Below are 132725 nucleotides of genomic sequence, written 5' to 3'. Positions count from 1 at the left end.
CAGGAAAGTGATGTTCTACACAATTACTACTGTTGTGCTCTAAGTGAGTGTGGCTCACATCTGTACCCAGAGTAAGCGGGTGATGCCACACACACCATTCTTAGTGGTGTCTGTCTGAGAGTGACACTGCTGACTTGTAGAATTGTTCTTGATTTTGTCAGTCATTATTTTAAAGGACAAGTTTAAACGTAGAGGCTAATAAGTGCCCAAAATAGGGTTACAAATATGTGGTACCTTATATTTAATCACAATCTAAGAGTATGAAATCACTTGTAAGTTAAATGTATAACTTTTGCTTCATTTTCATATTTTGATTGCTTGAATATTTGCAAGCTTTACTAAATTGTTTGAAATGAGAACTTAGGTAAAATGGATATGACTTTTTAAATTTAACCTCCTTATTCTTTTAGAAAGCCATTTGTCTTTTTAAATTGTTAATCCTATACACAATTCAGTACCTGTACTGAAGTAAGTAAGTAGCTCTGAACTACCCACACCTCAATTTTTCAGTGTAATTAATTGTAAGCTAAGAAAGAACTTCTTGTGTCAGGAGGACAATTGGTCCCCCATTTTTGCAGTAAAAACATTGCTTTCAGAGCTAAAGAACAAGATAATTGGCAGACTTTAGATACAGAAAATTCTTGTTTATTTGAAGCAATAAGTAAAAGGAGTCCAGTATTAAATTTGTAGCTGATCACAAACCTTCACGTTAGCTGAATTTTTCTTCCTACTCCCTAATCCCTATTTACCAGAAATACTTAATGAATAACCTGCAAGTGGTCTGTTAATACATGATAAAATTGCCAGGAGTGGTCAGCGGATAGAAGAAGCAGGACTCAGACTGGAATATTCTGCCCCTGAATAGTCGACAGTTGACTGTACTTTACACAGTAATTATACAGCCTGTTGTCTCTGTGTCTTAGTTCAGAGGGAATAGTACCTAACTGGCCAAATACTGGCCTTTAGTTTTTCCTCCTTTTTTGCATATGATACAAATATTTTAAGTCTCCTTTTAATGATCTGTATATCCTGATAGACTTTGTCATTGACCTAAATATTGAAAGAAATCTTCACCAGTATAAATTATTTGACACTGGTGAAAACTTGAATTTTGTGTTTTTATGAAAATTCACTTATGATAATATGTAATATAACTAAAGAGTTTTATATATACACACATACATGTTTGTTATGAAGTATTAAGGTAGGGGTGGGGGTTGATGGCTAACATTTCCCTGATGAGTTATGAATGACCAAGTCTGAGGTCTAGATGACCAATAATAAGATTCAGAACAGCTTAAATGTTTTATTGTTGGCTTTATTCATGGTATTTTTAGAGATTCTTTTGATAATTTAATAGGATATGTAATTTTTAAATATACAAAAAACTTTACAAATTATTATTTAACATGCCTTTTGTGGATGTAACTATATGTATATAGACAGTAATATATTTATAAAACAAATATATTTTATGTTGTATTTCTTAGTTTATAATAAATGTGAGTATGGCTCTGTGTGTGTGTGTGTGTGTGTGTGTGTGTGTGTGTGTGTGTGTGTGTGTGTTGAGGACTTGAAACATCTCCTGATTGGTATTTTACTCTAAAGTATATTTGGGTTTTATTATTCCTTTTGCTCTCCAACTTCCTTATTCAAGATGAAATAAAATGTGTAGTTTTCTGGCCATTCTGTTTATTTTACTATTCTCTAATTCTTGGAGAATATTTGATTAATCTGAAATCAAGCAGATTATGGCTAGACAAAATGATTATGTTCCAAATATATTAAACTTAGTTGTGACATCAAGGTTTCAAAATACACAGATAGAAATAAGCTGAAGTATAGAAGATGGAGTCCATATGCATCTTAAATAAGAGGAACCATTCATTATTTCAGATTGGTGTAAGAAAACCCTACGTTAATGTATGTGACAAACTTTCTGTCAAGGATCAGGACATAAATAATTCAGGTTTCTTTAGGAATCAAATGGTCTCTTATAAATGCTCACCTTTGCCTTCATAGCATGCAAGCCACAAACTGATAATGAAAATGTGGCTGTGTTCTAATAGGAATTCATTTACAGATGCCACCAGCAGCCAGGTTAAGCCTGTGGGCTATTCCCCAACCCTGCCCTCACAGGAGAAAACTGGGCATATGAAATAGTGAATCCTGGTATATGTTAACATAATAATTGTATCTCATCAAGCATCTAGAGAAAATGTAACCATTATTGATGTTCTTTAAAAGATGATTGTGAGACCTTCAAATGAAAGCACCTCGATGCATTTACAGTGGTCACACACATTCAAATATTTCTTGTTTACCCCTAAAAGAATGTAAAAAAGATGTTTTAGTAAGTATTGGAATTATTCCATGAATTTTGTATCTCTGTTAATAAATGGGAATACTTTATCATTTTGTTTTCTTAATGGCCTTATGGACCAAAAATATATTTTGTTCTATTTGGAAAAATAACACAAATTTTTCAAAGATTGCATATATCAGTTGCATTTTCCTCTTGGTTTTGTCTTCTGATACATGGCAGAACTGCCTTCCTTTACCATTTAAAAATGGTTTTAAAGAAAGTTAATAGACTGAAATTTCAGTTTAGCTTTTTTCCTGTAATCTTAAAAATGTGACTAGTGTAATAACTGTAATGTGAGTGTATTTGTTACATTGTGATTCTTATTTTTTAAAAAAAAAAAAAAAACAGTCTATGCCTTCTTTCTCTGTCCAGATACGTAATATTGAGTTTCTAACTATCCCGGGACTGGCAATGGTTAATGGTGATTGTGAACTTACTAAAATACACAGTGCTCTGCATGTTCATCCACTATGCTTTATTTCTGTTTTTATAGCAATAACATGTTCATAAGATCACTAAACAATTGTGAAAATTACCATCCACTTAAGTCATTATACTTTCTTTTAAAATCAGAATACAGCTCCAGTTTTAACAGTGTTTATTGTTTTAAATGACTAGTTTGTTTTTTTTTCAATAATGTTCTGTTAACTTTCCTGTTATTCCTGTTACAATAATACTGTGATATATTATAACTTTCTCCGTAGGATCCTTATTTAAACACAACTTCAGGTTTGACCATTTGGCAGTAGAAAATGTCTATACATGTTTTTATTTAGCCTGGTAAAACTTGTAAAATTTTGTTCCTTAAGCCATGTACTAAATTATCAGTACAGGTGCACAACAACAAAATGTTGACCATCAAAGCTTTTGCCATCTTTCTAAAGCAGCTTATGTCTCAAAGGAGAAAAGAGTTGAAGAGCAATGGGTTATATTTAAAAAGAACATATTTAGATTTCCTTTGTTTTTTTTAATTATCTCTCTTATGCTAAGTACCAGCAAATGTAAATTTCTGCAGACATGTGATGTTGCATTGCAAGTGTACCAGGTTGCTGTCCTTTTAGATCTCTATTTTCCTCCCAAACAATAGTTGTATACTGATAGTAAAGTTTCCTAGTCGATCCTACAAGCTTTTCTTATAGGAAAAATAAGATAAAGAAAATGTTTTAGAGAAAATATCTGTTAAATTGGTGTGATTGTATTTAACTGTGTCTGATCTGTGTGATTCCGTAATGCTACTTTCACAAATCTAAAAGCAGTACTTTAGTCTTACTGGAAATCCCTGTCAAAACAGCTACATGATTCTGCCACCAAGGGAAATACTCAAATATTCTTTTTTTTTCCTCTGGTAGTTGGTTTTTGTTTTATGAACAAGTTGATCTCTTATGATAGCATGATGCTCAATGAATAAAAGCATTTTCCCTGTGTTCCCATGGCTTGCCTGCATTCAATGGTTGATGACATTCTGGGCATTCTGTAGGGCGTTCCTATGTTCCACAACAGTGTAAATGGTAGAGCCACAATAAATTCTTATGAAAATGAAAGTAAATGTCTATGATAACTAGCCATAACTCAGACATGGTGAGAGTTTTCTTTCTGTCACTAAGGTATGTCTTTCGGGTGATTCTGGGATGGCTTCTGGTGTCTAACTAAAACAACACAACTGTTAATAGGGTTCTGGTCCAGTGAGCTTGTAGGAAATACTGGATGATGTTAGCTTCCTGTTCCTGATGATGAGAGACAACAAATGATTAACAAGAATTGTAATGATTTGGTGAGGTGATGTGGAATGAGATGGTGTACCAGCTTGAAGCACTGATGCCTGTGAAGCCCACGTGCCTCCTTCAACATCCCTTGTAGTTGGGCTGAAATCAACAGGGGAGCATAGTTACATGAATAAGGAATATTTATTTATAAAGAGAGAACAAATATTAAATAAAGAAAAATGTTAAGTTTATTTCTTTGATAGTTGAAGCTGAAGAGCTTAGATCACTGTAGAGAAATGTTCTCTTTCTATAAATCCCCCACAGATTAGAAGATACTACAGATAGCTGACAGTACTCAGACACTGATTCCATCAGCACATGTTACTTTGCTTACAGAGATTCTACATGGGGCAAATTATCTTCCACAGTCTTTTTTAGTCTGAAGAAGCAAAGTGTTTTTCAGGGATCCAATTCTTGCTGAAGTGAAACCGAAATCTTCACTTTATCTCTGCTCTTCTAGAAAGCTGTTCTAAGAATTGTCTGCCAATGGAGACATTGTCTTTCAGATCCTGTCACAAGTAACAAGATGTTCTAATGATCTTCATGATTAAATGCTTGTGTTCTCCATCAGTGGATAAGTTATTCCATACAGCAGGCTTTTCTTTTCTACATTACTTTTCAAACTTTGCTTTTCCACTTGTTTCCCCCAAAATTGCTGTTGGCAATTGTCAACTGTTTCTTCCTGCCTCCCATTGCATTGCCTTTCTGTTTCAGCTGGGACCTTACAGGTTTAGATGGTGTACTTTTGCTGTCTGTACAGACAGTTGACAATATTTGGTTATTGATGATCTTAGAGGGGTCAGGGAGCCCAGCATATACACGGGCAGCACTCTTGATTTTGAGAGGTTCATTAAGCAATTTCCCAGGCCTAAGCATTCAGAAGAACACGAGATTAGGTTACAGTGCTAACTAGACCTAGTAATTTTTCTCCCCCACCTAGTCTAAAGATACACACTGATAATTTAAAGCAATTTTGGGAAGATGTTGTTTAAAGTAACAATAATGGTGAATTTATGCAAAACCAAATACTTAGACCTGGGCTTTTGGCTAGTTAATTGTAAGTACCTGCCTGTAGTTATGCCTGCACCTCAGGTGACACTTTAGAGGTAAGGGCTGTACTTCAATTTTTGAATGGCTTTTAGCTTTTTTTTAGATAATATTTTCATTTTAAAGACTTAATCAAGATTTTCAAAGTAACCTTTAAATGTGTAATCTTTAAAAATATATTACTTTGTTGATATAATTATCTGCCTCGGGGCTTAGAGTAGGATCCCCTATTCCAGTGAGTCCTAGATGAGAACTGATTGGCGGGTCACTGAGGTCACTAAATGAGGTAATGATGCCAGGGTGGTTAAGAGTTAAATTCTAGTTGAAACAAGTGAAACCTTTAGACATACAAATTCACAGTTTGTGTTCAGTAAGTGGCAGCCATGGTCATGTAAATGGCAGGGGAGTCTACATGCTTAACAGTGTTCAGACATTAGATATAGATATGCAGTTATGAATTTGAATTGTGGCAGGGTAATTTGTTAAATTCATGGTAAGGCCACCGGTTTAACCTTCAGGGAGTTCATGGAACCTATTTCCTTGCTACCCACATTGCAAAGTTCTTCAAAGGTTCTTCAGTGTATCATAATCAGAAAATAAATGGAATAACAAATAGTAAAAAAAAGGTTAACATTCCAGAATATTATAGTTAAATTGTGCCTGGACTGCATTAGTAGAATGCCCCCTCTGAATTACACATTTATTCCTGAAGGTGACACCAGCAAATTTGCCTGCATACACACCCCAAAGGGGCATGCTAGGCCCTTACCAGAACCTACAGTCTGCACAACACAGTAGGTAATCTTGGTGTGAGGTGGGTGGATGCATTCCAAGGAAGGTGACAGTAGGTGGCTTTCTCAATATCTCCTGGTTACTAACAGGTATTCTAGAAGTTGGAGAGATTGGCTGTCACATTTGAGGACCCAGCACTGTTTAATTACTAAAACAAGCATCCTCACTTCAAAAGTGGAAAACAAACAAAGCAAAAATAACTTAAGAGCAGTTAAAGCACTTGTTTAAAGGCAAACCACTGATCGGAATCTGGCTTCACATGCCTCCAGAATTTCTGTTTCCACTTTGCTGTTCTATAAGACAGTAGTCAGAATGGGCCAATGACTAGTCTTGGTATGAGTTATTTTAGAAAAATTTAGGTCTAAGGAATGAAATCCAGTTATACTATAACTGCACATGCTTAAATTTCACCTCAGAACAGAGGAGAAAAGAAACCTTTCATATTCAACTTTAATAGACCACACAATCCTCCACACTGCTTCATATGTGAACAGTCATGGCAAAGACATCACTTGTCTTGGAAGAGGTCTAACTCTCAAGACTGGTACTGGCCAGCTGTTGAGTGCTCAGGATGACAAGAAAAGCTAGGCCCCACTGCTTCTAGTAGGCAAGATTGGTCATTTCTTTCTTGTGGAAGAAGTCATTTTGGAGTGTAAGCTTCTGCTTAGGCTCCTTAGAATCCTTTGTAGCTCTTGAATGGAAGGCAGCAAATTTATGTGAAGTGTTGTCAGTATGCCTGACCCTTTTCAGGTGTCTTTTGAAAGGACTCATTTAGCTTGCAATGTCCTGACAATGGCCACCATAAGCAATACCTTTTGTAGTGAAGCAACTGCCAGTTACACAAATTCAGCATGCAATTAGGTGTATTGAGGTGTCCAAATACATTCCCTCCCCAGCTCCCCTGGAGGACACAGCGAGGCCAGATATGGAAATAATATAAAGTGCAAGGTTTAAATGCATTTCCCTGCTCTTGTTCAGACCTGGTCTCCTATACAGAAGGGCCCCCCTTCAGCCTTTGGGGGCCATCAAAGCTGAGACTTTCACTGTGTTGATCTTTTTGTTTTTATTTATTTATTTGAGAGTGACAGAAGGAGGCAGAGAGAGAGAGAATGGGCATGTCAGGGCAAATGAAATCCAGACATGTGTGCCCCCTTGTGCATCTGGCTAACATCGGTTCTGGGGAATCAAGCCTCGAACCGAGGTCCTTAAGCTGCACAGGCAAGTGCTTAATCACTAAGCCATCTCTCCAGCCCTGGACCACAGTTAAGATAACAAAAGTAGGGAGGCTTAGCAACAACAGGAGGTGGTGGTTGTGGTTCATGACAAGGAGGTTTAAACACACCAACTGAGTGGGTAAATAGTAGAGGAACCAGTGTGAAGTAGGCCTTGGAAATAAATTCACTAGGTATTTTACTTGGGTCCCATAGGAGGAGGGCTTCACCACATGGTCACACATCATACACTCCTGGCCCAGAGCAACTTGCCCAGCAAGTGTTTGTTCCTGTCCCTGGCCTGACTTCTACATGTTTTTTGAAAATTAAAAGCCTCATCTTTCCAGATGCAGTCCCTCCACATACTCTCTCCATCAAATAACCAGGTTTTATCCTTTGAAAAAGAACAGGGTTAGTCACTCATGCAGATTCCCACGGAATGCTTTATTCGTTCTATCCCTGTGCCACACTGAAGTTTGTTCTTTAAGAAAGCTATTTAGGAGGGCTAGGGAGATAGCTTAATTAAACGAATTGCTTGCCTTGCAAATAGAAGAAGTTGAGGACCCATCTACCTGGCTTTATCTATATATCTATACCTAAACCCTACAGATAACTGCATAGACATCACCTCCATGAAACCTTTCTGAGTGTAAAGTCACACCTGCAGCATTTCCTCTCTGATGAGCCCCATGTTTCATCCACAGTGTTTATCACCATATAATGTATTCTGTATGTATTGCTCGTCTCTATTATGGAATACACACTCCATGAAGGCAGCCATTGAATTAGTTGCTCCATTCTGGGTGTGATCTTGGAATGTGCCTGGCTGCACCTCAGTGACCACGGGTGCATGTACCTGCACACTGACATGATGAATCAGGACTGTGACTTCAACTCAGAGGCTACTTTCACCTTGTTTCAACCAACTAGAACAAAAGGGGTGAGAAATATGTGGGACTCGGAGGCATCTTGTGCAGGAGGACTCCTGGGGTAAGAGGCCCCATCAGCTTACTATCTTCAGTATTTTTGAGGCTGGGGATGTGTTGTGAATGGATACCACTCAGACCTTTTCCTAACCTGGTCACTTTGCACTCAAGCCACAGTCTGTGATCTACCCTTGTCCATCTTAACTACTTTCCTTTGTGATTTCAGCCTATCTGGAACCAAGGCAGAGCCATGCATAGGTGACACAGTCTGTGGATAGGGCATGGGGGCAGAGGCTGGGATCTGGTAACCATGCTGTGTGGGCATTCAGGGCTGGTTAAGTCTCTCCTGCATTGGATAATGTTTGCAGCATGCCTAGTTCTGTTGGATGTCAGTACCACATAGTCTTAACCAACAGATGTTTCCAAACATGTTCTCTAAGGCCCCATGTACATATAGAATAAACATACTATAGAACAATGGAGAGGAGAATACATGCGTGTCCAAAAGGAAAGGTGCAGGTGGGACTTGACCTGACCCTCAAAAACTCAAGAACATGTCAGTTCTTTGGACTCTAACAGAGTTAGAGATGTTCACTCTATGATTTGAGTTTCTTGTAATGGACGCTTGGTCCCCACTGTGGCCCTGATGGGACCTGGAGAGCAGGATGGTAAGAAGTGAGTTCACCTTCACAATTGGGCCTTTTCCTCACTTGGCCAGATGCCACATTTCTTTCTGTTTACCTGCAGTGTTGTGATGGATAGTCAGGGATTCTTCAAGACCAGAGAGCCAGGATATCTGGATCCACCAGCCACAAGGATTGTAAGCCAAATAAGCTTTACTTCTAAAAGTACCTATGTCAGGTAATATAATAAAATTAAATGGACTAACGGTTGTGTGACTAGGTCTGAGTAGGACATTTAACAAAAGAGTCAACTGTTACTTGGGAGAGCTGAAGTGGTGGAAAACAGTGAGGGACAAGATGCCCCAGAAAAGCATCCAGTAGGAAAGGGCCTCATAAAAGTGTTGTGGGTGCCAAGAAACAGAATGCGAGGAAAGGAAGGCATTTCTTCTGGGATGAGGCAGTTTGCAGGAAGACTCAGGGTGGGAAGTCCAGGTGTGGACACCCAGCTGGTACAGCCATACTGCATTGTGAGGTGTTTGTCACTAAGGCTAGGATGAAAACAAGCTTTAGGAATTCTTGAGTGTGTTGAGAAGAAGAGACTTAAACACTGAAGAGGACATCTTGAAAGACTGCACCAGCAAAACAAGTCTGCTGCATTTTAACTCAGGTTGGTACTTCCCCTTGGCATAAGGCCCCCACGCAGGGTCTGAGACCCACACCTGGGGGGTAGCCTCTGTCTTTGGTCTCCTGCATACTCCATGAATGCACTCAATTTGTGAGGATTTGTCACATTGTTCCATAATCCACAAATATTTGACTTTTATATTAAATGAAAAGCTTAGCTCTGCCATCAAAAAATAAACTCACTAAATGTTTACCTGTGTGCAGTGCTCTGGACAGTTTTATCAAAGAAGAGCTGGGTTCTGTTTTAAATCACCATTTTAGAACTGATGTACAGCTGACACTGATTCATCTTGTGTTCTACTCCGACTGAATTTAGTATAATCCATAACCATGTGCTTATTATCCCTAAGGCCGTAGGCAACAAGAGGACATTGATTTGTAGGAGTTATTCATACTGACCAAGGGATGTTTTGCTGGCTTGGGCTTAGTAAAAGTCTCCCAGATGACTCAGCCTTGAGAACATTTGGTTCTTGTGGCTTCTGAGGGGAGCAATAAATACAGCTTCTTCCCTCAGACAATTGCTCCTGGGTTTTAAATGTGGTCTCCAATGAAGCAGCCACAGTCTCACTGGAGAACTTTCTAGAAATGCCAATGTTTGATCCAAGATCGGAAATTCTTGGAATGGAGCCCAACATGTTTTTTTAACAAACTTTCATGGTGAGGCATGTTAAATGGGAACTGCTTTGTTGAGTGACTTGAGCAATGAAGCAAAATAATTAGCAGGTGGGATGGTGATGCACATTAAGCCTTGGTGAAGTTTGTGCTAGGGGTATCTGGGCTTCCTGCCTACCACAAAATCCCAAATGCCCTCCTTGTGAGAGCCTAGGGCTGTCTCTGTAAGACCAAGATGTGAAGGAGCTGTGGGTTTCCTGCAGACAGCCAGCTCCCAAGAGGGTAATCTAAGAACAGATTCCTTTATAATCACACAGCTGTCATCCTTCTGGCAAAGGAATGTGGGGTGGGTGCCAGGTCAGGGGGTCACATGCTGATAAGTGTGTGAGTGTGAGTTCTATACAGAAGGAGGTATGTGGCTATTAGCAATTGGAGATGAGCCATGAGCTTTGCTCCTCCTGAACAGAAGGGGAACTGGATCAGGATGATTACACAGGCAGGGGGCACTCCTTGTGGCACTTCCAGGGTTGGTGATTGTGAGAAGCTTGTAGTGAAGAAAAGTTGCTTCATTTTTTTTCTTTTATAATTTTTGTTTTATATATATTTTTTATTTTTTTAAAATATTTTATTTATTTGTTTGAGAGCGACAGAGACAGAGAGAAAGACAGATAGAGGGAGAGAGAGAGAGAGAGAATGGGCGCGCCAGGGCTTCCAGCCTCTGCAAACGAACTCCAGATGCGTGCGCCCCCTTGTGCATCTGGCTAACGTGGGACCTGGGGAACCGAGCCTCGAACCGGGGTCCTTAGGCTTCACAGGCGAGCGCTTAACCGCTAAGCCATCTCTCCAGCCCTGTTTTATATTTTTGATAGTTTTGGCTATATTCACCCTCATTACCCTCTCACCTTCCACTCCTCCTGTTTCTTCCCAACTAGCCCTGCACCCTATTTTCAATACTTTTGCTTTCCTTTTCTCTGCACACCTTTTCCTTTTCTCTGCACACCTTTGAGATCAAATTCAAATCCACCACCAGTGACACCTTAGGGCTGCATTCCAGAATCCAGCCCCTCCAACATACAAGCTTAGAAAATCATCACCTAAGTCTAATGGGGACATACATTCACATTCAAACCACCACATTCCATCCATGGCCCCCAACAGACTCATGACCATCTCATTGTAAATTGTATTCAGTCCAACTTCCAAGGTCCTGATAGATATCACCAACTCTAAGATTGTTCCAAATTCCCAAGCTTCATCTGACAGTCAAGACTGTCTCTTAACTCTGAGTCCTGTAAAATCAAAACAAGTTACATTTTCCAAGATGTAATGGCACAAAGTAAACATTTCCATTGTTTAAGGCATGACAAGGAAAGACTGGGCCAATGCAAAATTAATAACCATAATGTAAACATCAAACATCTGTAGTTTAGGCTGGAGAGATGGCTTAGCAGGTAAGGCACTTGCCTGTAAAGCCTAAAGACCCAGGTTTGATTCCCCAGGACCCATGTAAGCCAAATACACAAGTTGGTGCAGGTGTCTGGAGTTTTTTGTAGTGGCTGGAGGCCCTGGCATGCCTGTTCTCTCTCCCTCCCTCTCTCTCTCTCTCTCTCTCTCTCTCTCTCTCTCTCTCTCTCCCTTTCTCCCTCCCCCTCCCTCTTTCTCTCAAATTAATAAATAAAAATAAAAATATTTTATTTTTTAAAAATCTGTAGTTTAAATCCAACATTCATAGCCAGTAATGACAGTACCTGAATTTCCAAGTTCCATCCCTCCATCTGGGCTGAATAGCCAGGGAAAACGTTCATCCCAAGCCAACAGCTCTCCATGGTAATGCCTACACAGTCCTGGTATGCTCAAAACATCTTTGGGTCTCCATTGTAAACCATGGTCCATCTTAAATGGTCTCATTGGTCTCTAATAAGGGACATCATCTTGTTTCCCATGCTGTATCTTAGCAGTGGCTCCTGGAACAATGTGCACTTTATGACCCACTTCCATGCATTTTTAATGCTACCAAAAAACAATACTAGGCATGCAAAGACATAGCCATATTGCTAATACAGGGAGGAAATAAATCATGACCTTAAAGAGCAGATTTCTTTTTTTTTTTTTTTAAAGCTATCTTCTTTCAAAAGAGTTTGTATTTCTACCATCCAGTCTTTCCTGAGTGGAATCACCTCTGGCATTTTTCCATGGTTTCAATGTAAAATAATTGGACCATCCTTGATGATGAAATTTGCTTGACAATAGTAGCTTCAGGAAACTAAAACCTGCCTCTGTGTCAGTATCTTTAAATGTGTTTGAATTTTTCCAACTTTATATGCTGTATCTTTCAGTTCTGTATCATCCCTTAAGCACATCAGTTCACACTACTTTCAAGTTCAATCTTTATTGAGCTCTGGACATGGGCAGCATAATGCAGCTAATCCTTATGCCTGTATCCCAGATCCAATAAAGTTTTCTGTAGTCTGACTGTGATAGTTAAAGTGTTGTCAACTTGATCTGTTTAGTAATCCACAGGCTGCTTCTAGGAAGGATCAACTAAAGGAGGAGGTCTTTCTCCCAGGGTGAGCCCTTCCCCCAGAGTGGGCGGCCCTGCTCAGTGGGGGACTTAATATAAGGAAGCTCTGAGTAGAAGAATTCCCTTTTTTTTCCTTCCTTCCTTCCACTTGGCTGCTGGAGCTGCTCCCTACCTTCTAGCGTGGATTGAAGACCAATACGGACTAAAGACCAACTTCAACTGAAGACGCATGTGGATCAAAACCCAGCGGCTCCTCAGGAAGCCTCCAGGCTTTCTGACGCCATCTGCAGTGCCGGGTCAGGACTGCTGAGGCATCCAGCCACGTGGACTGAGCAGCTACCAGGTTCAGTGACTCTCAGGCCTGCAACTGCTATTGGACTACTATAAGCTAATCCAATAAATTCCCTTTTTAAAATAATTCATTCTAGTAATTCTGTTCCTCTAGAGAACCCTGACTAATACAGATTTTGGTACCAGAAGTGGTTCTAGAGAAACAGAATTGTAAGTATGGATTTCTCTAGTGGGCTTAGTGCTATCTGGGGTTGGCTCCAACTTCAGTGCTACTAAAGGCCCTACTGGTATTAAGGAGAGCGCTAATAATCCATGGTGTGAACTATTTAAAGAACTCCGTGAGATAGATGTGTTTGCTGACCCTGACTCATGTCTTGTGAAGAGCAAGGAATTTAGTGACTCTGTATTTAAAACATTTGAATATTTGTGGAAAAGTAAGACCAATGATGAGGCTGGTTGGTTGCTTTTAGCATCTCTGGACAAACTACTGAGGGAACAGCACAAGCTCAAAAAGGAAAGTTCCAAGCTTAAGACCCGCATACATGATCTGAAGGTTTCTAAGGGAGCCCTGGAGGAGAGTCTCCTCTCTAGCCAGAACAGGGCTCAAATTGCAGAAAACCAAACCCAAGCTCTCATTGTGAGATTAGCTAACTTGCAACGTTTGGACTACTGTAAGCTAATCCAATAAATTCCCTTTTTAAAATAATTCATTCTAGTAATTCTGTTCCTCTAGAGAACCCTGACTAATACACTGACCTTCCCATTTAAAAGTACATAACCAAGTCCACCAAATACAATTCTCTCTGCATTTAACATTTTTAAACTCTCAGCAGAATAGACCATAAAATGTGGCTTACCATACTGTGAAGCTTTTGCATTTATAAGTACCAAGTCCAAACAAGTTCCAAAAGACCAAAATCCACATGTTCAGATACATCTCAGCAACACTCACTGGTACCAAATTTCTGTTGTAGTCAGTTTCATGAGGCTGGGATAAATATTCAAACCAGACACAGTTTATGGGAAGAAATCATTTATTTCAGGCTTACAGATCCAGGAGAAAGTTCCATCAGTGGCAGAAGAAGCTGCTCCCATACATTTAAGCAGAGAGAAACAACCCCCAAACCAGAAAAATCAAACAGCAGCAAGCACAAAATCTTCCAGAGCCCAGACTGCTTTGCACAGCTTTGGACTGGAATTCAGATTTACCCCCAGTGACATTTCCTCCAGCCAGGTGGCTGGTGATACAAGTTACAAGCTTAATGAAAGATCTGAGTCTGTGGGAGAATATATCCACCTTCAAACCAGCACATTGACTTCCTTCTCTATTCCAAAGACAGATGTTCCACAAAGTAAACTTAGAAACTTAGATATAGAAATCCCTCAGTCCACACACCTAACCTTACAATAGACTAATCAGATGCTAGACAGACTGCTCCACACTCCAGCCACTAATTCTCATTAATTTATGCAGAGCCAAGGGACAATGCCCAGGGCTTATCACTACTTTCCCCCCTCTAGCCTGAGAGTTCAGAATACTCAAGTCTCTTCTTATCTTTACCAGGATTATCTCTTATTGCACTAAAGTCAGAAGCAGCTGATAATGTGTCCTGGCTCTTTTCTAATCATTTCTGCTATAATACTCACTTGTTCAAGCCAGAACAGTTCTGTTTAGAAAACTGGTATTCCAGGGAGCCTGCTGGAAGGCAACCTCACTGTTTTGCCTTGGAAGGTCAGGTTCTATGATGAATCTATTGAAAGGTTTCAGAAATAAGGATATACATATATATATATATATATATAATTTTTAACACAAAATATAGATGTTTGAGTGCTATGAACACCATAGGATTTTCCAACTTTGGGTTCCATTGCATTCCTGTCTTGTTTATGCAAACTTTTGCTTATGACCAAGGAAAGTCATGTTAAGAAGTACAACAAATCAATTTGATAAAAAACCACATTAAGGCATGTGGTTATCTTCTAAGTTATAAAAATGCTGATAACTAATACTTTAAATGAATTATACAATTTTGAAGACATTTCCCTGATATAAAGCAAAGATTTGCTACATAAAGGCTATCTACTTATGCATCTTATGTAAGAGATTGTCTTTAAAGAAACTAGACTCACTTAGTACCCTTGAAAGCTATCAACAACAGATGACAATTTTTATGTCAGGACATATTTTGTATGTTTTTCTAAAAGTCCTTTGAGTCTACTTTTGCCCAGCAAGCACCTCAGTCATAATATGTGCTTAAAGGATGTTAGAGTGACTGCCCCGAGTAAGTGAGTCATGTCACAAACTGTTATCCAATGCTTCCAGCCTTGGACATTGAAACCTCCTGTACTGCCAGGACCCATGCCATCTCATGAATTAGTAATGCTGCTTCACATCCCAGCTCTGCCACTGTACCCTTCTCAACCCTTTCTCCAAACACTATCCAGCTTCAAACTCACACTTACTTGGTGAAATAAGAGAAGATGAGAACCCGAGATGGGGTATGCAGGCCCTACTGGTCAACAAGGTCATCCTGTGAAAGTGTGATCATTACTGCCCACCACCAAGATGCAAAATCAAGTGGAAAGCAAGGTTGAAGATGATGTTAGAATATATTTATTGCTACATTTATATACAATTATACAAACAGCCCAGATAGCAGGGGATATGTTGCATCAATTTTTGTTTTTTCCACAGAAGTATATATAGAAAGAGCTGTATATCACTGAGTTTGCTCTCAGATTAAAGCCAAAAATAAATTGCATACATTTATCTAAAAAGTGGAAAATTCTTGAAAATTCTCTCCATAAATTTCTCCTTATAAGCTACTCATGCAAAAAAAAAAAAAAAAAAAAAAAGTGGGTTTCCATAAACTGATGCCTTCAGGCATCTGGTTGGAGGATGGTGTCTTGAAGACAGGTGTGGTGGATGGAACTAGGGACTACAGGGTGTAATACAGGTGTCCCAAGTCCTGATTCATCTTCCTAAAGTCTGTCCCTAGGAAAGGAGAGCGTTTGTAAAGAGAGAATAACAAGACAGGGAAAACCAACAGCAAACAGATGAGGGGAGGACCATCAGCAAGAGCCCTTGCTGAGGGAGGATTGATCTACCCAGTTCCCACGAGATTCCACACTTGGGGAGGGAAGGATGCACAGATTCAGAAACCCAGGGTTGTCTTGGTATGTCCTTATCCTAAAGCTCACCATGTGTCAGCCGCCAAAGGACCTGCATGAAGACACAGAAAGTCAACAGGAAGATCAAACAAGAAAACTCAAACATTATCAGAATGTGTCAAAAACAGCATAATCCTAATGTCTTTTTCACATTCTGCAGGAGAATATGAGCAACACTTGAGTATATTAGGGAATGCAAAGGAATTGGAATGCTGCTGAAGAAATGCTGAGACACAAACTAACAAAATATAGGGGGTTCCACAAACTCTACACTGACTTCAGAGTTGGTGAGAATTATTTAGGGCTTCAAAAGGAGTCTAGCACAATAGATCTTGCAAGATTCCAACCCAGAATGATGCGGTGGATATATAGTTACAGCATAAACACCCTGCCTACCTTGCCTTAGTCACAGATCTTTGTTATACAGAGAGAGGGAAAGAGAAGAGACAGAGGGGGATGAAGGGATGAGAAAACTTCAGGGTGTGTGCACCTGAGGAATGAGTTAATCTTACTTAAACCAGTTCTACTGGTGCACCTCAGGCCACTTCACATTTCAAGGACCCGGGAGCGAGAAACCTGAAGTCAGATCTAACATGGGCTCTTAAGCTAAAAATCAGACCAGAACCTCACAGACAAGGTCTGAAGGTTGAGAGCAATAAGTCTGTGATCTGAGGGCTGCTTTCTTGCAAAGCATGATCGCCAGGGTTCAATTTCCTTGTACCCAATAAAGCCATAAAGACACAAAGTGGTTCATGTGTCTGGAGTTTGTTTGCAGGGTCAGAAGACCCTGGAATGCTCATGTTCCCACTCCCTTTCAAACAAATTAATTAATTAAAAAAAAAAAGAAGCCTGTGATTTAAATATAACAGACTGTGCCAGCCTCTGGGACTGAACAATCATTTGGATATTGTCTGATCCTGAGAATCTAGGAGTTCAACCATTAAATAAGCCAGCCAGTTGCACCCTATCTGTGGCTTTGTAGGCCACTTCTAATTTCTCACCACCAGAATCCCACAGACCCCCATGATGGGACAGACAGGACAAACAGTGCCAGGGAGAGAGAAGTACAAGGGCAGGAATAAATCCTCGTCCTTTTTCCTGGGCCAATGATATGATAATCAACTATTCCAAGGCTGAGAATTACATGACATTTCAGGCTGAATGATGAGGCAATTGCCTTCGCCTTTGTTCCTTTCATAAATTCATCTCTGGGCAAATTCAAAATATCTGTCATTTGAGCCTGAGTTTTCTGGTGACTCACATGGAAACTTTCTTTTTCTGCTTCTGACAACAATAGCTTGAAGTCAGCCTCCCTAAAGAGTCGCTCTACTAGGAAAATGCATTAACAGATGAGAACCAATGAGGAAAAAAATATAAAACATCAGGCAAATTGTAATGTGTAGATTTTTCATTAACCAACAAACAAAATAGGATAAACTTCTGCATTGGAAGAAGAGTTGAGAGATGAATATGTGAGAATATTGTTTGTAGCAATCTGTGGAACACTTTTTAAGTAGGGATTTTTGTTCCAATACCAGGAATAAGACTAGCTAAATTCTATGAATTCACAACCAGCTGTACCACTTTCAAAATGAGGGAGAGCAGATGACGGCAGGTGTGCTTTTAAGTGACAGTTTTGGTGATGTCAAGACATGTCAGATTTTAGCATGATCTTAACCTTCTTTCATAGCAATCTAAAATACAAGGCTCAAAAACCAAGTCATTTCTAAAAATTCCACACCTTATCTGAGCACATATAATCCTATATTCAAATTAAACAATACTATTGTTGTAATGAATACTTATGCCACATCTGAAAGTATTATCTAGAGAGCCACATTCAACAAAGGTCTGACCAATGAGTTGGGCAACCTCCACATGTACCAATCATGAAATCCAAGATACCTTGCACTACTGTAGTTTTATTTATAATTGGGGTCAAAGTAATCTCTGCCAGAGAAATTCAGCCATTTGAAATGACCTGTTATCAAGGCAAATCATCTTGTAATAAAATATTACCAAATTGAGGTATGTAGATAATACATCATTACTCTGGTTTATGAATCAACTCCTTAATTCTACTCATATATACAAGGTATGTTATGGCTGATTTTTTTTTTTTTTTGCATGAGTGTGTGTGTAGCATATGTGCATGGGATGGCTGGAGGTTGACATCATGTGTCTTCCTTGATAGTTCTCCACTTTATTTACTGAGACAGGGTCCCTCACTTGAACCCAGAGGTCGCCAATTAGGACAATCTAGCTAGTCATAAAGCCTGAAGGTCTCCTGTCCCTGCCCCTCAACTGCTTGGATTATAAGTGGTCACCATGCCCACCCTTCATTGATGTGAATTCTGGGTATCAGAACTCTAGTCCTTATGCTTTGCATAGCAACACTTTATCCACTGAGCCATCTCTCCAGGCCTGTTTTTTAAAATTATTTATTTTAAAAATAAAACAAAAACTTTTCAACAGAACACAAGTGTCATGTGTGAGTTTGAATAATACTCTAATCTAACTCTTCATGGAGAGGGTATTTCACAAATTTTAAAAGAAAAACATCCTAAAAGAGTGCTTCTAATCAGTTCACCAAGATTACAGGCAGAGTCTTATGTTCATAAACTCTAGCTGGCCTCAAAATGATTACATTGGAGGAACATTGAGTGGTCCAGAGCCCAGGAGATACAGACTGTTGAGAAGTAGGCAGCAGGAGGTAGGATGGTGGAGGGTAACGCTTGCTCAGCTCTCTGGACTGGAAAGTCATTAAAGGCTCTGGCCAGTAAATGAACAGATAGGGTTTGAGGAGGTGAGGATCTGCACTGCCCTTCTAGGAGCATGGGCTTGCCCTGGCAGCAGCTGCTAGCTATACTTACCTCACCAGGGAAGTGGACTGCATCCTGTTACATCTGTTTTATGCTGCTTTGGCAAGAGCGCATCTGGAATAACGCATACAGTTTGGGTCCCCACCTTTCAAAAGAGACATCAAGAGATTAGAAGGCATGGATGCAAATAAAGCACTGAAGAAAGTCAAAGGGAAGATAGTCTGCTCAGCTATTCTAGATGCTAGGAATACCTTGGTTACTTATCCATGGTTACTGTAGGGCCAACTGGGTGACTCAGTTGCTAAACTAATTTCCTTTCTAACTTTTAACATCTCTTTTCAAAATTCACCTTTGAAAATCTACTGTTAAAAATGAAGAAACTAGTAATTAAATTTCCATTTGAAACATATACTGAAATCCTCTAAGAGCTTTGGGAACTCTACCCAGACTAATCACTTTCATAAGAATAATGGGTCTCCAAATAAGAACTTTCAAGTTGCCTCTTGATTAATGTAGGCATTCACTGTTAGTGTCTTTCAGGTAGCAACTAGCTTAATGGGCCCAAAATGTTTTGTAGTGCCTAATTTGAAGTCAAGAGTTGGTATCTTTCAATAAGCAAATTGTTAAAGTATGACCCTTGTTCACTGATGAGTGGAGTTAAGAAAAGCAGCAACAACAAAAATTCCTGTAACCACACTGACATTGTAGAGACCATAGAGATCAAGCTCATCCTCACTTTTTCTCATATGCCTTTTTTTTAATCTTACCCCTCTGCCAGTTTTCAGATATATAGCCTTAGAGATAGCAAAAACAAGTCAAGATTAAGTCAGCAAAGCATTGCTAAACTGTCCACAGTTAGCCCCAAACTGAGAGAATCCTGTTTAGTCTTTCCTGGTCTAGTGGGCTAAGCAATTGCAAGTCAGTACCTGTGGGACTGTTTCCCTAAAGACTGCTAAGAGACCTTGGCTTTGTGTCCAGTCATATAACCCATAATGAAAAACTGACTTCGCAGTAATTGCTAGAGCTGATAATAAAAGCACAGAAGTAATAAAACATTAAGTTTTATAATTTTCCTTTAATACTTAAGCTTGTTAAACTGGCCAGAATTAATTAGATGATGATTAACTCTTGAAAACCTATGGACATTTTAAGGAGATGTGTAAACATTTTGAAGGGGTTTAAAGGTTGGCAAAGTTGGCATTTTGTGGTATTGATGTAGTATTTTTGGGATTGATGAGGGATCCCCCAATCTTATGAACCCCAAGTTTGGGTTCTGTACTACCTTTAACAAAGAATTGATAAAGATGGACTCAAGAAGGATAAATTATTTATTATTAAGTTCATTTAGGGAGAAATCATCAATTGTGGGGTTTATTTAAGGGAGATTGGAACCTAGGAAAGAAAGCTAGAGCAGAGTCATAAATACCTGGAAAGTAGGAAACACACTCTCATGTGAAAACAGCATAGTTTATAAGGTTCATTTAAGAAAAATTGAGGTTTTGGGGAAAAACTGGAGTAGAGCTGCAAGCATGGGGAGGGGAGTTCAACTGAGGCTTTCAATGTAAGAAACAGGGCCACAAGCACATAGAAGATAGAATTTATAAGCTTGTATAGGGAGTAGAAGGAACACACATGTCATGTGCTTTCCTGCAGGGGGGAAGTTAAGAAAGCAAAGGATTAGGCTCAAGGAAAATAACAGAGAAAATATCAAAGCAGAGACCAAGAAATCCAGAGAAGAAATGAGTGATGAAGAAAGTTACACTCATGTTTACTCCAAGTTTAAGGAAATTACCACAGGTAGCGGCCCTAGAGTTTATGAGAGCACCCCCTTGGTAGATCTGGGTGAGCGACCTAGACCGTGAACAGTAGGGGGCGTTCTAGATCAGTCTTGATCAGACCGGAGTTCCATTTCTGCCAAGAGTTCCCTTCTTTATGGCACAGTGAGGAGACATGTGTGGTGGCATCTTCTGGTTTTCTGAGGGCCTCAGTCTCTAACTGAAACTACTTAAAAGTTGCTGGTTTTCTCCTATCCTCCTTCAGTACCAAGTGTCATTTCAAAATGTATAGTTGTATTTTTTCTTTAGTCACCAGTTCCATTCTCTCCATGATTAAAGATTTAGACTTATAAAGGGACAAAGGGAGGAAAAGAGAATGATTTCCATGAATATTCTGAGAAAATTTACAAGAAAGAAGGATGGGGAGTAAACTGGATAAAGGCCAGGCACAAGAATGAAACAAAATCTAGAAGAGCCAGTTGCACTGACAACCAAGCTGCTACATGCCATAGCACAGAAAGGAAACCATAGAGCTACGGCAGAAATTATAAAGCTTGCCACCAGGTGGTGTGATGGGATTAAACCACTTTGAAGACAAGGACTGCTGAAGGAGGGGAGGGGGAGATACATTCGATCAGGTGGACAGGATGGTTACAGTACTGGTGGCTCTGGATTTGTAGAGTACCATGCTATAGGCTAGGACATACATTATATCAAGTTATTTCAGGAATGCAAACTTGGTTTAATATTAGAAAATTTATTTAGTTCAGTATGTTAATGAAGAAAAATGTAAAGCACACACAATCTCAAATATACATGGGAATTGAACTGAATAAATTTGACATTTGCCTTTTATTTTGAAAATAAACCTCTTAACAAAATATGGATAGTCCTATAAAAAGGAAGCTTGATTAATCTGATAAAGCTCAAATGCCAGAAACAAACACATCTGGTGGCATGATGTTTCCAAGTATTGCTTAAATCAGGACTGAGACACCACCTATGCTCAGCATTTTATTGGAATGTCTAGCCAGGTCACCCAATGAGAAAGATAAAAAGTTATAAGTAAAGGGAATAAAAACTAATGATTGTAAAGAAAGCCCCAAAGGCTTGGCAAATTATTAGAAACAACAAGAGTTTATCAAAGTACTGTAATATAAAGTCAGTAAACAAATATCAATTGTATTTCTGTATACTGTCTGCAATTATTTTCCAATACAAAAATATGATTGTAAAATAAGAATCTTAATAATAAATCTCACAAGAGAAATGTGGCCTTATTGCAAAAATTTAAGAAATTTAATGAAAGACATTAAGGATGACTACAATAAGTCAAGGTGGTATAATCATAATGAGGGGTGCTTAATATTGTAAAAGGTAATTTATTCACAAACTTACCTATCCACACATTTCCTAACAAAAGCCTCTAAAACATTTTTCCTCCAACCAACTTAAATCAATTCTGAGATATATGTAGAAGAAATAAGAAGCCCCAAATGGAAATTTCTTGTAAAAGTAAACTGGAGAAACTTCTCCAAAAAGCAAACCTGGATACCTATGCCTGTTAAAAAGAAAAGAATGCAGTAGTGAAGACAGAATGATACTGACCCAAGATAGACATATTGCCCAGTGCAAAAAAACAAATAAGAAAGTCATGGAAGCCCAGAGTGGTGGTGCACGCCTTTAATCCCAGCACTTGAGAGGCAGAGGTAGGAGGATCTCCGTGACTTTGAGGCCACCCTGAGAATACATAGTGGAATTCAAGGTCATCCTGGGTTAGAGTGAGACCCCTACCTTGAAAAACTAAGAAAGAAAGAAAGGCGTGGTAATGGTGACCAACAGGGAGTGACTGAGCCATTAAAGTATTAAGACAACTAGGCATCATACAAGGGAAAAAATAAAAAACAAAACTAAACCTGGATTGATCCAGACTACACAAAAGTTATTTATAGCTGGACTAAAGACTTTAAAATAAAATAATTAACCTGTAGAAGAAGAAAAAAAAACTTTTTGGTGAAAATGTAGAATATGTTTCTGATCTCCAGGAAGGAGGGATGTATTTAAGAAGACAAACACTCCAAGAAAACAAAAAAAATATAGAGAGAGATAGAGTAAGCTAAAATAAAATTTAAAAATTTTATCCATCAAAAAGCATACAAATTGGGCTGGAGAGATGGCTTAGCGGTTAAACGCTTGCCTGTGAAGCCTAAGGACCCTGGTTCGAGGCTCGGTTCCCCAGGTCCCATGTTAGCCAGATGCACAAGGGGGCACACGCGTCTGGAGTTCGTTTGCAGAAGCTGGAAGCCCTGGCGCGCCCATTCTCTCTCTCTCCCTTTATCTGTCTTTCTCTCTGTGTCTGTCACTCTCAAATAAATAAATAAAAAATTTAAAAAAAAAAGCATACAAATTGGAAAAGATATGACATGGAAAAAAATACCCATCAAACATTTAAATATTAGAAAACTAGTGACCACAATATAAAGAAATTCTATACAGATTGACCAAGATAAACAGGCAACAGGAAAAACAGGCTAGTTGCTAATACAAAACAGACTCCTTTGCCCCAAGTCAGTTATTTTAAACATGAAAAGACAATGAAATGCCATAAATAGAGGAAAAAATTAAGTGATTCAGTAATCAGGAAAATACAAATTAAAAGCACAGAGGCTATGTTAAACCTATCTATGATGCAGAAATTCATGTCTAGTATTATCGAGAATGAAAAAAATGTGGATAAAGCTTTCCTTTGGAAAACAATGGATGGTTATTTAGTAAACTTGAAAGATACATACATATATATATATATATATATATATATATAGCCTGTAACTCAAAATTCCCTCCCTGGGTGTCTGCTAAGGAAATACAATTTCCCACATTTACCAAAAGGATGATTTGTGGCTATATTGTGTAATTGCACAAAGTTAAAAGTAGCAGAAACAATAAAAAGGGCCATCATTAGGAGAATGGATAAATTATAATACAACCATCAATGAATATACTCACAACAGTGATAGTACAATAGACATAGTCTATTGATGAAGATGTATGTGTAAAGAAATTATGTAAGGTTCATATATGTACAAGACTTAAAACTGCACTGCTTGTAGGGTTAGCACAGTAAAAGGAAAGTAAAGGATGATGTGATGAAGTAAAAATATGGAATACCAAAGTAATTGACAGTGGACTAATTGCTACATTAGAATATATCTCATATATACGGTATCTATAGCAGAGACCCAGGGAGGGAATTTTGAGTTACAGGCTATACATATCTTCCAAGTTTACTAAATAACCATCAAAAATTGTTTTCCAAAGGAAAGCTTTATCCACATATTTGTCGTGTGAGTGTGTGTGTGTGTGTGTGTGTGTGTGTGTGTGTATGTATTTATTTGTTGCAGTCAGCTCCATGTAGCTGGGATGAACTTCCAAACCAGAATCAGTTTATGGGAATAAGGGATTTATGTGAAGCTTAAAAATCCAGAGGACATTCCATTGATGGCGAAGAAACTGACCACCTTTCACATGTCCAAGCAGAGACACAACCAACCCGCACTACAAGCAAGTACAAAACCTGCAGCAAAACAGCAGATGGACCACCAGAGCTCATACTACTTACTGTCTTATACCTCTGGGTTGGAATTCAGGTCTGCCATCAAACACACGTTAGGGCTGGATCCCAGGATCCAACCCCTGTGATACCTCTTCCAGCCAGATGGCTGGAAATCCAATTTATAAGCTTTTTATAATTAAACATCTCAGTCTATGGTGGGATATATATTCAAACCACCACCTCCTTCCCCTGGTTCTCAATAGACTCATAGCCAGCTCACATTGTAAATTGTATTCAGTCCAAATTCAAAGGTTTCCATGGTCTATCAATTTTAAGACTGTTCCAAAGTCCCAAGTCTCATCTGAGATTTAAGATTATCTCAACTGTGGGTCCTGCAAAATCAAAAACAGGTTTCATACTTTCAGCACATCACGGCACAGGGTAAACATTTCCACTGCTATAAGGCATAACAAGGAGAGACTGGACCAGTGTAAAATCAATAACCATGAGGTAAATATCACACATCTGCAGTTCAAGTCCAACATCCATAACCAGAGACCAGTGACAGTCTTTGGATTTTTCAATTCCACCCCTCCAGCTAGACTTAGCTGGGCAAAACTTCCATCCTAAGCCAACAGTGCTCCATGGTAACCCTTTCACAGTCCTGGCATATCTAAAACACCTTTGGGTCTCCATTGCAAACCACATTCCATCTTTCAATGGCTTTGCTGGTCTCTATCATGGACTTCATGTCTTGTTCTATATGCTGCACCTTAGCAGTGGCTCCTGGAACTGTGTGCATTTTATGACCATTTCCATGCATCTTTCATGCTTTCAAAATTAATACCAGGTATGCACGATATAGACATATTGTTAATCCATGCATGAAATAAATTGTGACATTGAAGAACAGGTTCCTTCCTTTCTGTCATCTCCTTTCAAAAGTTTGCATTTCTACCATTCTTTCTGGTTGGAATCACCTTAGGCATTCTTTCCAGTTTTTCAATATGAAGTAGTAGGGCCATCTTCCTTAAGATTGCTAATATGTTTGACAATAGCAGCTTCAGTAACCTAAAACCAGTCTCTGTATCAGTACTTTTACATTTGTTTGAATTTTTTCCAATTTTAAATTTCATACCTCTCAGTTCCATATCTTCAGCCAATCATGTCAAATTAATTTTAAATTCAACCTTGATCAAAATCTTAGGGCTTGGGAAGAACAAAGCTAGCACTTTTGCCAGTATCCAAGTTCCAACAAAGTTCTCTGTTTTCTTTCCTTCCCCTTTGAATGCTCATAAGCAAAGCTTCCAAATACAATTCTCTCATCATTTAGCATTTTCAAACTCTCACAAGAATAGTCCATAAAAAATGGTTTCTTCTCTGGAAGGTTTCTTTACTTCTAAATACCAAGTTCTGTCCCATTCTTCTAGCACAAAAATTCCAAAAGACCAAAATCCAAATGGTCAGATTTATTTCAAGAACCACTCCAATTCTTGGTACCAAATTTTTATTGTCATCTCCATGTTGCTGGGATGAACTTCTAAACCAGACACAGTTTATAGAAGAGATTTATTTGAAGCTTACAAATCTAGGGGAGGTTCCATTGATGGTGGAAGAAATTGCCCCCCTTTCACAGATCCAAGCGGGCACAACCAAACAGCCGGCATTACAAGCAAGCAAAAAACTGGCAGCAAAACAGCAGTGGCCCCAACAGAACTCAGACTACTCTCTTACACCTGTGGAGCTTGAATTTAGATCTTCCCCCAAACACACCTTAGGACTGGGCCCCAGGATCTTCTTCATGACACCTCTGCCATCCACCAGCTAGAAATTCACGTTACAAGCTTTCATAAAACATCTGAGTCTATGTGAAGATATACATTCAAACTAACACAGTATTATATGGATGTATGTGCATGTATACATGTATATATGTGCATACATACAGGGTTAGGGAAAGAATTGTGTTTAGGAGAAGTATATATGTTCTCCTAAACACAATTCTTTCCCTAACCCTGTGATAAAGCAATCTTAGTTTGTTTGGTTTTTAAATATTTTATTTATTTGAGACAGAGAGATAGACTGACAGAGAGAGCAAGAATGGGTGCAATCTCTAGTTTGTTCAAGTATTTAAAACAGAAAGTAATGGAAGAAAACTACTACAGTGGATGGGGAGGGAATTTGGTTTCACTTATCTTTAGTCTTTGAATTATTCAAATTTCAAAAGTCTAAATGAAACCATATATGAGGAAAAGTTAACAGTTAAGGGCCCAATATAAAAGAAACAATATGTTCTCATAGACATCTGTGCTCATCTCTCAATCAGTGATTCCAAAGTTTTCCCATCTTCACTCTAATTTCATAGCATCTATAAATTTAAAAGTTACTGTAATGAATTTCTCTTAAAATGTGATTTTCATTATAATTCCACAGGTGGAAATGCTGTAGTTTAAAAAATCATAAGGTCAAATTAGATCCACATTTATCTGTAAGGCAATCAGGCAACCCACACGGAGCATCTGGCAAATGTCATCAGTTATGCTCTCTCAAGTGTTCTAATAAAGGATCAAGAACTGACAGGTGAGTTTTAATGAAAAATCACACTCAGTTCTGAGAACTAATTTAGTCTTCTCCTCCTACAGATAGATATTTAGGCAGGTTATCTGAAACTATGAGCCTGTCTCAATGCTGTATCTCAGACCTCCCTTGAGGCCTTTTTCCTCCCTGGCACTCTGCCCCCTTATCAACAAACTCCAGACTTTTTTTCCAGACTGAGTTCAATTCCTATTCCTGACCTGCTGTCTGAGTCCTGAAATATTGTATTGAACACTTATTGGTTGTCTGCAAAAGCCTATTTCGAGCCATCTCCCTCTTTACTTCTCTATTTTTTTTCCCTTTCTAAACTGATATAATTTCTATAAGAACAGTTTCTTCTGAATTGGGGAACTTTACCAGACAATAAAATGATGGCTTCTCTCCCTTACAAGAGTTAGTCACATATCTCAACCTGAATCTAAGCCCTATTCACTTCATCTTGAAGACTAAGCTGAGTTCTGGGCGGTTTGGAGTTAACAACTCTCATCAAGGGGCAAAATTAACCTGGTTCTCCAGAGTTAGCCTTGACCTCCAGGTAAGCGTAAATTGGCCTCTAAATTAAAAGATACATTCACTTGGGAGTATGCAGACAAGATAAGTCTAAAGGAGATTTAAAGTAGAAAGATCACAGTAGATCTGCATATATTATATTTGGATAATATGGACATAGATATTTAGTTCACACTTCAAAGCAAACCAAAATCCAAATGCATACTCTGCTACTATGTCTGTCTTTGGCCAAGTTTCTGCTTTGTAGCATGGAATATACTTACCTGTAAAGTCACCTGTAGCCTCCATGCATGATATCTTTCTATGGACTAGGCAATGGGGCCTGTTCAGGCAGATGCAGTCCGAAGCATTGCTCGTTGAGTAAGCACTGGACCAACTAAACTTGCTCCACTGTCCCAGTACAACTGCACCTTCTATCCTCAAAACTTCTGTTGAAATGACTGGTTTGGGGCTTAACTCTTGGAATAATATCGTGGTCTCCAGAACCAAACTACTCAATAGACATTTAGCCTTAATCCGGTGGGCTCATACCATTTCTTAGAAAGCTCCTTGCTGTCTGGCCTCTTTCCAAGCTCACCTCCCAGCACTCTCCTCTGTGTTCAGTCAGCTTTTGAGCATCACATCTTCTGTTCTTTTCTGAGAGCTTAGAAGTTTTATTTTTTATTTTTTTAAACATATTGTTCCCTGTGCCTGGAATGCTTTGCAGCACAGACCGTATATTGGTGTCTGGGGAACTTCTTCTACTTGTAGGCAGGCATATTTTGTTGAGCTTGTGGTTTTTTTTGAAATAACTGACATGCAGAATTTTGCAGATTCTTAATGCTTTTCCTTGGAAGGTATAGCAACGCTTGGCCTCCTGTCTTCTGAGCTGCCATGTTCCATCTCCAGGTTAGTCATTACTCCATCCATGCATCCTTGCAGTCTTTCCAGATGGCTCCCCCAGCAGAGCCTCCTACTGTGCATTCTTGTGATCCTTTTGGCACTTGCACCCATCCAGAGTTAAATGAAAGGGACCAGCACTTCTCTTCCTTCAGCTAACAACTCTTAAGTTACCTCCTCACAAAGACACATCTGACTTAAACTATGATTATCATCCTCATATTATTTTGTAATTTCATAGTTCAGGTAGAAATAAAATTCTTTTCGTAGGTCAAGCTTAGTAATAAAATCTGTAACATTTAATAATTGCATTATTTTGCTTATTGAAAGCTTTTATTTTTTCTACAGTCAGTTAGGGCAAGGGCTCAGTCACTTTGATGTCCTGAATTACTAGTACACAGTGCTTGGAATGAATAAGTGGAAGGACTCCTACTCAAGTTCTCTAGTGGTTTTAGAATATATACATCTTAATCTCTCTTAAGGCCTTTGAAAATAGTCTAAAATTCTAACTGTTCTAACCCATAGCCCAAAGCCATTTTCCAGTACTCAACACTGGCCCACACTTGGTTCTGGAGTTGGCTTCAGTCCCCACTCTCATCAACCTGCTCACTCAGCTGACACCCTTGATTCCAATGCTGGATATTTTTGCTATGTGTTCACATATTCCAAGGCCTCTGTGTAAGCCAGCATTGAGACACCACTCAACAGCCAAAGGGATGAGCACTGACAACTACACTAACATCTAGTCTTGTGACGGTGACAAGAAGACAATCCTTCCTAGCTCTTCCCATGCATTTCATTTACCCATCAGAGCCATTTCTTAACTCTTCCACTTCCTCCTCAGATTACAGAGGTTTTAACTTATCTATGAATCCTCATGACCTAACTTTAGTCATCTAATAAATGTTTACTGAATCAAACTGTTTGAAGCAATTGAATTGTTCATGTGATAAATGGATCTGTAAGCTAAATATCACTTTCTGAGGTCCATGAACTTGGCCAGATGTGCACGGTGAGACATGTGCCAGAGTGCCAGCTTAAAGCATTTGGAGCCAACAGAATACTCAGCTGGAAAGAGCATGGTCCTGTCCTCTGGGGCATAACAATCATGTGGAGTGTCATGAGAAACGATTTCCAGAAGACACTGTATATTTATACTAAGTGGCGACTATTTTAATCTTCTTTTTAGTGCCTGTATTTTCCAAACCAATGAATGTAACTGCCACACAGTGATTTTTATCATGCAGTACTAGTCACCTCTCTGTCCTGTGGGGCCCATGTGGTTTGTTCCTGAGGGTTCTCCTACTTTGCAGTATGGCCTCATTGGGGTTTCCTAAGGTTCTGGACTAAAGTCACTGTTGCTCTTCCTGCATTTTTCCTGGAGAAATTTCATTGGGTATTCCATCAGCACCTCAAGCCTAAGCTTTCTATTAAAAACAAATCACAGACAGATCCAAGCCTACCTCATCCCCTCATGGCTTCCTAGAATGTGACGACACTGTGTGCTGAACCAACCCTACATGGTTCAGTATGGACAGTTGCAGCAAGTCTTTCTGTGACTTCATGTAGTTGCATATGTAGTTCCTTCTATTTGGATAGCTTGGCCTCTTTCTTTCTTTCTTTCTTTCTTTCTTTCTTTCTTTCTTTCTTTCTTTCTTTCTTTCTTTCTTTCTTTCTTTTTTTTATACTGTAGCCTAGCCCAGGCTGACCTGGAACTCACTCTGTAGCCCCAGGTTGGCCTCAGATTCATTGCAATCCTACCCCCTGAGTGCTGGAATCAAAGGCATGCAAGACCATGGCCAGCTAGTTTTCCTACTTTTAATTCTAATTAAGACCAACTCATTTTCAAAGACCTGACTTAGGGACATTCTCCTCTAGGAGCCCATTCTTAGAACCCCCTAGAAAAACTAAGTGCCTTCCTTATGAGCTTCCACAATCTACCCATCATGCACAAAACAAATACTTAGCATCTAGGCAGAGTATTTATCAGTATATAAAGTGGTAATATCCTTGCTCTCATGGAGCTTACATTCTAATGAAGAAAGCAGACAATAACTAATAACAGGCATGTTGATGGATGGTAAGTGATATAATGAAAAATGGGTGGAGAACAAAGGGAAGGTACACTTTCGAAGATAGGACTAAGATAGAGGATTTAGTCAAAATCCAGGAGGTGACAAGAGTATCATGAAAATATCTGAGAAAAGCACTCCAAGCTGGAGTGAGGGGTTGGTTTAAAGCACAAGAGAGCTAATATAACTTCAGTTTCATGAAAATAACAAAACCTGCAGACGAAGTCTAAGAGCTCCAACAGGGGACCAAATTACATTGAGCTGTGAGGAGCCATTGAGAAGGACATGGCCTTTCTTCTGAGACCGGAAGTCCTCAAAGGATTTAGAGAAGAAGATATGCAATCTGGTTTATGTATTTATAGCTATTTTAAGAGTACAACAGAACCAATTAAATGAAATGGAAGGTTCTTGTGAGATGCTATACCATCTTTCAGGGAGCACTATAGAGAATATATTAAAAGTTTTTATATATTGGATAAATGTTTTGAATGCTGGCTCAGCAGACTTGTGGCTGGTTTGATGTCAGTTAGAAGAGAAGATTCACAGATGGAGACAAGGCCTGGGCATGATTAATGAGAAGCATGGATTTGCCTCTTATCAAGAAGACACATAAGGGGCAGAAGCAGGTTTAAGGGAAGAAATCTTGAGTTTGAAATGCTTATTGAATATCACAGTGGAAATGCCATGTACACAGTTGGCTGTCTGAAGCTCAGAGTTTTCACAGGAAATTTCTTTTCAGGTGGTATTTAAACCAATAACACAGGATAAAGTCACTAAGAGTCAAGAATAGAGAAGGACCAAGCATTGAGGCATTCCAACATGAAGAAGTTAAAGAAGGAACCTTACACATTCATAACATATAAACAGATTATTATGTTTACTGGAAGTGAACCATACAAGTTTCACTGCTGAAGGAAGATCATGTAGTCTTTTTGTTCTTACAAACTTGGTCCAGGTTCCTGGAACAAATGCTGTGCCATGCCTTGTAAGACAATCATAAGTAAAATGTAAAACCCTTTTAAAGGTAAAAAAAAAAGGACATTTAAAAAAGTTATCTGAAGGGCTTGGGTAGAAATACCAATACCTATAAAACTAATAGATGACTCACCTTCTGATTAACATGACCTGTCATTAGCACTTTCTAAACTCATCTGTTACCTTCTAAGTTTATGTAATCTAAGAAAAACATGTAAGAACTAAGGTTAAAGTCTGCAAGCATAAGATTAACTTGGGATCAACATCTTAAATTCTAAAATCATAGGTTCTTTTTGAAAATTTAAGGTTGTGTTGGGGATTGAGACTAGAGCTTGCTACCTACCCAAGCAAGTGCTCTGTACCACTGAACTGTATGTACCCAGCCTACTTTACTTTCCATTACTTGAGGCCATGTCTTTATTCTCTGATTTACCTATCATTTTCCTGACAGCCATAGAGCTTCATGTATCCAATGGTAATTTGCATAAGAAGCAGTTATGTAAATCACTAAAAGACTGAATGACCATCAGCACTTATGAATATGTCTTATTTTAAGGGAATGGAATAAAATCATGTCTTCTTGACTTTAGTTTCTTTTGGTTTGATCTGGAGCACATTGGAACCCAGCCTGGCCTTGAACTCATAGCAATCCTCCTACCTCAGCTTCCTAAGGCTGGTATTAAAGGTGTGAGTCACTATGCTCAGCTTTGGCTTTCATTTCAATTTCATAACACCATTAAATTGAAAACCATTTAAATACCAAAGAATGTAAGCAAAATGATGCAAAAGTAACTGGCACCGGACATTTCCCTTCTTGACATCACACCAGAGCTCTAGAAAACATGCTTGATTGTGGGTTTCATAACACTGGTGAACACTGTAATTGTTTCATACCAGCAAACCTTTACAGAAGATGCTAAACTGCTTTCCCAATAGATGTTTGTTATGGAAAACCTTTGATGTAGCATATGTCTCTTAAGCTCACCAAACATCCAAACATGCCAGTTTAACATGAAATGGAATGTGTGCCAGTACAATATTTAAAGGATTGGGTTCTGGGTTCTAATTCTAAGGCTAATGTTGTCTGGTACTCATGGTTTTGCAAAATGATGATAATCTGTTTTTGGTGCTAGAGATTGAACCCAAGGTTACTGAGCTATACCCCTAATCCTAGTTTCAGGTAGTTTAAAGAATGTATAGTTGGGGCTGAAGAGATGGCTTAGCGGTTAAGGCATTTGCCTGTGATGCCTAAGGACCCAGGTTCGACTCTCCAGGTCCCACATAAGCCAGATGCACATGGTGGAGCACGCGTGTGAAGTTTGTTTGCAGTGGCTAGAGGCCCTGGAGTGCCCATATTCTCTCTCTCTCTGTCTCAAATAAATAAATAAAAATAAATCAGAAAAAAATATTTAAAGGAAGAATGGCAATGAATTTATATTATACCATATATTATATTATACCCATCAACCAAAACATTTTTCATATTATATATATTTTTATATATTCCATTATACTCATATATTATACCCATCAACTAAAACATTTTTCATATTTATTATCAATTACTTCTAAAAGATATTATTTTCTGGAATTAAGTGATAAGTACTCTAAATAAGCCATCAAGTATGTTTGTAAGTATCAGTGGAATAAGTAAACAGAACATTGAATTATGATTTCCTTTTCCATACACTGAAAGACTTTTATGTCTTTTAGTAAACATTCTTCAAATACTGAAAAGTTGAAAAATTCTATATTTAACTTATATTTTAGCAGTAAGGCATTATATTTCAAAGATAGTGAAAAGAAACCATCCATTTGCAACTTAAGATTACTAAAATGCTATATCCACTTCTATTCAAAAGCCTTTATGGGACTGGGGAGATGGTTCAGTGGGTAACAGTACTTGCTGCAGCAACAGGAGGACCTGAGTTTGATCCTCAGCATCTATATAAAAATAAAGGAAGAAGAAGGAAGAGGAGGAGGAGGAAGAAGAAAGAGGAAGTGGGAGAAGAGAGTAGGGAAGGAAGGAGGAGGAGGAAGAAGAGGAAGAAAGAAGAAGAGCCAAGTTGGAGAGATGGTTTAGAGGTTAAGGCACTTTCCTGAAAAGCCTAAGGACACAGGTTCAAATCCCCAGGACCCACATAAGCCAGGTGCACAAAGTGGCACATGTGTCTGGAGTTGGTTTGCAGCATCTAGAGGGCCTGGTGCACCCATTATATTTCTATCTGCTTCTTTCTCTCTCTCAAAAATGTTTTAAGAAAACAACAAAAAATGCAAGCACAGCTGTGCACACCTGTAACCTTAGTGTTGGAGGGATGGGGCTGGAGGGGGAGGGAAGACACAGAAAAATCACTGGGAACTGCTGGTAAGCCAGTCTAAATGAAAATCAGCAGAGCTCTGGGTTGAGTGAAAGACTTATCTCAAAGAAAAAAGGCAGAAAAGTGAAAAAGGATACCCAATGTTCTCCTCTGACCACATAGGCTGACACATGTGTATCATGCATACGTATATACACCATACCCACACACCACATGAGACAGGTGGGGGAGACTTTATGGTCTAAAAATTGACAACCAGATTCACTGAATTAGGAATTACAGGAGGGAAACAAGGAAAAGTAAGAAAGGTGGGGGGGAACTAAAACATCATTTGGTCATAAGCAGATGGATCGAATCATATCACTAAAGCAAAGCCTAAACTGGTAGGCACAGTCAAATATGGCTCTAAACTTTTAAAAGCTCTCTAGAAATTTCCAAACTGGTATATACAGACTAGTAAACAACTACACATGTGCTGTTCTGAAATCACCATCTCTGCGTTGCTTTCAGGATTATAACCCCTTCATAATGATCTCACAGCTGTTCTTCTAGCCTATAAAAAATGTTTGAATAAAACCTTCATGTTTCTTCCATTCCCTACATCATTAGGATCATTCGAGAGTATAAGGTCAACAGAACTACTATACTATGTACCACAATGAGAAACAGATTTTCAACCAGAAATAGTAATTGAAAAGTACATGGATACCCATAGTTAGGCATTATATATACTGTGAAGCAAGCCATAAGGAAATTCACTTCTTTGCTTAAAAAAAATGTTTAAAAACATGAGTTGGGGAAGAAATATCTTGTGGAGGTGGGTAATGTTGTACCCAGAAGTAAAAGATTTTGACTGGAGAAATTTCAGTGCCAGATGTGGGATAAATTTCCAGTGAGTTATTGGCCAGTGTGGCTCCTGATTACCCCAAAACATTACAGGCTACTGCCAAGGCTTTTAGTTGCCCACCAGTTCAAGATGGTAAGACTCTACTGCTTAAAACTGCATATTTTTGAGCTGCAGGACACAGAAATCAAGCTGTACATGAGCTGGAAGTCTCCTCCCTGATGACTAGCTGTCAAAATGCTGGAAAGACCTATGCAGCCTGTTGTGAGAGAAAAGCCAACAATGGTCTTAACCACAAGTGGGCCCAGCAAGCTGCATGAATAGCCAAACAGTCCAAATGTACTAACTGGTACAATGGTGTTGTGTTTGCTATGGATGAAAACAACTGCTCTCTGATTGGACTTAGGCTCAATGAGATTAAATTCCTGCCTGGTACTGAAAACCTAATCAAAAGACTATGGCTAGGGAGGTTATAAGCCCCAGTGAGTAAACTACTACTGTTGCCTGGCTAATTAAGCCCACCTAAATGTCCTTTAATGCCATGTTAATGCTACTGTCACTTTTGGTTAAAGAAGCTTCTCTTTTCAGAGAGCAGTGACCACTCACTCAGGTGACTCAAAACTCACTACAGTGCTGAGAAAGAAGGAACAGTGAAACACACCATCCTAGAATCCAGGACCATTACAGAAGAGGTAGCAGAAAGAATATATATGCCAAAGGATGTGGAGGACTGCTTACAATACTGTCTTTCAGACATAACATGGTATTGATATTTATGACCTCACAGTGACTGAGGCCATCTACACAAGATGGATTCAGTGGAAGTAGGAGTGGAGAGAAGGGAAGGGAGGGTATTGAGAGTAATTTGTGATCAGAGTATACTGTTCATATTTAAGGAAGTTTTCAGTAGAAAGTAAAGGGCAAGGTGGAACACATCTATAATCCTAGCATTTGGGCAGTGGAGATAAAGAACTTCAAGGTCAATCTCGGCTACACAGAGAGTTCAAGACCAGACAAGGGTGTAAGAGATTCTGTCTCAAAAAAAAAAAAAAAAATCAAAAACAACTTCATGCTTGGCACGAAAAACACATACCATTGAGCCCAGCACTTTGGAGGCAGAGGTAGGAGTTTGGGGTCAGCCTGAGACTACAGAGTGAGTTCCAAGTTAGCCTGGACTAGAGTCAAAATCGACAACAATGCACACACACAAAATAATTTCACCATCAGGATTTCTATTCCAAAAACAAGCAAATACAAGGAAAAGAACTATTGTTAAGGCTACAGAAATATTAGAACTCTTGAATATGAATGGTCCAGCTAAGCTGCTGTGGAAGAGTATGACAGTTCTTCAGAAAACTCAACACAGAATTAACAGATGACCCAGCCAAGTCTATTTCCAAGTACCTACCTAAAACTGAGAAGCACAGCAGCATCAGCCACAATAGTAAAAAATATGGAGTGCTGGAGAGATGGCTTGGTAGTTTAGGTGCTTGCCTGTGAAGCCTGAAGACCCATGTTACTATTCCTGAGTCTCACGTAAGCCAGATGCACAAGGTGACACAAGCTTGCAAGCTTACACATGTGCACAAGGTGGTGCATGTGTCTGAAGTTTTATTACAGTAGCTAGAGGCCCTGATGCAACAATTCTCTCTTGCTCACTCACTTGCTTGCAATCATTCCCTCTCATTTTAAAAAAAAAAGGGGGGGGGGGAGAGACAGTATGGACAGAAAGCTGGAAAAAGCTATACTGCATGCAGTTCCATGGGAGAGAGAGAGGTCACCAATGAAGATAAACAACAGTGTACAGTGCAAGCCTTAAACCAATGGGTCCAACAGTGGCATGTCTGTTATGGGGGAAAACAACCACTCTCTAATTGGACTGGAGGCCTGCTCTATGGCAGGGAATACATGCCTGATACTGAAAACCTAAAATGGGGCAAGTCATGAGCCCTAGGGGTGTAATGCCTGCTGGTGCCTGGCTAAATATGTATCTTATGTACATCAAAGTATCCAGCAAGCACTTCTCTTAATGTTCATACTCTCACTTTTATTTAATGAAGCAACTTTTCAGATAATGGTGACTCTGGATGTACCACAGTGCTAAGAAGAAGTGGCAGAAGAGTGCTCAGCAACACGAAAATTCTGTCACACCTTGCAAGGCTCAGGGTGCATTGCAGAAGAGGTGGAGGAAAGAATGTAAGAGCCAAAAGAAAGGTAGGATTCTTTACAATATGCTCTTCCAGACACAAAATGGCTTGGATATCCATGACCTCACAGTACCTGACACTACTTACACAAGACCATCATAATAGGAGGAAAAGATGATGAGATCAAAATAACAGAGACTGATTGGGAGGAGGAAATATGATCAAGAGTGGAGTTATGAAGGGGAAAGTGGGGAATTACCATCGTTTATTGTCTATAATTATGAAAGTTGTCAATAAAAATAAATTTTAAAAAAGAAGGAAAAAAAGGGCAGTCTGCTGGGCTTGCCTCAAAAAACATATGTGGAAACTACCACAACCAGTGAATAAATAAATAAAATGTGGTATATGAATACATTGGAGTATTATTCAGCCTCGACATGAAGTAAAATTCTGATATACATGCTATAACTTGAATATTATGCTAACTGAAAACACAGTATGTAAAATATAGCAGACATAAAAGGATAAATATTGCATGGGGTCACTTTTATGAAAAGTTCACAGAAACCTCAAAATCAGAGAGAAAATGTACATACACATAGTGGTTACCAGGAACTAGGAAGAATGCTGCTATTTAATGGTACAGAGTTTCAGTGAGAGATAATAAAAATGTTCTGTAGATGGAAAGTTGGTAATGGGTATGCAATACTATGAATGTAGCAAAAGCACTGTACCCTGAAAATAATTAAAAATTTAAGTTTTAGCTTACATAAACTTTATCACAAAACAATAATGATACAACTGAAATCTCTTAACTCTATTAAGCTTCTCTATTTAATACAGATATTACTCATTACTTTATTTGACTGGTTTGTCAACTGCATATAAAATGAATCTTCCTAAAGCTTGAAACTTAAAATTAGAGACTTTATCTATCTCTAAGATAACTTTACTAACCCCTGTTAACTGTTTGATACATGAAATGGAAATATTGTGATTTATCAAAGAACAAGTATGTCTCAGAAACCTATACTGAGCATTCATACTCTGTTACTAATTCTCCTGTTACTGATATTCCTCATGATGTATTCTCCTTCATCATACAAGTATTACCATTGAGCCAAAGCAGCCAGGAAAACAAAAGTAAATAATAATATAAATTGAGCCATGGAATAAAAGATGTAAATAATAGACTTGTGATTCATAGACATCTTAGTATTAAATAAAGAAATGAAATGGAGATGCTCCCTTATAATTCTAAACATACATGCATACCTAGGTCTAAAACAGGGTGAAACATTTAAGTTCAAAAAAACAAAGGGGTATCACAATGTACATTGTAACAGTGCAAGCACTTAATCACAGGAAAATTCCCAATAGCCACATAAATATCCTCAGAAATTCTGATTCCATATTTGCTACTAAGACATTTGACTCTATTGGCTTAGAAAAGATTTAAAAAACTGTAACCAATATTCAATGACATTTATAAATATCAAATAAAACCCCCAATTTTAAATAAAAAAGAAGAACAATTAGAACAAAGAAATAAAAATAAACTTGACAGAGTGAAATAACTGGCTGTAAGCATGAAGGAATCTGGGTACACAAAATACCATGAATCAACAATATGGCATTGTAATTCTAAAAATAATCTGATATTAAAACAAAGAGTTAAGATAAATATTTGACTTCCTATATTTTAATATGGTCACAAGAAATGAAGAGTCACATATATTGTTCTAATATTCTAATATTGTTTTAAGTCTTCAAATATAGCAGGCTCTTAATAAAGACAATTTTGGCTAGGAAGCTATGCCAACAAATAGAAAGCTTAAGTCAAATGTGCCACAAAGTTGTTACTCCTGATCTCTGCAATTGCATATACCTGAAGGAAGAACTTCAACCCCTAAACCAGTATACATATAAAACCCCAAATCAAAAAACTTATATCAGGGCTGGAGAGATGGTTTAGCAGTTAAGGTGCTTGCCTACAAAGAGACAAAGGACCTCAGTTCAATACCCCAGGACACAGCCAGATGCACAAGGTGGCACATGCATCTGCAGTTCATCTGCAGTGGCTGGGGGCTCTGGCATGCCCATTCTCTCTTCATCTCTCTCTTTGCCTGTTCCCAAAAACAAAACAAACCAAACAAACAAAAACTTGTATCAGAGAACTTAGATCAAAGTGCTCAGGGAACAAAGTAGGTCTCAAGATATTTTTTTCCAGCAGGATACTGGCTACTCTTACATTCTTTGAAAATGGGAATATTAGGGCTGGAGAGATGGCTTAGCGGTTAAGCGCTTGCCTGTGAAGCCTAAGGACCCCGGTTCAAGGCTCAACTCCCCAGGACCCACGTTAGCCAGATGCACAAGGGGGCGCATGTGTCTGGAGTTCGTTTGCAGAGGCTGGAAGCCCTGGCGCGCCCATTCTCTCTCTCCCTCTATCTGTCTTTCTCTCTGTGTCTGTCGCTCTCAAATAAATAAATAAAAAATTTAAAAAAAAAAAGAAAATGGGAATATTATTTAAAAATAAGTCTACTAAGAAAAAAAACAAACCTAAAATTATTTAAGTGCAAAGCCAATGATGAGAATATAAGGTAAGACACAGAACACAATCTGGACCATTGCTTTCTACTACTAGAAATTTCTTTCTACTAGAGTAGAATGCCATTAGTCTGTCTGGACTTTTTTTTTTTTTTTTTTTCCATGGGATGAGGGAGAGACAGAACCTCATGTAGCCTAGGCAGCTTTGAATTCTGTATGTAACCAAGGATGATCTCAACTCCTAATCTTCTTGCCTCCACCTCCCAAGTGCTACAATTACAGGTGTGTATCACCTCCACACCCAGATCCTAAGCATTTTTTGAAATAATCAAATATACACAAAATCCACTGAATTTTCAACAAGTGCTAGGAAACTGATTACATATGATGGCCCACAACAGAACATATTATAGGAAGATTATCTTTAAGAATACAGAAGATATAACAAGAACATACTAAAGCTCTGTTTCTTTAGAATATTTTTATAAGGTAAGCTTTGGTTTACTGATCAGTAAATTAATGCTAAAATTAGTAAGTAACCTTTATCCTTTAGTTGCAACTTTTGTTGTTATTGTTGTTATTCTTTTGAGGTATGGACTCGCTCTATCCTAGGCTGACCTGGAATTCACTATGTAGTCTCAGGCTGGCTTTCGACTCACCTACCTCTCCTACCTTTGCCTCTCAAGTGCTAGAATTACAGGTGTGTGACACCAAGTCTGATTAATTTCAGTTTTTTAAAAGGAGAAGTTTTGTTTATTGGACACGGCTACTTTTGTAAGGTTTATCATTTTATTTCCAAAAATATTCTAAAATCCTTAAGGTGATAAAAAATTGAAACACAGAATGGCAATCATTTAAAATCACAGCACTAGTGTTAAGACACTTTTCTAATGATGATAAAGAAAAATTCCAGAAATTAGTTAAAGTAAGGAAAAAGCTCTGGACAAAATGCAAACTTTAAATATTTCCTTGCCTTCAAATCACAGTAATCACTGCCTGCTCAGTGGAAGCAAAAACAAGAAGTGACAAGTAATAACTGGTTTTAAATTGTTTTAGAGATTTGTTTATTTATGAACTTTTGCTAAATATTAGCAAGATGCTATTTAAAAGGCAATTACCTTCTATATTTAAGGTAACTGCTCTGTCGTATTCCTTTAAATAAGTCTGTGTCTGAATCAAGGCACTTACAGTTTTTACAGAATAACAGAACTTTTGGTAGTACGATGATTTAATGATAATAAAGTTGTGCCTTCCTCTGGACAAAGGAACTAATCAGTGCACAGAAGAAGCAATGGCTGAAAGCCCTAAGTTACCTTCTGTTAAGAATCAATCACTAGAATTTTGATAGTAAAAGAGACATATAAAATTTGGGGGAGTCAATCTATAAGGATTTAAGTATTTGCCATCCATTTCTCAATTCTAAGATGTGACGGTTTATGGCTCTGATTGAGATTGTCATTTCAGGAAATATACAAGAAATCCATGTTAAATAACAACAGTGGACCTCAAAGGCATGAGCTTTTGTCACTTTATTGTTAACCAATGAATATTATCCAAAATTAGAGATGTAATTGTAATTTATTTGTACAACACAGTTATGTTAATGGTAAAGCCTATTTACCAAATACTCATTAGTGTATTTTTACATTGCTATATGAACATGTGCTCTCAACTGCTAATGATAAAAGTTATAATTGTTTTAGCCACTATGAAAATCCATATTGTAAATGGCTGTTCCTGTTTAGAAAAAAAAAAATCACACAGTTTTAAAAATGGATTAAATCCATTTATCCCTAATCTACAACAAGACTATTAACAGCAAATATAACTGGTAATTTTTTCAACACTGTAACAAGCTGATGTAACAATGGTGAGGCACATAATTCAAAATAAGGAAAAATAGTGAAAATCCAATGAAAGTTCAGGTTTTCAGTGATTCTAACAATTCATTTAATGCTTTGGAAACCTGAACATTCCTGTTCATCAGTCCATCTCATAGAATGTGAGTAGGAACATCTTCTTGCATAGGATTTTGAAGCATGTGCCAGACCACTGAATATCAGTCACTTCAATGTTAACCAATTATCTTCTGTCCTACACTGTCCAAAAAAATATATTAAGCAAAGCCTTTCCTTTTTATAATGTCTGCCCAGATTAATCCTTTTAAAGTCAGCAAAATCAAAAAAAGCACAAGGTACTTTCAGACACAAGTTGAATCTACTGTGCATGAAAAATGTTTAATGGCAATTTAAATAGGTAGATTTAGTTTGAGTGCATAATACCAAATGGAAAGTAGCTGAACCACACAGAGAAAAAACGGCTTTCCATATCTCTGAACCCAGGTGTTTCTTAATAAAGAAATATTACAAGATCTTTCTAACTAGAAAGATTTCTTTACTAAGACATAATTGGAATTAAATTTAAGTTTCTTTTTAGAGATTGGGAAAATAAGTAGTGATTTAGAAACAAAATATACTAAAATGATTATACTTATATCAAGAAATAGATATTCTTCAACATGCTACAAAGGCATGTCTTTTCTCACACAGAGGCATACATGCTTCTTCAGACATATAACATTCCTTCAGGAAAACAGTATACCAGTGACAACTTACAATTTCAATACAAATCAGAGGCTCACAATTCAATCAACAAAAAGGCAGTTAAAAAAAATAGCACTCAGTTAATCTAAAGGGAAATGGAATCTCAAAAGTATCACAATGAAGGACATGATTGAAACTATCTTCATGTATAATGAAACAGAGCGTACACATATCATGTTTGAACAAGCAGTTATCACAGGTGTAGGAGTGAGGTAGTATTACTGTCCCTTCTTGGGACTCATGTTTTCATATGCTGCCCTTCCAGGAAAGTGCAGGTTTGTTTGTTTTTTAATGATTAAAAATCAATTACCAACAAAGGTATATTTTTCTTTTATTAAACATCTATTTCTCTAAATTAACTTAAGAACAAAACATTTCTTTCAGAGACAACTAACTTGCAGACAGTGTTTCATCAATAAACCCTCTTCGGAACTACTGCCTGCTGGCTACATCTCTGAAGTGCCAAGTAAGGAAAACCACCAAAGGATTACAGGGACAGGAAGCACCAATCCCTCAAGCTGTCAAAGACAACTGTACTTAAACAAATAGCAAACATCCAATGATATAACTAAACTGGGACTTTGAGAAGAATGACCTGCTATATACACGCCATACTATAACATGTCCTAAACTTTTTCATGATGCACAGTCAATTTACATACAATTGTGGTTTTTGTCCACCCTCCTTTGAAATTCTTCCAATGATCAGTTTGAGAACATTATGGTTATGGGCATGGCAGGACATGAAAAAGGCACACTGAGAAAATGTGCGAGAGAATGTGGTAATATATGCAGGTTAAACATGGAAATGGCAAGGGAAACAGAGCTCTCTAACTAAACATGCACTGAAATGTTCACCATTATCCTTTAAGATGAACAAGGAACTTAAACCACACATGCACATTTGTCAGACATAGTCATCAGTGTCAAACCTTAAAGAGGGGGGAAAAAAACTGTGAAAGGAAGTGATGGAATACCATTCACCATTTCCTGGCCCAAAATAAAAATAAAACCAAGCATGACATCATACTGCCTTAATGTTGAAGAGCTTCCCTTCAATTTCCTTTCAGCCACCACAGTCAAACTGGTATAAGTGCTTTGGCAAGGTAGTATGCATTCCATCGCATCTGCAAAGGCCTGCTTTTCTCTGTTGGTGGTTCAGCTTATGAAGAACATGTATGCAAAAGAACAGCTCTCACATTGCTTCAAACTCATCAATACGCTGCTTTGTATTGCCTTGTCGAATTTGCCGAAGAGTCTTGTACTTATCACGTCCTGCTTTCACATTCTCAGCATGAAGAACATCATTCTGTGTCTTCTTGGTTTCATCTCTGGCTTGGGCTAATTCTGAACTTAATGCCTATATTTAAAAAAATAAAATGCATGACTATTATGTAAATCTTAAAAATGCATGAAAATGGTTTAAAGACACAAAAATACATGTTATAAATCTCTGACTTTTCAATATGTTAAACTTTCCACTGTAAAAAGATTTTTTTTTTATACTATGCACACTTGTTTTAGTTTTAGGAATGCTCATGGTGGTAAATGCTGTTTTACCAATCATCAACCATGCTATTTTGTAATTCTAAATTTCATTTCTCATCTAATACTTGGAACAACTTATAAAAAGTTCAAGACTGTCACCACAGAGGAAACTTACGAAATGAAATCTAAGGGGCAGGGTGATGGCTCAGTGTTAATTTAAATGTGGTTGTTTACAAAGCCTGCAGGCCTGGGTGATTCTCCAGTACCCACATAAAGCCACATGTATCTGCAGTGCATTTGTAGTGGTAAGAGGCCCTGGTATGACCATCCCTTACCCTGTTTGCAAATAAACAAATAGATAATAATAAAAATAAGTAAAGGTGGGGCTGGAGAGATGGCTTAGCAGTTAAGCGCTTGCCTGAGAAGCCTACGGACCCCGGTTTGAGGCTCAATTCCCAGGACCCATGTTAGCCAGATGCACAAGGGGGCGCATGTGTCTGGAGTTCGTCTGCAGTGGCTGGAAGCCCTGGTGTACCCATTCTCTCTCTGTCACTTTCAAATAAATAATAAAAAAAAAAGAGTAAAGGTATGAAATCTAATTCATGAGAGAAACTTTCTCCAAAAGCCTTAATATAGTCAATTAGAACTCCATACCTCAATTAGTAATGGCAATTATACCAATTTAAGAATCACAAAATCTTATTTCTAAAATACTAACATTAAAGTTTCCTATGTTAACCTAATACGTACATTTAAGAAACTGGCCATTATAAAATGCCAACAAATAATCCAGATGATTTAACATCATAAAGATAATTCAATACAGACTACCTTCTAAAATGAGTCAGCCTATAATGAAATAACTCAGTAAGTACCAAAATCATTTGCTCATAAGGTCATATAATGCAAAAATTAGACAATATGACTGTAGAACAAATACAAACCAGTCATAGGGCTGACCATTGTTAAAGGCTTCCAATAAAAATCATGTTCTTTTAAAATCACTTTATCTCAGATGGAGATAGGTAACTATTTTAAAGGTGCATACAACACAGATCTCAGATACCTGCAGTTGCTTCTTCACACGTTCATTTTTCTGTGTTTCTGTTACGCGCTCTTCCTCACTTCTATGGTTCATGACCCCCTCGTTGGATAACTCAGCACTAGCCTCGGCACTGTTCTCATCGTGCTCATCATGCTCATTTTCTGTTGGAGGAATGACTGGTGGAGGTGGAGGTGGAGGGGGGGCTGACATGACAGTTTTTAATTCTTCTTTCGTCTTCTCCAAATCTTCCTGGGCTGCAAAAGCCTGAACATCAAAAATTAAGTTTATGAACAACTTTAGTTCATGAAAAAAAATTTTTATTAAAGAAGCAATTTATCTTGTCTTTGTAACAAGATGTAATGTCAATAGGCCCTATTAATGAAAACTCTTTTTGCAAGTATGTGGTATGCATGTGTGCTTGTGTGTGTGCAGGGGCATGTGGAGGTCAGAGGTTGATGTTGGGTTCTTGCTAATTGCTCTCCGCCTTCTTTTTTTGAGACATGATCTCTCAATGAACCCATAGCTCATCCAACTTAGCTAGCTAGCCAACAAGACCCAGGCATCCCCTGTATCTGCTTCACCAGTACTGGATTACAGGTGTGTGCCACCACATCTAGTTTTGAAAAAGGTGTTGAGGATTAAAAACTCAAGTTCTCATACCTGCACAGCAAGTACTTTACTCACTTAACCATCACTGTGGCTTGAAAGCTCTATTTTTATAAAAGAATGCCAGCAGAAAGGAGAACAAAAGATTTCAAAAACATCATTTTCAAACTCTGATAAAATTATTAATACTGGCAAAGCTTATCTATTGTTGCTAAACTTGTTATATAAATGTTTCATGAAAAGTGACTTGTGCAATCCTAAGGAATGGCACATTCAGATTATATTCATGTCAAAAGTAGAAAACTAAAACTAAAAAAAGGAGGAATCAGACTGTCCTTATTCTAATTCAAAGATCAATTAAAAATCACTGTTGTTTAAGTAATCTCTTCACATGATACAACATGAAATATCTAATATCTGAAATGGCTAAGGTGATTATGATTGGTTCTGGTTTGCCTAATAAAGTTCTTTTTTACACTGTTGTTCTATGCTCTAACAACACCCTCTTTGATTCTTGAAAGGGCTCCTAAATTGTATTAAGTCTCACCTATGATCATTATAATAAAAAAAATCTCCTTCAAGCTTTAAGATCCGCATTTCAATTTACAAAAAACAGTATAAAAGAACAATCTAAATGATGCCTTGGGAAGCAATTAGACAAAACAGGGAGGGGCATTCTACATGTTCCTTCAATACATCACTATTAAAACAGTGACTGTCCTATACTTAAAGACTGAAGAGTAAACAGAGGTAAAACAACATCTTCCTTCATTCAGGCACAGCAAATTACTTCTAAAAGATGTGTTTGATAAACTGTAAAGTCCTAAATATAAACTAACATTTCATAAGATGAAAATTCACCAAAATTGGACCATATATAAGATCTTATTTCAGGGCTGGAGAGATGGTTTAATGGTTAAGGCATTTACCCACAAAGCCAAAGAACCTAGCCTTGATTCCTCAAGATCCATGTTAACCAGATGCACAAGGTAGCACATGTGTCTGGAGTTCACTTGCAGTGGCTGGAGACCCTGGCACACACATTCTCTCTCTACCTGCACCCCTCAAATAGATCAATAAAATAAAATCAAAAAAGATCTTATTTCAAATTTCTAAATGTATAAATAAATATAATGACAGGCAACAGTCAAGAAGAATATAGATTAAGGTTTTATAATAGAGTCCTTCTAGTTTGTGGGACTGTAAATTAATTTTTTTCTTTTTCTGTAATTTCCTTTTGTATGCATTTTTAAATCATCTACAGTTCAAGGATGTTTTTCTAAAGTTTGTGTCTCTAAAGTTCATAAATTCCTCCTCTGGAACTACAAAATTCTTTTTTTTTTTTTAATTTTTATTTATTTATTTGAGAGTGACAGACACAGAGAGAAAGACAGATAGAGGGAGAGAGAGAGAGTGGGCGCGCCAGGGCTTCCAGCCTCTGCAAACGAACTCCAGACGCATGCGCCCCCTTGTGCATCTGGCTAACGTGGGACCTGGGGAAACGAGCCTCGAACCGGGGTCCTTAGGCTTCACAGGCAAGCGCTTAACCGCTAAGCCATCTGTCCAGCCCTGGAACTACAAAATTCTTAACAGCAGCAGTATAACAGGGAGTTTTATCCTATTTATATTATATATTTTAATTATATTTTTTATTTTACACATACACATGTAATTTTAAATATATCAAAAGCTTTCCAATAAAGTTTAAACGGCTACAAGAAGTTTAAGATCAAAATAAAACCATCTCATGTAATATGTACATTTTAATGTAAAAAATCATCATATAAAATTATGCATTTCCTTTGGTTCTAACAATTATAGTTAGATTAAAGAGCTGATATCATTTAAAGTTCAAATTACACTCTGGTTATCTTAGATGTCCCATCCTTTCCACCAAGGCTTTGTCTTAGACAGGGGACCATACAGGCCCTCTTCAGGACTCTCAGCATCAGCCCTGCCACTGCCCTCTCATCAAGACACCATGCCTGTTTCAGTCTACAACATAATGCTTCACTCTTTCAGACTCTCTTTTTCTCTTTTTCTTTGCAACTTTAGTATCCAATATTGCAATCCATCCTTTATACTGATTACTAAGTTATTTTCATAAAAATCACACCTGATCATGATTTCAGTCTTGTTTTGAAATCTGTCTGATGTCTACAGACATTCCCCATTTTCTGTAAGGGTGTGTGTGTGTGTGTATGCATGCATGCACAAAGAAAGGGAGAGGGAGAGGAGAGGGGGAGAGAAGGGGATGATGAGAGAGAAATGAATTCCAGATGCAGGTACTAGTTTATGTCTGTGGCTTTACATGGGTACTGGGGAATCGAACTCTGGTCATTAGGTATTGCAGGCAAGTGTCTTAACTGCTGAGCCATCTCTCCAGCTCACAACTCAATTCTTTATTATCCAACTTACCACCCATATCTTCTAACATTTGAATTTTGGTTATCTGTTGGCTGTCCTCAAATCTATCATATACAATCATGCTTCCTGTACTCATTCAATTCCATCCTATCCAGAATGACCAATTCTGCAGTCTTCAATCATAGCCATTTTCTTCTCTCCTCCAAACTACTCAAAACACAGATTAAATGGTCATGGGTTTCTCAGACATGTTCCCACAGAAATTAATCTGCTCATCAGTACCCTCAAAGCATTGAGCCTTTACTAATCTTAAGTTTGTCTCTATAAGAAAGTCAGCATATTGTTGGGCTTTCTAACTAATATGGACTCGTCAATAAAAAGTAATAAGTGAACATATGATTACTTTATGCTGCCACTCAGTAGCTTCTTCTTCCTTTTTCTTCTTGGCTTCTTCTAGAAGTGCAATCTTGGCAGTGAATTCAGCAAGCTCTGCTGCCTAAAATTAACAAAACAATTACTAAGACTAGAAAAATTAAACCAACTTTAAATATTTTTTTAAAATTTTTTGGTTTATTTTTATTTATTTATTTGAGAGTGACAGACAGAGAATGAGGGAGGGGGAGAGAGAGAGAGAGGGAGGGAGTGAGGGAGAGAATGGGCGTGCCAGGGCTTCCAGCCACTGCAGACGAATTCCAGATGTGTGCACCCCCTTGTGCATCTGGCTAATGTGGGTCTTTAGGCTTCACAGGCAAGCGCTTAACTGCTAAGCCACCTCTCCAGCCCATAACTTTAAATATTTTTATATTTCAAATCAAAATGGTTCTTTTTCTTGGTACATCTTTGGGCTAGTTAATGTTTTTCTTGGTCTTCAATGTTTTAAAAAATAGTTATTTCTTAAAGATCTTAAATAGCGTATTTGTAGTAGGTTCTTGAGGTAATGAGCTAACAGGATAGATAAGGTAAAGGGATTTTTATTTTTTATAGACAAGTACTTAATCCTGCATTAGTAGCATTAACTTAAAATGTTCACAATGTACTTTTAAAGTTTTTGTCATTAAATAATTTGCAGAAGTCTACAAATGAAAAATACATAAAACTCTATAATTTTAAGTGACATTTTATAGACCAATCTCATTTGATTCCTCATCAATCCTATGACGTAAAGTCATTCTCTCACAAAGAGAAGGAACTGGGAAGGCTCACAAATATCCAAAGGCTGATCATGATGCCACATACCTGGAATCCCAGCTCTTAGCACTTAGGAGGTTGCAGGCAGGAGATAAGGAGTTTGAAGCCAGCCTGAGATATGTAATGAGATCTTGTGTCCTCCCCACAACAAATAAAAAGCAAAGAACCAAGAACATAGCACATAAATGATGATGAGATAAATTTATGATCTTGTGTCAATGCTTACTCCTCATTATTTGAAAATCAATTAAATGTGTGTGTGTGTGTGTGTGTGCGCACGCGCACACACACACACACACACAGAGCAACCAAATATGTCAGTTTATTTGTCAAAGAGAAACCAGAACATGCATATTAAAGCAAAAGATGCTACAGATCCAAATGTAGAGCCTGTCCAAAGTCCAAGTGAATGAGCACTCTTGGCAGTAAGCTCCATTTATAAATAAACCCTAAAAAATAAAAATTAGTTTTTAAAAATGTTTTATACTGCTTAAAGTGCCATTTTTTAGGACAGAAATAGAATGTTTCGTTTTGTTTTCATACTTTCTTATTTGTACCTTTGCAGTCCAAAAGGTATAGTATACTTAGTTTTAGAAAGTCCATGCTCTGCTTTTATTTAAACCTTTCTTTTTCTCTGCTGAGATGATGGCAGAGAGACAGTTTCTTACGAGTTGTTCCTGGTTCTTCATCTGGTCCGCAGCTTGTTTGGCTATGGCAGACTTGGCCTCTTCAGCCGCACGCCGCTCCTTCTCTAGCCGTTCTGCTTCTTCTTTTGCTCGTTTTCGCTCCTGATCCAGCTCAAGAGCTTTGCGAGTCTGTTCTTCTAGTTCTGTCAAATATATGCATTTCCCCCCCAAGCCCAATTATTAACGGATTATTCTCATTTAAAAGATGCCAAAATACAGTTTCTGAAAATTAATGAGTGTCTATATTATAAATGTACTTCATTTTTTACTTGGGAAAATAGTGATGATTTTAATTATATAACTCAAAAATTCAAGGACATGAAAATCCCTTACAATTCAAATTATAATGTAAGGCTAAAAAGCACATACTTTTCTTATGTTTTAGAACCTCTCAAATTAAAGTTTAGGTGGAGGGATTTTAAAAGTTTGGGGATCGGAAGAAATAGCTTAGAATTGCACTTGCCTAGATATGTAGGACATGGGGTTCAATCCCTAAAGGCCAGAAAAAAAATGTATATAAGACCTAACGTATAAACTTAAGTACAGATAACCCTCACCTGAACTGCACTGGGATCAGAAGTGTTTGAAATTTCAAATTCTTACTTTCAGTATTTACATGTACCCAATGAAAGAATGTTGGAGTAAGGCGTACTCTAACATGAAATTCATTTGTTTTATATATACCTTACATGCATAGCCTCAAGGTAATCTTACACAATATTTTTAGTGTGTCTATGGTATGACTGAGACCCATCACATGAGCAAGTATGGAATTTCCTACTTGTGAAATCATGTAACCACTCACAACACTTTAGATTTGGGAGCATCTTTAATATTGTATTAAAGATCAGTAACCTATGTTAGATAAGTAAATCAAGAAACTGGGAAGTTTTAAAATAATTTAACATGATGCAAAAGTTCTTCTGTGAAGGCTGGGGAGCTAGCTCAGTCAGTAAAGTGCTTACTTTATAAGCAAGATGCCTTGAGTGTGATCTGCCAATTCAAACCTGTACACAAAAATCCAGGTGTAATATTTATAATCCCCAGCACTGGGGAGGTGGAGACAGGATCCTTGGGGCTTGTTGGCTAGCTAATATAACCTAATGATGAATTCCAGGTCAATGCAAGATCTTATCTCAAAAAGGGTGGAAAATAACACCTAAGAATGTCCTGTGGCCTGGACACACATGTACACCACACACATACATACACACAAAGTTCTCATGTCAATTATGAATTATTGAAAATGATGTAATTGTATATACATTCCTAAAATATAGTAACAAGTAATATTTCAAATATTATATGGTATGAACTTTTATTCATGAATACCAACTATAAAATTCTCTTTTCTTAACCTGGTGATGAACAGAAAAAAACATTATTAACACAAAACCCATAAAAATTTAATTCTTTTTTAGTATGTAGGATCTCTAACAGAAGAGAATAGAATGCTACCTACTAAGAATGTACAATATCCTAGGAAGAATGATTCTCCCTTGCTGTGTACTTTAGAACAGAAAGACAAAACAAACAAACAAAAACCTAAAAATCTATATGCGCTGGGATTTGAAAGCTGACTGTAATGTACAAGATTTTACTTACTGTTTTAATTTCACTGGCCTTCACCAAAACTAGCTTAAATAATTGAAGTTAAGACCTGGGTGATTTTTGAGAGGACTAAAAAAGAAAATTGACTCTACAGTTAGGTTTTACAAGGTAAAATAATGTAAAAAATTGATGTGGCTATTTACTACAAAAGTGGTAGTAACAGGAACAGGGTGAATCACAGGCCAAGTTCTAGAATGACTAATTTCAGAATGTGCCCTTTAAAATTTGAATAAATGGGCTAGGGATATAGCTCACTTGGTAGAGTGTTTGCCTAGTATACATGAAACCCTGGGTAAATAAAACTGGGAATTGTGGCACATGTCAGTAATCCAATCTCGCCTCAGGGTGGAGGCAGAAGAATCAAAAATTCAAGGTCAAGAATAGATGGTAAGGCCCTATTGCTGAAGACTCCACATACTTGGGCTGCAAGGTCACTGAGAAACCCTGCTGGAGCTGAGCTGAAAACCTCCTCCATGTAGACCAGCAGACAGAAAGCTGGAAAAAGCCACACTGGATGCAGTTAAATGGGACAGAGAGAAATCACCAGTGAAGATACTCAACAGTGGACACTGAAAGCCTTAAATTTCGCCAGCCAGGCCAAATGAGCCCATGGGTGCAACAGTGGCACATCTGTTATGAGGGAAACCAACTACCTCTAATTTGACTGGAGGCCTGCTCTATGGGAGGGAATATGTCCCTGATACTGAAAACCTACAACAGGGGTAGTCATGAGCCCTAGGGGTATAATGCAAATATCCATCAGCAGATGCAGGGCCTTAAAGGAAGGAGATTCTAACATATGTTCCAACATAGATAAGTCCTAAAAACATCATGTCAAGTGAAATAAGACAGTCACAAAATACAAATATTACATGATTGTATATGCTAAGTAGAACAGACAAAATCATAAAAAAATAAAGCAGAGTTTTAGTTTCATAGGTGAAAGAGTATGCAGCTAGGTGATGGCTAAATAATACGAACACATCTAAAATCATTAAATCACACACTTAAGAGTAGATGGAATGCTATTTTTTTTTTTTTTTTTTGGGCCACATGGGGAAGAAACATATACAATGCTTTAAAAGATAAAAAAAAAAAAAAATTGTACTATGAGTCAAAAAAGACAAATGGGCCTGGGAAGATGGTTCAGCAGTTAAGGTACTTGCCTGCAAAGCCTAAGGACCTGCATTCAATACCCCAGTACCCACATAAAGTCAGATGCACGAGGTAGTGCATGCATCTAGAATTCATTTGCAATGGCTAGAAGTCCTGGAATACCTATTCTCTCTCTGTCTCTCTCATGAATAAATAAATATTTTTTACAAAGACAAATAAGTTTGAATTACAAAATTAATTTTTATATGAATAGTTGTAAATGTTCATTACTGTGTACTAACTTTCAGTAACAAGTATTAATGTGAAAAAGGAATATAAGGCAATGCTGTTTTGTGATAGATTCTTAGTCTTTAAAATGTTATAAATGGGGCTAGGGAGTTGGCTTCAGTAGACAAAGCACCGCCACTCAGCTATAGTACCTCAAAGATCTAGCCCCAGGCCTCTAGAGCCTTGAGCCATGATAGGCTTGTAGAACTGCAGCAGGTTGGCACTGATGGCAAGATGAGAGACAGAACTGTGCAGAAGCTCCTGGTGAGTACAGGAAAGACTGAGAATCCAGAGCAAACAAGAAGTCCTACCTCAAATGAGGTGGACAGGTGAGGGTCAAACCAAAAATTGTTCTATGACCTCCACACACATGGCCTGGGGCACACAAACAACTGCACATGTGAGCAAGTGGGTACACACACACACACACACACACACACACACACACACACACACACACACACAAAATAATAAAGTAGAGCCAGGAGTGGTGGTGCATTCCTTTAATCCCAGAATTTGGGAAGCAGAGATAGGATCACTAGGAGTTTGAGGCCACCCTGAAACTACATAGTGAATTCCAGGTCAGCCCGGGCTAGAGTAAGACACTACCTCAAATAAATAAAAATTAAGAAATAATAATAAAATTTAGTATTTTCAAGTAATTTTATTATTTGTAAACTTTTATTTTTTGAGGTAAGGTCTTATTTAGCATTTTTAAATGTTAAAAATGGGGCAAAGGAGATGGCTAAGTCAGTAAAGCGCTTGCCATACAAGCAGAAACATCTGAGTTCAGATCCCCAGCACCCACAGAAATGCTGAGCAAGGCAACATGTACCTGTAATCCCACCTCTGGAAAAGCAGAGGCAGGCAGATCCCTGGAGCTTTCTAGCTAGCTAATCTAGCCAAATCTATAAATTCTTGATTCAGCAAAAGACCTGACTTAAAGAAGGATGGGAGAACAACTGAAGAATACAGTGAAGTTGGACCTCTGACCTCCACATGCACATTTACACTAACACACACATTAAAATTAACTTTTAATGCTTCAATTCTATTCTAGTGTCTTTAGAAAGGAAGGTTTTGAATAGTCATATAACCCTTAAATGGACTTCCTGTTTGCTTGGCTTCAATTAATGGATTAGACTAGAGATTAAGAAGCTTTAGCCAATGGATCAAATCAAATGTCATTTTTTGGTAAATAACATGTATTTACCCTCATTCATTTTAGGTATTGCTTATGGCTGCTTTCACACTGCAAATGAAGATGTGAGTACTTCAGGTACAGACTGATATTTACTGAGACCATGGATCTAGTTAAGGGCCCTGCAAATAAGAATTCGATTAAGAAAGGTGAAGAGTGTCATTTTTTCCCTTTTTGGTTCATGAAAATGTAAAGGTTTACAATCTTGAAGTTTGACATAGAGGTAGACGATACCATTTGACTTATTTCAAATATCAGCTCTTTCAAGACAAGGCTGAAGGTCATAAAGACAAGTTATGTCAACATTAATGTCAAATGTGAGGGCAATTTGGCTGCACCATGTCACCCCATTGACTGCCAGAGTTGATTCGGCTTATCTGGCTGGCTAGGGGGGGTATCCCTTTCCTCCTTCACCACTCCATTATATATCACTCCTGAAAGCTGTGCACTTGGTCAAAGAGGATAACCTTCCCCAAACAGAGGAAGACCAGTCTTTGGTCGAGGGTATATGAATACACCGCAGCTAGAAACTAGAAACAAGGTCTCAATAATAATGACATATGAGGTATATGGCTATAATGTTTAATTAGAAGGAGACAAGGAAAGTTAATATAAATTCAAGCTAATAAAGTTGGAGAAAGCTCAATCAGACTTAAAACCAAGCATTAATCAATTTGAAGAACAGGACAGTCCTTCTGCATTCAGACCCCTTCAAAACACTGCATTCTTTCTGTTATTCCAATGCAGGTCAGCTGGCCCAATCTCAATGGTTGTAATCTCTCATACAATTTCAGATGAACAGACAGAGTTTTGGCCTAAAGATTTCTTTCTGTGCCATATCCCTCTGTTCACACCAATCCATTTCTATGAATGCAACACTGCACAAGTTCTCAGGACATGGGCATAACAGCAAGCCTCTCATATCTTCATATCTATCTGGGCTTCTAGCACAGTCCAGGCAAAGCTCTTTCTCACCCTCAGAAGTCAAACCTCAGTCCATAGTTCTTACTGCATTCAGGTCTTTCAATCCTGACCAGAATAGTCCATCAAGCTGTACTTACAGCACTGCAAAGTGTCTGTTAGTCCCAAGTTTCATATCCTTTCACGTTCCTCTTGAAAATTCAGATTCAAAAGCCCAAAGCCACATAGTCAGATCAGACATCTAGCAACAACCCTATTCTTCAGTACCAACTTTACTGTTGCTGTCAGGTTTGCATTGCTGGCAGAAATCACCCAACTAAGAGCAGCTTGTGGGGAAAAAAAAAAAAAAGGTTTATTTTGACTTACAGACTCGAGGGGAAGCTCCATTATGGCAGAATAAAACGATGGCATGAACAAATGGTGGACAACAGCACCCGGCCAACACAAGGTAGACAATACCAACAGGGGAGAGTGTTAAACACTGGCAAAAGGAAACTGGCTATAATACCCATAAGCCCACCCCCAACAATGCACTGCCTCCAGGAGGCGCTGATTCCCAAGTCTCCATCTGCTGGAAACCTAGCATTCAGAATGCCTAAATTTACAGGGGATGCCTGAATCAAACCACGACAATATGAAATGAGACACAAGGAAATGAGCAAAAAAAAAAAAAAAAAAAATTAGTATAAGACTAAAGAACACAACATTGAGGCCAATACTTTATAGCTGTGAATCAAAGAGACACACAAGCTCCAATCAACATCTAGAGCTACAAAAATACCATGAACAAAGTGAAAAAGTATTTATCTGATAAGGAGTATCTGACAAGGAATTTGTGTCTAAGATATAGAAGACCTAAGAATTATAACAAAAGGCAATCCCACTGAAAGATGAGTAGAAAATTTGAACATTTTTTCCAAAGAAAATACATAAATTACAAAAGATGTCCACCATCATTAGGCACTAGAGGAATATAAGTCAAAACTTTAAAAAACAAGGAAGAAGGAAAAGAAGGAGGAAGAAGAAGAAGGAGAAGGAAAGAGGAGAAAGGAGGAGGAGGAAGGAGAATGAAGAGGAGGAAGAAGGAAGAAGCAGAAGGAGAAGAAGCTGGTGGTGTTGGCACACACCTTTAATCCCAGCACTCAGGAGGCAGAGGTAGGAGGATCGCTGTAAGTTGAGGCCAGCCTGAGACTCCATAGTGAATTCCAGATCTGCCTAGGCTAGAGTGAGACCCTACCTCAAAAAAAAAAAAAAAAAAAAAAAAAAAAAGTAAAAGAAAACAACCTGCAGGGTTTTACTTCAAATCACTTAGGAAGATGACTATAACACAAAAGACACCCATTAATACATTGGCATGGAAATTAAACACTGCTAGTGGGAATGTAACATAGTACAACCACTTTAGAAACCACTGGCATCTCCTCAAAAAGTGAAACAAAGCCAATGTGGCCCAGCAGTGATACTGTTTAGGTATGTACCCAAAATAATGTAGGAACAAAAATATATACATACATATTCATAGCAACATTATACACAATAATCAGTGGAACAGTAAAAACAACACCAAGTGTCCATCAACTGGTAAATGAAAAAATAAACTGGATATATTCATAAGAAGCCAGAAGCAGGAAGCCATGGTGGGTTTCTATATTCCTAACACACTGAAGATACCAGTGACAGTAGGATGGCAGATAAAGAACTTCCTAGACACGTACTGTGACAGAAAAGAATAGCAGAGCAAGAATCCAGAGCCAGAAACCCACATTAGAACTACTTGCAAGAGTGAAGAATAAACAAGCTTATCGTGATAATAAATCACTTAGCCAGTGTCTACAAACTGGGAGAGAAGGTAAAGGGAGAAGTCTGTTAATTGGGATGAGCTTCTTTTTTTCCCTCCAAGTGACAAAATGTTCTAAAATTGATTGTGGTGAGAGTAGCACAACGTTATAAGCACATTAAATACCCTAAAATTATACAATTACACAATTTAAATGGGTATATGAATTATATCTCAAAGTAGACAAGACTAAACTTAAGATCATAAAAGCCAAATATTACAACACAGGGGATGAAAAGTAACTGGGAAGCACTAAAAGAAGAATGCAGGTAATGTTCTTTACCTCTTCTGGGCAAGATAAATGAACTTGTATACAAGTTTTAAATACAGCTTTACAAAGGGTACTAAGAAAAGGTACACAGACTATCAGTACTACAACAAAATAGTGTTTGGGTTTTTCTAAAACTAAATTGTTTTTTAAATCTCAAATTGGGAAATTAAGGACTATTTCCACTTTAGAATTTAGAAATCTAAGGAAACTGAAACTTTGTTAACTATAAACAATGTATTACTATCTAGTGTGGACACTAACCCCCATTTTATTTATTTATTTATTTATTTTGGTTTTTCGAGGTAGGGTCTCTCTCTCTTTCTAGCCCGGGCTGACCTAGAATTCAGTAAGTAGTTTCAGGGTGACCTCGAACTCACGGCGATTCTCCTACCTTTGCCTCCTAAGGGCTGTGATTAAAGGTGTGTGCCACCACGTCCGGGTCTTGCCATCATTTTTATATTTCTCAAAGACCTTAAAACCACAGAAATCACCTGATTTATCTTACACTTTTATCTTCCATCAATAAAAACATAAGCTGTATGAAAGCAGAGGCAAGGACCTTATCTCTTCAATACTATACACCCAATGCCTACAAGAACAACACTGCCTGGTAGAAACAAACTACTTATTAAGTATCCAGAATGAATGCAGGTCTGACTACAGTACATCTCAAATATCACTACATCTTCATTATGGTTATGTGTCATAAATGAAGATAAATAACAATAATGGACTATGGAACAATGGTTTTCCTTAATGATACGCTTGAAATAAAAATTCAAAGAAAATAATGAAATAAAAGTTACTTATCGGGCTGGAGAGACATCTCAGCAGTTAAGGCTCTTGCCTGCAAAGCCTAAGGACCCAGAAAAGCCAGATGTACAAGGCGGGGTCTGGAGTTCATTTGCAATGGCTAGAGGCCTGGCATGCCCATCTCTTTATCTGCTTCTCTTTCTCTCTCTTTCAAATAAATAAATAAATAAATATATTTAAAATAAAAAATTATGCTCAAAAAATTACACATTAATAAAAGTATGACAGAAATAGTGAAGTCAATGCAACTGAATGAGAATTTGGCATAAATTACAAGACAATCATATATATTTTATGACACCTTGGGAAAGCTTTATTAGAGAAATAAACAAAAAACAAACTGGATGTCTTTTGCCTTAAGATGACTGATTTTGAAATAGTCTTGATAGAGATGCTTTATAGTCTTTCTTAGTTTCTATCTCTCTTATATTCTTCGGTGCTTCTTTGAGTAGTTTTTTGTATGTAAATTATTAATATTTTTATTATACATCCTAAATAAATGAGATTAAAATATTTAGTAAGTAGCAACCCCCCCAAAAAAAAGATGTTATATAAAAAAGTACTGATTCAAACTTCATTCTTAATTATGCTTTGGCATAATGCAGATGATTGTATATGTTACTAAGAGATTGAATTCAGTGCCTCACACATGCTTACCAAGTGTTCCATCACTGAGATACACCACTAACCCTTCAATCCTGGTTTTCTTTTTCACCACTCTCTTAACAATACTACTTAGACTAGTCGTGTGGCACTTAAAACACATCATGCCACTTTATCAAGACTGTATGCATGCATGTACTTTATCAACTCTACAGACTTCATTCTCAAGTTTGCTATGTCTGTACTTGTAGAATACAGCACAAAGTAGACAGTTTGTAAATCTTTGGTTTGAATGATGAAAAATCTACCTGGAGTAAAATGAATAGCACTAAGTTTGAAATTGAAGAATCAAATTCTGCCCCCACCTTGTGGTTTATAAACAAATGCTTTACTACTTTTGGACTTCAAAGTAATTTGATTTCTACATCTTTTATAGCTTTGGGAAGTTAGGTTTCTACTGAGTTGGAGCAATAGCTATCATTTTCAAGTTCAGTATTGTGGCACACAATAATAATCCTAGCATTTAGGAGGCTCCAGCAAGAATATCAAAAGTTTGAGGGCAGCCTAAACTGTGTTGCGATAGGAAGGCAGAAGAAAGAAAGAAAAAAGAAAGAGGAGGGAGGGATGGATGGTGGGATGGACAGAGAAGGAGTGCAGGGAGAAAAAAAAAGCTCAACAGTTTGTTACTATTACCTTAAAATATTTCTGTTATTCTTGGAATTAGAATAATCAACCAGCTTTTGGATGTATTATCACTTTTATGACTATCCCCTCTGGCTACCCATTTGGAAATGATTCTGCCCATTTCTAAGGGCATCTCCTCACCATATACATTTAGTGTATGGAATCAAATAAGCCCTAAATAAGAGTGCTACTTCCAGAACTAAATGGTTAGTTCTACTTATTATTAGAGAAGTATGAAATTCAGTTATAAATAGTACAGAATTTATAAGAAATGAGATGCTACTGCTTATTTTGCTCAACATCTGGTATATTTTGTTTCCTCCATTAATGCCATGACAAAGTAGTATATCCTAGAGCTACTTAATATAAACCACACATTGTAATTTTCTGTATTCTTTCGACATACTGCAGGATTTTGTTTGTGTGCTGCCTGGCAAGTTCTACCAACAAGTTCTACCAAACACATCACAAGCAAACAAAGAGCATAACATGTCCATGTGTGCATGTGTGTGTGTGTGTTTCTTGTTTTCTATTTTTTAGTGCTGTAACCCAGGGACTGACCCACAAAAAACAAGCTCTCTACTGTCCAACTGTCTCCCAATTTGTGATGTTTCTAATACACGGAAATCAAATTTTTCCCAGGAATTTAACTCCAAAAAGTTTATATAGTCAGAACAAGTAACAATGCTTCAAGTATTTAAATGTACATGAAGCACTCTACATAAATGCATTTGCTTAAATGCCATTTTATTTACAGAATCCTGAACACAAATTAGTATACAGAGTGACTTACAAACTATGATCCCTATAAAACACATTTGCATGATTAAAGCAATAAAAAGAACATGAGCACAGCAGAGCTGAATGTGCCTTTAATATATTTGATGTGATTCCACTGAACATTAATTTGAAAATTAAATGTACATTTCCCATATAACACAAGTATCACTTAATAATTGCATGGAAATACTGCTGTCTTCAGCACAACAATAATTCTTAATTCACTCTTTAAAGAAAACTTTACCTTTTTGAGCTTTCACTGTCTGTTCCTCAATTTGCTTCAGACGTTCCATTAACTCTTCCTTTTCACGTTCTATTCTTTCCTTTTCCTTTTCTGCTATCTCTCTTTTCTTCTTTTCATTCTCTAATTGTGCCCTTAAAATTAATTGGTAGAAATATTATTTATATGAAACTCAAGTGCTAACCTTGAATTAAATAAGAAACTACAATAGACTATTTTAAATTAGTTCTCATATTCACTTATGTTCAAACTATGGTAAAGATAAAAATACATGAATATGCTGTTATGCACTCATGTGTAGAAATATACATGTGGGTGGGTTCCAAAGTATTTCTTATTGTGGAATCAGAGTAAAGATAGTTCTTGACTATTATTTAAATATTAAAACTTAAATCATTGTAGGACAAGTTTGTAAAACTGCTAAGAAAGGACTATATACAAAGCATGTTATAAGGGAAAATAGATTTATCATTTGCATACAGAGCAACACAATATATTGTCAAATCATAATCAACTGCACAGCTGCCATACCCCAAGCAAATGCATTCTTAGGATTAGCAAGGGCCCTCTGCTAGGGAAATAAAAGCTTAAAGGAAAAACATAAGTAGTTTAAACTGGAAGGCAGCATAGGAGAACAAAAATTTTAGTAATTAAAAATGAATATAAATTTAACTTCTAGATAGTAGCCACTTATGTCTAGATGAAAGATGATAAAGTATCTACTTAAAATGACAGCTGATGGTTAATGCTACCACAAAGGGAGAGAATATCTTGATCACTTAGCTGCATCAGCCATAATCCTGAAGGATCTTTAAAAACAAAAAAATAGTCCAATTCAGTCATCAAACATCTATAGAGCCTGCCATGGGTTACACTCTAATGAGGGTGGCGAATAAAATATGACAAATTTGGTTAATATTTAATAAATACTTAAATTATTATTTCACTGTCAACAATTTTCTTCCTCATTTACAAAATCAACTATCATCTAAACATTTCTTTAGTACTTCACAAAGACATCACTGCCATCTAGTGTCAATTCTGAATTTCAGACACATAAAGCAAAACCATACTATCAAAGTATTTTTTTCTTTACTCTAGAAGCCTAACATTTAAAATTTATGCAAATATTAGATACCCATCTATTCCCAACAGAGACAGCGAGTCTAACTTTTGAGGAGAATTGTTGTACATCTCCAAGAGGTAAGACAGGATTAAGGGTAAAATTCTGTTGAACCACTTCTTATACACATAGTAAAAGGGTCATTACACTGCCTGCTGATTTATGATTTTTACACACTTAACAACCAAAGGCCTGGGGTTCTTGCATGCAAGAGATGCTCCACTCTGGCTTACAATGATATACTTTTTCAACACCTGGCAGGAAGAGCCAGAATATTTACCCTGGGTTTTAGATAAACATTCCCCTTTGTCTCTTTACTTTAATCTACAAAGCAAATACAGGCAAAGAGATTGAAGAAGTTGCAAGTATCTACTCTCTAGAAGACTTAAAAGACAGCTTAAATGAAGGTTCCTTGAGCAAAAGAATGGCTTACAGACACTGCTGTTTTTTTAGGCTGTTCATAAAAGTAAAAGTACAAAGATTTCAAAGAACTGTTTTTCCACATCATGCTGTCACTGGAGGATGTTTGTTAGCCTGTCCTAACCATGCCCAGACTTATACATTCATGTCCAGTGCGATTTCTTTCAGACTCATAGTGGCAATCCAAACTCAAGACCTACAGGCCACATACAATCTATTTCATACACTCAGAACCTTTCAGGTCCACCTTTGGCATATGTGGCCCAAAACAGCCCTTTTGAGGATGGGTGTTGGCTTCATCTGGCTTTTTCCTATTGATATTTCATTTGCTCTTCAACAGAGATTGAGGTGGAGGGCATGTAAAAAGAAAGAAAAACAAAAGACTGAAAGAAACCTGACCACAAACAAATTTGGAGACAAACCTATTAATGAAAAATGGAATAAGTACATAGGAAATATGTAACCAGGATAGTGTATGTGAAAACATTCTGCAGTATTCTTGTAAAGTTCATGTCTCATCTTAGTTCCTGATTATGCTAGACTATGCAAATGCATTCAGCTCCTCAAATCACTTGCTGACTCCTAGGTTTGATAGACCTTTCTTATAAGCCATACAAAACTGGAAGATACTGCTTCTCCCTTGCACACTGCTCACAGGAATGGACTAACTTGGTTCACAGGCATTCCCTGTGACATTATTATCTCTACACATGCGTTTATGCTGGCATCCTCCTCTGAACATGTCCTTCCTACTCTCTAACCTCCTCACCTTGGTCAAGTCCTGCTTTCTCCATGAAGCTTCTTGTGACTATTCTAACTATGGGTACACAGCATGTGTGCTGTGTGTGTTCATGTGTGCATGCATGTAGGTGGCATGTGTGTGCTCCTGTGGAGGACAGAGGTTGACAACAGTATCTTCCTCAATCACTATCCACTTAATTTTTACTAAGGCAGAGGTTCAAGGCCTCTCACCTACACTAATTCAGCTAGTCTAAACAGCCAGTTTGCCTGGAGGATCCCCTACCTCCACTTCACAGGTGCAAGGGTTACAGTAGAAATCCCTTACTTTCAATGAATGGGCCCCATTTAAAAGCTTACATTCAACATAGATTATGTGTTAAAAGCATAAAAATACCAATTATTTAATAACCATCAGGTTTTTTTTTAAATGCCTGAGTACTGATACCATGATTTTTTATAAAAACCTTTGAAGACTATTATTTTCATTAATTAAGAGAATGGGAATATAGACTCAACAGATTCAACCAATGTTAGAAGAGGACTTAAACCTAAATCTATCTAGCTACAAAGACTTTTTTAAAAAAAAAAATATATCAGCTATGTTTTCCTAATGCATGAAGCCAGAACTTGACAGAACCTAGAATTACCTGCGATGGATTATGTGGATTAGGTTACCCTCTGTGCACCACCTTAACTGTGGGTGGTACCACTCCATGAACCAGGGTCTCGGGAAATATAAAAAGAAGAGCTGGCTGAGAAATAGCAGTCATCATTCTGCTCTGCCTCCTCATGTTAAGACTGAAGGTGACCAGAGCTCCTACCACCATGCTTTTCCTTCCATGATGAACTGGAACTGCAAGTTGAAATAAACTCTTCCCCCTTTAAACTGATTTTTGTCACATGGGTAATATGACTCCAAACTGTAAGCTTAAAGCTATTGATTTTTTTAGCCATACAAAATTATCAGGAAATACAGAATGAATTCATCATTCAATCTACATGTAAGTAAGGAGCAAAGACCACAGAGGGCTACCACCCCTGTCACTGACAAAACAACAAACAGCTAGGAAAGTTACAGAGAGAAAATACAGCCACATATACCAAAGTATTTTAAGGCAAAAGGCCTCCGTGCTGCCCATTCCAAGCTACTACTCTTGCCCAAAAGAGTCTGGGAGCATAGGTGATGTGCTTCTGAGCACTACCCCAAGTATTTCTGCTGGCTAACGGGCTTAACTAAAACTGTTTCCACATACAAAATTGATCTCTCTGTCCAGTAGAACTGGAAATAAATGAAACCTTATCCATTTCTGAAAGTTTACAAACCCTATGTGACTATAATAATAGGAAGTTACTAAATGCCTACTGTGTAGAAGGCATTCAATAAATACTTAATGGGGCCTAGAGAGATGGCTCAGCAGTTAAGGCATTTGCCTGCAAAGTCTTACAACCTGAGTTTGAGTCCACACATAAAGCCAAATGCACAAGGTGGCACATGCATCTGGAGTTCGTTTGTAGTGGCAGGAAGCCCTGGCATTCCCATTTTCTCTCCATTCCCCACTCCTCTGCTTGCAAAAAGAGTGTTTTCAAAAACACTAATGACAACATAGAATATATACAAGAACAACTTTTTGTTACCATGCCAAAAAAGAACCATGGATTATTATAATAAAAAAAAGAAACTGAGACTTCCACTTCCTTTGAGGCCCCACAGTAAATAATATGGACAACAGAACAGACATCATATGGAGTGGTATGATATACAGCAACTGGACACAAAGTAGCTTCTCATTGCAGTCAAGAAGGTAGACCTGAAAGATGGTGAAAACTTTAGGGAAAAGATCATTTACACTGTATGAATGTATAGAAAATAAAGCAAAATAAAGAATATTTTTAGAAACCGTTGAAGACTATAACCACAACACAATCCAAAAACACAGTAAAAGAGGACAGAACCAAATATCACAGTCCAATTTACTATCTTTGATATTGAAATCATGACCACATTAGCAAAAATAACCAAAAAGCAAAAACCTGTCAGTTAAGCTGTTGAACTCAAGATTCTCTAAGGCAGACAATTTGAATTAATACCGCAGATATGTAAAATTAGTATCTGAATTACACAAAACTTTAAATAGACAATTATCACATACAAATAATAAGTTGTAGCAGCAAAATGATACTGGATACAATCCCTTCCTTCCAATGTGCAAAATGTGTATGTTCAGCCCTTCTCAATTTGGGGTCTTTATTTTAAAAGATCTACTCTATTTCTTAGATTATTATGCTGTCCTATAAACATCACTTCATTAAAAGTAGCTCTAGTTTGGTCTCTATTTTTTTCAGATAAAGCACAAACTCTAAATCAATTTAGATTTATATTTGGGAAGTATGCTATTGGGTTCACTAATATGGTTCTAGGGTCTATACAGATTTTATTCAACTTCACTCTACTTGCAAAATTCGTGATTTTAATATATTTAATGGCATCTTTTTCAAGTCTTTGAGAAATAGTAAATTTGCATTTTGGCAAAGATGACTGGCGGTATTCTACTCCACCTAGTAACTTGTCAACTGAATTCTACAATGTCATTGCTACAGCTCAAATGTTAGACACTCAGCACATTTCTACCCTGAAAAACTAAGAAAGTATGTCATAAGCAAAACAAATTTGGAAGTTTCAAACATGAAAACGTCAGTGAAAGCATGCACAGTAAAAGACATCTGTGAAGTCATGAATGGCTATTTTATCAGAAATTTCTTTGAAAGAATTCTATCGTGCAAATAGCACATACTCATTTTATGACAGTATGTTAACACTATCTTTCAATAACAAAAATATTGCCAAAGTGTGAAATTAAACAACACTATTGAAACTGGGCAGTCTTCAGTTGTAGATAGCCTACTTCAGTCAATTAAAAGTGGAAAACTATAAATTCATATACCTTTCCAACTGCTTCTGATGTTTTTCCTCCCTAGCCTGAGCCTTCATCTGTTGTACTTCAATTGTATCAGGCTTTCTTCTTCGCATGTAGAGTTCATGGTTTCCCATACACAAAGCCAAAATCCGCTTATTGATTCTCAGACGAGGTGCATAAAAAACAAAATCCTAAACATAAAATATACTGAATTTAAAAATCTTCCTGATGAAATGGCTATGTTGTGCCCATCAAACTGTCCTTTAAATACAAACATTTAGGCCCACAGATTAGTGCTCTCTCACCTTTGGTTAGAGGAGCTTCTCAACACTTGTCAAAGTGCTGAGAATGAGAGAAAGTAGAGTGCTCAGCACTAAATAAAACACATCTATATTACCTCCTCCAAGACGTAAAGAAATTGAGGAAGAGGGCATGGAAAGGACTAAGAGCTACAGATTGCCCTTGAGGAGTGCAGTGGGATGCTATCTTCAGAATATGGCAAAGCTGCTACATTCATGACCTCACAGCAACTGTCATTAACAACATAAGATCTGCACAATAACTGGTTCATCAACATCCCAGCATGGATGATGGAGAAGACCCTGAGCCCCCCAGTACTCCCTAAGGAGTTACTGGCAGTTAGTGGTGGCTGTGGAGAGGGGAGGCATTTTCTGCAGTGGTATAGCTGCTGGTGTTTCATGTTCTCTGGTAAATAGTCCCATATCCATGCTCATGCAGGCAGTTCAAATGAAATTCAGTGGGTCATCTCCTCCCCCCACAACATATACACATACCAAAAAAAAAAAAAAAAAAAAGACACTAAAGTACAAGAGAGAATAGTTGGGAAAAAGAGGTTCAGTAGAAAGGATAGTGTGTGTGTGTGTGTGGGGGGGGTAACAGAAGGTCAAAAGAAGAGATGTCAAAATATACATGTATAAAAGTGTCAGTATAAATATTATTAAAATTCTTCCCAAATGTCCATATTGTTCACAACAGTATACTTAATTTGAACATAAGGTATAAATTCTAATGCCATTACATATAGTTTAGAAATTAAATTTCCCAATTCCTATTAAGTATGCTGTTCTTTCATATAACTAGATTTTTGCCTCTTTAAGACTTAACACTCTGTAAACAAGCTAAGATCCTCTGAGTGCATTAGATGGTATTGTTTTTTAACCTTCTCCAAAATAACTATGAACAACTGTTTTTACATCTAAGAGAAAGGCCATTACTGTCAAAACTAGTCCTTCCTCATAGTTGTTTTTTTAAATTTTTTTTGTTCATTTTTTATTTATTTATATGAGAACGACACACACACACACACACACACAGAGAGAGAGAGAGAGAGAGAGAGAGAGTGAGTGTGGGCGTGCCAGGGCCTCCAGCCACTGCAAATGAACTCCAGACGCATGTGCCCCTTGCACCTGGCTAATGTGGGACCTGGGGAATCGAGCCTCAAACCAGTGTCCTTAGGCCTCACAGGCAAGCACTTAACTGCTAGGCCATCTCTCCAGCCCCTCATAGTTGTTTTTTAACCTAAAAATGTTTTCTGGATATTTTATCTTTTAAGACAGAATACCATATACAGTACATGTGATACTGGAGGATCTTTAGGATCTATTTAAATAAACAAGTCTTTTAAGTTACAAAAATGCAATATTCATAGCACATGACTCTATAAACAGAGTTACTTTAGGATCAGGCAACCTCTACTACCTCTTAGCTACTGATGACAAATAGTTTTAAATTTACTTCTTGGGTCTGGAGAGATGACTTAGCGGTTGAGGTGCTTGCCTGCAAAGCCAAAGGACCCAGGTCGATTCACCAGGACCCACGTAAGCCACATGCACAAGGGGGCACAAGTGTCTGGAGTTTGTTTGCAGCTGCTGGAGGCCCTGGTGCACCCATTCTCTCTCTCTCTCTCTCTCTCTCTCTAATAAATAAATAATTTTTCTTTGTTCATTTTTTTTTATTTTTTATTTTTTTTATTTGAGAGCAAAAGACACAGAGAGAAAGACAGATAGAGGGAGAGAGAGAGAATGGGCGCGCCAGGGCTTCCAGCCTCTGCAAACGAACTCCAGACGCATGCGCCCCCTTGTGCATCTGGCTAACGTGGGACCTGGGGAACCGAGCCTCGAACCGGGGTCCATAGGCTTCATAGGCGAGCGCTTAACCGCTAAGCCATCTCTCCAGCCCAATAAATAATTTTTAAAAGATTTCTTAGGAATAGTAATTGTTAATCCCTTCCTAGTGCAAGTTACCTACTTTATAATTAAATTTCAACTAAAACTCTTAAGTCTTGAAAAAGAATGAAAACTTTGAGTTTCTAATGACAATATTTCATCATTGATAAAGTTAAACTATGGAAAGAGAATGTTCCACAGAAACTTTTCAATAAATGATTAATATTCTTCAAGTGATATCATAGGAAAGCAGAAAAAAATTGAAGATAGCCAGGCATGGTGGTGCACGCCTTTAATCCCAGCACTTGGGAGGCAGAGGTAGGAGGATTGCCGTGAGTTCGAGGCCACCCTGAGACTCCATAGTGAATTCCAGGTCAACCTGGGCTGGAGTAAGACCCTACCTCGAAAAACAAAACAAAACAAAACAAAAACAACAACAACAAAAAAAGAAGATAATAGCACTTGTAACGCATGCTGGCCTGTGTTCAGTTCTCAAGCACGATGTAAGCCAAACACAAAACGTGGTAGAAGTAGAAGTGTCTGGTTTTCATTTGTAGCAGCAAAAAAGCTCTGGCACATACTCCTCAACACACAAACAATTTTAAAACATTTACTTACAGGTGCTTTCTTGTCAATTGGCTTTATAACAAACTTCTTGTCATTAAATGAAATATTTCGAATTTCACTCCAGGGAAAACCAATTTTAGGTGTTAACCTTAAAAAGTAAGAGCATCACTTTAGTTAAATGAATAAAATAATAGGCAAACTACATGACTTTCTGGGACCAGTGTAGCTAACTGACCAGTCTTAAGAGTTTCAGACTTTCAAACTATCTTACTCATAACATACAGCTTAACATTATCGTTGAAAGGGAAATTTTATTAAATCACACAATATAGTAAATTTAATGTAGCATGAACCTTAAAATCATTAATTATTTTCCTTATATTACATAGGGGAAAATATATGGTAAAGAGAATAAAAGACTCTGAGACTTGTAATTGTTCCACTCAGCTTTCATTCACAGCTACTGCAGCTATCAGTTTGAAGGAAGAGGAAAACAAGGCCTTTATAATTTCTAGGAGGAACTATGGACATAGAAAACTGAAAGATTTCTTTCCTCTTTTTAGTTTTAATGTTTGGATCCATGAATGTATTAAAAGGACTAGCTACCTGGGGAGATGCCCAAGTAGGTAAAGCACTTGCCATGTGAGTATGAAGACCTGAGATCAAGCCCCAGAAGTGATGTAAAGCTGCATACAGTAACCTATGTTTGTAATCCCAGCACAACTATGGTAAATTGGAAGGCAGAGACAAGAGAATCCCCAAAGTGTGTGGGGCAGCTAGTCTGGCATACACAGGGACAAATAACAAGAGACCATTGCCTCAATCAAGGTAAGAAAAGGACAAACCCATGAGGTTGTCCTCTGACCTACATATGCATGCTGTGGTACATGTGTGCCTGCACTCAAATACTCGAATATAAACATACACAGACAAAGAAGGGAAAAATACTGAATTTCAGTATATGAACTGTATCTCAATAAACAACATTTAAAAATATGTAACAGTGGGCTGGAGAGATGGCTAGCAATTAAGCACTTGCCTGTGAAGCCTAAGAACCCCAATTCGAGGCTTGATTCCCAAGACCCACGTAAGCCAGATGCTAAAAGTGATGCATGCATCTGGAGTTCATCTGCAGTGGCTGGAGGCCCAGGTGTGCCCATATTCATCCTCTCTCTCTCTCTCTCTGCCTCTTTCTCTCTCTGTCACTCTCAAATAAATAAATAAAAATATGTAACAGTTCCCACCTGCTGCTCTCTTGTGTTTGTGTATATGAGTTTCAGACAGTCTTATTATACATATCACGTTGGTCTGGAACTGACAATGGTCCTGGCTCAGTACCTAATTGCTATAATTACACCTTTGGGCCACCATACCCAACACCGTTAACCCATTTTGGCACACTACACACTACACATAAGAGGAGTCAGACTGGAAAACATAATTCTACTTTTCATGTTTTACTGCCTCTGTAAAAATGTATCAAATTTATCATTGCTGTTTTAATCACAACAGACATAGCTGTGATTACTACACTGGCCAAAGGACACAAGAATTTCTATCGATTAATGCTGCTTTTAATGCTTAAGCTGATAGGTATAACTATAGGTACAACAGCACAGCTAGTTATCTACATAAACATTCTTTAATATCCATGTTATACTGCCCTCTACTGGCCATTGAGATAAGTCAAAGCAAGCTGCTAGAAAAGGAGGCTGCAGAACACAATACTGCCACTGAATTTATGTGGTACTATAACAACTTCTAAAACAAGTGACTTGTATAATTCCCACAATAATTTTGTAAAGTAAGCCTGGAAACTAACACCAAAAATTTAAAAACAAAAATTCAACCAAAAAAGTGAGTCTTGAAGTCTTATGCCTTTCAAAAAATTACAAAATTTTCAGGTTGATATAATATCCTAATTTACTTTATAATATATAAAGGTAAAATAGTAAAATTATTTTTGAGTTACATATGTTTTGAAATGTTTATTGTATATATAAGAACTAAAATGCAACTGCTTATGTGGCTTGGCAAAGGAGGACAACTATAGTCATTATTTCTAAAAAGGACTTAAGAGCTCAATAAACTTCATACTGTACTGCTCTATATAGTGTGTGTGTATATGCACATATATACACACATACACATATACATACACGCTTATTTATATACATGTCTATATAATAGTATATATTGGGATATATTATATATTATGCATTATGAATTATAAAAAACTGTGCACTTGTTATTGAAAATATAATTACACTACTCACTATGCAGAACACAGGGATATTCCACTTAATTGATGATTAAAAATATTCAAAACAATTCCTATAAAATTTTTTTAGCTTTTTAAAAAATATTTATCATTTATTTGCAAGCTGACAGAGAGAGAAAGAGAGAGAGAGAAAGAATGGGTGTGCCAGAGCCTCTTGCCACTGAAAACAAACTCCAGATGCATGCACCACTTTGTGCGTTTGGCTTTCAGAAGGTACTGGGAAATCAAACCAAAGCCATCAGGCTTTGCATGCAAGTGCCTTTAGCCACTGAGTCATCTCACCAGTCCAAGAAAATGTGTTTTTTTTTTAATTTAATTAATTAATTTGCAAGCAGAAAGGAGACAGGATAAAGAAAAAGAGTGAGGGGGGAAGGGACAATGAATGGGTGCACCAGGACCTCCAGCCACTGCAAACAAACTCCATATGCATGTGCCACTCTGTGCATCTGGTTTTATGTGAGTACTGGGGAACTGAACCAAGGTCATTAGACTTTGCAGGCAAATACCTTAACTGCTAAGTCATTTCCCTAGCCCAAGAAAATATTTTTTTAAAAATGTTCCAAATCCTAATAATCATACATGCATTAAATTCAAGTTCTCATTGCTTTGGATTTCTTGTATATGTTAACTTTAATTCAACCTATTAGTCAAGCCTAACAACATTTGAGGAATAACAACTGAGGCAATGAATTTCAATTAATACCAGACATAACTTATAGCAGACAAAGCAATACATTTGAAATACACTGAAGTAAACTGAGGCTACAAGGTACTGTGAACATGAACGTGAAGACTACCTAAACCTCTACATGGAATTAACTCATCTTTTAATATGGAAAGCAAAAATCAGAAGAAAGAGTAAATGTAATCAAGACAAGAAATAAATTTTATAAGCAGAATGTAATTTGAAAGCCATTAACACCACAGAATAGTGATTAGCTCACTATGCAAGTAATTCACTTACTTGTCATCATGCTCATAAATATTCAGACCCAAAGCATCAACACCTAGCCACAATTCAGTACCCTTCTTATTTTTTATTTCAAAATAGTTGACACCATACATTTCTAGATCCTGTGCAATCTTCAAGTATTCCATCATTGAATCCTCCCTGTTAAAATAGAACTGAATGTAATATATTTAAATAGAAGTATGTAAGTTCAAATTTTAATTCCTAAAACACCCAGATTAAAATTTATTACTTTACATTTACTAATTTAAGTCAAATGATATGGGGGAGGGCATAATCTGACATAATAATAATAAATGTAAAAAAAAAAAAATCACATGAAATGAAGATACTTTAATTTGAAGAAAAACAGAAAACAGTCTCCCAGACACCTTAGCATTCCTCTGTGTTCTTCGTGCCAGTTCTGGATTCTTTCCTCCCACTGTTCTTTTGTCAGTTTGTGTTGTTCCAGAACACTAAAAGGAAAAAAATATATATATATCCAGTGGATGCCTCTATGATTTAAAATCAATATTCTATGAAACTTTGATTACTTGACTGTGGTAGCTGCCATACTAATGATATACATACAAATGTCATATCTGATAAAAGTGCATAGAACTAAGTATACCACAAATAAGTACATGCAACACTGATGAATCAATGTCAGTATCTTGGTTGTAATACTATACTGCAGTCACATAAGATGTTATCAATAGGGAACACTGGTTTTTCTAAGTATTTTTTAAAAGGTAACAAAGTTATGTTTATGTACTAATTGTGATCAGAAAAGCCAGGAAAAGTTGATGGTATTCATTAGGTTTTGATGAAATGGATCAGTTCCTTTTAACCATTGTATAGTAAGGATAAAACACTAACTTGATGTGTATTCAATTTAAATTGTTACGTATTTTTTAATTGCCAAGAAAATAAACAGTTTTTGAACATTTGAGGGTTGTTTTTTTTTTTTTCCCAGCAGCCTCCATCTTTATTGTTTTACTGTGGAGCTTTCCTGTACCAAAAAGAATGTTGGCAAAAGCAGCCTTCAGCACAAACACTTTTTTAAATGAATAATGGTAGCCTAAAACTTAATATTTTTATAAAATGTTGTAATATTGTTTTGTGGATAATTGAAATAAAAATCTCATTGAATGCAAAAAAAAAAAAGGGAACACTGGGAGAAGGATAGATTTTTCTCTCATTGATTTTTAAAGTATATCTAAGTCTACAATTATCAAGATAAGAGGTTTCCAGGTAGCTTAAATTACTTTAGATAATGCAGGATTTAAGACAGCTATTGTACGATAATTTATAAAAATTCATTTTCAAATGTATAAATATATTAAACCAAAATGCTATCTCATTATTAACAGAAAAATTAAATAACAAACAAAAACAGTAACAACAACATAATTCTTGGGCTCTGCTGACTCATTTATTCTGTGTATTCACTACTTAATTTCATCATTTTATATATGCAATACATTGAATAAAAGAATAAAAGGATACATTAAGCCAGACATAATGGTATACATCTGTAACCCTAATACTTGGGAGGCTGAGCTAGGAGGATTGTGAATTTGAAGCCTCTCTGGGCTCCATAGCAAGATTCTCCTAAATAAATAAGTAAATAACACACAGTTATTTCAACCCAACACTTCCTTTCTTCCTCTAGTAACCCTTTAGTTTCTGTGTTTTTCCAGTGCTCATTACTCAAATATGAACAAATAACTTTTAGCTGCCAATTTCATACGTATAATACATTCTGATCACACTCATACCCACTACTTTCTCTTATTCCCCTTAGAAATACATAAACATAAAATCAACGAAACCAATATGCTTCTATTTGGTAGGGACAGTATAGATTTGACACTGATTTTTAGGGGGGTCATATACTTAGAACCCACTTAAAAAAACATTAACTTGTGTGTGTGTGTGCATGTGTACATGCATGCATGCCACAGTCTCTTCCTGCTGCAGAAGAATGCCCATCTGGCTTTACATAGGTGACTAGATTGTACCCACGCCAACAGACTTTGCAAGCAAACACATTTAACTACTAAGTCATCACCCCAGCCCCCACTTTTAGTTGAATCCTTACATCCTATTTTTAACTGATAGTAAAAAATATTTTTTTTTTACATGAAACCCAGGGATTTCTTGGCAGCATAAAGGAATCTTAGGACCAGTATTTTCTGTAAACTATATGCCCAATCTATGAGTGGATTTCTTCACAGAGTCTGACCATTTTGTTCTTATTGCATGCTATTTCTTTCTCTATACACTTGCCCCCTTCCAAACTCTTGCTTTTGGAGTAAGGAGTTCCATCTTCCTCGTCAGAGCTCTCACAATTCTGTATTTCCTCTGTCTGTATATTCTCTTACATCTGGACTCTCCAAGAAGCCGACAATGAGCCATGGAGTCATGACAGAGCTGAAGAGGTACTTAAGTATCTGCAGAATGTGTAACTCTATTAAAATAATCATGTCTCCCTTCTTAAAAGACCAAGTTGAGAAACTCATGCCTCCCAACCAGTAGAGATTGTTTGTTGTCCTTTTGGAGTCAAGCCTTTTTTTAAGGACTGCCTACATTCACTAACCTGGATCTGACATCTATAGCTCCCAATCTAGCTTCAACTCCAAACATTCCACTGAAGCTACTCTTACTAAAGCTATACCACTTCTTAACCCTAACAGATACTTTAGTTTCTCCTTATACCTGAACTTTTACCTTGGCTTCCTTGACACAACACTCTTCTAGTAATATTCTTGAATCCAGTGTGCTTTACAGGGACTCCTTCCTCTGCACTTAAAGTTGAGGTCCAATAAGATCACATCCTATATCATGTTTTCATTTTACATGTGCTTTCAAGTCTACCTCTTCATTCCTGAGGGCTAATTACTACCCATTTGCTAATTGTTCCCAAAACTGTATGAATGTTCAGATAACTCTAGAAGATGCAGACCTATAGTACAAATGAACACTAGGTTTCTCTTTGAGTTACAGTATACATGTTTAAAATTCTGTAAAATCAAAAAGCAATCCAGAGCTAGAGAGATGGCTTAGCAGTTAAGGCACTTGCCTGTGAAGCCTAGGACCCAGGTTCAATTCTCCAAGTCCCATGTAAGCCAGATGCACATGGTGGCACATGCATCTGGAGTTCATTTACAATGGCTAGAGGCTATGGCAAGCCTATTCTCTCTCTCTTTCTCTCCCTCTCCCTGTCTTGAATAAATAGATAAAAATAAAAACAAAAAAAAATCCACATTTCTCCGGAATATATTTGTTCCCCCTTATCCTGGTAAAGGTATTACAAACCCACCTGGCCATCAAAGACAGCAACTTAGCATGCAAGTTTATGTACCTACATCTAGCTCTTTTCAAAGGGAAGAAATATTATGTGGAAGCATTGAACACCCATGCTCACTCATCACCAAAATCTCAACTTTCCTGTGGCAGGGTAGGCAGCTCATTGGGGTTTTGCAATACAAGAATTAATCATCCATCAAAACCATCAAGTTATTATTTGATGTAATATCACCAAACAACCTTCTGACTACTTATCTGTTTCCCATATGCCTTGATACTGAAAAAATATAGCATATATTCTACATTAAATAAGCCAGTCACTGTTAAGATATTTTCTCCATCCAGACCCCCCAAAAATAGTATTTTGAAAATTGGAAGCAAGTCTTTTTTGAGTTAGTGCTCCATAAACTATCAACCCTGGAAAACAAACTGACCTGAAAAAAAAGCCTATTTTTATTAGCAACCATAAGCAATCTTATCTAAAGAACATTCAGCTACCTTCCTTCTTTCTGCTATTTTATTTCATTTTATTATAGTACTGGAGATGAAACCCAGGGTGCACTCAAGTTAAGACAGACATTCTACCAACTTTCCATAAAGCTCTATCTCTAGCCCTCTTCCTTCTTTTTAAATAGAAAGAGTTAGAATACTCATGCTTTTGAAGAAATTATGAGTACATTTACTTGTTTTAAAAGATTTGGTTTTAGTCACAACACTATTAAATGTCAGCCATTTAGGTTTCAGATGCTCAAACAAGCCATAAACTGGTTAATACTGAAAGAGTAAGAATGTATTGTACTTATTGATGGTAATCTGGGGGTAATGGTTCATGTAAACATTCCCAGCATTCTAGAGAGGCTGGGGTTGGGTCGGAGGATCACAGTGAGTTCAAGGTCAGCTTGGGCTAGAGTGACACTATACTTAAAAAACAAAGAGATTACATATGCTCATTGTTTTTAACATATTTTAAGGAAGTTCATTATAAAAATTTACAACATGTAGTTGGCACAAAACCCAGTTTGGTTTTAATATATGTAAATTATACCTCAGTTAAAAGCAAAAATTAGGACTTCCAAGTAAGATGGCAGCATAGGAGCCATGCCAAACCAGACTAGGGAGGTATTTAAACAAAACCACAACAAAATACACTATTCTTCTGAAAAGTGAAGGAGTATAGGTTTTTCTTGGTCTCTCTTGCTTCTCTGCTGTGTCTAAGATGTTCACAGAAATAGAAGAAACCATCTGAAAATTCATTTGAGGACACAAAAAAACTCAAAAAAACAAAACAATTTTGAGCAAAAAAAAATAAGGCTGGTCGTATCACCATACCCAATTTTAAGCTATACTATAAAGTCATAGTAACAAAAATGGCATGGTATTGGCACAAAGACAAACATATAGATCAATGGAACAGAATAGAGGACCCAGATGTTACTCCAGGAAGCTACAGCCATCTGATTTTTGACAAAAATGTAAAAAAAAAAAAAAAAAGTATTCATTGGAGAAAAAACAGCTTCTTCAACAAGTGGTGCTGGGAAAACTGGCTATCTATATGTAGAAGGATGAAAATAGAGCCTTGTCTTTTTCCATGTACAAAAACCAAACCCAAGGATCAGGGACCTTAATATCAGACCTGAAACTCTGAAATTACTGGAGGGAAAGGTAGGGGAAATCCTTCAACATATTGGAATAGGCAATGACTTTCTGAATATAACCCCAATTGCTCAGGAAATAAAATCACTAATCAACCACTGGGATCTCATGCAATTACAAAGTTTTTGTACAGCAAAGGACACTGTGAACAGAGCAAAGAGACAACCTAAAGTAATGTGAGAAAATCTCTGCCAGCTACACATCTGACAGAGGATTAATGTCCAGAATATACAAAAAACTCAAACAACCCAATTAAAAAATGGGCTATGGAACTAATAGAGAGTACTCATCATATAAACATCTGAAAAAGCATTCTACATCCTTAGCCATCAGGGAAATGCATATTAAAACTACTTTGAGATTCCATCTCACTCCTGTCAGAATGGCTATCATCAAGAAACAAATGACAATAAATGTTGGCAAGGATGCAGAAAAAGGGAAACCCTTCTATACTGTTGGTGGGAATGTAATCTGGTACAGCATTGTGGAAATTAGTGCGAAGGTTCTTCAGACAGCTAAAAATAGATTTATAATATGACCCAGCTATACCACTCCTAGGCACATATCCTAATGACTTTTCTCACTACCTTAAAGATACTTGCACAACCATGTTTATTGCTGCTCTATTCACAATAGCTAGAAAATGAAACCAGTCTATATGTCCCTCCACAGATGAATGGATAATAAAGATGTGGTACATTTACACAATGAAGTTCTATTCAATGGTCAAGAAAAATGAACTTACGAAATTTGCAGGGAAATGGATGGATCTGGAAAAGATTATACTAAGTGAGGTTAACTTAGACCCAGAAAGCCAAACATCACATGTTCTCTCTCATATGTGGGTCCTAGCTACAAATGTGTATAGACTTGTGTGTAAGCTGGAACCAAATTCATAGCAGAGGCCAGTAAGCTAGAAAAAGGCTATAAGGGAGGGAGGAGAGGGAAGGACTCAAGGGGATGGTATTGTACATATGTAAGTAGAAGAACAGATTACACAGAGGGGAAAGGCCTAAGGGAAGCCAGGGGAAGAGATTATGTAAAAGAAAAACCTGGGGGGAGGGCAGAGGAAGTCAATCAAAATACAAGATATTCTGAATAAGACATATGAAAACCTAGTTTTTTGAATAATGGCACATCCAGAAGCCAGAGATTGTTACTATAAAACTTTCAGTGCCAGGGATGAGATACCTTCCAGTGAGTTGTTGGCCAGGAAGGTCACTGTTGCCTCCAAAATATTACAGGCTATTGTATTGACAAGGCCCTTGGTTTTCCTTGAGAAACAGATGGTAAGACTATATTGCAGAAGACTTCACATGCCCAAGCAGCAAACTCACTAAGAAATCAAGTGGTGCTGAGCAGGAAACCTTCTCCCTGTAGACCAGCCAACTTAAAGGTGGAAAAAGCTGCACTGCAGGCAGCCCTATGGGAGACAAAAGTCATCAGCAGTGAAAACAGTGGACACTGGAAGCCTCAAGTTTGGCCAGACAGGCCAAATGACTGAATGAGAACAATAGTGGCATGTCTGCTCTGGGGAAACCAACTATTCTCTAATTGGACTGAAGTCCTGTTCTATGGGAGGGAATACATTTTTGGTACTAAATACCTAATCAAAAGATGTGGCAGGGGAGGTCATGAGCCTAAGGGGTATAAAGCCTGCTCTTGTCTGGATAAATGTATATCACCAAACTTCCCTAAAAGCACTACCCTTAATGTTCACATTCGTATATTAATGGTATTTTCACTTCTGGTTAGAGAAGCTTCTCTTTTCATATGGTGATGACCACTGGGATGTCCCAAAAGGCAACATAGTGCTGAGAAGTAGGGATGGAGGAGTGTCCAGCACTGAAACATCTCTATCACACCCTCCAAGGCATAGGGTCCATTGTAGAAGAGGTGGCAGAAAGAATGTAAGAGCCAAAGAAAGGGTATCACTCCTTACAAAGCAACTGTCCAGGCAGAAATTGGCCTCGATATACATGAGCTCGCAGTGCCTAGCAATATCTACACAAGACCCTTATAATAGGAGAAAAAGATGATGACATCAGTGGTACCTTGTAAAGCATTTGTCAGTAGATAATAACATTAGCCAAAAATAAAGATCAATGGCTATAATCAGAATAAATTGGCATAAGTACATAAAATAGTTTTGTCTAAATTGTAAAACCAAGAATAGTAAAACCCTCCTCTCTAGGTTCTAAAAGAATGGTCTCAGTATTATAAGCATATGAGTGCTATCAAAATGAAGAACTGAGATTCTGAAGAATTTTGATAATGCCTTTTCTAAATTTCATATATAATGTTACCAAATAACACTTCTATCATGTAGTTAAAACTGTAAGTCACTGCCGGGCATGGTGGCACACACCTTTAATCCCAGCACTCAGCAGACAGAGGTAAGAGCATCACCATGAGTTTGAGGCCAACCTGAGACTACATAGTTAATTCCAGCCTGGGCTACAATAAGACCCTACCTCAAAAAACCAAAAAAAAAAAAAAAAAAACACCAAAAAAAAAACCCCCTGTAAATTCACGAATTATATTTATAAAATGAACACAGGCCATGCAGAATTATTATTCTCAACTTGCAGATATAGACATTGAGGCTCAGAGGATTTCAGTTATACATCTGAATCACATAACTAGAAGAGTACAGTATCAGTTCCCAAATCTTGAACTTCTGATAATCTGCTTATATGCCATGATATTTTACAACTGTTCCAGAGGCAGGACTACAGCCTGGAACAATACTCACTTAGCAGCCTGAAAACCTACAACAAGCCGTTTGAAACTGTTAAAACCTAATTCTACTCTTATTCTACTATCCTCACAAGCATTTATTAAACAGATTATCTGTTTGTTTCATATCCTTCCTTTGAGCCCAAATCATTTCTGCTTCCTTTTATTGTGCATTCTATAGAGATACAGAAGAGGTAGGCAATTACATAACACTACATAGTGACAAAGCCCTTATCTTTAAATATATAGTTTGATATGCTTGGCAAGTTAAAAATTTCAAAAGGAGGAGAGAAGCTAAGCTGGTGACAACACACCTTTTATCCCAGCACTTAGGGTGCAGAGATAAGAGGGATCACTGCTGAGTTCAAGGCCACTCTGAGACTACATGGTGAATTCTAGGTCAGCCTGGACTACAGTGAGACCCTACCTCAAAAAACCAAACAAAAACAATTTCTAAAAGAAAGATTATTTTTAAAAGCTTCTAAACTCCTGGAATATAATTTTTTGAAAGAATTGCATAAACACATACTTCACTTACCGCTGTGGTAGGAGTCTATCATTAGCCAGATAGCCTGGTTTATGCATCTCTTTATTGTAATCTCCATACTTGGCTTGGACAGCATAGGAAGCCAAAAGAACTGCAGTTTCTGGAGGACAATATATCTCATCATTTAAGATGGCTTCTTTGACTTGCAGGAAGAAAAGTCTCTGGGTTATTTCTTGAATTAATTCCTCGGAAACATCTTCAGGAAAGAATTTAGCTCTAAACTTGAACTGCAAAGGATTCTCTTTTTTAACATCTTGCTGTGTAACCTAGAATAGTAATTTCAAGCAAAAACAACATTTTAATTCACAGTAATTAAATCTATTCACACCAAACTCTTTTTAGAAGAAAGTGGTAAGTCATATAGGATCTCATCCATCTGTAAACAAATACATATGAGAAGGAACACTGGTTGGTGATAGAGGCATCTACAATTCTGATATTTTAGAGCCAGACTAAAAATGTTCTTTGTGTACTTAAGCTTATTCTGCAGACGTTAAAATGCACTGTCTGCTTTAAAATACTATCTTTTAGATTTAAGTTTCACATAGGATTTGTCTTTCATCTAAGATAAAAAGCCGAGGCTGCCTAAACGAATGAATAGGCATGACAGCTGTAATGATTAACAAAAACAACTGAAAAAAGAGGTTCAGCTAGACCCTGACCTTATTCAGCTCAATTGTATCACAAGTTCAAATTAATTATGAGCTTAATGTTACCATACTTTACCTTTTTATTCAATTTAAGCCACGTATAATAGCCTTTGCTGTCTACATATTGTAGTCCAAAAAACCAGACTTCACGCAAACCGACTGTTTTCACCACCTAAAACACAAACAATAATTCAGTGCAACATTCACATTTTCAATTGATAACACCTATTCACAACAGCCAAATAAAACCATGTAGTCATAGGTATTTTCTTTGCCATAGAAAAGGACTTTCCTCAATTGAACATAGTCAATGAACAAGCCTAAAAACTTAAATTTGGGTTTTCTAGAGAAGCAGTCAGATATCTGATCATTTACCTTTGTAAGTAAAAAATGCTTGCAACATAAACACAAAGTATATTTATTTGTAAAGTATAAACAACTATACCATAAACTCCAAAGCATATTATTTTAAGAAATTTTGGAAGAGGAAAGATAATATAAACAAATATTTTAACAGTTCTTGCACCCTAATTTTCTTGCATGCTTGCTGAGTACATGAATATGATTACTCCCACACACACAAACAAAAAGATTTGATGAGAAGGCTAGAAAACGAAAAGCCAAACCAATGGACTTATGCACTTATTAATCGGAAAACCCCTAACAGAAGCTGGTTTCAACCCATCATCAAAATCAAAAGCAGGACTCTGCTATACACATGGACCCATGAGCTATGCCCCCTCTTTTGAGAGGTCCAAGTCTTCTTCTGGCTTATCTGAATCTATCCAGCTTGTCTCACACACTCACAACCTCCACTACTCACTAAAGCCTGACTTTAAGATTCTTGCAATTGGGTTCAAGAGAAGTTGCCAAAAAAATGAGAACATTAAACAAAGAAATGTCCAGAAGAGGAAATAATACCCAACAATCTAGACTATCACTTACAACATGAATGTGTATATAAAATGACTCAGTACTACTCTGTGCCTTTTATATGGAGACTCATCTAAATCTCACAAACCTCCAAGAAGGTTATGCTATCCTAACTGTACAAAAAAGAAAATGTAGCAGAGAATAATCTGTACAAAACAGCTGAGACCTTTTATTTCTTTTTGAGGCAAGCACAACAGATTGGCTTTTGGTTGTTGTTGTTATGCAAGACAGGGAGAGAGAAAAAAGAGAGAAAGAGAGAGAATTGGCATGCCAGGGCCTTCAGCCACTGTAATCAAACTCCAAATAGGTGTGCCACCTTGTGTGCATGTGCAACCTTGAATGGTGGTGTCACCTTGTGCATCTGGCTTATATGGCACCTGGAGAGTTGAACATGGGTCCTTAGGCTTCGCAAGCAACCACCTTAGCCACTAAGTCATCTCTCCAGCTCCAGGTTCCACTCTTTTAAATAACAGTGTATTACTACGCTATCATAAATATAAATGAGATTTTATTTCTGTCATCCAAGTAAAAGTAATTCTATGGAAAAAAAACAAACAGGTATTGTACTCTCAAAATCTCAATACCGAAAAGGTTAACCTGCCAATTAGTTCTTTTTTTTCTATCACAAGCATCTTGGTTAATGTACATACCATTTTAGCTTGTTATAAGTACAATAAATGCTAACTCCATTCACATTCTTACTCAAATAAAAGATATATGTATGCACATACACTGACAAAAAGGAGACTTAAAAGAATCAACATAAGTATTTACAAAGTATAGTGCACAAAGATGCTTAAGATTTGCTTTAAAATTGCTTATATATACACACACACCAAAAAAGCCTTTCATTTTTTAAAAAGTATTTAAGGTAAATGTCATCAACTACTTAATCAGGAAATTTAAAGTAACTTTGCAGAAATTTAAATTTCTTCATTTAATCAGGTTTTAGCAGTATATGATAGAATATCATCTAAAATATGTCCTTCATTGTTAGTAACATTATTTACTCCTACAATGCAAACTCTTATTCTTCAAGATCATATCCCCCTAGCCAGGCTACTACTTTCTTGCTCCTATGTACAAAGTCATGCAAAGTTCATGTAAAAGTCATCCTCACCTCTATGGACATGAAAAGTATGCTAATTTTTCTTCACCTTCTTTACATCTTCCCCTTCTTTACATCTTGTCACCAATCTCTTTCATCCTTTTTTCCCACTGAAACTTGGTTACTTAACAATATTATCAGGAGCCTATGACAGCAAACTATTATCAGCTGCCTCTTTACAGCATGTGACTCCTTATTTCTTTGCTCTAACTGTTCCCTGTCTAGGGTTTACACATACATCAGTTAAGAAATCACCATTATAATGATTTCCATAGTAGTTAATATCTGCTAATAATTTTTTCAGTCCTATTCTGGGACAATATGGATTCTGTTAAGTGAAATAAGCCAAACACAGACAGACAAGTACCACATTTCCTCAGTCATTTGTGAAATCTAAAAAAGTTAGCCTCAAAAGAGGAAAATGGTAGTTACCAGAGATAGGGTAGAGGAGGAGAAAAAAACAAGGAGAGCTTAGTCAATGACTTCTACATTAATTAAGAGTAAAAAGTTCCAATTTGGTGTTGCATGGTAAGGTGACTATAGGCAACAATAGTGTATTATACATTTCAAACAATTAGAAAAAAGGATTTTAACTTTAAATGTTTTACCTATAAAATCATGATGGAGCCAGATATGTTTAACCTGATTTAATCATATAATGCACATATATAGAGACAGTGAGTTACATATGATTTTTACAATCTTTATGCTTTTATGTATGAGTTTAGAGTTTTGGTGTGCATGTACCTGCATGTGTGTTGACTGTAAGCACAAGCATGTATGTGTGGAGCTCAGAGGACAACCTTGAGTGTCAGTGCTCACCTTCCACCTTGTTTGAGGCAGGGTCTCTTATTGCTCACAGCTATATTCACCACATTATCTGGCCTGCAAGTTTCAAGGGGAATTCTCTTATCACCACCTCCCATCAAGTCATAGGTGCTTTGGGATTACAGATGCTCACAATAAAGCATCTGGTTTTTACATGAGTTCTAGATATCCAAACTTAAATAAAATTGAAAAGAAAGCTCTTTATCAACTATCTCCCCAGCCCTTACAGGAGTTTTTTTTAAAAAAACTCATTTAAAGTACATCCCACAAATATAGGAACGAGAAAGTATGGATACTATCTCTATAGCTATTCAAGCAATCTGAGTAGGCCTTGTCAAAAACTCAAAGGGCAACACTGTTGAATTAACACTGAAAGTACAGAAAAGCAAAGAAGTACACGACAACAACATAAAGGCATCAGAAGTTACATACTTCATGTGGTTAAATTATACCTGGTCAAAAAGTTGTTTGCCAGTTGTATTGGGCTGAATGGCAAATTCTAGCTCAGCATCCATCGTAGTTACTCGTACGTTGATCTGTAGTAAAAACAAAACAGAAAAATATGATTTTAAAAATAATGTTTATTGAGTAACAGGTGTAAGAAAATTCTTTCAACTGATTTATAAAAATTTTTTGTGGGGTAAGGTCATAGGGATCAAACCCAGAGCTTTGTATACATAAGGTAAGTGCTCTACCACTGAGTTGTATTACACTCCTAGGCCCTGGCTATTTGAAGCTTCACAGCTGACAGGCAACCACTCTATTACTGAGCCCATCACAAGTGTTTCCTTTAAAGTAATACAGCTTGATTTTAAAAATTTTATTTGTTTGTTTGCAAGAAGAGATAGAGAGAGAAAAAAAGAGAATGAGAATGAGAATGGGTATTGTAGAGCCTCTAGTCACTGCAAATGAACTTCAGATGCATGTGCCACTTTGTGCAGCTAGCTTTACCTGGGTACTGGGGTATTGAACCCAGGTCTTTAGGCTCTGCAAGCAGACACCATAACTGCTGGGCTCTCCAGCTTCAGCTTGATTTTAATCATAGGAAACTGGGTAATTAATATATACTAGGACACTAGGCTATGAACTATTTTCTCATTTAACCCTTGCAACAATACTAGGAGATATTATATTCCTTTCTATAGAAACTCAAAAGGTTCCCAAGAACACATGGATATATATCAAAGAGCAGAACACATATTTAAACTGAAGGTAACTCATAATACTTTGAGTGTTTCCCACCACCTAGATTTCTTAACATAAATACTAGATTATTTTGTTTTAGTCAACACTGCTAATGTAATCTTCACTTTATAAGAGGCATTTTTTCTACAGCCCTGTTGGATCATTTTAAATACTAATTTTCCTATATAAATTCCTTTCTGGAGGGAAGTTTGGGGTAAGGGATCAAACTTGGGCAACCTGGTGCATGGTAGTCAAGCAAAATTGTAGTCATTTTTCTTTTCGACTTTCTTAAGGCAAGCTTTTGCTAAATTGTCTACTTGACCCTGAACATATATTATAGCCCAGCTACAGCTTGAATGTGAAATGTGTCCCATAAGTTCATATGTTTGAACACTTGATCTCCAGTTAGTGGCACTTTTTTGGGAGGTTTTGAAATCTTTAGGAACTGGGCCTTAGGAGGAAGAAGTAGGTCACTAAGACATAGCTCTTGCAGGTTAGATTCTAGCATGACCTACAGATCGTGGCCTAAGTGCAGATGTCTGATTGTTTTCTGTTCCTTGTAACAAATAAGTGCTACACACTCCACAATGCCACCCCTGGCATGCCTAACCCTTCACAATGGACTGGTGAATGAGATATGTGCAAACTGTAAGTCAAAACAGTGTGATAAGAAAAGAATATACCCAAGCATGTTTTTGTTTTTTGAGACAAAAGGTTTCATGTAGCCACAGCCTTGGCCTCAAACTTGCTATGTAGACAAGGCTGACCTTGAAGTCCTTATTCTTACTTCTGTCTCCCAAGTGTTGGGATTGCAGTCCTACATCACCAGGCCTGACAGTAAATAACATTCTTTTTTAAATTTTTATTTATTTGTGTGTATGGACAAATGCATGTGTTTATGAGCCCACATACATGCACATGAGTGCTCCCATATGGGAGCAGAGACCCAAGAATCACTGGAGCTCCTAAAACAAACAAAACAGCAAGCCCCAGGATCAGTAAGAAGGCCCCATTCAAATAAGAACAGGCGGAAGAGTAATAGTGCTGGACACCTGACATTCCACTTAGGCCACTGCAGGTTAAGCATATGTGGCGCTGCGTGGCCGCATACACGTGTATGTAAATGACCCCCTCCACTCCATACACACCAACCCAATGGAGAAAAAAAGGAATAACAGATTCTAGTGTGGAAGTGGATGAAACAGAACCCTTATTCACTTATCAGTGAGATGTAAACTGGTATAGCCACTATGGAAATCAGTATGAAGGGTCCTCAAAAAAAAAAAAAAAAAACCCATGGTCAGGAAACTCACAGACTTCAGAGAATGGGCGTGCCAGGGCTTCCAGCCTCTGCAAACGAACTCCAGACTCGTGCACACCCTTGTGCATCTGGCTAACATGGGACCTGGGGAACTGAGCCTCGAACCAGGGTCCTTAGGCTTCACAGGCAAGCACTTAACCGCTAAGCCATCTCTCCAGCCCTGACTATGTATTTTATTGATGATCAAAAGCCATGTTTTCATAACCAGTCTTCAGTGATTTTAATGAGAATCATCTTCATATGGATAATACCAAGACCTTAAAAATCCCAATGTAATTCATTAGTTTATTTGCTCCCAAAAGCATACTGTTACAAATCAGATGCCTGTATATTGATCAAGTTAATGTCTGACTGACTACCCTACTTATTATTACTTACTGTACCTCCAGGTTAAGTCTTGATATCTGTGTAGTGGTTTGAATGAGATGTCCCCCATAACTTCATGTATTTTGAATGCTTGGGACCTGGATAGGGGCAACTTGGGGTGTGAGAAGTGGACCCTTGCTGGAGAAGTGTGTTGCTGGGGATGGGCTTTATGATGTTACAGCCCAGTTCCCCCTTGCGAGAGCTAGTTTACTCTTGCCTGCTATTTCCCAGTGGCTGTGGCGAGATGCGGTGCTGAGCCTCTGGAATGCCATGCCATGATGGAACTACCCTCAAGATCATAAGCCAAAATTAACCCTGCCCCAGCAACAAGAAGGTAATTGGTAAACTTAGGTAGTGCCTTCTTTCTTCAAAACTGTTTTGTCTATTCTTGCCTTTTCATTTTTATCCTGGTTCCATATAAAATTGGGAAGTTTTTAAACTTCCCATTATGATTTACATGTGCAAATATACTAAATTCAGCTGTCTCGTGGGTTAAGAATTGGCACACTTTTCTTTCAATACTGCCTCTTTCTACTCATGACTAGGGTTCTCTCTGTACTGGCTAAGGTCTTTTTAAAATGCCTTTTTTAAAGAGACTGCTTATCATTTTCTCCATAAAAATCATAATAATTGAGTTAGGCATGATGGTACATGCCTTTAACCCCAGCATTTGGGAAGCAGAGGTAGGAAGGCCACCACGAGACTACTGAATGAATTCCAGGTCAGCCTGGGCTATAGCAAGACCCTACCTTAAAAAAAAAAAAAAAAAAAAGTAAAAAGAAAAAGTAATTAGTTGTTACTTTCTGCTGAACCATTACGATTGTGTAGCTATTGTAAAGACAGGTCCATAATTCCTAGTTCATAACTTAACATCTTAAAAGCACATTAAAACTGAAATTTTAATTAATTTTTGTGAAAAATTACCAAAGAATATAAGACTATCAATTATGGCAAATTTATTTATCCCATTTCATATGAATGTTCAGACATTTCTCTAAAAAACATTGTTTTGAGGTGTCATGATAAAACTTTATGTAGAAAATTAAATCTTAATTTCATAAAACTTTATGGTATTATTAAAGTTTTTTGTCAATGACTGAAAAGTTATTCTTAGCTGATAGGCAATACAAAAACAGATGGCTGACTAAGATTTGGTGTGTGGGCCATAATTTGATACAGTCAATATAAGCAATCTTAATAATTCTAAATAGTATTTCTGTCCAGTCCTTAAGCTTTTCTGTCCGACAGAGTCCCCTGGTCAATGCTGAATAGCAGCAATGATATGTGTAGTTCTTGCTCCTGATCTTAAAAGCAAAATATTCATAATTAATACATTTACAATAGCTTTCACTACAGGATCTTTCTTATAGTGAGCTTAAGAGGTGTTGCTTTTTATTTTTAAATCTCAAGTGGTTGTGCAATTTTAGCAAATGCTATGTTTAAATTTATCATGGTTTTTCTCCCTTGGACTATTCATGTGATTGCAGCAGACAATGCTTGTTCTTTGACCACCAAAATCTACCAGATTTGGGGCTACAGTATTTCTTGTAACTTAGCGACTAAACTCACTGTGGTAGTTTGAATTAGGTATTCCCCATAAACTTATGTGTTCTGAATGCTTGATTTCCAGGAGGTAATTTAGATGGGAGGCTTGTTAGAGGAGGTGTGTTTTGGGGGTGGGCTTAGGGATATTAGGCCAGCTGCTGTTTGCCACCCACTGTGGCAAAGGAAGTGATGTCCAGTCTGTTTTACCATCCTTCTGACATCATGGAGCTTACTCCCAAGACTGTAAGCCAAATAAACTTTCCTCCCATCAGCTGCTTGTGGCTGGACACCTTATGCCAACAACTTGAACCCAACTATAACAGAAAATTTATACCAAGAAGTGGGATCACTACTGCTAGAAACCTGACAGTGAGCCTTGTGGCTTGGAGTTCACCAATAAGACTAGACTAGCTAACCAGCAAACTCCAGAGATTATCTTTTCGCCATCGCCACAGTGCTGGGATACAACTGCCCTACCATGCCCAGTATTTTACATGGGTCCAGGAGGTGGAACTCAGGTGTTTATTCTTGCAATTTTCTCACTGAGCAATCTCACCACCCCAGAAAAGAAGTCTTAAGTCCAAGTTTGTAAGTTTTTCAAGGATTACTTTTTAAAATTTCTTTACAACTTAGTCAATTTTCCCCAAAGAAGTATGCTGGCATCAAATCAGAACACTATTTCATTTTTCAATACATCTGGGGGAAATGGCTCTTAAAAATACTGGTAATATGTGTGAAAACTATCAATAAAAGTTAAAAATGTCTTATAAACAAATTTGTAAACATTACATATTTTTTCTGACCCTTAGATCTTTAATTGTTGTAAGCAAGCTTTTACTGTAGAACTTTTTTATGATTTTGACATATTTTTCAAAGTTTGCTACTAATACGTATAAAACACTGATTTTACTTATGTCTGATATTATTTAATTATTAAAAATTTACTTTTTTCTTATCCTTATGCCTTATTTTTTCCCTTCTTTTTCACCAATTTTACCCTGTTGAGTCTTTAAAAATTCATTCCACAGGATATTTGTGCCAGAAAATTCTAACTATAAAGAACAATTTTCTTTAGATATGTAACTGGCCTGGCATAGTGGTGCATACCAGTAATCCCAATGTGAGCACTCAGGAGATTGATACAGGATTATGAATGCAAAGCCACCCTTTCCTGGGATATACACACACATACACATACGTGTGCGTGCAAAAAGAAGCATCAAAGAAAATACCTCATTTTATTAGACAAAGAAAGAGCATTTACCCTATAACAAACAGAATAAGTCTTAGTGAATAAGAATGACATAATTCTGAAAGTAAGAAACTGTTCATAGTACACAAATCTAAAATGTATTTGTACTAATACAGCTAGTGTCAATGCTACAATTATCAGAAGAGTGCCAGGCATGAGCCTTCCAGGCGTCTCAATGTTTTCTCCTAACAAAATTTACATTTATTAAAAACTAAATATGTACCAGATTTCTAGCTTGAGAAAATAACCATTCCTGTTTTATATAAAAGGAAATCAATAGCTAGATGGATTGAATTAGCCCATCAAAGGTCACCTAGTTTAAACAGGAGAGCTAGCATAAAAATTGAAGACAATATGGGCTGGATAGATAGATGGCTTAGCAGTTAAGGTGCTTGCCTGCGAAGCCTAAAGACCCAGGTTCAGTTTCCCCAGTACCCATGTAAGACAGATGCACAAGATGGAGCATGCATCCGGAGTTTGTTTGTAGTGGCTACAGGCCCTACTGTGTCCATTCTGTATCTGTTTCTTTCTCAAAGAGTACATAAAATTTAAAAAAAAAAACCACACATTAAAAAAAGTTTAAAAGCTTGAACTGAAATTCATGAATTTTAACCTTAGCTGTCACAACTTATGATTATGTCTCAACCACATGATTCTTCGTCACTGCTCACATAACACTGAATAGTAAGAAAAATATTTAAAATACACTTACTGGTTTCGGCATTTTCCTTTCCTTTTTGTTACCCTCCTTAAGACTTTTTCACTTCTATAAACTGTATTGTCACCTAGTAAAGAAAAAAAAGTATAATTCATTATCTTTATGTTATTAGCTCTAACATGCATACACTAAGATAAAAAGTAAAACATTTTAAAATCTCAGCTTAAATAATATAGTCTTCTCTGCTTCTAATTTCCAATGTCTTTTAGCATTTCACATTCCACACAACTCAAATAAAATAGCACAAACAATGGTAATCTATTAAAACTTTACATTACAGACAATACAGCAAGGAAACATGATTACTAAGCACCCAAAGGATGCCTTTCAGAGCCAGGTTGCTCCCTGTTCCCAGTGAAGTAGAGAAATAAATAGTAAAAAGTATAGATAATAAAATAAAATAGAAAATTAATTAATAATAAAAATAAAATAAGATAGTAAAAAGTAAAAAAGATGGGTGGTCTCAAAATTCTGAAAGACAGTGTTCAAGAATACTTTTCAACTATGTCTCTAACAAAAAAAAAAAATTCTAATTACTATGATTATGGATGTATATGTTCATGTATATGTGAGTGTGTGAGTGAGGGTAAGTGTATGTGGAGATTAGATGACAACATTCAAGTCAGTCTTCTGCTTGAAGGCAGAATTTCTACCTGCATTCTTGCTCTGCGATTGTTCACTGCTGAGCTCACCACAAGTTTCCAGAAGTTTTCCTGTCTCTACCTCCCATCTCACCATCAGTGGCAACTGCTGGGATTGCAGAAGCCTGTCATGGCTTCTGGATTTTTAGATGGGCTCTGAAGACAAACATGGAAACTGAGGCTGGAGTGGTTAGCACTTTATCCACTAAGCCATGTCCCCAGACCTTACTGAAAAGACTACTGAAATGTATAATCGACCTCAAGACCAAAGTTAAATTATATCTTCAGCCATTAACTTAACAAAGCTTAATAAAGGAGAACCTTCCTATTGTCTTAGGGTAAATGTTCTTATATCTAACAATACTGGGTTTGGCCTCCTAACAAATCCATCAAAAAGCACATACATACATACATACATACATACTATATATCTCAAAAATCCTTCATCATTACTAATTGTCCAGCTAAAAAATATTATTCTAATTTAAAAACTTAGTATGAGAAGTACTACAGGAGATAAATTGAGAATAAGCTTATCTAGATAGTATCTCTACCAAGAAACTTGTAGGATCTGCTAAATTTATATATACACTAATATAAGGCCATTTCTTTAAATTTTAGTCAAGAACATGCTAGTACACCTCTTAATTTAATTGTTTCTTTCAATGTAGGGTCTCACTCTAGTACAGGTTGACCTGGAACTCACTCTGTAGTCTCAGGCTAGCCTTAAACTCAGTGATCCTCCTTAGTCTTCCAAGTGCTAGTATTAAAGGACTACACCACACTTGACCTTAAGATACCTCTTTATAGAAAGAAATTCCTCCAGTTATGGAGTTTGCTTTTTTAAAAAAATATTTTTATTATTTGAAAAGAGAGAGAGAGAGAGAGAGAGAGAGAGAGAGAGAGAGAGATATTAAAAAACAGACTGAATGAGTGGGCAAGGACGAACTCTAGACACATGAAAGACTGTGTGCATCAGACTTTAAATGGGTACTGGGGATTCAAACACAGGTCATTGGGCTTTCCAAGCCAAGTGTCCTTAACTACTGAGTTATCTCTCCAGCCCCTTTTTTTTATTTTTAAATCTGAGTTACTAGACAATGACCTCCAGATGGAGAATAAACCCCTTCTCATTTAACTTATTCCTAGCCCTTTTATCTTCCTGTATTTTATTTTTTAATTTTTTGAGGTAGGGTCTCATTCTAGCCCAGGCTGACCTGAAACACATTCTGTAGGCCCAGGCTGGTCTTGAACTCAGCCATCCTCCTACCTCTGCTTTACAAGTGCTAGGACTAAAGGCATGCACCACCATACCCTCCTAGCCCCCTCCTGTGTTTTTATGATGTATTATGACAGACCACTTTTACTATATCTATTTTTCATCCTAAATATTTTCCCCTTCGTTCACACCATATCAAGAAATCAGGTCTTGATTAAAATAGCTTATAAAAGATGATAGAAGACACTTGTAATCCCAGCACTAGAAGGAACAATTGAGAATTCCAGGCTAACCTGGGCTACATGGTTAAGTCTGAGACCAGCACAGGATAGGCAATAAGGAGGAAAGGAAAAAAAAAAACCTTCAAAATTGACTTGTTTTCACATACTTTATTTCTAGGAATCCCTGTTACCTCCAGTTTTGTGTGGCTAACTCAGCCTACTTAACCTACTTAATGCCTAAAGGATTGTCTCAAATATGAAATGGTGCAAATATAAACTGGTAAATTTAAGGCTGAGTGACTTACATGTTTCCAGAAACCCAATCATAGTGTTTACTCATGTTTTCTGTATTTATTAGGTGTGAAGTTATGACTCTCTTCAATCTTAACATTAATTTTTTCATTTTTTCTTTACTAGTCTTGCCAGAAATCTGCCCAGATTGTTAGTCTAAAATCACCATTCAATTTTATTGACAAACTTTATTGTTTGCTTTTGTTAATTTCTGTTAAGTTTTCCTCAGTACTTTCTTCTGTTATTTTGGTCCTATTTTAGGTCATTTTCTATTCCTAAAAACTTAAAAATTCATCTAAATGTTTTCCAATCATTTTTCTTTTCTAATGTATACGTTAAGATAAGCTAAATGAGTATAGGGTAACAAAATACAAAGCAATTTCATTACTGTGCCATGAGACGATTCAAAATATTTTTTATAACCTGAATGTGGTGGCATACACCTTTAGATCCAGTACTTGGAAGGCTGATATAGTAGGATTACCAAGAGTTTGTGGCCAGCCTCGGAGTACAGAATGAGCCTCTAGGTCAACCTGGGCTAGAATGAGACCTTACCACAAAGAAGAAAAAAAAAAAAAAAAGGAAAAGAAAACATGTTAATTTCTAGTTAGATGGTTCAGTGGTTTTTAAAGCACTTGCAGGCAAAGTATGACAGCCCTAGTTCAATCCCCAGTATTCACATAAAGCCAAATACACAAAATGATGCATGCATTCTAGTTTTCTCTTCTCTCTGTGCAAATAATGTTAAAATAAATGCTGATTTATAGCATTTACCAGCATACTTTTATATCTAAAATTTGTTCTATAAAATATGGATTTAGGAAGTTTGCTTCCTTGACATTTAATAGAAAAGTTTTATAACAAATACACTCTTGATCACTCTTTGAATTATAACAGGTCTTCAAGTTACATTAGCAGTTTTAATTCACAGAGTACAATACCATAAATTCACCTCTCTTTTTTTGATGTTTTATTAGTTTTTTGAGGTAGGGCTTCAGTCTAGTACAGGCTGACCTGGAATTCACTATGTAGTATCAGGGTGGCCTCAAACTCACGCGATCCTCCTACCTCTGCCTCCCAAGGGCTGGGATTAATGGCGTGCACCACCACACCTGGCTAAACTCACATTTTTGCCCCAGTAAAAACTATACATTAGGAAGTACACACACATAAATTATATAGTACAGGATTCAAGTTATACTAAACAGAAATTTCCAAGCAAAATAACCCATGTTAAAGTTTTAGCCTTAATAACAGAGCTGTACTAACAGAAAAAATTACATAAGGCAACTTAAAAATTAGGATATTACACAAGCTAACTGAGCTTTCAAAATCCATAAGCCCACTTGATAAGAATTATGAAAGTTAAGGTCTAACAAAAAGCCTTCACAAATATGTATATGATCAACTTCTTTTTTTAAAAAAATATTTTATTTATTATTTGAGACAGAGATTGGGTACGCTAGGGCCTCCAGACACTGCAAAGGAACTCAAGACACATGTACCACCTTGTGTATCTGGCTTATATGGGTACTGGGAAATCAAAACTGAGTCCTTAGGCTTCACAGACAGGTGTCTAATCCATCACTCAAACCCATTATCTTCTTTTTCTCTTTTTTAATGTATAATATTATTGACATCTTCTATACTCACAGACAATAAATCTTAATTCCTTCCCCTCTCCTAATTTCCCTTTCACAACTCCATTCTCCATCATATCCCTTCCCTCTTTCCACTAGTCTTTTATTTTGATGGCATCATTTTTTCCTCCTATTACGAGGGTCTTGTGAAGGTATTGCTAGGCACTGTGAGGTTTTGGATATCGAGGCCAATTTCAATCTGGACAGTTGCAATGTATCCTTCCTTTGGCTCTTACATTCTTTCCACCACCTCTTCCACAATGGACCCTGAGCCTTGGAGGGTGTGAGATGTTTTAGTGCTAAGCACTCCTCCATCACTTTTTCTCAGCACTACGCTGCCTTTTGGGTCATCCTAGTAGTCACTGCCATCTGAAAAGAGAAGTTTCTCTAACCAAAAGTGAGAGAAGCATTGATATATGAACATTAAGTGTACTGCTTACTGGGCAGTTTGGTGGGCATAATACATGTATTTACCAAGACAAGAGTGAGTAGATTTTACACCCCTCAGGCTCATGACCTCCCCTGACATAGGCTTTTGATTAGGTTTTCAGTACTAGGCATGTATTATTTCCCATAGAGTGGGCCTCCAGTCCAATTAGAGACAGTTGGTTTCCCTAGAGCTGACAGGCCACTACTGCACATTTTTACTCATTTGGCCTGAATGACCAAACTTGAGGCTTCCAGTGTCCACTCTTTTCACCACTGATGACTTCTGTCTCCCATAAGGCTGCATGCAGTGCAGCTTTTTTGAGCTTTCAGTTGGCTCGTCTGTAGGGAAGAGGTTTTCAGCTCAGCCCCAGCTTGATTTCTCAGGCACCTTGCTGCCTAGGCATGTGAAGTCTTCAGCAATGGGGTCATATCATGTATTTCTCATGGGAAACTGGGGGCCTTAGCAATGGCCTGTAATGTTTTAGAGACAAGGACATCCCCAGCCAACAACTCACTGGAAGGTATCCCACCCTTGGCACTGAAAGTTTGCAAGTAACAATCTATGGCTTTGAGATGTGCCATTATCCAAAAAAAGTTGGCTTTCATATATCTTATTCAGAATATCTTGAATTTTGATTGAACCTCTTCCCCACCCGTCTTTTACACAATCTCTTCCCCTGGTCTCACTTGGGCCATTCCATTCCCTGTAATCTGTTCTTCTACTTACATATGTACAATACCATCCCCTTAAGTCCTTCCCTCTCCTCCCTCTCTTACAGCTTTTTACTAGCTCACTAGACTCTGCTACAGATATTTGGTTCCAGCTCACACACAAATCTACACATTTGTAGCTAGGATCCACATGAGAGAGAACATGTGATGTTGGCTTTCTGGGCCTGAGTTACCTCCCTTAGTATAATTCTTTCCAGATCCATCCATTTCTCTGCAAATTTTTCTTGAACACTGACTAAAACTCCACTGTGTAAATGTACCACATCTTTATTATCCATTCATCTGTGGAGGGACATCTAGACTGGTTCCATTTCCTAGGTATTGTGAATAGTGCAGCAATAAACATGGCTATGCAAGTATCTCTAAGGTAGTGAGATGAATTATTAGGATATATGCCTAGGAGTGCTATAGCTAGATCGTATGGTAAATCCATTTTTAGCAGTCTGAAGAACCTCCACACTGATTTCCACAATGGCTGGTCCAGACTACATTCCCATCAACAGTATAGAAGGGGTCCCTTTTTTTCCATATCATTGCCAACATTTATTGTCAATTGTTTCCTGATGATAGCCATTCTGACAGGAGTGAGATGGAATCTCAAAGTAGTTTTAATTTACATTTCCTGGATGGCTAATGGTGTAGAACACTTTTTTAGATGTTTATATGCCATCCATATTTCTTCTTTTGAGAACTCTCTATTTAGTCAATAACCCATTGGGTTGTTTTATTTCTTGTTTTTTTTTTTTAAGTTCATTGTATATTCTAGATATTAATCCTCTGTCATATGTATAAGTAGAAAAGATAGCCTCCCATTCTGTAGGTTGTCTCTTTGCTCTAGTCAGTGTCCTTCACTGTACAAAAGCTTTGTAATTTCATGAGATCCCAGTGGTTGATTACTGGTTAGATTTCCTGAGAAACTGGGGGATATTCGGTTGCCTATGCCAATATGTTCAAGGGTTTCTCCTAATTTTTCCTCTAGCAGTTTTAGTTTCAGGTCATTGATCCATTTGGACTTTATTCTTCCTTCGATGTATAGATACCCAGTTTTCCAAGCATCGCTTGTTAAAGAGGCTATATTTTCTCCAATGAAATATTTTTTGCCTTTTTGTCAAAAATCAGATGGCTGTAGCTGCTTGGAATAACATCTGGGACATTTATTCTAATCTATTGATCTATGTGTCTGTCCTTGTGCTAGTACCATGATGTTTTTGTTACCATGGGTTGCATATATTTTTAAATCAGTATGGTGATACCACCAGCTTTATTTTTGGTGCTCAAAATTGTTTTGGCTGTTTGAGGTTTCTCTGTGCTTCCAAATGAATTTTAGGATTGTTTTTTATTTCTGTGAAGAAGGTCATTGGGATTTTCATGGGAATTGCATTAAATGTGCAGACTGATTTTGGTAAGACTGACATCTTCACAATATCGATTCTTCCAATCCAAGGACATGGGTTGTTTTTCCATTTCCTTGTCTTCTGCAATTTCTTGCTGAGTGTTTTAAAAGTTCTCATTGTAGAGATCCTTCACTTCCTTGGTTAAGTTTATTCCAAGGTACTTTTTTTATTTTTAGAGGCACTTGTGAATGGGAGATTCCCTGATTTCATTCTCTGCATGTTTGCTGTTGGTATAGAAGAAAACTACTGATTCCTATGTGTTTATTTTGTGTCATGCTACGTTGCTAAAAGTTTTTATCAGCTCTATCAGTTTGCTGGCAGAGTCTTTAGAGTCCTTTATGTATAGAATCATATCATCTGCAAATAATGGTAACTTGATCTCTTCCTTTCAAATTTGTATTTCTTATGAGTATCCCTTGCCTTATTGCTATGGCTAAAGACTTCCAGTACTATGTTAAATAAAAGTGGGGACAGTGGACACCCTTGTCTTGTTCCTGAATTTAGCGGAAAAGTTTCATGTTTTTCCCCACTAAGTATTATGTTGGCTGTAGTTTGTCATAAATAGCCTTTATTATGTTGAGATATGCTCCATCTATCCCCAGTTTTTGTAGGACTTTTACCATGAAAGGGTGCTGGATTTTGTCAAATGCCTTTTCTTCATCTATTGAGATGATCATGTGATTCTTGTCCTTCAGCCCATTTGTGTAGTGTTTATTATTTAACAAATTGTGTGTGTTGAACCATCCCTGCATCCCTGGGATAAGGCCTACTTTGTCAGGGTGAATAATATTTCTGATATATTCTTTTATTTTTTTTTGTGACTTAAAGTTTATTTTTTTTAAAGGTGGTTATTTTTGCAATGCCAAGGTTATAGGATTGTATGAAGAAGAAATGTATCTCCTTTTCCTTAAGCAAGCTTTTTTTTAACTTTCTTCATAAAGGCAAAACTTTTTGTTAATCTCATAGATAATGATAGAAAACAAGTGAACAAGCTTTCTCCAAAGGACTATACAGTAAAAATTTTAGGTTTTATACCTACTTATGGTCTCTGTCATGTATTCTTTTATAACCTCTTAAAAAAGTAAAAACCATTTTTAGTTTGTACCATACAATAAAAACACTAGGCTAAGCTTGGTCTATGAGTGGTAGTCTGTTGGCCCCTGGTATAAAATATCTACTTTGTCTTGTCAGAGAAACGGCTCTCTCCAGGCAGCTATTGCCCAACGCAGGGCAGGACCTGATTTACAAGTGAGCATTGTTAGACAGAAGTAGACATGAAGAGTCTCTGATCACTTGATTCCATCTGTTCATTTCATAAATGTGCTAAACACCTACTATGTACACTTGTTTTAGCAAGATTTTTCTCCAGTGTTCTCTACAAAACAATTCTTCTAGTTTCTCTAAACCAGAATTTAGGTTTTACAGCCTAATTTTAGGTAAAATTAGAATTAAAATCAAGAGGGAATTCATGATTATAAAAAAATGAATCTAGCTAACAATATCTTTTCAGTCAATATAAGTACATCCTTCTTAAAATCACAGTCTACATGAGGAAAAATATGTAACGCTATTATGCTATTAAAAAGATACCTTTTTACCCCATACTTTATTGTGTATGTGTAGTATTGGGGATCAAATCCAGCTAGTACATGCCAAGGAAGCACATTACCACTAACTACATACCCAGCCCAGGTTGAAACTTTTTGAAAAAAATATTGCCACATCCATAACACCCTCAGACAATTCCTTCCCACTTTCCTAATTTGCTGTCATGTCATAAAATGTGGATCCAGGCAGGGCTCTTTAACAGCCATTTCAGCCATAAACTATTACTACAGCCAAGCATGGTGGCTCATGTCTGTAATCTCAGCACTGAGGAGCCTGAGGCAAGAGTACTGTCATGAGTTCAAGGCCAGCTTAGACTATTGAGTGAGATTCTATCTCAAAAAACAAAAACAGATTAACGGGCACATATTGCCTCCAAAGCAATTTGCAATTCTGCTTTTTTTTTTTTTTAAATCATAGAGGGAATGAATAGACATGCTTCCTCCAGGATAAAAACTGTTAAATGTTAGCTTTTTGAATCAAAAATGAGGGACACCTTTAAAAAATAAAAAGCCAGAAGGAACACAGAACCTCAGTATTAAAAAAAAAATAAAGGTTGCCCCTATTTAAGATCTTTAGTGAAGACACTAACTATAGTTGATTGCCCACACCACCAAAACATAGCACGTTTTGTAGTTCAAAGTGACTGTGATTTTCCTTTTGACAATTTAAACAGAAGGACCAATGCCTTGGGAGATCATGGGAAATGTAATGGCCTCCCATTTCTCTTAAACACATGTACACAGAATCAGTCCATGGGTAGAAGAGTGGGCCAGTGTTATTGTTTCCTTTCCCCTCTCTGTGTCCTTTTCCTGTTCCTTGTGCTACTGCTTGGCTAGTTTGTCCCTTTCTCTCTGCAGCTTGTCCTGCTCCTTCTTCCTCTGGGACTCATCCCAAAGTGAGTCTCACTCCAGTTTCCAAGCATTGAGAACATCTTCCATGTTGGTATTTCAGAATAGGGATTTGTCAGAACCACTGTTCACTGTCGAGGCACCTGAGTCACCCTTTTCATCTGCCTCGTCCTCTTCATCTGTCACATCAGCATTCTAGGACAGCTTTTCTCTGTTTCTCTTCTTCTGACACCATCCTGGGCTTCACAACAACCTGAGCATGCTTCTCAATTAGGGTAGTAATGGCCTGCACCTCATCTTCTTTTTTCACTTTCATGACAACATTCTGCGTTCCAGACCATCGTTCTACAATTTCCTTGCAGATATCAAGGAGGGAATCTTCTTGCAGGAAAGCAGAGAGGATACCCTGCAGAGCGTCCAGCCTCTCTTCCTCTTCTTCCTCCTGCAGGACACTAAGGATGTAGGCACTGTACAGGGCTTGGTCCACTCCCAACGCCTCCAGCCGACCGTCCAGGCAACACCCAAAGCCCCGCTGTCTCCCTCACCGGAGGTTGCTTCGGCCGCTCCGCTGGGCACCACCATCTTGGGGCCAGGGTCCTCTCTTTCTGATATATTCTTATGTTTGCCAATATTTCGTTCAGAATTTTTGCATCTATATTCATGAGAGAGATTGGTCTGTAATCTTTGTTTTTCTGTCTTTGCCTGGTTTTGGTATCAGGGTGATGCTGGCTTCATAGAAGGAGTTTGGCAAAATTCCTTCTTTTTCTATTTAAGGAAAAATTGAGAAGCAGTGGTGTTAGTTCTTCCATGAAGATCTGGTAAAATTCACCAGTGAATCCATCTGGGCCTGGCCTTTCTTTAGTTGGGAGGCTTTTTATAACTGTACTTGTTATAGGTCTATTTAAATGGTTTATCTTATCTTGATTTTGGTAGTTCATATGGATCAAAGAAACCATCCATTTCTTTCAGACTTTCAAACTTAGAGGCATATATATTCTTAAAGTATGTCCTTATAATTGTTTGAATTTCTTTGGTATATGTTGTAATGCCACCTTTTTCAACTCTAATTTTAGTCTCTTTTTCTTCTGGTCAGATTTGCTAAGGGTTTATCAATCTTGTCTATCCTTTCAAAGAGCCAACTCTTGTTTCATTGATTCTGTGGATTTTTTTGGGGGGGGGGTTCTATTTCATTAATTTCTACCCTAGTCTTTATTATTTCTTCCAATCTACTGATATTTGGTTTGCCTTGTTCTTCTGTTTCCAAGGCCTTAAGGTGAAGCATCAAACTACTTATGAACTCTCTAATGTCTTAATATAGGTACTTAGAGCTAAAAATTTTCCTCTTAGGACTGCCTTCATTGTGTCTTTGGTATGTTGTATTCTCATCATCATTTGATTCTACGAATTTACTGACTTCCTTTATTAATTTCTTCAATGACTCATTCATTATTCAACAGTATACTATGTAGTCTCCATGAATTTCTGTATGCTCTGTACCTTTTCCTTGATGCTGATTTGTAGTTTAATCCCACTGTGGTCTGATAGGGCACAAGGAATTACATCAATTTTCTTGTATTTGCTTTGTGTCCTCATATATGGTCTATTTTGGAGAATGATCCATGTACTGGTAAGAAAAATGTATATTCTGCAGCATTTGAATGGAAAGTTCTGTAGATATCTGTTAGGCCCATTTGTTCCATGACATCATTTAATACAGATGTTTCTGTTTATTTTTTGCTATGATGACCTGTCAATTGATGACAGTGGGGTACTGAAGTCATCCACTACAACTGTTCAATGTTATCTGTGACATGAAGTCTAATAGTGTTCGTTTGATGAAACTGGGAGCCCCCATGTTAGGTGTATATACATTAAGGATTGTAATGTTCTCCTGTTGAAGAGTTCTTTTGATCAGTATAAAGTAACCTTCTTTATCTTTCCTCACTAATGTTGAAGTCTATCCTGTCAGATTAGGACAGCAAGCCCTGTTTTCCTAGGCCCATTTGCTTAAAATATTCTTTTCCATCCTTTCACCCTAAAACAGTGTTTATCTTTTATTGAGAGATGAGTTTCCTGGAGGCAACAAATAGAAGGATCCTGCCTTTTCATCGGCAAGCCTGTGTCTTTTGGTTAGGGCATTGAGGCCATTGATATTAAGGGTTATTATTGAAAGGTATGTGTTTATTCTCCCTATTCTTCTTGTTTTATAGTGCTTCCTGAGTGACCTTTACTCTCTTTGTTTTACCTGTTATGTGAGTATGATTTTTTCATTTCCTCATAAGTGTACTCTGCTTTCTCTTCAGGGTGAAAGATCCCTTCAAGTATTTTCTATAGAGCTGGCTTAGTTGTCATAAATCCCTTTAACCAGTTTTTGCTGTAGAATGTCCTTATTTCTCTTTCAACTTGGATAGCTTTGTGGCATAAAGTAATCTTGGTTGATAGTTGCTATCTTTCTGAACTTGGAATACATCACTCCAAGCCTTTCTGGCTTTTAAAGTTTGTGCTGAGTAATCTGCTGTTATTCTGATGGGCTTGGGTTTACCATTGTAAGTGACTTGATTTTTGTCTCTAACTGCTTTCAATATATATTTCTTTGGTTTTTGTGTTTAGTAGTTTAATTATAACATGGTGAGGAGAGGTTTTTTCCAGGTTTTGTCTGTTTGGTGTTCTCAAGGTTTCTTGTATCTGCACTGGCATTTCCTTCCCAATTTGGGGGGAAATTTTCTTCTGTGATTTTGTTGAAAAGCCTCTGGATTGAAATTCTTCTTCTACTATACCCTGAATTCTTAGTTTGATCATTTCATAGTGTCCTGGATAGCATGAAATTCCCATTCATACCTTCCTATTAGCTTGTCTTTCTTTTTTTTTGTACTGTATTAATTAGATCTGCAACCTGGTCTTCTAGTTTAGATATTCTGTTCTCTCCTTCATCCATTCTACTAGTGAGTCTTCCCACAGAGTTTTTTATTTGACTGATTGCATTCTTCAGAGCTAAAATTTCAGCCTGGTGTTTCTTCAATATTTCTATTCCCTTACTCAAATCCTGTAATGAGCTCCTTATATATATAAGCTGGTTTCCTGCATTCTCTTGGAATTCCTTCAGGAGTTTGTTTCCTTCTTTAATTCCTTTGTTTGTTTTCTACTTTGATTTCTTTGAATATACATAAAATCATTTTTTAAATCTTTGTCAGACATTTCGTCTAAAACAGTCTCATTGGGGGTCATTTCTGATGGATTTATAATTTCTGGTGGGGTTATATTGTCTTGATTCTTTGTGTCTTGATTTATAATGTAGCAATTTTTACATCCTGAGTTGATTTAATGCTTAGGTTCTCTAATTATGTATGGTGCTCTTAGACTTGGAAATCCAACTTTATGTATCTTCCGAGTAGAAGGTTAAGGTACCGAGAGTATCTCTTGTACTCCAATCCAACCACAGAAGTAATCCTAGGTGTTGAGTATGTCTGCTATCAAGTATTCTAGTGGGCTGGGTGGAGCAATTTACTGCTAAAATTCTAAAATACAGCTGAGCAATACACACATTCAATAAAAAACCAGCACAGAGGATGCAAGTGTGGGGATTGAAACAAACAGATAAAATAACCTTCCCAAGCCAAAATCCCTATGTTTATGTGTCATTCCCTTAATCCTGTCTGCTGGGAGGTTGAGATTTCTGTTCTGAATTGGGTTCCAGGTCAGCCTAGTCTGTATCAGACCCTGATCCCAATAATGACAGAAGAAAAAGACAAAGGCCCTATGAATCTGAAAGCATCAAAGGCAACAACAGTCAACCCCCAAATACAGCTTAATTGAAAATGGTAAAGCAAACCCTTGGACATGTAATATATAACCTGTCCTGACACGCAAAGAGAGATTAGCACTTCCAGTGTAGGCCTATGTAGCTTTTTGTCAGTTGGCCTCATTACCTTTTGGGGTGGCCTCCAATCTCACCAATGATGTGTACCCACCTCTATCCCTCCATGTTGTGCTGTGGAGGTGGTGCTCAATCAGCTGTGCTAGATGCTCTGTTGCCTGGGGCTGAATGCATTATCTGGAGGTTCCTGGTTCTGATGGCTAGGGGATGTGAGAGCGCAGGAATTGTCCAAAATTGTACTGGAACTGCTCACCTGGACCCACCTGTGTCCCTTTCAGTAGCTCCTTAGCTGAGCTTCCCTGTCTCCCTTCACAATTGATGAAGTTGGAAAATCCCCTTGTTTGCTCTTTGCTCCTGCAGCTGGGCATCAGGTCGGGCAGGCCCAGCAAGACCTCTACATGATTCTGGCCAGTTTCCTCCTATCTGGTAAATCTTGGTCTCTCCTACCTCTCTGCTATGGCCAATAAAAACCTATAGACCTTCACTTTTGGGGCTAAAAATGGTGTATTTATTCTGTGGTTTTGCTTAAATCCACCCCCCCCCCCCAGGCTGGTTTGCTGTGAATCCTATGCAGCCATCTTACCCAGAAGTCCATGACCAACTTCTTAATGAAGCTTCTAAAACTGTATTTTCCAAGCAGTTGTTCCATTTTAAAAAATAAGTTACTCTTCCCCTTTTTAATTTCTGTAAATTATAATTATCAGAGAGGAATAATGACGCTCTACCTTCCTAATTACTAATTGAACATAAAAACGAATGTCTGGCAACACCACCTTGTGATTACAGTTAATGTAACATTTTGTAATGTAATGTAATGTTTTTAGACATTGTTTACTAAGACAGTAACCAAGACAGGTGATTGTATGGATACTTCAAAATGAGGAAACAAGGTCTACTCTTAAGTGACATATCCTGGGGCTGAAGAGCCTAACCATTGGGATTCGATTCTCCAGTACAACATAAAGCCAGATGCACAAAGTGGTACATGCATCTGAAGTTTGCAGTGGCTATACACCCAGGCACACCCATTTTCCTTCCTCCCTCCCTCCATTCATCCCTGTTTCTCTCGCTCTTCTTGCAAATAAATAAATTAACATGTAAAACAAGATGTTGGGGGTTGTCCTTGATGTGGATGAACTTTATCTCAATGCCAGCTTTACCTAATCCACGAAAAATGATGTTACTGGCTCTCTGAAATGTTGTTTAGAGATGTAGCAGCACATATTTCATGTACCTGTTTAATAAGTCTATCCCACCATTAAAAATTTTTTTTTAAAGTGACATCCTAAGCCATTGACCAAATGGACCAACAAGGCTTTCTACACCCAGCACAAACAGCTCTAGTACAGATGACTGATTTCCTCATTTTGATATCAAAATGTGTAAACACTTCATTTGAAGAAATACAGCTAAAGAAAGTATCTTAAATGGGTGATATACCTATAATCTTAGCATTTGGTGGACTGTGGCAGGAAAATTGGCAGGCTTGAAGCCAGGTACATAGTGAGTTCCGGGCTAACCTAGGCTACAGTGTGACCCTGTCTGAAAGAAAGGAGATAAGTTTAAAAATGTGTATAATGGTATAACTGCAAAAATTCTAACTGTAAGTGGTACTTATAAATGTGTATGTAATCCCAGGGTTTGTTAAGTGGCTCTGTTGCAGTCAGGTTCACATTGCTAAAAGAAAACAGCCAACCAAGAGCAGCTTGTGGGGGGGGGGGGAAGGCTTATAGACTCAAGCAGAAGCTATTTGATGGCAGGGGAAAGTGATGGGATGAGCAGAGGGCGGACATCACTTCTTGGGCAACATTGGATGGACAACAGCAACAGGAGAATGTGCCAAACACTGGCAAGAGGCTATAACACCCACAAGCCTATCCCCAACAATACACTACCTCCAGGAGGGTTTAATTCCCAAACTGCCATCAGCTGGGGACATGGCATTCAGAACACATAAGTTTATTGAGGACACCTGAATCAAACCACCACACTATTACAGGAAAACTACAGACTCCACTAAGTCAGTCAAATAATCAAGATTAAGTGACACAATATTGGGTTAGTAAGATGAATGGTTCAGCAGTCAAAGGTACTTGTTTGCAAGGCCTGATGGATCGGGTTCAATTCCCCTGTACCCACAAAAAGCCAAATGTTCAGAGTGGATGCACCTGGAGTTCGGTTACAGTGGCAAGAGGCTCTGGCATACCCATTTCTCTCTCTCCAAATAAATAACAACAATATTTATAATACAAAAAAATGACCCAATATTCACAAGCCAGTAATGAAAAAGGCAGGTTATAAAGCCACCCACAAAATATCATATTTCTTTTTTTGAGTTCACTATGTACTCTCAGGGTGGCTTTGAACTCACAGTGAGATCCACTTACCTCTGCCTCCGGAGTGCTGGGATTAAAGACGTGCGCCACCATGCCTGGCTTATCATTTCTTTTTAAAAGTATCAATTAGGAAAATACTGAAATGATTATACTCCAAAATATGAAAAGCTTCTAAGAGCTATAACGAATCTTTGAACTTCTAAAATGAAAATATACAGCTTTTATAATAAATTAATTCCTAAAATGAAAGAACAAAGTTATTCTAAATGTACATAAACAAGCTGGACTTACGATGTTACAGTACCACTTAATATCTTCTTGAGTATGTTAGCCGGTTTTCAAAAGACATGACTAGTAACTCCAGGCTGGGTGTGGTGGTGCACACCTTTAATCCCAGCACTCCAGAGGCAAAAGTAGGAGGATCATCACCACCCTGAGACTACATAGTGAATTCCTGGTCAGCATGGGCTATAGTGAAGCCCTACCTGGAAAAACAAATCAACAAAAGAAACTCCAGTTTTGAAGGAATAACTAAATAGAATATATAGATTATGAAAAATAGATACATTGTATTTTAAATTCCTATATGAGTAAAATAAAAGAAACATTCAAATCATAAAACAACAGAAAATACCCAACAGGGGCTAGGAAGAGAGCTTAGTAAGTCAAGTAACTAACTGCCATGCAATCATGAAGAAATGAGTATGATGACCCATAACTCATGCATAAGAGCCAAGTATGGTGGCAATACCAGCACAGGAGAGGCACAGAGGAGAGGAGGCCTCTAGGGTTTGCCAGTGAGCATGTCTAGCCGAAATGCAGGTGACACCATTCCATTTGCTTGGGTCTGTATTGCATCAAAAGAAGAAAGCAGGACACCAGCATCTATCACTCTCTACTTCCTGTGGATGCAATGTGACCAGCTTTCCCAAGCTCCTGCAGCCATACCTTCCCCATTAGGATGGACTGTATCTACTTGAACTGCGAGCCGCAATAAGTCCTACTTTAAGTTGTTTCTGTCAGGAATTTGTCACAGCAGCAAGCAAAGTCATTGAAACAGTCCCATATACATTTGTATACCAAATAGTTGTAAATTTACCATCTTCCCACATGTTAATTAATACTGAGAAAAAGTTTACTCATGTCTCCTCACTCTCCTAGTTTTCCAAAATTGTAAGTTTATTAAATTTAATTAATTTTCACAATTTTCTTCCCAGTCCTAAATGTCTTTAAGAGGTCTTAACCTGCCTTTTTTCCATACTGACTTTCTCAGAAGCCACTGCACCAGCAACATACTTAGGCATCTTAAGAGATGCAGCCATCATCTCTCCTATCTCCACAACATTATCCACAGGAATACAACACCAGGCATTAGAGACAACCCACTACCATAAAACATTCTCTCCTTTGTCCTTAATTCTGAAAGTGGCCCTAAAACAGCCTCTCTTCTATGTCACACCATGAAAACAACTTCATGTGCATGTACACACACATGCGTGCACACACACTAAGCTCTGCTATAGCGGACCACCTAGTTTTCAGGTGCTACAACAGGTGTTATTTAGTCTATAAGCAGCTTACACTGGAGTGTCAATCATTTACACCAAGCAGCCTAATTCAGTTACTCTTTTCCCCAAGCCAACTGTAATTGTTTCCAATCATTTGGAATTCTAATCTCAGAACACAATTGTTGCCTCTGAACTCTTCTGACAATTTACTGGGAGACTAGAAAGCAGTACAACAGACAAGTGAGCTAATAAGGTTAACTGGCAAACAAATCAACACAATAATGCACTGATAAAGGCTCTTGTCAGTATTTTTCCTCTGCAATGGGGCACTGTGAGGAAGCCTATGAACCTCCTCCTAGAAAAGTAAATTTAAGCACATAAAATACATACATAAATTAAGTCACAAAAGAAACATTATGAATAAACATATACACTAAAAACACAAATTTATGCTATATAAGTGCTTTACTAATGCTTTAAATAACAGTACTAGTGGATTTAATGAAAAATGGTAAGTAATGAGGACATAAGTATCAACTGGAGGGCTGGAGAAATGGTTCAGCAGTTACAACACTTGCCTGCAAAGCCTGAGGACCCAAGTTCGATTCCCCAGAACCCACATAAGCCAAATGCACATGGTAGAGCATGCATCTGGAGTTCATTTTCGGTGGCTAGAGGTCCTTGCACACCAGTTCTCCCCGCTAATGAATAAATTTTTAAACTGTCAACTGGAGACAACATGGACAGACTATGAAACTACTTGCAAGGCTATTGGGTTCTCTGATAAGGCTAATACTACTACTACTGCCTATATTCATAATATCAGAATGTGTGAATAAAGATATAACTTTTTCCTCAGGCAAGTTCTGTATTTCTAGGTGAACCTAACAACTGTAATAATACTTTTTTTTTAAGCTACATAATGCCATGTGACACCCAGGTGCAGCAAAGAAGACAAGAGTATTTACAATGTACAGAACACTAACTTGCAAGACACTGGCCTTGCCTTTGTAACTGCCTCCTGCCCTACTTGATTTCTAATGCTTGTAAAGGGGTGGGGGGTACAGTTAGGGCGACTGGACCATTAGAAGTAAGAAAATGGCAATGAAGTCTACACTTGCTGGAAATCAAAGATGATCTGCCTTATCTCTTGCCTAGTTCCCTAGACCTGTTTTTCCAACTACAACCAGGACCCCTCCTGGGAGGGAGGTTGTTACAGTTAGGTTTGCACTGCTGGTAGAATTCACAGAACCAAGAGCAGCTTGTGGGAAAAAGAGGTTTATTTTGCCTTACAGACTCAAGGGGAAGCTCCACAATGGCAGGAGAAAACGGCTATAAATTATGATTCAGATATATTACCTGCCCAAAGTCATGGTGCTAGTTAAGAAAAGCCAGAGTTCTAAATTCTACTGGTGCCCTTCTGACCATTCTCTTCTGCTTTCCTCAAGTTACCATTCCAGAAAAGCTGGCCCCAAACAATATGACCTTTATTTTAAGATATTAAAAAAATATTTTATTTATTAATTTGAGAGAGAAGCAGATAGAGAATGGGTACAAAATGAGCTCCAGACACACGCTCCACCTTGTACATTTGGCTTACGTAGGTACTGGAGAATTGAACCTGGGTCCTTTGGCTTTGCAGGCAAGCACCTTCACCACTAAGCAATCTCTCCAACTGCAAAATATGACTTTTTTTTTTTTTTTTTTTGGTTTTTTGAGGTAGGGTCTCACTCTAGCCCAGGCTGACCTACAATTCACTATGTAATCTCAGGGTGGCCTTGAACTCATGGTGATCCTCCTGTCCCTGCCTACCAAGTGCTGAGATTAAAAGCAAGCACCACCACACCTGGCCAAAATATGACATTTTTAAGAGCAAGCTGTTAAAGTTTTCTCTCCTTCAGTTGAAAGATCTCTGGAGATGTTCATGCTGTGCATTATGAACCAGCATAATCACCCTAGTAAGTGGATTTCCTGTAAAGGTGCTCTGCGATTCTAAAAGAAGGTATTAAGCACTTCCTCATGTAGAAATTGATGGATATTTTCAAGAAAATGAAATATTAAAAAGTTTTGAGAAGATAAAGATGTTATTATCTAAAACCTAAACAAATATACAATAGTAATAGTTTACAACAAATTTAGGATCTCTTCTAAGAGTTTTATAATGTTAAGATATCAGTATTGGGCTGGAGAGATGGCTTAGCTGTTAAGCGCTTGCCTGTGAAGCCTAAGGACCCCGGTTTGAGGCTCGGTTCCCCAGGTCCCACGTTAGCCAGATGCACAAGGGGGCACACGCATCTGGAGTTCGTTTGCAGAGGCTGGAAGCCCTGGCGCGCCCATTCTCTCTCTCTCTCCCTCTATCTGTCTTTCTCTCTGTGTCTGTCGCTCTCAAATAAATAAATTAAAAAAAAAAAAAGATATCAGTATTGTTCCTAAGGTGAGCAAAAGATAAATGGTTTATCTTTTGCAACTGTTAATGTTAAGTGCTGAGACAACTAAATCCAGTCCACATTCTTCATTCTCCACTTAGGAAAACATTTCTTAAAATCACAGAAAAAAAAGCATTTAGAAATTGTAAGACAGGTTCATAGAAGTCACCAATGTATAAGAAAAGAACCAAAGACTTGGACCAAGCTGAGATACAGTCACAAATAGATATTTTATATGTTTCAAGACACCAGATATTACAAAGTAGTAACTGATTTTTCAAAGTGGAATTGACTTTTCTTAGATATACTTAAAAAGACACTTTCCCACGCAGACAATATGGACATATAACAGGTTTGTTACCATAAAATCCCTCAAGCTTTTAATTTTCTGATATTCCCTCTACTTTTGAGAAACTGAATTCGGAATTCAGTCTGGTGCCTGTCTCACAGTTGGTGCTGAAATAATTGCTGATTTTATTGATAAGTGTGATAGCTTAACTGTATATCCTCCAATAGACTCAGATGTTTTATTAGGCTTGTAGCCTGGATTTCTGGGCTCCAGCACTAAGATGTTATTGGTAAGCAAATCTGACTTCTAGCCTAAGGTAAAGCGCTTGACTTCCGCCTGGGACCCTGCTCACTGGCTGCCAGGTTTTTTTGCTCTAGTTTGTGGTGCTGGTGGTGGTTTTTCTCTCTGCATCAATCTGTGAAAGGGTCGATCTTCTTCTGCCATCATACAACTTCCCTTGGGTCTGTAAGCCTGAAATAAATCTTATTCCTCCCATAAACTGTGTCTAGTTTGGAGATTCATCCCAGCAACATGGAGCTATGACAATGAGTTAAGCTTACATTTCATATCATTTCAATTTTTCTGTTGATTACTTTCAAAAACAAAATTTTTCTCTCATTTTAGTGTTATAAGAGATCAAGTGTTAAGAAAAGAAAAGCAAACATTAACAGAGGAAAGCCAAACTCAGTGCAACTGAATTAGGTATTTTATCATCTCTATTCAAAACTGTTCCAAAGCTGGTGTGGGAGGCATTCAAGGCCAGCCTGGGACTACGGAGGAGGTCCAGGTCAGCCTGAGTTAGAGAGAAACCCTGCCTAGGGAAAAAAAAATTAAAAACCGTTTCTATTGACCTTCTTTAATTCAACAACCAAACTGCAAAGGGCTAAATAATCTGACTAATTTAATGATGACCATAAATATTATGCTGTATGTTTATTAGGTACAAATAGTAAGTTTTCTATTATATGTGTACATTTGCTTAATTAATAACTAAGTTTATATAGTTTTTCTAAACCTAGAACTTATATGTCAAGAGTCTAAATGACAACTAACTAAGTTTATTTAATCCATGACCACTTAAAGGTCTAAGATCCTAGTGTCAAATCACAGCTGAGATTTTCTACATTCTACCTTTTATAAAGGATTTTTTCAATGACAATACATCTACTATGGCTAGCTTATCAAAAATTATCATTGGAGGTTGGGAAGATGGCTCAGCAATTAAAAAGTGGCACAAACATATGGTATTTGCGGCAGGAAGAGTAACTGTAGTGTCCATACACATACATGCATATGATAATAAAATTTTTTAAGTAAAAATAATAAATTATCCTTTAATTCACAGAAACAGCAAGAAGATTTAATTTTTAAGTAGGAAATAAGAAATATCCAGAATTCACATCACAGAAGGCACTGCTTAGAACATTATTACACTGAATATTAATTCCAGATAGTACATGCCATGGTTACTAGTAACCCTTAAGACATACAAGGTGGCAATAAATCTTGCCTTTACAATCTCAGTTTCAGTATCTTACACAGCTTGCAGGCCTAAAATACAACAAGTACTTAACACATGCTAACAGTTGCCTGGATGTATAAGTGATACTTTAAAACAAAGATCAGCAAACTTTTTCTGTTAGGGGCCAGGCAAGTAAACTAAATTTTAGCTGTTATAAACCCTACACTCTCTGTTGAGACTACTCTTTGCAATTAAGTAACATAAGCTATAATGTGTTCAAACTGAACTTTACTTACAAATGCAGGGAGTATTGATGTAGTTAGGCAAATATCGAGAAATCGATGTTTTCCATTTCCTAAATATTGTGCCTAAAAGAACTTGAAATCATACATTCGTACTAAATTATGTATGTTAATGCATGTCAGATCAATCTTAGATATGTTTTTGTTTGGGTTAAGAAGGAATGCAACACATTTGGCAAATTTAATCCATAGGAACAAAATTCGAAGCACAATTTCATAATGATGCCAGTAACTTGTTAGAGACAGAACATGCCTCAATCCTAGCTAGTGAGTTGGAGAGGACATCTGTAGGGACACTTCTGGAAAAGAAGGCCCTCTTATACCCTTGGATACTTTATATATCTACACAAAATTCTCAAGCTATTTTGGGACATGGAGAAAACAGTCAATATGCAGCCAATGGAGAAGGCCATAGGACTGAGTTGTAAGAATTGGTGTTATTATTGAGTCATTCTTGAGCCTCTGTATTTTATTGTGTATATTAAATTTCCTCCTTGTTTAAGCCTGTTTGAGAATTTTTTTGTTACTTGCAGTCAAAGAAAGAATCAAAACTGAATGGAAATGAGATGGTTCAGCAGTTAAAAATGCTAACTTGTGTACTGGAGAGGTGGCTTAGCGGTTAAGTACTTGCCTATGAAGCCTAAGGAACCCGATTCAAGGCTCAATTCCCCAGGACCCACGTTAGCCAGATGCACAAGGGGGTGCATGCATCTGGAGTTCATTTGCAGTGGCTGGAGACCCTGGTGTGCCCATTCTCTCTTTCTCTCTATCTGCCTCTTCTCTGTCACTTTCAAATAATTAAAAAAAAATAAACAAAATAATAATAAAAAAAATGCTGACTTGCACGGCCTTGGTTCAATTTCCCAGCACCCATGTAAAGGCCCTAGCACCCATGTAAAGCCAGGCACAAAGTAACATTCCTTTGCAGCAAGACACCACGGTGTGCACACACATGCACATGCACACACACGCACATGCACACACACTATAGATGAATAAAAATAAAACTGAAGATTGCTCACTTCACAAATCACCTATAGCCAGGCCTAATAAACTTTAACATTTCACATATTAAAAGAAACATTTTGGGGGCTTGGACAGATGACTCAGCATTTAAAGGTGCTTGCTTGACAACCTGGGCTTAGTTCTCCAGTATCCACATGAAGCCAGACGCACAAAGTGGTAGATGCATTTGGAGTTATTTTATTTATAATGACAAGAGGCCCTGACAGTCCATTTTCATTCTCTCATATTTTCACTCTCCCTCTTCCCTTCTTTCTCCTTGCAAATAAATAAAAGAATAAAAATAAATCAGAAAGACAGGCTGGAGAGATAGATGGCTTAGTGGTTAAGCGCTTGCCTGTGAAGCCTACGGACCCCAGTTCAAAGCTCGATTCCCCAAGACCCACGTTAGCCAGATGCACAAGGGGGCGCACGTGTCTGGAGTTTGTTTGCAGTGGCTGGAGGCCCTGGCGCCCCCATTCTCTCTCTCTCTCTATCTGCCTCTTTCTCTGTCTGTTGCTCTCAAATAAATTTAAAGGTTTGAGATGTAGCTCAGTTGACAGAGTGCTTGCATAGCTCATACAAAGCCCCAGGTTCAATCCCCAATGTGCTATAAACTGGGCATGGTGATACATGCCTATAATCCCAACACTCATGAAATGGAGGCAGAAGGATCATGAGTTCAAGGTCATTCTCAACTACATGGCAAGACTGAGACCAGCTTATCAATAAAACATCAATGAGACCCTGTCAATCAATCAATGTGGGGGTCTGGGTTCATTTACAGTGGGAGGCCCTAGTATTACCATACACACACACACACAGGGCAAATAAAATAAGTCATTTAAGGTCTAAAAACCCATAGAGATCACCTACAACACAGGAAAAACTACCTATATCAATTAGATACTTAAATGACTAACTTTATAAATTGTACAATCAGAGAAAATAATACAGTGTACTTGTTTCTTTGATACTATATTAAGGGCCTCAAATATGCACTCTTACCATGAGCTATATTCTGGCCATTTTACTTTATAAGGGCTCATTAAGTTGTCTAGGCTTGTCTGGAACTTGTAATCCTCCTGCCTCAGATTCCAGAATTCAAGCATTACAGCCTGTGTAAATAAGATCAGTTTAAAATGTCCTTACTACATGATGGTTTTGGAGTTCTCCCTCTCTCTCTTAAACTGGAGGTAAAGGAGGCAAATAAGTATTTCAGGTTTGTTTCAGCCATATGGATCATAGCTCAAAAGCAGTCATAGATAAATAAAAACAAATGACATATTTAAGTTCCAAGAAAATTTTATTTACAAAAATATATATGCAGGACAGATTTGGTCTACTGGTCCTAATTGGCTGACCAATCAAAATGTTTAACAGAGAATATCTTTCCAGACAAATTAACTTTACTTATTTCAAATTCACCTAAGGAAAAAACAACCATCATGTATCAGTCATTAGATCACTTAATGCAAGGTTTAGTTACTTTGTTTACATACATAAATTAGACTTTAATACATCAAATTTAGAACTGTACTTTAAAGGTTACCAATATGACTGTAGGAAAAATAAAAAGCTCACTTAGATACAAATCTATGACATGTACCTATTAGATAAGGTATGTTTTATATCAGTGTATTTGTAAGAAATGCTATGCATAATAGCTATTCAATGGGGGGTGTCCTGTATAACCCCCAATATCTTCCAGGAAGCTGACACTAGAGTTGAGTTCACCATTAGATGGAATGAAGAAACACAAGACATGTATAGACAGCTATTCTTTTCTACACTGTTGCTAGAGTAAAATTTACACATTATACAGATATTACACTAACCCAAACCAAACCTTTTCGTTATAGGACACCACAAGCTACTGTGAATTATACCCACAGTTTAGAAGAAAAAAGGTAGGATTAATCATTAATCAAGAAATTTGCGCAAGTACTTATACAAACACTTCTGAGAATTAGTATAGGAAATACCATTTTGTAATTTAACTTAAATGATGAAAATCTGAAAAATATGACTTACTCAGCATTTAGCACATGTAATAAGCACTATTTTAACACGTGTTACAACATAACTTGATTTTAACAGAGCTATGAATCACAAGTAAGTTAGTTTATTCTTATATGAATACTGTTTTCTCTACACCATATTCCCTATTTAAAACTCCCCCAAAACCAAATAGGTATGGGATAGAGACTGGAGAGTATTTTTTGCCCTCTTCTCTCTTGAAAAATTTGGAGTGAGAGAAAGAATGTGTTTGTATGTCCCTGCGTGTAAAGTGTGAGCAGAGGTCAAAGGACAAGTCTGTCAGTCCTGGCCTTCCACCTCATTTTTGAGGCAGAGTTTCTTGGTGTTCATTGCTCATTGAAATGCTACCTCTCTTCCCATGACCAGCATTGGAATTACAGAAGCCCACCATAGATTCTCTTTTACTTAGGGTTGAGGATCTGAACTCAAGTACTCAGAATTGTGCAGCAAGAATTTTATCCACTGAACCATCATCTCCCCAGTTGGGACTAGGGAATGAGAGAACTTTTACCTTTCCCTTATGACTTTCTAGTTTTTATACTTACCATAAAATGTATCACTTTTATAGGTTTAGAACAGTTTTAACATGTACAATCAGTATAAATACTAAGAAACATGTCAAGAGCTTAATGAACATAAAAGGTGGGATCTCTCTAAAACAGGTTAGAGATGGTGGAACCATCTAGAGTCAGATTGCAGAGTCTCTGCACCAAAGAGGTGAACATCCACTGATTACAGAAGTTTGAGTTTCTATAAGAATCTTGTGCCGGGCGTGGTGGAGCACGCCTTTAATCCCAGCACTGGGGAGGCAGAGGTAGGAGGATCACCGTGAGTTCAAGGCCACCCTGAGACGACAGAGTTAATTCCAGGTCAGCCTGGGCCAGAGTGAGACCCTACCTCGAAAAACCAAAAAAAAAAAAAAAAAAAAAAAAAAGAATCTCTAGTGACCTGTTTGGTCGGAAAACAATCACTTAAGTAAAAATGATGAAAATCTGGAAAAGGATTTACTCAGTGTTTTATATATAGCTTCACTAAATTATGTACACAGGGGGTGGCAATTGGGTAAAAGCAGCAGCCCACCAGCTCTGGGTCTACAGGCGGTCCCAGCCATGCAGAGAGTAACTTCCTGGGCTTCCCAGATTTGTAGCAGTTAACATAAAAAATAAGAGCCATACCCTACAAGATAGGTACCACCAGCACTACTCACTCCTCACAACTCCAATGAAACATGTTTTCTCTTTTTATTTTATTTTTGAGAGACAGAGAAAGGGAAAAAGGAGGGTGGTAGGAAGGGGGAGGGGAGGAGAGAGAAAGAGAGAATGAGAATGGGAACGCCAGGGCCTTTCAGCTGCTGTGAATGAACTCCAGTCCGGTGAGCCCCCTTGTGCACCAGTGTGACATTGCATGCTTGCATCACTTTTGCGTCTGGCTATACCTGGGACCTGGAGATTTAAACAGCAGTCTTAGGATTCACATGAAAGTGCAACCACTAAGCCACCTCTCCAGCCCTGGAGCAATATTTTGAAGCTCTGGTTTTTGGGGAAAATTGGTTAAGAATTGCCCCCCCCCCCATTTCTAAATGGCTCAAGTTAATGTACACGATGTTAAAATGGATTTTTAAAAACCAGGACTCCTAAATGGTTCTGTATCAAACTTTTTATATTAAACTATCCTTAGCTATTTATAATAAAAGATTGAGAACTGAAAATAAAATAAAAATATACAAAGACTTTCAACCTATCGAAGATATAAAATGAATAATAAAAAAAATCTAATTCAGCTCGTGGTAATGGTCAAGTAATAAACAAAAAACTATCCCTGTGACTACTGGCAATTATCAAGAGTGGAAAAGAACAACCAAAACTGTCATTTCTTACCATCATAGGGAAAAAAACAATTTAATTTCCAGTTAAGTAATCACAATCTCCAAAACATTAGATAGACTCAATGCTTTCCCCACACCAAAATTAAGCCTATTCCACAAACATTTCAGAGCATTCCCTTCCATGTGTGGATGCAGAAATAAACAGTTGATATGACCAAAAAGAGCAAGGAAAACTAAATCCCCAATGTCCACTCATTCTTTACTATTAATCTCTCAAGCGATTATTAAATTCCAATAGTTATGTTTTTAAAGTAGTTAAGAAAAGAAAGCCAGTGAAATCCTTTTTTGCAGCAGATTATTAACTTCAAAAGGCACCTTCTACATCTTGTCGCATTTGAAGCAAATTACCATGAGTGTCTGAAAGATAAATGCATACTGGTGCAAGCAAATAAGTTCTGAAAATTAAAAATAAAAAATTCATTCCTAAATATTACTCCCTCTTCTCAGATCCAATGAGCTGTTTTGACGAATAGATTAAGCCATTATTTATGCACCAAAATGAACAGGGCAGTAATTGTTCATCGAGGGTTCCAACCCTCAAGGAAGTGTTACCCCCCCCCCAAAAAAGTATGCTCAGTCAACAATAGATTGCAATGTCTACAGCCAAGTATTCGTTTATCAAATAAAACATTATTCTAGGTTTTCCATTTATATCACGCAAGTCTTGATGGCAACAGAATGCCACAGAGCGTTACATTAGCATCTACACACACACATCTCCTAACGGTAATTTTAAGATATACTTTTAAGAAGTTAACTTCTTTTGAACACGTTTCCAACCGCATTAATAACCACTCTAGGAGATAAAGAAAGCAAAAGGAAGAATACTGGCTATGTCTAAACATCTGTGTAGGAAGAGATGTGCTCTATTTCAACTCAAATAACGTACTGCTCCCTCTCAGATGTGGGACGGAGCTGAGAACTGCGTAAGGCACGGGGAAGCAGATATGTGCTGAACTTTCCAAGCGGGGCCTGGGGTCAGACCGGCGGGGGAAGTTCGGGCGCTGCAAGGGCCCCGGCGGCGGCAGCAGCAGGTAGAGGCGAGGGCGCCGCGGGCCGAGGCGAGGCGGGCCGGGCCTGGCGGCGGGCGGCTGGCACCCAACCCCAGCACGGCTCCATCCCTCGGTCACCCGGGCGCAGCGCACGCTCTCGAGTAATCCAACACCCTCGCTTTCGGGCGGGGGCGGGGGGGGGAGTTCTAATAAATGCCTTCCCCGAAGGGGCAAAAAATAATAATAATAATAATCCCCCTCTACCCTCGCTTCAAATCCATGTTTCCAAACTGCGCCCGGGACGTGCGCCCGAGCCGCGGGCCCAGGCCGGCTCCCCGACGCGGAAGGCGGACGCCGCGCCGCGCCGCGCCGAGGGGAGGAACGCGCGGCCGTGGCACGAGTTTCCCCGCGTCCTACAGACACACACAGCCGGGACCCGGCGCGCTCGGGGCCGGGCCGGGCGGAGCGGCCGGGGTGGGCCGTTACAAAGGCGGCGGCTCGGCCCGCGAGGCTCGGAGCAGCGCCAGGCCCCGAGCGGCCCGGCAACTTCTGGCCGCCGCCTCGGCGTCGCCGCGGGAGCCCGGAGCGAGGGCCGGGGGAGGGAAGGGAGCGCGCGCGGCTTACCCCGAGAGCCCGCCGATGCGGCCCGCTGCCGAGGGGCTGAGGCGCGGCGGGGCCGCCTGGGGAGTGAGACGGCGGGGTCGCGAGCGCTGGGCCGCCGGCGAGGAAGAGCGCCGTCGCCGCCGCCGCCGCCGCGCCGCACACAGCTCTGCAATATGGCCGCCCGGCGCCTCCTCGGGGGAAAGGCGGGGCCGCCCCGCGCCCCCCGCCTCCTCCTGCCGGCCGGCGGGCCTCGCGCCGCGGCCTGAGCGCCAACGCCCGCCCGTCCGCTCGGTTACCCGCTCGCTCGCCTCGGGGCCCGGCGCGCCGCGGATCGTGCGCGCGCGGCGCGGGCGGGGCGGGGCGGGGGGGTCGCGCTCGGCAGCCGGCCCCGCGACGGACCGGGCGGCGGGTCCTGACGGGAAAGACCCCCGCCGGCCGAGCCCGCAGCCGGGGGAAGCGGAGCGGCCCCGAGCCCGGAGCACGCCCTCCCGCCGCCTCCTCCCCCGGGAGCGGAAACTTGAAACTCCCGCTAGTGCCAGGGATGTCGCGGAGGGCGTTTCCAGCGTCCCCGAGCAGGAGTCGGGCCCCGGGGAGCCCCGGGCGCACCTCCAGCGTGCTACTGGGCCCGCAGATCCTGGACTGGGAGAGAGGAATGGGCCTAGCTGAATGCATATTGTATTTTTGCAACCAAGAACATGTTATGTGAGCAGGTTTACCCCAACTAGAAAAGCCAGCTTTTTTGGTTTGGGTTTTTCAGGGTCAAGTTTTAAGTTGCCTCTAGACGCTAGTGGGTATGTGTGCATCTTAATGTGGGATCATTTTACTTTCCTACAGTGTTCTTATAAGTTAAGGGGAAAAAACGTTGGAAAAGCAGGACTCCGAAAAGCAGCCAAACCGAAATTATTCCTGACTTGGAGAGAATCAATGAATCATAGTCTAATTGGAGTCCACTCACTGGATACACAAGGGCTGACTCCTGGACCAATCTCCCCGCTGCCTCTCCTCGGGTATTGTCTGTTGGGATTCAGAGTCAAGCTTGGAATGGCTAAACAAACAGCAAAGGAGCAAAACAGTTTAGCTTATTCTGTTTTCGATGATTTATTTAGTGTTTCATATAAACGAACTTTAAATTCAAGTAAAGCTCACGAGTGTACTTAGCTTTTACAAAACAAATACTTCGTCCTTTATTCTTTCTTGTCTTAGCGTTTGCCTTGGCTAAGATAGCTTTTCCAGGAACTCTGTCCAGATCACTTTCGCTAATCTTCCTCTTCAGTGAGTTGCTACCTTTGCCCTTTGAGACCTCTCTAAACAATTAAAAAGTCCCCAGAGACACAAGTGTTAACCTCAGAGGTCTTTGATTGCAAATTCCTCAAGGATAGGAACCAGGTGTGGCTTTGTAGCCAAACAGATTTATGTGGTTTTTGGAGACCACCAAAAGGTGCAAGAATTGTCTAGATAATTGTTAAGCCTTGCACATAAGGACGACGGAAATGTTAGGGAATTTCTTAAGTACTACAAGTCTGGTCCCCTCTGTAACTGAAGATGGAGGATTCCAATACAGGTGTAAAATGCTTTCATGCAACTGTCTTGTTCAGTGATGACAACAACCCTGGGCTCGGGGTGAAAACTAGTAGTGACATTAAAACAAACTAATGGAGAAAGAGCCCCCAAAGGGTTAATTTGTCAAACATAATCTGGCTAAAAATGTGCCAAAGCTATGGCCAACCCCAAATAGATATTTAACTCAGAAGCCTTGATATTATCCTTACACTATGCAACAGCAAATAGAGGAGAAATTGTAATGTTTCTGTTGACTATTAGTAAATATTTAAGTAAAAGATAGTATTCAAAGCAGATAAGATAAAAAGGGTCCTCTCAAACATTAGAAGTGTAAACTGAAATAACCTCTTTAGAAAACAATTTGGTATAATGATTCAATCTTTAAGAATGCTGATAACACTTAGAACCCATAATCTCATATCTGGCATTCTTTCTGCAGGAAAAGTCTGAAATAAAGCAAAATGTTTACACCACAATAATATTCTTAAATTGCAAAAATTAAACTACGTGTCTAAAAAACTTTATTTGCTCTGTAACACTTTAGGTATCGATTTTTTTGACAACTTCCATAGTTATAGACAACAAACCATGGTAATTCTTCCCCTTGCCCCTTTCAATTTGCAACTCCACTCTCCATCATATCCCCTACCCCTCTCAATCAGTCACTCTTTTATGTTGATGTCATCTTTTACTCCTATTATGAGTGTTGTGTATGTAGCACCAGCCACTGTGAGGTCATGGATATCCAGGCCATTTTGTGTCTGGAAGGATGCATTGTAAGCAGTCCTACCCTTCCTTTGGCTCTTACATTCTTTCCACCACCTCTTCCACAATGGACCCCGAGCCTTGGAAGGTGTGATAGAGATGTTTCAGTGTTGAGCACTCCTGTCTCACTTCATCTCAGCACTATGGTGCCTTCTGAGTAATCCCAAGGTCACCATCTTAAAAGAGCAGCTTCTCCAATCAAAAGTGAGATTAGCATTAATACATGGGTATGAACATTAAGAGAAGTGCTCACCAGGCAGTTTGGTGAGCATAGTATATACATTTAGCTAGACAACAGCAGATGTTACACCCCTAGGGCTCATGACTTTCCCCATCATAGGTTTTCAGTATCAGGCATTTATTCCCTCACATGGAGTGGGCCTCCAGTTCAATTAGAGAGTGGTTGGTTTTCCCCATAACAGACAGGCCTCTATTGTACCTGTTGGCTCATTTGGCCTGAGTGGCCAAATTTACGACTGTTGATTATTTCCACTGGTGATTTTTTCCTCTCTCTCTCCTATAGAACTGCATGCAACATAGCTTTTTCCAGCTGTCAGCTGGTTTACACGGAGGAGGTTTTCAGCTGAGTTCCAACAGGATTTCTCAGTGACTTTGCAGCCCAAGTATGTGGAGTCTTCAGCCATAGGGTCTTACCATCTATTCCTGGTGGGAAACCAGGGCTTTGGCAATGGCCTGTAATGTTTTGGGGTCAGCAGGGACCTCCCTGGCCAACAACTCACTTGAAGGCAACCTATCCCTGGCACTGAAAATGTTCTAGTAACAATCTATGGCTTCATTGATTTAAAAAGTAATTTTCCATATAACTTATTCATACCCTCTTAGATTTTGATTACCCCCCCCCCCCCACACACACACACCTTTCCCTCACTCAGTTTTTTCCCCTGATATCACTTAGGCCTTTCCACCCCAATTAATCTGTTCTTCTGCTTACTTATATACAATGCCATTCTGTTAAGTCCCTCCCTCCCTCCATTTCTATTTAGGTAATGATTTTAAATGTTTGCAATGTATGTCACAATGTGGCAAGATTTTCATACTCTTAAGTAGGGGGAAACAAGTTATGAAGCTGTGTATAGTATGATCATAGATGTGTTTTTAAAAGTATGAAGTATCAGGAAAAAAATGAGCTCTGTGATTGCCTATAGGGAATGTTTGTTTTCTATTCTTCCTCCTTTTCTGTCTTTTATGGTATATTTTTTTTCTTTAGGTAGTTTTACTCCTTTTCTGTCTTTTATAGTATATTTTTTCTTTAGGATATTTTACTACAATATGCATCAAGGATTACACAAATACAGCAAAACCACTTTTTCCTAATAAGAATTGTAGGGCTGCAGAAATGCCTTAGTGGTTGAAGGTGCTTGCTTGCAAAGCCTAACAGCCTGGGTTCAGTTCCCCAGTACCCACTTAAAGCCAGATGCACACAAAGTGGTGCATACATCTGAAGTTCATTTGCAGTGGCTAAAGGCCCTGCTGCTCTCTCTCTCTCGCTCTCTCTCTCTCTCTCTCACTCTTTCTCTCTCTGTCTTTCTTTCTTTTGCTCACTCTCGTCTCAAACAAATAGAATATATGTGTGTATGTATGTGTGTGTATCTTTGAATTGTGATTAACTGGATGGATAGAATTTTAGGGTCATGTTTACTGTAAATTGTAAATGTAAAGTGTATACACATCATTGTTTTATTTTTTTCTTTGCATCACATATATGAGCTGTTAAATAACATATTGAAAGTTTACATGAAATATTACCAAACTTCAATTTTGTAATTTTAGTGTCCCAGTCTGTCCCCTGCCTCCATGCTTGAGATGAAACTTAAGACTTTTCAGTTTGCTAAGCAAGAGCTCTACCACTGAGCTAAATTATCAACCCCTAAACCTTCAAGTTCAGTGGGGGAAAGAACCACATATATTAACTAAAACCATTTTTTTAAAGAAAAGAAATGCACATTACTAGCTAGAAGAAATACTTCAGGGGCTGGAGAGATGGCTTAGTGGTTAAGCGCTTGCCTGTGAAGCCTAAGCACCCCAGTTTGAGGCTTGATTCCCCAGAACCCACGTTAGCCAGATGCACAAGGGGGCACACGTGTCTGGAGTTTGTTTGCAGTGGCTGGAGGCCCTGGTGCGCCCATTCTTTCTCTCTTTCTGCCTCTTTCTCTCTCTGTCTGTCACTGTCAAATAAATAAAAATAAACAATTTTTTTAAAAAGAAATATTTCAGCACAGCATATGAGCTGATTTAAAGCCTTCCAAGCCATCTATAACTCAAATATCTAGGCTATGACCCTATTGGCTATCACTACAGTGTATCAGCTTCTTCTGAATTATGGAACTCTGGTGGTAGTTATGACACATTTGTCTTTCTAGCACATATAAAAGTTGGAAATGAGGGAAATTCATGTTTTCCATGGCTTATACATGGGATTTTTTGAAAATATTTTTATTTGCAAGAAGAGCAAGAGAAAAGAGTCAGAAAGAAAGAATGGGCACTCCACAGTCTCCCTAGATACTATGTGTTCTACTTCCATTACAGCTGTAGTGTGCAGCACTGTGTGCCTTCACATTATTGGACCAGAGGGAGAAGCTTGTCTTCTTTAAACTAGCAAATGACCTACAGTTCAGTGTTCGCTCTAGATTAAAAAATTCCATGGACAAGAGGGATGGCTCAGTGATTAAGGCACTTGTCTGCAAACTCTAAACAACCTGGTTTTGATTCCCCAGTACCCAGTAAAGCCAGATGTACAAAATGGCACATGTGTCTAGAGTTTGTTTGCAGAGGCTAGAGGCCCTGGTGTACCCATTCTTTCCATTTGTCTTCTCTCCTTCCCTCTCCTTGCAAATATACATGTATAACTCCATAGTAAATTCCAGGTCCTCCTGAGCTAGAGCAAGACCCTACTTTGAAAAGAAAAAAAAAGGAAGAACAAAAGAAAGAAATAAAAGCAACACTTAGGGCACTAGTAAGATATATCTTTAGTACGTCTATGAATGAGATTCCAGAAAAGTCACTCTGCAAGGCAACACTTCCACCAGGCTTTTTTCCTCACGTGACCTACGGCCACTGTGAAGCTAAAATTCCAATGTTCTAATTTTTTCCATAAAAAATTATTCCCTAGGTCTGGAGAGTTTGTTCTGTGATTAAAACTGCTTGGTTGCAAAGCCTGGGAGCCTGAGTTAGATTCCCTAGTACCCGCATAAAGCCAGATGCATAAAGCAATGCATGCATCTGGAGTTCCTTTGCAGTGACGAGAGCCCCCCCCCCCTTGCTTTCTGACCCACTCTCTCAAATAAACAAAATATTTTTAATATTATAATAATTCCATAGTTTTTAAAAAATAACAATGCAAAATCACAACCACACATCAGAAGAGAATTTTTCATTATGAGTAACAATATTTCATACTATGCTTACATTTACTATATTTAAATGTGAATGTTTAAGCACATTTTCATGTGTTCCCCAATATAATAGCTCTCAGTAAAATCAAACAAAACTATCTTATCATTTATGGTGTATGACTAGGAAATCACACAAATTTAATTGCTGATATAAGCTATAAAATTTCAGTATAGCCAACAGAGTTATGAGGGCTAATGTACCCAAACAGAGTCAGGAAACCACAAGTTTATGCCTATCTTTATTCTTCCTATCTAAGATGAAATTACATAAGTACATAATTCATGTGTTCATAGATATGAGCATATTAGTCTTCAACAAAGACAAGGTAAAGTTATTACTTAACCCTCTCTTTATGCAGTAAAGGCAATTTATTTTGTGATAAATGGCAATAAAATTTCAGAAGTAAGCAATAAACAGAGTGGAGTCTTAAGGAGGGAATCTATAATCCTGGCTTTGTTCCCAGTTCCTATAACAAGTTACAAAGTGCCCTTGAAAGATTTTATGAACTACTCTGTAACTTACTTGCAATATTTAAAAAGAGAATGTTGCATTCATTTTGCTTTTCCCATATATTGTTTTAAAAATATCATGGATTTCTCAAGACTAGAAGAGGGTCTCAAAAACCTTTTGTCTCCTCTGTAATCATGTTGCCAAATGATCATTTCATAAGCAGTACTTTCTGCCACACACCATGAGTGAGAGAAGTCTAAAGGGAAAACTGTGTGTGTACTCAGCTTTCTCCTCTGTTGTATGGGGGAACTGGACTAGACCATCTGTAAGTGTTTTTCAAGCTCTTATGTTCTTTCACTCTGATGATTCACATAGAAAATATTTGATTCTCATACATAGAAATAAAATTTATAGAATGCATTCTGTCTTTCATAGCATAAAAATGCTTATATGAACATAGAGTCATTGACCATAAAATTTCATTTATATACTACTAGCTTTATTGGAGGAGGAAAGAAATATAAATGGACAAATATTCACCCTGAATGTCAGCATTGTGTACTCTAGGCAGTTGTTTCCTAGAGGTTTCTAACAGTTTTGCTTTGATTTAGTTTGTAGTATGCAACAGAGTTATTCACTATTGAGGAAAGGTGCTCAGCACTTTTTGAATTATCGAGTATAAGATTTAAGCTTACTGTTGTGGTTTAAAGATGTATTCATATTTTATTTGATTTTTCATCAAGAGCCTAATTTTCCTCTCCTGAGTGGGCTGTACTTAGTAACTTACTGGTAACAAACCAAAAAAAAATGGATCTGATAGTATGACTTATGGCCTCTATGTCATTCTGCCCCTCCCCAAAATTCACATATTGAAATGTATTGCCTACATGATAATATTAAGAGGTAATGGCTTTAGGAAACAATTAGGTCATGAGGGCTCCATCTTCTAAAACATACATCCAGTGTTTATCTCTTTTCCCCTCTCTACTCTTCTGTTATGTGGTCACACATAGTAACAGGGCACCATCTTTAAGGCAGAACAAGCCAGTTTTCCCCAAGCACCGAATCTTCTGGCCCCAGGATGCTGTATAAGAGGAGTGTGCAATAATAGGTGACCAAAGAGCACCCGTTGGCCTCACTTTTTCTTTTCTTTTCTTTTTTTTTTTTTGTTTGTTTTTTTGAGGTAGGGTCTCACTCTAGCCCAGGCTGACCTGGAATTCACTATGTAGTCTCAGGGTAGCCTCAAACTCACAGCAATCCTCCTACCTCTGCCTCCCAAGTGCTGGGATTAAAGGCATGTGCTACCACGCCTGGCTTTGGCCTCACTTCTTAAAAGTCCACAGTATCTCTCAATAGCACTTCCTTGGGGACTGTGGTGGTTTGATTCAGTTGTCCCCATAAACCTAGGTGTTCTGAATGCTAGGTTCCCAGCTGATGGAGATTTGGGAATTAATGTCTCCCGAAAGGAGTGTATTGTTGAGGGCCAGCTTATGGGTGTTAGAGCCAGTTTCTCCATGCCAATGTTTGGCACACTCTCCTATTGCTATGGTCTACCTTATGTTCGCCAGGGGATGATGTCCACCCTCTGCTTATACCATCGTTTTCCTCTGCCATGATGGAGCTTCCCCTTGAGCCTATGAGCTAAAATAAAACCTATTTTTCCACCAGCTGCTCTTGGTCAGGTGATTTCTTCCAGCAATGTGAACCTGACTGCAGTAGTGACAAAGCCTTAATACATGGACCTTTGGGAGACATTCAGCCAAACCATAGTATCAGTCTAAGTTTTTGGTTTATCAGTAGGAATAGATGCAGGCATTATATGACTTCAGATATTAAGTCAAAAAGTTACTACAGTTTCTTCCTCATCAAAATCACTTACTTTGGGGTGGGCCAAATGCTACCTAATGAGAAAATTTAAGAATCCAGTGGAAAAACCCATAGGGTGAGAAGTGAAGATCACCTGCCTGGCAAGGCCCTAAGTCTTCTGCACGCAGCCAGATGAATGAGCCATTTCTATGCAGTTGGTACTTCAAGCCTCAGTCAAGCCTTCAGATGACTACAGCCCCAGTCCACATCCTGAATGCTACCTCAGCCAACACACAGCCACTTGGCCCTGCTGCCTCTGAATTACTGACCCACAAAAATTGTGAGATAATGATTCTTTTAAGTCACTAAGGTTTGGGGTGATTTTATGTAATAACAGCTAATGCATTTGCCTATATGGAATCCTCACTCAAGTTATATCACTCTTTAGTTTTGAAAAGTGATTGAATTATATACAATACAATCTGGAATTGGACAATACTTCATTCTCACTGCAGAAATAGAAACTGTCTTACTCAAATCTGGCCTCATCCATTATATTCTAACTCCATAAGAGATGTAGGAGCCATCTTTCTTATTAAAAATTTTAATACCTCAAGCTAGAGGGATGGCTTAGCGGTTAAGCGCTTGCCTGTGAAGCCTAAGGACCCCAGTTCAAGGCTCGATTCCCCAGGACCCATGTTAGCAAGATGCACAAGGGGACGCACATGTCTGGAGTTCCTTTGCGGTAGCTGGAGGCCCTGGCATGCCCATTCTCTCTTTTTCTCTCTCCCTCCCTCCCTCTCTCTCTCTCTCTCTCTGCCTCTTTTTCTCTCTGTCACTCTCAAGTAAATAAATAAAAATTTAAAAAATTAAATAAAATAAATTTTAATACCTCAATATACATGATCATAAATCCCTCCCATTGCTCTTCTTTGTCTTCCTTCCCCCACCCTGTTCCACTGAGTGTCCTCCTCTATCCAAGTAGTCACTCTTCTACTTTGATGTCTCATTCCTTTTATTTTTTTCTGTCCTCTGTAACTACCTAGGTCAAAATGATGGGATCAATACTGTGCAGGTGTTACAGCAGTAGATATATTCACAGTGAGGCCCTGAATCCATCCATCAATTCATGTCCAGAAGATAGTGTTCCAGAGTACTTCTCCCCATTCTCTGGCTTCTTTTACATTTTTCTCACCTCCCTTCCACAATGTTCCCTGAGCCTTGGAGGGCATACTAGTGGTATCCAGACAGCAATAAGCTCCCAAAAGCTTCTTGTTTTTAGCACTTTGATCATTTTTTAGTTTCCTCAGTGTTCACAGCCATCTCCAAAGGACTTCTCTGATAAGCAGTCAGAACAGCAGCAATATTCTTTCAACCACCTTCTCCACAATGTTCCCTGAGCCCTGACAAGTGTGATAGAGAGGTGTCATCCAGGGCTAAGAACTCACATATTATTTCTCATCACCTTGTGTAGTTTTGGGTCTCCCCAGTTGTCCTGACCATTTGCAAAAAGCAAGTTCTCTAAGCAAAAGGAGGACAGCACTAATTTTTGGGCCCCCTTCCCTCTCCCCTTGTTCCTTTCCTCCTGTATCCATACCCTAGACCTTTCTACTCCTTGTATTCTGTCCCTTCACTATCATGTCCTTTAACCCTTCCCTGCTTCTCCTCTCTCCATACCTCATTCTATCTTCTACTAGTAGTCATAGCCTGGGCTAAAGCAAGGCCCTATCTCAAAAAAAAAAAAAATGATATCTGTTCTTGCAACTAGAATTTGTCTGTAGATGTAAGGATTGCATACAGTTCTTTTTATTCTTGTGCTGCAGCATAGCAGTACCCAGTGTATTCTAAAGTATTCATAATTTTTTTAATGTACATGTAGATAGATAGATGATGGGTGAATATATAAATTCACTGATGCATGGATGAATGGATGAAATTATCCAAGAATTTAATTTGGGAATAAAATCTAGGTTTTCTGACTCAAAATTTAATGTTAATAACAATCAGCCTGCTTCTCTCACTTCAATGCACTCAACTTTGTTTATAAATGTAATGTAATGATAAAGTGAAAATAAAGTCATTAATATTCCTCTAATGTTGTTTTTGGCAAAGTAATGGATTATAATATATAGGTAGAGGTACTGCATTCAATCCTCACTGTTGTAATGTGAACTCACTTACTTTGTAACTCTGCCACTTGCTTCCTGAAATCCCACCATTACTTAAAATAATTAAAGAGCACCCTGTGCTTCCAGAATAGATGGCTGCATAGAGTTTGGAATTTGCTAAGATAATAACTGAATGTACACGTATTTGTTTACTTAAGACATTGATTTATAAATGTATCAATAATCACCAAAGGAGGAGGTCTGTCTGAAGTTGAGTTGGCTTTTGCTGGTATTTAGGAGCTATGTGTGAAGGAGGCAAATTCTGGGTTTTCTGCAAATGTAGTTGTGTCCTTGACCTAGTCCAACTATTAGTCCCTGAAGTGCTTTTTTAAAAATAAACTTTATCCATTTACTTTTTATAATTTATTTATTTATAAGAGAGACAGAGAGAGAGACAAAGCAGCAGATAGTAAGAGAGAATGGGCACACCAGTGCCTCCAGCCACTGCAAATGAACTCCAGATACATGTGTCACCTGTATATCTGGCTTACATGGATACCGGGGAGTCAAACTCAGATCCTGAGGTGTTGCAGGCAAATGCTTTAACCACTGAGCCATATCTCCAGCCCCTTGAAGTACTTTTTTAGCCACAGGGGTATGCCACTTTTCTGCCTCTTTTTTGTTTGTTTTGAGGTAGGGTCTCACTCTAGCCCAGGCTGACCCAGAATCCACTATGTAGTATTAGGGTGGCCTAGAACTCACAGCAATCCTCCTACCTTTGCCTCCTAAGTGCTAGGATTAAAGGCGTGTGCAACCACACCTGGCACTTTTCATTAAGACTACTTTGAATTAGGCGGAACTTGATTCCAACACAGGTGACTGGAGTGTCACTGAGGATTGAAGCCATGAGTGCTCTAGACCTCTTAAGAGTTGCTCTCAATTGTGCTATAGAGCTGAAGGCTTCAAGGGCGCATGTGTAAGCATGACTAAGTTCTTTAGAGGAAACACAGTAAGAATTTCCAGCAAGCAGATATTTTTTTTTTTGGTCCAAAGACCTGGTATAAACTACTTTGGAAATTGAGAGAAGTTTGGTGTTTTTATTTTGTTTTGTTTTTACCCATGGAAATGATTTTTATGAACATGCACATGGCATGTGTCCATACATGTTCTTATGTGCATGGTGCACACACAGCCAGAGGCTAAGGTTAGTGTCTTGCATGGGATTTATGTGGCTGTTGAGGATCCAAACTCTGGTCCTCATGCTTCTGTGACTAACACTTCTCCCACAATCTCCCCAGTCCTAGGCATGTACCCTGGTATCCCTCAGCTCTATAGCACAACTGAGAACAACTTTTAAGAGGTCTAGAGCACTCTTGGCCAAAGGTTCAATCCTTAGTGATATTCAAATCACCTGTGTTGGAATCAAGTCCCACCTAATTCAATTTCTTGGGCAGCTCTTCACAACTAAGCCATCTTCCCAGTCCATTTTGGGGCTTTGAGAGGTCTACATAGAGAGCGTAGTCCAGTGCTTAACCCATAATAAATGTTATAACATTTAGCAATATGTATTCATTTAGGTTGAAAACTCTGACAGGCCAGGCTGCTAACTAGGAAGGGTCAAATTTGTTTCTGCTATGCTAGTCTGAGAACATCAATGTTCTGTTAACTCAAAGGTGATCAAATGATAGAATATCTGGTTCCTATAATCTAGCTTGATAAGATATGTATAATATAAAGATAAAAAATGTTAAATTTAGATTCAGACAGACCTGTATACTAAATCCAAATCTTCTATATATAATTCTGACTTGATATTATTTTCTCTTTGTTTGCTTTCTTTGGTGCATATAGAAAGCTATTTTCTGCTTGAATAGATACAATTAAACTCATCCTACAGTAAAAGAAAACTCAAGATAATAGTTGTTTTAAAGACTTGGTTAAAGAATATATACCTTTTACAGAGGGTGGCAAATACGAAATGCGAAATGCGAAACTCACCAGAGTGACAAGTAAAGGAAGGTGGCTGCTTAGCATCAGACCAGCCATTTCTATTACATCTGTCAGGGCCCAGGAACCATTACAGAGGAAGTAGCAGATTAAACATGAGTGCTGCACGTACTGCTATCCTGAGAAGCTCCTAGAGAGAGATGGCTGTTCACACTAAAGAGACTCAAAACTCATCAAAGCAGAAAATTAGAGGCTGCCAAGAGTTCAACACTAAAGGAAAATTCTAACTTGCCCTTCAAGACTCAGGGAACATTGCAGAAGAGGGAGCAGAAAGAATTTAAGAGCCACAGGGCAAAAATGAGGCATTGTCCCCACCACCAGAGTGTATTCTTGATGTTTTCTTCACCCTGTAGTGATTACTGACAATCCCACTGAGAAGGGTTTTCAGTGGAATAGGGATGGGGGAGAAGGGACATAAAAGTTTAACTGGGCTGGGCATGGTGGCACATACTTTTAGTCCTAGAACTCAGAAGGCAGAGATAGGAAGATCGCTGAGAGTTCAAGACCACCCTGAGACTACATAGTGAATTTTAGGTTAAGCTGGGCTAGAGTGAGACCCTACCTCAAAAAACAAACAAAACAAATATAACCAAATGGGAATATATCCAAATTGCAATATAATATGTTTCTATATGAAAGATCTCAATTAAAAATGTGTACAAAAAATGATGGAATTGGGGATAGAATAGAAATGGCCCATTGGTTAAAGGTACTTGCTCAGAAAAGCCTGCCATCCTGAGATCAATTCCCCAGCCACCCATGTAAGGAGGAATGCAAAAAGTGGCACAAGCATCTGGTATTCATTTGCAGCAGGAAGAAACCCTGGCACTGCCACACCCTACACATGTGTGCAAATAAATTTTTAAAAATTTAAAGGTACATTTGTTCGCTCTCCCTCAGCATAATATCCAAGAATGCTGACTGGAGCTAGAAGTGTCTCTTCCATTGTCATGGGCACCAGCCTCACCACCTTTGTGTTCCTGAACATGTGGCTTCTGCCTCATGACCAAATACAGCCCTCAACTCCAGCCATCATTGAAGCCAGGAGATGAGAGAGAGGATAGAAGAAGGCTCATTCTTTCATTTTTGTTTTATTATATATGTGTGTGGCTATATGTGTGGATGTATATAATTATGTTTGTGTACATGCATGTTATAGCACATGTAGGGAGGTCTGAGGACAACCTTGAGTTGTTTGTCCTCCCACTTTGCTTAAGACAGGGTCTTCCTTGTTTTTGTTTTTGCTGCTTCATGTGCACCAGTCTAGCTGGCCTACAAGCTTCCTGAATCTCCTGGCTCTACATACTATTGTTGTCAGTGTGTTGGGATTACAGATGCATGTACCACTTTGCATGTGGTTTGATATGGATACTAGGGAATTAAACTCAGGCCAGCAGGCTTGCAAGCAAGGGCCTTTAACCATTAAGCCATCTCCTCTGCCCCCCTCCCCATTCATTTATTTATTTTAATTTTTTTGAGGTAGGGTCTCACTCTAGCCCAGGCTGACCTGAAATTCTCTATGTAGTCTCAGGGTGACCTCGAACTCACAGTGATCCTCCTACCTCTGCCTCCTGAGTGCTGGGACTAAAGACATGTGCCACTAAACCCGGCTCCCAACCTTTCATTTTTGATAGGGTTTCCTCAGATTGCTTGTCGCTGTCTAAGTTGCTACATATAATAATAAACGTTATACCAATACGTACACATGTATTATTCATTGTTCAGAACTTAGTAATTGAACAAATATATCTGTGAAGGAGGTTTGCATTGAATAAGGTTTTGTTATTGTTTGGGTTTATTTTATATTTTGTTTTGAGACAGGGTCTCTTGTAGCCCAGGCTGGCCTTGAACTTGTTATATAGCTAAGGATGACCTTGAACTCTTGATCATCCTGCCTCCACCTCCCACATGCTGGCATTGCAGGCATGTGCCACTACTCTCAGTTTTATGCAGTGCTGGGAATCAAACCTATGGCTCCATGCATGCTCACAATAGTCAACTGAGACACATCCCTAGCTTCTCTCTTCTGTTTTTTTAGAGACACGGTCTTGTACTATAAAGCAGACTGCTTTGCTAACCCTAGGAATATGTAATCTTCACTCCGGGTAATCCCATATTTGACTAAAAAGTAAAAGTGTCATCTTAGCTAGAAGGTGAGAAGAATAGCGACAGCAAATTCTTAAGCTAGGTTCTACAATTTACAGCAGAACCTGAAATAAATGCTTATATGCTGGTATTTACTTATCAGGAAGTACAAAGCTAAGGCAGGAGCAGGATGGGGTGTTAGGGCAGTGGAGAGAGTACCAGTGCTTAAGTCTTCACTTGGGCATCTCTTAGATGAAGCATAGCTGGATGGTTGGTTTAGAGGCTAGTCCTTAGACAGGTGTCTGCACAAGGCAAGGGGAAAAATTTTACCAATGACTCCCATCTCCTATTGGTTGAGGGTCATTTCCTTGTTATTGCAACCAGACAGGTATGGACAGTGGACAGTGCTTATGGCATCTCACCTCTCAGCGTCCATTGGAAAACATCAGAGAGGGAATCAGTAGGGGCATAGCATGCACATGAAAAGAAGATTCACCGTCAAATACTGTTCACATGAAGTCCGAATGTAGGTTCTCAGGTTGTTCAACTGCAGCTGCAGCAGTGAGGTCAAAACATGAAGCTGAAGACTGGGAAACAGTGCTGTGGTGGTTTGATTCAGGTGTCCCCCATAAACTTAGGCGTTCTGAATGCTAGCTTCCCAGATGATGGAGATTTGGGAATTAATGCCTCCTGGAGGGAGTGTATTGTTGGGGGTGAGCTTATGGGTGTTATAGCCAGTTTCCCCATGTTAGTATTTGGAACACTCTCATGTTGCTGTTGTCTACCTGATGTTGGCCAGGGGGTGATATCCACCCTCTGCTCATCCTATTGTTTTCCCCTGACATAGTGGAGCTACCCTTGAGCCTGTAAGCCAAAATAAACCTCTTTTTCCCACAAGCTGCTCTTGGTTGGGTGAGTTCTACCAGCAATGTGAACCTTATTGCAACAAGTGCCAAAGTGGCATCTCAGAGACACTGGCTACAAGTGATATCTTGAAGTGTACCATACTGTAAATATAGGTTAATTTCTTATTGACAAGCCAGTAAGGCCTTACATCTCATGTGGCCATTACTGAAGATATGTGCACAATGAGTTGGTGAGCAGAACCACAACAGAACTTAGCAACCATCCACTCTGGGCCAGTAGTCACAATTGAAATATGAAATGAGGGATGTGAGATGGCCCAGCAGCTAAAGTTTCTCATTTTCAAAGCCTTTTGACCCAAGTTCAATTCCCCAGTGCTGACAAAAAGCCAGATGCACAAGGTGGCACATGCATCTGGAGCTCATTTACAGTGGCAAGGGGCCCTAGTGTGCCCATATCTTCTCTTTCTTTGAAATAAGTAAAAACATTTTTAAGCAAACAATAAATGAATATGAACTGACCCCCAGAAGATCATAGATTAAAGACTGCTTGTTAGGGATGGTCTTTGGGAAAGTGATTGGATTCTGAAAGCACCTGTCTAATCTATGAATTAATCCCTTGTTGTTGTCATAATGCAATGATCAGATAAGTACTTGAAGGAAGTAGGTCCTAACCCCTGAAGACATGAACCAAAATAAGTCTTTCCTCCTTTTAAGTTCCTAGGTACTTGTCACGGCAACAGAAAGTCTAACATATGTGTTAACCATTTCATAGGTACTATTTCATTTAAGCTTCACAGAGTTCAAGTGGATGATATTGTTCTCCTCCCTCCCTCCTTTGTTCCCTCCCTCTCTCCCTTCTTCCTGCTTTCCCTCTTTCTTCCTCTTTCTCTTCTTTCTCCCTCCCTCCCACTCTCCCTTCATTCCTTTCTTCTTTGAATTATTTCTTTCCTTCTCTCCTCACTCACCTGTGGAGAAGTGAGTGGAGATACTTACATGGCTTATAATAAGTGGAGCCAGGATCCTGACCCAGGATCTAGACTCAGGTCTTCATCTATATCTTGCATGTTTTCTGTGACTGGAATTAATAAAGAGAAAGTTGCAATATCAGTATGAGAGTATATATGAAGATATTTTGGTGAAAGAAAATGTTTTTTTCTCAATAAAACTTATAGCAAGGAAAATGATTTTTCAACTTCACTATCAATTACA

At 38.2% G+C, this 132725-nt stretch overlaps 1 protein-coding gene and 1 pseudogene across 1 annotated transcript; both read right to left on the bottom strand.

The window, feature by feature from the left end:
* Positions 1 to 15429: 15429 nt before the first annotated feature.
* Positions 15430 to 116567, bottom strand: Rdx (radixin). The gene is made up of 16 exons (XM_045144938.1): positions 116477 to 116567; positions 88708 to 88780; positions 82779 to 82862; positions 79534 to 79629; positions 78799 to 79073; positions 70949 to 71032; positions 70572 to 70718; positions 67378 to 67474; positions 64601 to 64764; positions 59378 to 59508; positions 49012 to 49172; positions 47559 to 47651; positions 44204 to 44446; positions 42849 to 43009; positions 18883 to 18976; positions 15430 to 16061 (listed from the first exon to the last, which is right to left on the bottom strand). The coding sequence occupies exons 2-15, from the start codon at positions 88717 to 88719 to the stop codon at positions 18910 to 18912; spliced, it is 1815 nt and encodes a 604-aa protein (XP_045000873.1). The 5' UTR covers positions 88720 to 88780; positions 116477 to 116567; the 3' UTR covers positions 15430 to 16061; positions 18883 to 18909.
* On the bottom strand, positions 97664 to 98318 carry LOC101613944 (annotated as a pseudogene).
* Positions 116568 to 132725: the final 16158 nt, after the last annotated feature.

The sequence above is a fragment of the Jaculus jaculus genome, chromosome 3 (assembly GCF_020740685.1).
Source record: "Jaculus jaculus isolate mJacJac1 chromosome 3, mJacJac1.mat.Y.cur, whole genome shotgun sequence".
NCBI lineage: Eukaryota > Metazoa > Chordata > Mammalia > Rodentia > Dipodidae > Jaculus > Jaculus jaculus.
This window is presented reverse-complemented; position numbering and strand designations above follow the sequence as displayed.

Coding starts and splice junctions, on each gene's coding strand:
- Rdx (XM_045144938.1), bottom strand. Junction 59,509..64,600: donor CATCAGAAGCAGTTGGAAAG/GTATATGAATTT, acceptor ATTAATTTTAAG/GGCACAATTAGAGAATGAAA. Junction 47,652..49,011: donor TGAAGAACCAGGAACAACTC/GTAAGAAACTGT, acceptor TGTTAATTTTAG/GCAGCAGAGCTTGCTGAATT.